Source organism: Vicugna pacos, chromosome 32 (assembly GCF_048564905.1).
Source record: "Vicugna pacos chromosome 32, VicPac4, whole genome shotgun sequence".
NCBI classification, from domain to species: domain Eukaryota; kingdom Metazoa; phylum Chordata; class Mammalia; order Artiodactyla; family Camelidae; genus Vicugna; species Vicugna pacos.
Window position 1 is genome coordinate 9,513,745 of NC_133018.1, and position 112,036 is coordinate 9,625,780.

Genomic DNA, 112,036 nt, shown 5'->3' on the forward strand with positions numbered 1-112,036 from the left:
ACTGCAGCACCAAGAAGGGGTTGGGCGGACCACCCAAGCCTTGCTCCTCTCTCCAGCTTAACCCTGGTCAGCAAGGGCATGAGAAAAACCCTTTAAACCATCGTACAGTTAGGCCGTTAGAAACACCATTACAGATACCAGATAGTCACCGATGACAATAGGGTCCTGCTCAGTTACAGAGCTTTGGAGCAGACGTCCCATACAGTGCGTAACCCAGAGGGGGCCCTTCCTGTACAGATGCTCCTGAGATCCTCAGTTCTGCCTCCCACCCACCCCACGACCTCGGATGCCTTACTCAACCTCTCCAGTCTCAACCATTTCATCTACAAAGACAGGTTGTAAATGGGTGACCTTGTTTGATGTTTCTGGTTCACAAATGATTTGAAATTGACTGCTGTTGATAATGAATTAGGATATGAACAGTTACTTGGTGAGTGCTTACATTGCTTTAAGCAGTTTGTATGCATTATTTCATTTGCTGCTTCCTAGATTTATTATCCCCATGGTAATGTTGAGGAAACTGAATCTCAGAGGTTAAATTCATTACTCAAGACACACAGTAAATATCACAGCGGTGGGTGAGGGAGTGGGGTACGAATTAGGTCAGTTCTACTCTATCCTTCGCTTTCAACTGCTGCTTCAATTTTTTTTTCTTTAATGAGATATTTCAGGCACATCCCAAAATGCAGAGAACAATATAACTTCTATACATCCACCAAACTGCCTTAGAAATAGAACATTAAAAACACAGTTAAAATTCTCTGGAATCCTCCCTGTCCCATTCCCCCTCTCAGCAATGGTAACCTGTCTCCAGAATTTGATGTCCATCATTCCCATATATGTTTCCATGCTTTTACTATACACATATGTATTCATAAAAATAGACTGAATTGTTTTTCAGAGTTTTGAACTCTATTAAATAGTATTATTCTTTGTATGTCCTTTTTCTTTTCACTCAACACTAACTTTTGAGGTTTATCATGATGATACGTAGAGTTCTAGCTCATTAATTTTCACTGCTGTATAGTTTCCCTCTTCAAGAATGTATCAGAATTGATCCATCCATTCTCCTGTTGATGGGCATTTAGTTTCTTTCCAGTGCTCTGCCATTAAAAGGTGCTGCAGTATACATTTTTCTACATTTATGCATCTTCACCTCTTTTGCTGAAATATTAATGGGTGAATTCTCTTGATTATACCAGGTTTTCTTTTAATCCGCATATATCTGTGGTAATACTGGGCAGTTTTATTCGTTTCATTTTTTCCTGAGCACCTATACTATAGACTGAATGTTTTTGTCCCTCCAAAACTCACATTGTTGAAATCTACTCCCTCATGTGATGGCATCAGGAGGTGGGACACTTTAGGAAGTGATTTGGTTATGAGAGTTGAGCCCTCATGAATGGGATTACTGCCCTTAGCAAAGAGACTCCCAAAGAAACCCCTTACCCTGCTCTACCACGGGGGGACACAGCAAGAAGATGACCCTCTATGAACAAGAACACAGGCTCTTACCAGACACTGAATCTACCGGTGCCTTGATCTTGGACTTCTCAGCCTCCAGAACTGTGACCAATAAACTTCTGTTGTTTATCAGCCACCCAGTCTGTGATATTTTTGTTACAGAAGCCCAAATGGACCAAGACAACCTAGAGTGTGCCGAGCACTGTGTTGGCTGTTAGGGACAGAGAAGGGGTTAAAAGACACGGCTCTTGATCTCTGGGAGTTTGCATGACTGACCAAGCACCGACTGCCATCAGATGGGAGATGCTGAGAATGGAGGTGTCAGGGAGCAGAGCGAGACACTCCCCAGAGGAAGCAGAAATGCAGGGTGGTAGAGGCAGTGCCCAGCCCACCCTGGGCATCTTGCCCAAACTCCTTGCAACGAGAGGACCTCCCCCATTGTGAATCTGCACCAGGACAAAGTCACAGTGACCTTTGCAGTGCTCTCGTCTCAACCTTAGGTTCCCTTCCACCCATTATAACTGTGATGTGTGAGTCAGTTGCTTAATGCCTGGAAAAAAAAAACTGACTCTGGGAAACTCACACATGCTTGAATTCCAGGCTTGGAATTCTGTTCAGAGCCCTGAATGAATGGCATCCTCACTTTGCCTTAGATTTGTCCTCTCTGTCTGGAATCATTATAATAATAGGTCACAGCTCACGTACATAATACATGTAGAGGCGGCACTGTGGAAAATGGTCTTGATATGTCCATCACTTAATCCACACAAAATCTTCATAAGCTTGAAACTACCATGCTCTATTTTTAAAAGGGTGAGGCCCAGGGAGGTTAATTAATGTACCCAACACCACACAGCTAGGAGGTGGCAGAGTTGGGGATCCACCCCAGTTGTGACTAACTCCAGCATCCTTCATCTTAACCCTCTGAGTTCTGCCAGGATTTGCCTGACATTTCTGGAGGCAAGTTCCCCATCTTTCCACTTTAGAAAAATGCCATCAAGTGGGGAGTTACTTAGTGCCTGACACAGCCCGCTCACTACTCCCACATTCTCTCCATTTGCATCAGCTACTCAGGAAATTAGAGCAAATCCTATTTTAAGACACCGTGGTTCAAATGACAGTGATGTATGGGTTAGTGACTTGTTTTTATGAAAGTAGCTCAGAGGTGTTACTTGATCTCATGCTTGGAAACTCTCTTACATCACTGTCTTCATCTTTATAGTTTATTTCAAAAATGACTTTGTTTTTTCCCTTTCCTCTTTGAGTCCAGTGGCAAACTTTGGCCAGCAACAATAAAATTCTGAGCTGAAATAGAAGGTGAGGGGAGAAAATGAGGCTCCTTTCAAACACAAATGATGGCAGGGATAAGCAGAGGACAGAGCAAGCTCTCCCCTCAAATTAGAGTTTGTCCAATTTGGTTGAGTCTAGAAGAAGCACTGTCCCTTCCTGCCAAAACTGACTCTGTGTTTTAGACAAAAACTCTACAACTTTACTAGGTCCTTTTTATAGCTAATCACAATCTCTTAGTTTTGAAGGCCAGCAATGGGGCTAAATTATGTGCATGGGGGGGCTCTGGCAACCTGAAGACTTCAGCAAGTAAAGAAAAAAGAACAGAAGAAGATGGATGGAGATGATAGATAGTAAAAGGAACAAATAAAGCATGTTTGATACATGCTGCAAACACCTGTCTGCTTTAATCAGTCTCATTCTCTCGTTAATACTGGAAGGGACCTTAGTTCCCATTTTACAGATTAGGCAACTGAGGTCAGAGTGGTCAAGCAACTTACTATGGGACAGTAGTATTAGATATAATACTGCAGAATAAGATTCATGATCATCACCAGTTGATATTGGTTGAGTGCAGGTCTAATGCTTTGCATCTATTTCACATGAACCCCTGTCATCCTCAAACCACCCAATCAAGTAGGTATAATTATTGCTCCATTTTATGGATGAGGAAGACAAGGATCAGTGAGATGCAACAACTTGATCATGGCCACACAGCCAGAAAGTGGCAGAGCTCAGGTTTGAACTCGTTTCTGTTTTGCCTATGAACTGTCACTTAAAAAAAAACAGCCTTTTCAAAAGATAACACATGTACAGAAAAGTGTTTGATATGTAAACATAAGTTTCAATGACTTATCACAAACACCTGTTTAGGTACTAAGCAGATCATAAAAGAAAAGAAGTCCAGTGCTCCAGAAATCCCATGTACTCCTTCCCAGTTCCAACCCTCATCCTCCTCTGACATGCCATCATTCTGGCTTCTAACTGTACGTTGAGTTTTGCTTGCCTTCCAACATTCTATAGGTGAAATCAAACAGTGAGTACCCCTTGGTGTCTAGTTTCTATCACTTAATACTGTGCTTGGCAGATTCACCCTATGGTGGTGTACATCTGGAATCCAGTCTTTTTCATTGCTGTATAGTACTCCACTAGGTGATTATACACAGTGAACCTATCCTATTGTTGGTGAACATTTAGGTTGTTTGAGGCTATTTTAAAATGTGCTGTTATAAGCAACAAAAATTGCTGCTGTGAACAGTCTTGTATATGTCTTTTGGTGGAAATAAGTATTCATTTCTTTTGGATGTACACCTAATAGTGGAAATGCTGGTTAGAGGGAAGGGTTCATATTTAGCTTTGGTAGATAATGTCGCACAATTTTTCAAAGTGTTTGTACCAATTTACACTCCTAACAGCAGCATATTCAACTTCCAGTTGCTCCACATTCTCACCAGCACTTGGAATTGTTGATCTTTGTCATTCTAGTGTAGTAGCATCTCCTTGCGGTTTTAATGGGCATGCCCCTAATTTCTAATTAGGCTGAGCACCTTTTAATGAGTTTATTGCCTCTCTGAACATCCTCTTTTGTGAAGTATCTGTCCCAGTCTCTTAAGCATTTGATTGGCTTGTCTGTCTGTTACTCACTGATTTTGTGGAAGTTTTAAAAATTTATTTATATGTTCTGAGTAGGACACCATAGTTATGTTGAAAATATCTGTTCCCATTCTATGCCTTGACTTTTCACTTTCTTAATGGTGCCTTTTAGTGAAGAGAAGTTCTTTTGACTGAAATGTATGAAATATGTCAGTGTTTTCTTTCCCTTATGAATAGAGCTTTTCCCCTTGTTGAAGTCTTTTCCTACTCCAAGGTTATAAAGATTGCCTCTGCTACAGGTGTCTATAAGCTTTGCTGTTTTGTGTTTCACATTTAGATCTACAACCCAGTTGGGATTTATTTTGTGTATGGTGTGAGGCAGGGGGATTGGAAAACTCATTTTAAAAATGGCAACTCTCCTTCCAGTGATCTGTAGACTCAATATCATTCCAGTCCAGTCACAACAGGTCTTTTGTCATTGTTGTATGAAGGGCCTGATAAACTGATTCTAAAATGTATATGCAGATTCAAAAGGCCAAGAATATCAAAGATAATCTTGCAGAGAAAACAGTGGAAGAAAGTGTTTTACCGCTATCAAGACTATTATAAAGCTATAGTAATTCAGACCATGTGATATTGACATGTAGATAACCAAAGTGACCAGCGGCACCACAGGGGGACGTATGCTTTGTGACAAAGGTGGACCCACAGAGCAGTGGGGGAAAGACAGTTCTTCCAATACATTGTCAGTGGGTCATCTGGACATTCATATGGGAAAACACAACATTGTTTCCAAAGCTCCCACTTTTCACCACTACACAACGCCATGGTACTCTGTTCTTTGTATAATGGTGACAGTAATGATTATAACGTCTTCATTATATATGTATATATCTTGCCAATTTCAAGCATTCCAATCTATTATAGTCCCCAAAACCCTAAGAAGCAGGCAGGGAAGACATTACTAGTCCTTCCATGGGTGATGAAGCAGAGACTCCAAGGGGTGAGTGACCAACCCAAGGACACTTGCTGTTAAGCGCTTGAGCCTCACCTGTTTGATTCCAAGCCTGGGGCTCTTTCCACTTGGTGAGGGGCCCAATTCCTGTTCTTAAGGGGGATTAGGGAGGGACAAGGAGAAGTGGAGATGGGATGGGGGCAACTGGAGGTCAATATCAGCCTTCTCACCTCCCCCACCATCCTTCGATGGATTCCTTAGCCAGATGTCAGTCCCCAGGCCTCTGCCCAGAGGAGGTTTGTCCTCAAGACAGAGCAAAGGGGTGTATGCATTCTGGTGGGAAGAGGAAGGCAGGCGAAAGACACAGAGGGTCTGCCATTTGGAATAATGCTGGTGACTGCAGAGGAGCAGAGAGGTGCGGAAGAGCTGGAGTTCTAATTCAAGCTTTGACATGTACTTGCTGTGTGTCTTTGAACAAATGGCTTCATCTTTCCGGGCTTCAGTTTCCTCATATTTAAATGCACCAATTCCAATACTTACCGTCTAAGACGTTTGTGAAGAATCAACAGGAATTGTGACTGTCACTTAGTAAGGACTCAACCATGGTTGGCAATCAATATTAGTATTGTTCAGATCTAACTTAAAAATTGTTCTAATAAAAGCAACAGCCGCCACTGATTGAGCACTTGCTTGTCTTTATCTCATGTAAAACTGGGGTCCAACCATAGCAAAAGGTTTATGAGTTGCATGTGTCAAGCCCTCACCATCTCCTAACACAGACTGGCAGGATACAGAATGGGTGTTTCTCTTTGTGCCAACCGCTTCGACATGTAAGTATAGAAAAAAGACTGGAAGGAAATACATTGAGATGCTAGTAATCATTATCTCTGGGCGATAGAAATGGGGTTGATTTGCTCTTCTTCACTTTTTTTTTTTTTTAGTATTTTCTGAACTACCTATGTTAGACAAGAATTAATTTTATAATTGAGAGAAAATCACTCTGATAAAAGAAATGCAGATATGAATTCTCGCTGCTAGTCTCAACAGGAATAGAAATAGTCTGCTAGTGGCCAGTTTAGAGCCTCTCCTTGTGTCTCTCAAGCTTAACTGCTACTTTTCTAAGCTGTGCTAAACCTGGTGAGTCTCTTAACCTCTCTGGGCCCCAGCACGCTCATCTGAAATGCAGAGATGGAAGTAGCAGCCTTCTAGGGTTGTTTCAGTGACTTAATGAGATGTGTTTGAAATGGCGTGGCCAGTTGTCTGGCTCTGAGGAGGCTCTCGCTCAGTGGTGGCTCTTCCATGAGAGTTTCATGCCTTTCCTAGGGTTTTGCTGGAGGTCCTCTGAAGGCGGGCGTTATGTGTCCTCCCCACTTTACAGATGAGGATACAGAGGTTCAGAGGGAGTGCTGCGACTTGCCCAAGGTCACAGAGCTCGGAAGGAATCTTCTGAAACAGGCCTAGAGAGGGTAAATGATCAGCCGCAGGTCACACAGCTTAAACTTACTGCCTGTGCAGTTTGTAAAATGACAAACTTAACCCCACCCCCGAACAGAAAACCCTGTGTGCATTTATTGGCTGTTCACTATTTGCAAGGCACCGTGCTAAGCCTCTTGAACAAAACCAACAGCAGCAGCAACAAATACTCTGCCATTTATTCAATGCCAGGCAGCCTGGCACCCCCCCCCCCATAATCGTCTCAGTTAATTCTCCAAACAACCGTACGACGTGGGTCCCCGAGCCCATTTTACAGTCGAGGAAACTGAGGCTCGGAGGCTGGGCCCCTTGCCGGAGCTCTGCAGCAGGCCTGGCACCGGGTCTGCCCAGCTCCGCGGGAGGCTGCGGGAGGGCCGGGTGGCATGCAAGGAGTTAAGCGGTAGGCAGTGCTGTGGCTCCGCGCGAGGAGCGCGCCGGGGCTGGCGGCGGCGGCGGCGGCGGCGGCGGCGGCGCGGGGAGCTCGGGCTGGAGACGTGAAGTCCGGGAGAGCCGGCGAGGCGGCGGGGCAGGCGGCGAGAGACGGAGAGGAGAGGCGGCCGGAGCCCCGCGCCCAGCCGCAGCCCGCGCCCGGCGCGCAGGGCGGTGGGCCCGGGCATCCCCGGGCGGGTGCCCGCGCGGGGGGCCTCGCCGCGGCACGGGGCGCCCGCAGTGCCGCCCGCCCGCCCGGGCGTTCGGCTTCGCAGGAGCCCGGCTTTCACTTCCTCTCGCCTCCGCCCGCCTCCCCGGCTCACCGGCTGGCGTCGCCACCGCCTCCTCGTCCCCGGCCACCGCTGTCGCCGCTGCTGCAATCCAGGACGCACACTCTTCCACTTTCCCGCTGGAGGCGCGGAGGATGCCTCTTGCACCAGATCCGAAGAAATAGCCCGGGGCCCGGCTGGACGAGCCTGGGGGGAGAGAAAGAAGCCCGACTCCGCTTTCCTTGATGCCACTGCAGCATCTGGCAGCTGGGAAGGCGCCCACGGAGCGGGCGCGCCAAGCGGGACGCGGGAGTCGCAGAGAGAGAGACCCCGGGCGCCTGCTGAGCTCCGCTGGCAGAGTTTGCGAGTGGCTGAGACCCCCAGGTAAGGACTGAGGGGCCTGGACCTGCTAAGAGGGCGCCATAAGGGAGCGGGCTGCAGAGCTACTGCGAAACGATTCCTGCCCCCCATCTGGGCTTCCAGGGCCAGCCGCTCCCCGGAGGCTGGGGGTTCAGTGCCCAGAGCCTGGTGAGTAGGCAACCGAGTGGTGACAGCCCAGCTCCGGGTAATGACAAACTTTCTCTCCTCCGGCAGAGGGTGGGACATTCCGGCTCATCCGGGGGTCCTTCCTCCGGGCATCCCACGGGGTCCCCAAAGGCAGGCATGGCAAGGGATTCTCAGGCTGAGCTGGGCCAGGGGGAGGGCAGTGGGCCCCTTTAATTTGATTCATGAATCTCCCCCTTCTTGGCCAGTTCAAAGCTCAGAGGGAGAAAGAGCTGGATGTATTTTCAAGTTGGCTTTACAAGGTGCTTGTGGGGGTGATACTTGGGTGAATGAGATTCCTTGTCACCTGGAGCCAGCAGTCAGGGCTGCCCGGGTGATGGGCTCGGTGTAGCGTGCTTTGCAGTCTTGCTTATGTCCATTCTGGTGTGCGTGTTGTGTGTGTGTGTGTGTGTGTGTGTATAGGGAAAGAGAGAAAGCATTGGGGCAGGGGACCCGTTCAGGCAGATCGCCTCCATCCTAGTCTTTTCAGCGACCCCAGTGTCATCGCAGGAGCCGACTCACCTCCTTGGCAGAGACACTAGGAGAGACCCGGATCATGTCCCGTTCCTTGCAGCTCCTTAGATGAGCAAAAGATTTGGGGGAAGTTTCCTGGGCTGCCCAATGAGACCATTCAGATTGGAGCCTGGGGAGGTACAGACTTTTGCAGGAAATGGTTGAAATGGGCAGTTGGATAGGGGCTCCTGGCACTCTCCTCCCCAGCTCTGAGGATACGGGTGGTCCCCCACTCTCCTCCCCAGCTCTGAGAATACGGGTGGTCCCCCACACTCCAGGCTCCCTGAGGCTCTGCAGAGGCCAGCACGAAGCTCATGAGTTTGGCCAGATTCTTTTTCCTCCTAATGAAAAACATGCTTCAAAGAGGCTACCTGGTCTCCAGGGATCATTTTGGAGCCACGTCTGTGGTCACAGCCCCCTAGATGGAATCATGCTTCCTTGCTAGGATTCCAGCCTAACGCTGGGGGCATCTCGATGGACTAGCTGGTCAGTAGGCAGGCAGCGGAGTTGCTCCTGGCCATGGTCCATAGGTTGGACTATTCCCCTGGCCCTGTGACCGCTTGCTTGGGCTAGGCATCTGCTTCTAGGGAATAGCATTGCTGTGTGGTTTCTGGACAGTACTTGGGGCATGAGGTGGGAATCTGAGGTCCTCCTGCTCTTCCTTAGGATTCTGACCTGGGGCCAGGCTTGGAGCTGTTTCCTGAGGCTGCTGGGACTTGGGGATCCCCCCAGGGTGTCAGAGGCCGGTGCTCGATGTCCTAGGGAAACCCCATCTTTGGGCCAGGAGGTTGAACTACAAGTCTGCCCTCAATTTGCTGTGTGACTTTGAGCAAATCGCTAGACCTCTCTGGGCCCCAGTTGCTGCTTCTGTAAAATGAAGAGATTTCATGTATCCTCAGAGGTCCCAGTTCAGACACTCATGGCCCTGAATAATTGTCACGGATGAAAATTTCAAAATTCCAGAAGATGACATAATTTAGTGTTTAAGAGATCTAGGACTCAGATCCATCTGAGGTTGGCCAGTCACTTCACCCTCCAAATCTTGGTCCCTCCACTGTAGAGTGAGGGGTTCATAGTTCCTATTTCAGAAGGGGGTGGAGAGGACTGCCTGAGATGGTGCATGGGAAGGGCTTAGTGTGTCTAGTGAAGACTGGAGCCACACGAATGCAGCAGCAAGGCTGTCTGTTTTGGGGTCTTGTGCATGAGCATGTGGGTGCTGTTATCCGCAGGGAGGGTGGCCCTGTCCCATCTGAGCACCAGGTGATCCTTGACTGGGGAGCAGGTCTCTCCAATCACCTGACACCTGCAGTCCCCGCCCCCTTGCTGCTTCCTCATAAAAGCCCGGCTGGACAAGCAGCTCCTAGTGGGGAGCCCCAGGCGGTCTGGGAGGACTGGATGCATCCAGCTGCTGCGTCGCCATGACAACAGGAGGTGGAGGTAAGCCGTCTCCATGGCTTCAACTTCGCAGCTGTGTAGGGCCCTGGGGCAGAGAAGTTCAGCCTGTCTGGGTGTCAGGCACTCTGTCTGCCATCTGATCAGGCGAGGCTGCTGTTCCCTGCAGGAACAGCCATGCTGGGAAAAGTGCCTTGAGTGTGTGTGTGGGGTTGGGTGGGGGAGCAGGAGTTGCTGAGATTGTGGAGGAAGGCCTCAGATTGATCAGTCTTATTTCTTCCTGAGTGGTTCTGAAGCTTGGGGTATCTATGCCCCTCCCAAAATTAGGGTTCCCCTGGGTCCATGCTAAAACCTCTGTGGGAAAGGCAGACCTCATCTCGGCCAACAAAGAGTGAGTTAACGGGCATGCAGTTGGGACTGGGGTAGGATCGATTCCAATATGTGAGCTTGACTTAAAGGATTCAGAAAATCAGCACTTTGCTTTCATGGTGGAGTCAGATGTATGCGTCTGGATGGACACACACGTGTGTGAACATGTACGTATGTGTGCATATTCTCATGAAGGTGTGTGCATATGTGCGCAGGTGAGTATGACTTACATAAAAACCTTAAGTGTGTGTACATGCCTGTGAGACTAGTATCAGTATGAGTGTGTAGGCATGGGATTGCGATGGATTTATGCTTGTGTTTATGTGTGTGTGTGTGTGTGTGCCTGTGTGAGTCAGGATGTACTTGTGAGCGGTAAGCAGTTGTGCGTATGTAAGTTGGATGTATGTCTGCAACGAGGCAGGTGCTCAGCTGCACAAATGCACACGTGTGCTGTGAGGGTCTGTGTGCTGTGCAGCCTCTGTGAGTGTCTCCGTGTATACGTGTGAGTTTCTGAGCGTGTGCCTCTGTGTAAATGTTAGAGGGTACATTTGGTTGTGTCTCTGTGTATGTGTGTGCTTCCTATGTGGGTGTGAGCCGTGTGTCTTGCAGTATGAACTTGTGGATCTCCGCGTGTACACATGTGTGCCTGTGTGCAGTATGGCATGCTGGGTTGTATCTCTGTGTGTCCGTTTCCCAGCACCAGTACCCGGCTGTGTTGGTTGCCATGTCCATTTGAGTGTGTCTCAGTGTGCATGTGAGTGTCTCTGAATGTGTGTTTCTGGATGTTGCGGCATGAATTTTGTGCGTGTCTCCTGTGAATGCATGAGTTTCTGAACATGTGCATCTGGAATGTTGTGTTGCATCTTCTCACATGTCTCTGGGTGTATGATGTGTGTTCCTGTGAATTTGCCTGTCTGGGGCAGCGTAACTTTTGTGCGTGTCTCATGTATGTGTGTGTTTCTGAGCGTGTGCAACTCCACGGGTGTGCCTGAGTGTCCATAGGGCTGTAAAGGTGTGTGTGTGTGGCTGTCAACACAGCTGAGAGGGTCCGAAAAAGAAAACATCTCTGAACCTTTAAAACTCCCCTTCTGTCTGCTCTGCGCATCTGAACTGTGCTCGGGCTGTGTACCTTCTGAGTGTTGATTCAGGCATCGGTGGCGCCAGCTCGAGCAGGGCACTGGGATGGTGTTATGCTCATCTTCCTGAGTGCCTTTGCTCTGAAGTCCGTGTCTTCCTCTACCCTGGCTCCCTCGGCCCCCACAACAGCCCAGATCCCCCTCACCAGAAGCCTGCACTTAGGACAGTTGCTGAACAGACTCACAGATGTTAAGAGCGCAGGTATAATTTTAGGCAGAAGGTCTGAACACAGGCAGCCTAGGATGCACGGAACATTCCGACAGCAGTATTTCTAATTAGGAGCAACTTGTTTTCCTTAAATAAACAAATCAAGTGAGGGAAGAAATTGCCCGAGATTAATGGCTCCCCGGAGCAGGTCCAGATGTTGGGAAGATGGGGATGGGGTCCCCATGGACTGCAAATGTTACTGCTCAGGGGCTTCCAGATTTTGACCAGGAGCCAATGAGGCAGGAGCTGCAGAAACCGGTGAGGAGAGCAGGGCAGTGTGGGACCCCTTTCCGAGGTTTGCCTGGTGTTTGGTTATTGGAGTAAATACATCACTGGCCCCCTTTCTTCCTCCTCCCCGTGTCTGTGCTCTTAGACATGGGACTTTTCTGCTCTTCCCACTCAAGGGACAGGCAGGCTCCTAAGCCTTCACTTTGGGTTTGGCCATGTGTCTACCTTTGGCCATTAGGGTGCAGTCAAGTGACAGCATGTCTATTCCAAGTTTAGGCCCCCCGGGGCCTTGTGTGTTTCTACCGTGGCTGGGAGAAGAGCTCCCCGAAGGTAGCTGCTACCCGCTCAGCCTGGCCCCAGAACACACACATGTCAAGCCACCCTGAGCCCAAACTTCAGTGAAGAGCCTAGCTCAGCCAAGCTCCAGTTGACCATGAACAGGTTAGCTAAGTAAATGCTTCTTATTGCTTGTCACTGCGGTTCTGTGCTTGTTTGTTATGCACCATTATTGTGATTGTAGCTAACTGATGCAGTTACTAGTCATCTTTATTTCCTCCTCCTGTTTGACCCTTGGTACTCATTCAGAGCTGCATAATGGACACCTGTACAACTCACCATGGATAACCCATTCCTCCCTAGATTTCTGCTCATCCTGACATTAGCAGTAATAATAATAATAGTAATAATAATAATAATAATAATAATAACAACAACAACAACAACAACAAATAATGCTTATGGAGTGTTTTTCAGATACCACACACCATGCCAGAGGCTATATATATATATAATCTATTACTCACAACAATCCTCTGAGGTAGTTTCTGCCATGAACTTTTGTTACAGTCTGAGAAGCTCAGAGAGGTGGGTTGACTTCCATAGGTCACACACCCCAGAAGAGGCATCCCTGGGATTTATACCCAAATCATCGGATATCAGAGACTGTGTTTTTAACCATGATGTCATCCTGCCTCCCAAGTGCCAGCAGGCATGTTTGCCATAATGACCTCATAGCATGCAGTCAACGCTTTCCCTTAGCTCACCTGGAGGTTAGGTGGGCAGGAATGAATCATGTTGCAGACATGGGAAGTGTCTCTCTCGATGGAGGGAGATTTGCTCATTCCTTCGTTCTCTCACTCATGCATTCATTCATTGAGTGCCAGGATTTGCTGATGCTCAGGATTTGCTCGGAATCTTCTAAGAGTCATACTCTGCTGGGCACTGAAGATACAGAGACAGCAGACTCCATTTTTGTCCTCAAGGAGCTTACAGTTTGGGGAGGAAACAGGAAAACCTGGGTTCTGGAGGCAGATTAGACTGGGCTCCAGCCCAGCTTTGACCCCCTCCCTGGAAACAGCTCCATCCTCAACCCTTACTGGCGGGGCTGTTGTGAGAATCCAGCAAGATCATGTTAACAGAGCCCTCTGCACAATGTGAATGTACTTAATGCCACTAAACTGTACACTTAAAAATGGTTAATGTAGAAAGCTTTATGTTATGTATATTTTACCAGAATAAAAATAAATTTAAAAGTCTAAAGAGGTGCAGTAAAGTGGCAGAGCTGGATTTGAACCTGGATCTGACCCTGGAGACCATGTTCCCTTCCCCACACTGCACAGTCCCATGCCCAGAGCACCGTGCACACCCAAAGGTGGATAGGCAGGCAGATTTTGAAATGTGCTGGGAGAGTGTGGGCTGGGGCTTTGGGCACAGCCAAAAGAAGATCCCGGGGGTTGAGGAACCCATGGCGTGTCAATACCATGCACTGCCTTCGTCAAGTTTCACCCATTGGCCTGTTCAACAAAATTGTATTGAGTACCTACCATGTGTCAGACTCTGTTGACAATGAAGAGAAAAACAAGACAATGACCTGCATATAATTACAGTTCAAAATAACTGCCAGGAAGAAAGGTCTCTGACACTGTGGGGGCACATATTAGGGCTTTGAAAGGAAGCTTCCTTGAGACAGAGAAAAATGAGCTGGGCTCTGAAGGATGAACAGGACTCACCAGGTGGAAAAGGGAGCCAGCATGTGCAAAGGCCCTGAGGTGAAGAGACTGTCATGAACCAAAGACATGGACACACGCTTCCAGACTGGGGAAGAGCTGGTACATGGTCAAAATGGGCAATTCTTCAGGGCTTGCCAGCCCTGTAAATGGTTTGCTTTTTATCCTTCTGGCAGTGGGAAGCCTTGTAAAGATTATAAGAACAGGGAGTGAAATGATTCTATTAAACCTTAGCTACAGCAGCAAGAAGAAACCACACCCCCACTTGAGGCGGGAGCCCATTGAAATCCCAACAAAGAGGGAGCTGGGCGGACAGCAGCGATTTCAGGATTTTAGCCTTACTATGCAAAACACACAGCTTTCCAGGGGAGAGGTGAGCTTTGGGAAAAAGAGTCAACAAATTAGGTTTTTAATCTGCTGTAAGTTGCTGAAATGCTCCTGTCTTCCTTCCATTGTCACCTGATGGCCTGTGGGCTATTTTAACTCTTTTATTAGAGAATTTTTTTTAATTAAAGTAGTTTTTCCCTTTTGAAAAACAGATCCCAGCTGTGTTTTGATAAGATGGAATTAAGAAATGGCACAGGGGAAATGCTGCAGAAAGCTTTGATTTTTCTCCTTATGGCGTCTGAACTGATTTAAATAATAATTATATATTTCTTTTCGATGCAGCCTTTCCTCAGCCCTCCCTGGCCTCCTCCAACACATCACAGTGTACCAGCAGCTCTGAACATACGCTGTTTCTAAAATCCCCAACTCTTGGTTCCTAGAGGCCGAGGGACAGCCCTGTAAGAGGCCAAGATTTCTGACTTCACAGCTTTACGTTTAGGGCAAACCTTGCTCAAATCCAAGTGTTACCAGTTCACAGCTGTGTGACCTTGGGGACTATATTTCAATCCCCTTAGCTTCCAACTACTCCTATGTCAAATAGAAATACCGATAATATTTCTATTCGTCAGATTCTTCTGGTTGTAAGTGACAGAAAGTCCAACTTCAACATTGTTACATTCTTTTATTCTCAAGCATAGAAGAGACTTGTATTGGCTCATGTAACTAGAAGCTAGCTTCAGGCTTGGCTGGATCCAGGAGTTTAACAATGTCACAGAGCATTCTCCCCTGCCCCCTTCCTCCACCCTCCCAGTCTCTTGACTTTTCTTTTCCCCTGTGGTGGGCTTCCTTCTCAGGCTGGCTCTGGCTAGCTTCACTTGTACACAAATGCCTGTCAATAACTCCATCCTTATGGTGTGTCAGCTGCAACCCTATTTCTTCAAGTCTTGAAATCTACAGCCTCCTGGAATCAGCCAGGAGTCTGTTCGGCCAGACTTGGGTCCTGTGACCAACCCTGGAACCTCTTTCGGGGTAAAGCAGCCTTTGTGGTTTCCTGAGCCACAAAGATCAATAGTGGGAGAGGGATGTGTCCCCAAAGGAAAATCAGTACCCCCAGGGTACTTAGCACTGACCCCGGCATGCAGTGTACTCAGTGTTACTATTACTGCTACCACTATGATGATGATTATTGTCATGGTGATGCTGTAGGCCAGGCAGGGGCTTGGTAACTGTTCAGGGCAATGGGAGACACCCATGACCAGAAGACTCAGCCTAGACATCCCACTGGCCCCTGTGAGCCTTGGAGCCGTCACTTGCCCTCCAGTTTTCATTGCCAAACCTGCCCTCCTTAACAAGCCCCACCTCATGGGTCATTTCACTGGCTAACAGCTGTGATGGCTCAAAGGATGCGCGGACAGGTTGCAAACCTAGATGCTTCCAGGGGCAGGTGGGTACCCTAGGAGGGTCCACTAGGAGGGAGACAGAGCCCAGGGAAAGCAGTGAACCAGGGACAAGTTCTGTATGAGCCTGCTGTTGCCTCTTGAGAACAGAGCCCAGGGTGACCACATCTCTCAACTGTTTTTGTCCAAGAGGACTCCAAGGTGTTATGCAAAATCTACCTGATTGTAAATGTTGCCCACCAATTCAGGCGATTTTACAGCATAGGACAAACCAAACAAGGGTGTCCAGGGCTCAGCTGGACATCTGCTGTAAAGCCGGGTCTCCCTCACATGGGGAACACGGAGACTGCTCTGTCCGAACCATAGAGAACTCGTGTTGGGGATGCCCTCGAAAGACACACCAGCACATTGTTCTAGAAACCGGTCCTGTGCTGCATGCCTTCAGCATCCCCTCAGATGGCCACGGGAGGACCTTTTTATTCTGAGCTGCACCATTTGTAACAGGCCCCATGGATGGGATTCAGTGAGAATGGCAGCTTAGAAACAGTTCATTTTGCTGCCCGAGATTATTAATGTTCTCTCCGATTTCTTCTTCACTCTATTGATTTCCTGGGATAAAACTTCCTCTGCAGAGGCTGTGAAGGTAATTCAGCTGCCATCCCTCTGCATGAGGGAGGGTTGGATCCTGGGTCTCTCATCCCACTTCGTGCTGTGTGACGGAGGGCAAGTCATGCGACCTCTCTGAGCCTCAGTTTTCTCATCAGCAACCTGGGGGTCCTCACAGCTCCTGCCTCCTAAGGAAGTGTCAGGCACAGAGTAGGTACCCACCAAACTTCCCTCTTTCTGTAAAACTCCAGCCCAGCAGCCTAGGGAGAGGGAGATGGATGACCAATGTTCCTGATAGGTGGAAACATAAAGAAAAATAAGGAAGACATGATTGTAGTAGTCAGGATGGTTATGACCTTGGGAGGAGTGGTTAAAAAGAAGTGTAGAAGGGGCTTTGGGATGCTGGTCAGGTTGTTTCCTGCCCTGGAAGGTGGTTCACTGTACACTAATTCATCAAATTAAACGTCTTTGTTTTGTATTTTCTTTGGTCTGAGGGTCATGGGTCCCGTGGAAAGAGTCCCAATCCCCCCCGCCAGATAATTACCTCTGAGGGGACCCCTCCTGGACCATACTGCTTTGGTTTATGCACAGAGAACACGTCTGCCATCCTGTTTAAGCAAGTTTTTCTCTACTTTCTGGGCAAAAAAAAAAAAAAATCACATGTGATGTGGCGCATGCCTCTCTCTGTCCTTGTAAGCACCTCAGGGTTCAAATTTACATGTGCATAAACAACCCAGCCGCTTTTGTCCTGGCACAGAGGCCACCTGGCCAGAGGACACGATTAGCCCCTTTTCCCACCAAACGTGATAAGGCTGGAGGATTGATTGCCCCAGAAGAAGATAAAAAAGAAACTACGAAAGAAAGAGAAAAATAAAACCCCGAGAAGCATTTTCAAGTTTCTGGCTTTGCAGGCTACCAAAAGACAGGGAGATCAGCTGTCCTGGATGAAGGGTCAGATAACAGGGCCGAGGCAGGGACAAGAATGAGGACATGGGGCTCCGAGGTGGGGCAGCCGAGTGCCAGGCCCAGGGTGGGCTGGCCTCTGGTCCAGGAGAATTAGGTTGGCGGACTCGCTGGCCCAGATCTGCTTCCCCTAACCTGACCTCCATATCTGTGCAGACAGGAGGGTGGGCCTGGACCCTGCTCGGGGACCTGGGTCCCTGCTGGAGGGACTCTGAGATGTTTATTGGTCCTTGGAGCTCGAGGAATGATGGACCAGGGCTGGGGTCTTCCCAAAGGCTGGCTAACCATTTTGAATGATTAATTCCTTGCCGATGAACTTCATCCATCCATTTAGGAAGCACTTGTAAATCTCCTATTTACCATTCATTCAGCAAAGAAGAATTGAGCTTACCTTGGACTAGACTCTGCTAAGCACACAATTAGAGTGACCAGCTGATTCCGGTTTGCCCAGGATATTCCCAGCTTAAGCAGTAAACGTCTAGGTACCCTGAGAACCCCTCAGTCCCAGGCAAACCTGGGTGGTTGGTCCATGCTCAGCAAGATGCTTCTGATGCCCAACCTCACACGGTTCACAGCCCCGTGGAGGAGGCAGGAAATTATAAACCAGCAGATCAGTGCTCTGATGGAGACACGTGGATGCTGCGAAAGCCCAGAGGAGGTCCTTTACCCACGGGAGGGTGTCCACGAAGGCTTCCTGGAGGAGGTGGCGTCTGGACTGAGTCCCTCAAGAGAAGTAGGGCCGGGCAAGAGTGAAGGGTGGGTGAGGGAGGGAGACAGTGTTCCTGACAGAGGAGAGAGGAGCGAGAGCCTGGTGTGATGGGGGAGGTGAATCAGGTGCACGGTGGCTGAAGGCTTAGGAGAGGCGGGTTGGTGAGAGCACTGGGGGACCTGGAGGAGTCAGGTCGTGCGTTAGGGTGGGTACCCACCGGGCGTTTGGGAAACCTGGTAGGGGGTTAGAGAAAAGATATGGAAGCACCAAATTTCTGTGCACAGATTGGCCTGGCTGCTCTACGGAGCATGGAGGAGGAATGGCCAGACAGAGAACACTGGGCAGGGCTGCTCGCCAATCCTCCCAGACGCTCAGGCCAAAAGCCGCGGAGTCCTCTTTGACTCCAGTCTTCATCTCCTGCTACACGTAAGACTTTCAGTAAATCCAGCCCCATCTCACCATCTCCGTCCCCATTCCTGGCATCCCACCTCCCCTTCTCTGCTTTTTCTCCATGGCTCTCATCACCTTCTCATCTACCATGTGATTGACAGATTCATTTTGTTTACTGTCGGCTTCTTTCCTCCAGAACAGGGTTTCTCTGCCTCAGAGCTATTGACATTTTGGATCAGATAATTCTGTGTGGTTGGGGGCTGTTCTAGGCATCCTGGGAGGTTTTAGCAGCATCTCTGGCCTCTCTACCCACTAGAGGGCCGTAACATCTCCCCAGGTTGTGATAGCCGGAAGAAATGTCTGCAGACATTGGACGATAGCCCTTCAGGGGAAGCGGGCAACATTGCCCCCAGTTGAGAACTATTGCACTAGAGTGTAAATCCTGTGAGGGCTGGGTTTTTGTGTCCCTGACGATGGTCTCCCCGGTGCCTAGCAGGTGAAGTCTGGCTCATTTACAGTGGTGCTCGCTGAATATCTGTTGAATGAATGAGTGAGTGTGAGATGGTGGGGACCTGAGCAGGTGGTGTGGAAAAGAAGGGTTTGGGAAATAGTGAGGCTAGAATTGATGAGTAAATAGATCTGCCGCTGTGTTTATTACGGTGTGTGGACCCCAGTCCTCTTCATTCCCCCTTCGGGGGCTAGTAGTCCTTTCATAGTATGACAGAGAGGTTAAGTGATGTGAGTGAAAATATCTCACAGGAATGAGTGGTGGAACCAGGCTAGAACCCACGTCTTAGGAAAGCCAAGTTTAGAGTCTTTTCAAGGGTCAGATACCGTCATATACTAACAGCTGCTGTTAATCTAGCACGCATTACATGCCAGACACTGTGCCTTAGATGGATTGCCTCGTTAAACATCACAAGATTACTACTGTCGTCTTATTTTTACAAGTGGGGCTTGTGAGGATCAGAGAGGTAGAGTGAGTTGCTCAGAGTCACGCAGCCAGGAGTGGAGCAGATCTGTCTGAGGCTGACTTCCAAGCAGGAGTTAAGTAAGGACACACAATCCCTCCCCCCAACTTTAGGTAATGGCATCACCCCAAAGTGCTTTCCCTCTTTCCCTCTTGTCTGTGAAGGAGAGACGATCAAAGGATTCCCACTGACATGTTAATTATCAAGGCTGCATTTCAAAGTGTCCTGCAAGGAGACCCTGTAAATTTCACAAAGGCCCCTTGGCCACATGAAACCGCTTCCTTCTTAACCTTGATCTCCCTGGCCCAGCGGCATTTGTCTGATGCGGAGGACTGTGCTCGTAACCACTCTGCTCTCCTTCCCCTCTGATGAGACAGATTTTAAATCAATAATTTCAGAGAAGTGTCATGAGCTTTTCCAAAGGGAAAGGCTGATGTATTATGGGAACCTAAAGGGAGGAGACTGGGTTTAGTCCAGGCGGTCAAGGGGGTCTCTCCAAGGAAGAGATGTGGAGATGGGGATGGAAAGGATGAGTGGGAATCGACCAAGAAGAGGAAAAGGGAGGAGAGTACCCCAGAGTGAGGGGAGAACTCCAGGAAAGGCTGCTACAGATGAGGCGATGGGGCGTCACAGAGCTGCATCCTGCATCTGGTCCGGCTGCTGCTCAGAAGCAAAGAGAGAGGAGGTGATGCAGAGCGAGGCAGGTGGGCCCCGGGTGCAGTAGGTGCATGCTTGGCAGTGGACCCCGGATCCCGGTCCTCACTTTGGCCTTCCCTTTAACAGACTCTCTGCTCACCCTGTCCTGATTCTGGGTTCAGAAGCAACACATGACAGCCCCCTCTCGGAAGTCAGGCCCCAGGCCCCCTGGTGTGGCTGAGTGTGGCCAGACCAAGCAGGCACCCTGGGCAGATCTGCGAGAGAAGCTCTTAAGAAAAGCTCCTTGTTGGAGCCATGAACCAGCCTCCCACTGCAGGGTCTGCAGCCTGGCCCTGGGTCCCTGCCTCCTAAACCCTCCTGAGGTCGGGGCTCCTGGCCCCTCTGTGGCTGCCGTTCCTCCCCCACCCACCCTCAGGGCTCAGCCTCTGCTCCGCTGGGACCCCGTGCTTTCATCCTTCAAGGACCCCCTGACTGTTCTTTGCTGTATCACACGCCAGCTCCCAGGTTCTCACTTGGCTGAGGTCCCACTGATGGGTGTACTGGTCTGCCTACCCGCCTACCACCTGCAGCGGGGTTTCTCCACCTCTGCCCTGTAGGCATTCCGGCCGGGTAACTCTTGGTTGTGGGGGACTGTCCTGTGTGCCCTGTACGACGCTGAGCAGCATCCAGTGCCAAGAACACCTCCCCCTTCCATTGTGATAACTAAAAATATCTTCAGGCTTTGCCACGTGTCCCCTCGGGACAGAACTGCCCCCAGTTACAGACGCTGGCTTAGGTCGATCATAACACATTCCCTGGGAATTATCAGCAAATTGCTTCCCTCTTCCAGAGAAGGGGATTCTGTTAGCTAAGTAGAGGGATGGGGGTATAATAGTGTGGTTGCTACACACATCACTGAAGAGCATTTCTTTCTTTCTTTTGTCTCCTTCCTTCCTTCCTCGCTCCTTTCCTTCCTTCCTTCCTTCCTTCCTTTCCTTCCTTCCTTCCTTCCTTCCTTCCTTCCTTCCTTCTTCCCTTCCTTCCTTCTTTCCTTCCTTCCTTCCTTTCACATTCCAACAAAAGTTTCTTTACATTATTTACAGACACAGGCAGCAGGATCTGGGATTTGGCCTGTGGGTGTAGCTTATAGACCCTTGGAATTAAAAGAGAAAGAAAAATAAAAACCTCTGTTCCCTAAGATAAAATGCTCCCTTTAGGGCAGGAACTGTCATATTTGTCTGCCACCGTCTTTGTAGAGAGCTATCCACATAATAGACAATAAATCCATTCTTTTTTTTAACATTCTTACCTTCCCCTTGCCACCCTACCCCCATTTCTAAAATCTCGGTAAAACATGCATAACATAAAATGTGCCGTCTTCACCATTTGAAGCGTACAGTTCAGTGTATTGAATATATTCATGATGTTGTGCGACCATCACCGCCATCCGTCTCGGGAACTCTTGGAGACACTCCCTGGTTTCTCAGTCAGAGGTGGATGAGCGGGGTCATCTAGACCCACCCCCACCCGCTCAGTCTATATCCGGGAAAATTGAGGGAAATGGACTTGCCGAGGGACAGTGCCAGCTAGAGCCAAAGTCAGATTAGAGTCTAGGCCTCCCTCTGTCCGGTGTCCCCTTCCACGTGGCCCTCCCGGGCATCTCCCAGGATGCCTTGCACACACAGTCACCACATAAATATTTAGTGACCATGCTGGCCGGGGACTAATCCAGCTCCCTCCCTAATCTCGAGGAGTTGGGGAGATGAAAACCTACTCCAGAGGCTAATGGCCACTTTATCGCTCTCTTTGGCCAGATAACACGTCTCATCTTTTTTTTTTCTAGACTTTGCGTTGGCCTCCCCCGAGGTTCCACCAGGTCTTTGCAACAGCTCGCTTTCCTCTCTGGCCGCCACCCCCCTGCCCACACGGGGGCCAGACGTCGTCAGGAGGGCTGCTTTGCGATAAGAGGGCCATAGAGCCCCTTTCGGCCCTCCTGGGCCCGTCTCAGGGCGTCTGGGTTACCCTCACAATGAGGGCATTTAGCCAGACCCCCCTCCCCCAGGGCGCACAGAGGCAGAAACTGGAGGAAGAGCGCGAAGAGAGAGAGGAAACAAAACCCAGCAAAGCTGCCCATTCCAGAGGCCCAACCAGCTCTGATTTCAGACACTGTTTTTTTCCAAAAGTGCTTCTGGGTGGCTTGTTTTTCCACCCTGGCGGGCTGATAGGGGACAGTGCCCAAGGCAGGACAAAGTTAGAGGCCCCATTCAGACAAGCAAGGCAAGGGTCCAACCTGAGCTGGGCCGGGCGGGGGCCGGGAGAACAAGGGCTCTGTGTGTTCACGGACACAGAGATGGGAACTACGGGCTCCCACTGGCTCCAGCCGGGCGCTGACGCCATCAGAAATCCACGAGGCTGGGGAAATGCGGGACCAGGCGGCACCAGCGCTGTGTCATCAGACAGCCAAGAGCAGAGCCCTTTCAAGTGAGCTGCATTTGGGATGATGGTGAATTTCCCCCTCTCGGTGGCCAAGCCTGCTGGGATGAAGATGTGTCTCAGCAATGAGCCAAGCCTACCCCAGGAGGCTGAGAAGAGAGCTTGGGTCTTCTTGCCCTGGAAACACAGAAGAGCCCAGGGAAGCGGTTGCAAATTCAAACATCCCCAGGGGCCAGGCAGGTGGCCTAACGCAGGCCATGTGGGGCTCAGTTTACCATGGCTGATCAATGGACTAGATCCAGATCCCAGCTCTTTAGCTTGTTCAGCTGAGTGACCTCAGACAAGTGATGTTAACCTTCATGCCTCAGTTTCCCCATACAGAAAATTGAGATTGTGCTAGTACTTACCTCGTTGGGGTTATTGCAAAGATTAAATGAATTAACATGCACAGGCACTTAGAACAAACAGTGCTGATCTGTTTTATCTTTCAAGAGAAGCAGGAACTCTGGGTTTGTATGCAGAAGCTCTAAATCATTAACTGTTGGCCAAGAATTCAAATGGGAAAGTGAACAAATGCAACCTGTTCCCTGGCTCTCTGTAGCCCGCAGCCCCTGGGCCACCCTGGCAGTCTCTGGCCAAGGTTTCACACAGACCTGGGCTCCAGTGCCGGGTTCTTAACCCTGGACAAACGACTTAACTTTGTGTCATATCTGTGTCATCTTTGGCATCAGCAGGAGCCTGGCAGGAAGTGATGACTCACTCAAATTGGGCAGCAGATGAGAGTTTACTAAGGTGGGGGAGGGTGTGTGAAATGGGGAAATTGCAAGGGATGGTGCAGCACCCCAGGGGTAGTGCCAGAAGGGAGCTGTTAACACTCTTAGTCCTGAAAAGGCAGAGGGCAAGAGAGGTGACAAACCTGGAGAGAGTTGTGTGGAGAGGGTCACCTAAGGGAGCCGTGGTCTTTGGTAGAGGGGCTCAGTCAACCCTGGTGGCCCCACAGAGAGACAGGTGTTGAGGGAGGAACGCCCTGACCACTCTCTACCCATCTTCTCATCCCCTTCCCTCGTAATGGCCAAACTCAAGGAAGCCGGAGAATCAGAGAGGCCATTGATGTGGTCCATGCCGACCACCCCCAGGCAGAGACCAGGGTGGAGAAGGAGAGGAGTCGGTGTGGAGGGGCAAATGACAGACAGGTGATGCTACCACCTGCCTTGATTCTGGAAGGCTTTCCTTAGCTAGCTAACGTGTGATGCACAACACACAGTGTAGCGATAGGTTGGAGGTATTCTCATTGTTGTTGAAGGAGGGAAGGCAGGGGCACTGGAAGGGAGAGTGGAGGGTCCCTCTGGTGTCCTCAGTAGTATGTAAATGACCCCTTAGAGATGCTGAAGGGTGTATGAGTTTCCTATGGCCTCTGTAACAAGTCACTACAAACTTGACGGCTTAAAATAGCACACATTTATTCTCTTACAGTTCTGAAACTCAGAAGCCCAAGTGGGGTCTCACTAGGCTAAAATCAAGGTAGGGCCAGGGCTGTGTTCCCTCTGGAGGCACCGGAGGAGGATTGTTTCCTTGCCTTTTCCAGCTTCTAGAAACTGCCCGCATTCCTTGGCTTATGACCCTTTTCCATCTTCAAAGCCAGTCATTGTATCATTCTGGTCTCAGCTTCTGATGTCCTGTTTCCTTCTCTGACCCTGACCTTCCCACCTCCCTCTTCTAAGGACTCTTGTAATGATATTGTGCACACTGATAACCTAGGATAATCTCCCCATCGTAAGACCTTTAACTTAATCCTATCTGCAAAGTCCCTTTTGCTTGTAAGGTAACAGAGTCACCGGTTTTGGAGATTAGGATGTGGACATCTTTGGGGGTGGGATCTTAATTCTGTCCACCACAAAAGGGCTGTAGGAACCCTAGAGTGAGGGCCACCCATATTGGGGAGGGCAAGCTGCTTTCCTCAGTCTACCGATTCTAATGTTAATCTCCTCTAGAAACATCCTCTCAGGCACACCCAAAAGTCTGGACACCCAGTGACCCAGCCAAGTTGACACATAAAATTAACCATCACAGTGATGCTGTGTAAAGAACTTTGAGAGGGGAATGAAGACACCTGGGTCTGAGTCATACAGACCTGGGTTCAAATCCCAGAACCACCATATAGGAGCTACATGACCTTGAGCAAGTTACTTCACCTGAGACTCAGTGTTCTCATCTGTACAATGGGGATAATAACAGAACTGCATTCATAAGTTTGTGATGAGGTTGAAATGAGATAATCTATGCAGAGGGCACAGCCCAGTGCCTGGCACATCATTCATGCTCCATAAATATTAACAATGTCATTATTGTTATTATCCTGCCTCCCACATTGTCTGGAAGAGATGTAGATTTCCTGGGCCTTTCGAGGGGGATGCAAGAACTATTGGAGACCCCATACATGAGGAGGCACGTTGGGTTCTTTGAAATATACATTAACCATCCCCCACCACCCCATACAGCACACCCTTTCCCATCATTCTGTATCAACGAGCCATCTGGTGCAGTTCAAATATTGTTCAAATGTAATATTTTTGAAACTGTTTTTTAAGATGCTTCCTACATGCTTGCCAAAACGCTAAACGTCGCACATGAACAAAAAGTATAATTGCTAATTGGCTTTGCATTGTGGGAATAGATTGTCAGATGGCGAGAAGAAGAAGGCAGTAGACTCAGCTCATGACAAAGAGGAGGTGGAGGTGTGCTGGGTGCGCACCTGGCTCTGCCACTCTCGCCCTGGTCACCTCGGAACAGTCCTTTAGTATCTCGGAGATGTTTCGTCCTCTGAACGATGGGTTACTCACAGGTACCTCTCTGGGTGGGCTCCACACCTTTTAAGCCTAGCCAATAGTAGCTGTTAAAACTATTTAAAACTATCCTTACGAAGTGAGCTACACAGATCTTAGTTTCTCTGTAAGCTGTTAGAGGGATCAGTGGGTGAATTTTGGTTGGATTTGAGCAGAGCCTTTCTAAGAATGGGTTGAAATCCAGCCCTGTCTATTTCAGGAGCCAGCACATTTAAGAATCTGGTTTGACAGATGGCCGAATTCCATTGAGGCAGACAGGTGTGGGCGGTGGGTATCAAGGAATCTATTTAAGGCCACAAATACAGGTGGACCGGAAGCATCAACGTTCTTAAATCTCATGAAATGCATTCGAATTAGACTTGGAGTCTCTACTGGGTTGCAAGAAACATCATTTTCATCTTAACTAGGTCCACCTGGTCACCCATTAAAACCCCTCCACCCATTCTATACGTTTCCTCCAAGTCTGAAAACGGCTGTTTCCGGGCTGAGCTTGGAAGGAGGGAAGTCTGTGCCGAGGATGGTATTTCTGGCCTCAAAGGGCCACCCCTTGCCAGGACTTGTTTTTGGCCTGATTCCCTGTCACAGAGAAATTGTTTCCTCTCCCCCATCCTCCTCCCCAAGACCCCTCTCCAGGCTGAGCAATGAGCTTTCAACAGATTTTGCTAATAGTTCTAAGACTGAATGAGACCCCCCAGATGTTTCACTCTGTTTTGCTGGGTTTGTTCGTTTAATTAATAGACGGTATTTGAAGGGGAGAGGGGAATTATTAAACTTACAGAAAAATTGAATAGAAAGTAGAAAGAGTTCCTCGGCACCCTTTCAACACACCCACCCACCCCTCCACTTGTTTCCCATATGATTAACGTCTTGTGTTAGCGTGGTTATTTGTTACAACTGGCAAGCCAATATTGGTATATTATTAGTACCTAAAACCCATAATTTACATTAGAGTTCACTCTGTGTTGTACATTCTGTGGGTTTTGACACATGTATAGTGACACATATCCACCATTACTGAATGACACAGAATAATTGCATTGCCCTAAAAAAATCCCATCCTCCCTGCCTCCCTCCCTCCCTCCCTCCAGCCCCTGGCAACCACTGATCTTTTTACTGTCTCCACAATTTTGATTTTCTGTATTTTTAAAAATTCATTAATTTAGCTTCCAGGATTTAAAAAGTGGAATATTTTATATAAAAATCCAGATGTCCAATATCACTGGAAAAATTGGGATAACCCAGGTAACTCGGGGCTGGAGCTGAGGGGCAGGTGCTGCCCCCTCAGAGGGGCGTGGGCTGTCCCGTTCTCTCTCTTGCATCAACTTACAAGTGGCCCCCACTCCCTTCCTTGGCCCGTTGTAGGCATTGGAGTTTGCGACCCTGCTCTGGCCTCTTACAAACATCGGAACAGCCTTTGACTATTTCCTGCCCTGCGAACGTATCCCTGAGGCCAGGTGTCACAACAAGACTGGATACCTGCTTGAAATGTGGAAGAGAGAAACACATAGGGAAATTGAGCACAAATTAAACCCTCCGAAAATTGTCCTGTCATCTGTGGGAGGCTCATCTGAAGTCACGCAAACATGCAGCCGCAGGGCTGCCTGACGCTGGAACAAGGTCAGCCAACTTCCTGCACTTGGCAGATTTCTTCTGCCTTCTCTGCACAACCTGAACCTACCAGTTGTTGGAGGCTGTGGGCCCCAGTGTGGGTTACGCGCAACGTCCTTCAGTGACAGCCACAGCTCTGGGTCAATAATTTATGCTAATGCTGCAATTCACCCTACTGACCTCCTTCCTGGAGCGTGTCAGGGAACTGGACACCCAGAGATTAAATTGCCCCTAGAGTAGCGGGGAGGGGTGGTGGTGGAGTGGAGGATGGCTGGTGCATAGGGAGACTGGGGGCGGGGGGGTTCAAGGCCAGAGCATCACCTGTCAAGACACAGCGAGAAATGAAGACAGCTCTTTAACTTGGCTGCAAGCTTTTACTTTGGAGAAAAACCTGAGTCTCCAAGCAGTGAAATGCAACCCGAAATGATGGGAGTGTGGGCCCATCCTTCTGCTCACAGCAAGCCCTTCTGCCTGTATGGTCCTTCTGCTCAGGGCTTCTGGGACAGACTGAGGAGTGGTCAAAAGAGCACTGGAGGTAGAGTCCAAAATCTGCTCCTTCTGTGCAGTGTGATCTTGGGCAAGTTGCTTTGTCTCTCTGAGCCTCCATTTCCGTGTCTGGCATGGAGACTCAGACACACTCACACACAATGAAGGTGGTAATAATGCTTGTCTCATAGGCAAATAAATGGTGGGAGGTTCTTCTATCTCTCCTCTCCCAGCCCTGTGTCCCTCCCCAGAGCATCTTGTCACCTGCCCAAGTCATCACACACAAGACCTCCCTCTTTCTTGCCTTCTGTATTTATTCAATCCACAAATATTTACTGATCACCTACTATGTGCCAAGCACTATTCTAGGCACTGGGGACAAAGCCGTGAACAACACAGACCCTGTCCCTGCCCTTATGGAACCAAAGTCCCCTTGGTCACCCTCTTTGTGTCTTTCATGCCTGCCCCCTCCCCTCCAACTATCCCAGTTGGGGCCACCTCTGTCTCTTGCCTGGATTCCTGGAACATCCCCAGCACTGCAGCCAGAGTTCTTCCTGAAACAGGAATGTGATCATTAGGGACCTTCTGGGGCTCCCTGTTGTCCCCTAGGGAAAAACTCTAGGAAACTCCCCATGCACCAGCCCTCTTGGCCTCTTTTCTATTCCCTCAACGGATGGAGCCCTTTCCTACTTCTGAATGTTCGCCCTTGCTGTCCCCTCCATCTGGTTTCCTTTTCTTAATAGAACCCCATATTTTTCTCAGATGTCACTCTTGACGCCTCTTTCCCCAACCAGCCCTCCTTTGCACTCTGTTTCTCCGTCACAGCCCCGATGACAATAGCAACACACAGAGCGTGCTTTCTGTGTGTATAATGCCATGTAACATAGAGCATCATGTAGTGTATGTAGACTCTGCCCCACACCCCTTACTCACAGTAATTCGTTTCATCCTCACAACTGCTCTGAGGTAGGAACCACCTCTGTGCCCATTTTACAGATGAGAAAATCAAGGCACAGAGGAGAGCGGCTATGCCGGGGTTCCCCAATACTGCTGTTGCCTCCATCCACTCGATCATGAGCCCCATGGAGCTGGGACTCTCTCCAGCTTGTCTCCGCATCCACAGCACACAGGGCCTGGTACATAGTAGGTGCTCAACAAACTCTCACCGAATGATGGATGACCGTCTTGTCAAACAAGCGAGCTGATGATGGCGAAAGCCCTGCTCGAAGTGCTCAGCCCCGGCTGCTTGCAAGGAAGGGGTTCTTATCATTCCTTTAGGGCTCTGAGTCGGTTCAGCCAAGGGAGGAATCCAGTCTCCCAGCCCCTGGCGGCCACGGAAGCATCTTTTGCCAAAGAACAAGGATGTGGCAGGAGGGTCCTCGCCATCATTTGTTTTTCTCAATTGTTGACTGTTTTCCAACACAAACTGCCCCTGTCTTCCTCATTTTACAAATGAGGACACTGAGGCTCACAGAGGGAAGAAGTCTCTTGTCCAAGGTCATACAGAGGCCAAGTGGCAGAGATGATGTCAGACGTAGACTGTGCCTGCTAAGGCCCGAGGCAGAAAAGGAGGGCAGAGGGGCTGGTGTCTCAGATCCTCCTCCAGGCCTGCAGATGGTCATATCGCTCTCATTTCCTCCTTTGGGCTCATCCAGCATCTCCCTTGCAGACCTGTGTCACTCCCCAAGCTTGGAATCCTGCCCATTCACTGGGGAGAGGTGAGGCACTGAGGGGAGCATCACAAATCCCCCTTGAGAGTCACAGATGGGATATGATGGGGTACACGCACCTTGGAAAATTGGCTGGGGAGAACCTCAACCTCACAGGGGAAAGCGATGTCCTCAGTCCCCAGGGCTCCCAAACCTTCCTCATTCCAGCTTCATCAACACGCCATGCACATTGAACGAGCCACGTTCTGCTTTGGGGAGAAAAGGGTGGAAAAGAAGCTATTTTGTTTTGCATCTTAGCATCTGTTTTCTCCAAAGTGCCAAGGAAATTCCATCTCTGATAAACAACCGGCAGCCACCAGAAAAGCTAAGATGTGTATTCCCTGCTGGGGGAGGAGTGCGGCTCCGACCCTCCTCCCAGCACCCTAAGAACACATGCCATCCGTTTTCCGGAGGCGCTGGGGGCCAGGCCTTCCCTTTCCCCTCTCCAGGTAAGCTCTGCCCAGACCCAGGGACCATGCAGGAGTATTTCAGAAGGATTCTGGAGTCAGACTGGGTAGCAAAGTGCCCAGCACTTAGTAGGTGGCTTCTTCGATCAGTGTCATTCATTCATTGGATGTCCCTGATTGCACAGCCCTCCTGGGGTGCCGGGCTCCACGCTAACTGCCTTCTACATCACTTCCATTTCTCCTCCCACTGACCCGAAGGAAGTGCGGTGACACCCCATTGTACAGACGGGGAAGTGGAGACTTCAAGGGCTGTAGAGTGATGCCCCCAAGGACATGAGGCTAAGACGTGGTAGCACAGGTCTGTCTGGGGTTCAGCTGAGGGTAGGGTGGAGACATCTCCCAGATTTAACTCATCAGCACAACACCTTCATGATTTTTGCTACATTCGCCTATTTTTCTGCGAATTTAACTGGAAACTGTTTACTAAAGAAGCTAACTTACCTGAGAATCTGAACTCAGTATGACTTCCCCTACATAGAGGCTAATCACTACAAATGCTACAAGAACAAAACAAGGTTGGTCAATTCCAGCCGGACACTGTGACCAGCCTGGGACCCTGAGCCTAAGCATCTCTCTGTCGCGAAGGGGGATTGGTCAGGGTTACAGAAGCATTCTCTAATGTTCTGGTTCTCTCTTAGCACCAAACTGAAACTTTCTTCTTGATGTAATCAGAGTGATTGAAAGAAAATTAAAAGGGAATAACTTTCTCACTTTGGAACTGAATGTTACTTAATCGAATGTTACTTTCTCAGGCCCAGGCTGCTTCTACACTTCGGGAAACACTGGAGTACTGAATTCTCCTGGTCTGGGAGTCAGCTCTTTGTCTGAATCCAGGACTAGCTCTGTGATGTTGGGATCAGTGACTTCACCTCTCTGAGCCTCAACACCCGTGTTTGTATAAGAGGGTCATCACAGCACCTGCCTCGGGGGCTGTGTGGTCCTCATTACATGACTCCGATCTTGGTATGATCATGATGCGGGGGCATCTCATGGATCTTGTGGCAGGGGTGGGAACGAACACCCAGGGCGTTCCGGCACTGTGATTCTGTTAGGGCTTCCACTCCTCGGCAAAGTCATCTGTTCGCTTCAGCAAAGTCCTCTGCCGTTCAGGGGAGTGTTTATTGCCCTTGGGATCCTGCCAAGGTTAAGTGGAGAAAACGGTCCTGGTGAAAGTCACTCACTTTGTCATCTGCTCACAGGCACCGACATTAAATCCCGTCCACAGGAGGGTAAACAGGCTCTCCCCCAGGCACCTGCAGTCAGGGAGGTGGTGATGTGTGAGGGCTGGGGTTTCCGTGACAGGCGCACCTGGGTTCCAAGCCCAGTTCCGCTCTCTGCTTAACCGTGTGCCTTGGGAATGCCACTTGCCCTCCCTGGGTCTCAATGTGCTAATCTGTAAATGGGAATATTCACCCCTCCCTCATCAGGTGGTAAGATGATCAGATGAGATAATGCACAGAGTACAATAGCCAGTTATTTAACAGACAAAGACCATATGGTTCTTTCTTTAGGAAGACATGGGCTACATTTAAATTCTCTGAAGAACTGATTCTGTCTCTTGGAGACTCATAATAATCCCAAAGCTTTGTCTCAGAAAGCACCCCCCCGCCACCTCCCCTGCCACCCAACTTCAATTTCATCCGAGGTTTCTGCTTTCCCCACAGCCCAGACCACAGGTGTTCTCAAACATGAGTAGGAATCCTGCTAACTTGCTCAGACACAGGTTAAACTCTTCTTGTATTGAAAGTGGCAATAACAGAACTCAAGTGGACTTCCTAAAAAGAAAATAATTTATTTTGGCTCACAGCCATCAAAATCCACAAGCACTTGCTTCAGGTGTGGCTTGATCCAGGCTCAAACAAAAACCATCAGATCTTAGTTTCTCTGCCTCTCTACCTCACCCTAGTCTTTGACTGCCCTGATAATAGCAAGACGTCCCCAGAAGCCCCGAGCACTTTTCCCCTACATGCCTAAATCCATAAGAAACCAGAACCTGTATCTCCCAGCCAGTCTCATTGGTTATAATTAGATAATCCTCTTCTTCCTGAACTAATCACTGTGGTGGGAGAAGGAGATGGCTGCACTGATTGGCTTAGTCTACTCAGGAACTGATCTTTGGAGCTGAATGTGGGGTCAACCCTACTCATACCACACCAGCTGGAGGAGATGTGGGTTCTGCAAGGTGTTGAAGCCAGAAGGAGGGGGCAAGGGGCAAAAGGATGCTGCCACTGCATTGACCAATGTCTTGGAAACTTCCACAAAGAAATGACAGATTTTCCGTTAGAAACCTAGTGATGTAACAGGATTGAAGGAGTCTCTCTCTCTCTCTCTTCCCCTCTCTCAACTATTCCCAGCACCGTGTTGCCTGAAAATAACAAGGTTGGAGTCAGAGTGATGAATGGGGCAAGATTGACTCGGCACTAATTTTGCCTGGAAGCCGTAGCTATTTTGGGCTCCTGCTGAGCCCTGGTTTAGCTTAGCTGGTTAGAGAGCAGGGCTCACGAGGTCAAGGGTATAAAAAAAGGAACAGAAACGTGGTCCTGGAGACAAAAGTCCTGGGGCCAGATCATGCTCTACCACTCTTGACCTAGAGTCTTCCAGTAGGTCACCTACCCGTCCCCAGGCCACTATCTCCATGTCTCCCCCAAGCAGCCTTCCCCCTGCCCCCAGCTCTGTCACCAGGCACCCCTCTACACATCTCTCAGGTCACAGCCTCATTTCTCACCCCAAGGCTAGGTTGGGTACCTCTCCATGTGTTTCTATAACCTTAGCATCGTGGGTTCAGGTCCCAGTCCTCCCAGTTCCTTGGTGAATGACTTGGGGCAAGTTTTTCAGTCTCACTGTGCCTCAGTTTTCTCATCTGTCAAATAGGGATAATGTAAGTGGTACTTGTCTCATGGGGTTGTTGCAGTAATTACACTGGGCAGTTTTTGTAAGCATTTAACACAGGGCTGGGCTCAGTAAAAGCTAGCTTAAAAGAATGACAACTCTGAAATTCAGGTAGACTATCAAGCTAGTGGAATTAGGCTTCTCTTCCCTTATCATGTAAAACACATCAACCTGGGGTTTCATTTCATTCTCTCCTCTGCCTCATTACCTAAAAGTGTGCCTGGCATCTAGCAGATGCTCAATAAAATATGTTGACTAAATGTCCCAGTTTAGCATGTTCTGGAGAATTCCTCTAGTTCTCTTGAGAGCCCCGAATTGCACAATTAAATTATCCACCGGTCTCACCAGAAACGTCAAGTTTGCAAGGCCAGCGTGAGCTGGGAGTTGGGAGGCTTCCTGTAAACCAATTTGAGCAGTGCTAAAATTATTCCCCTTCTTTGAAATTCCGTTTTCTACTCACTCTAGTTTCCACCCACCCAGAGCCTTGAAATTCAGGAAGACCCTGCGAACATGCAAATGTGCACCTAAATTCATTATCGCCTCGGTGTTCCTGGCTTTAAAGAATTAATTAGAAGAGCAGCATGGGAAGGGGAGCGAGACACGGGGCTGGTAAACTTTGCGGAGTCGGGGATGGAGGAATGAAGTCATTAAGAGGCTACCTCCCTGGGTGAGAGGAACTGACAGCCAGAGAGGGTGTCTTTGGTTCTGCCCACGGTTTGACCTGCAGCAACTCTGTATAAATTTGGTTGGCAGTCGTGCTACCAATAAACAAATAAAACGCCCCAAACAAGGCCCCCTCTGTTTGAGCAGCCCATTAAAGACCCGAGGGAGGTTATTTCCCTTGGCAGCCTCCCCCATGGGTGACCAAGAAGCCAAAGTGGAGTCTGTGCTCCGTGAGCCTTCTTGTACTGGGAAGGAGAGAATAAATTCCACAGGACCTGTGGTGGGTGACTTATTTTTCTCTCCCCAAAGGCATTCTTAAAGCTGTGTGCTGCAGTGTTCTGTGGCCAAAGAAAATGTCCTGGACATAAGGGTGTGTATGTATGTGTGTGTCTGCGTGTGTGTAAGTGTTGCAAACAAGACTTACCTTTCAGCCTTACCTTTATTTTTATGTGTTATTGCTTGGATTTAACCTAATTTATTGCTTAAGAAACCTTAAGGCGTGGCAGCTCTATGCCCAACCCTGTGCTTTGTGCTCACAACACACATGGGGAGGCGGAATGATGATGAGGATAGAAATGATAACATTGATGATGATGATGATGATGATGATGATGATGATGATGACAAAGATAATGGCGACAAAGATGATGATGTAATTGTTGAGGATGATGTAAATGTTGATGGTGATCACCATGACGATGAGGGTTGGTGATAATGATAATGATGATGCAGAGGATGATGGTGACAGTGATGGAGGTAGTGATGGTGATGATGATGAGGATGACCATGACAGGGATGGAGGTGATGATGAGGAGGAGGAGGAGGAGGTGGATGACCATGACAGTGATGGAGGTGATAAGGATGATGAGGAGGAGGAGGAGGAGGATGACCATGACAGTGATGGAGGTGATGAGGAGGAGGAGGACCATGACAGTGATGAAGGTACTGATGGAGGTAGTGATGATGATGATGATAATGTGGATAATGGCGGGAGCAAAAAATCTACAGAGCATATACTATGTGTCCCATACTCTTCTGAGTGTTCTCATTTAATCTACTAATTCGTTTGATCCTCACCACCACCCTATGAGAAAGGGTCTATTATCATTAAACCATCATTTACTAGTTGTGTGATGCTGGGCAAGTTATTTCATCTCTTAGAGCCTCAGTTTCCCTATCTTTAAAATGGGGAGAAAAATAGCATTTCTCTGTAACATAGTTGATACTTGATGTAAGGAGCATGCTTGCTTCAGGAGGTAGAAATGATCCCTATAGCTCCTCTTTTGACCCTCCTGTCAAGCCTGTGAAGGAGGTATGATGATGACCTCAGTGTTACAGAGCAGTGGGCAAGTTCTCCCAGCTAGGAATAGCGGAGCAGGGGTTCAAAAGCAGACATAGACTCTCAGTCCCGCTGGCTTGCAGCAGCTGTTTTGGCCGTTTCTGCAGGACTGTTTCTGACCCACAAGGTTCCCGGGCTTAGGCTGGGCTCAGCGACCCACAGGAACCCAGACTGGCTTCCAGACAAGCTGGGCTCAGTCTGCCCCTCGCAGGGCGCTCAGCGAGGGTGGCCTGGAGCTGCCCACAGGGTCGGGGAGGGGCGGGCGGAGGTGAGTAGAGGCCAGAGCTCTCGGGCACATGGAATGAGTCACATGGTACCTGGACTGGTGTGGATGCCAGAGAAACAAACTGTTCAGCTCCCTCCCCTCTCACACAAGGAGGCCGTAGGGCGGCAGTGCTGATGCTTTCTGATTTGGAATTGGTGGCTCTAGATATTTTTTCCAGCTCTGCAAATCCACAACAGTCACCCAGATCTCCTGAGCTACAGTCCCCTGCCCCATCCACCATGGTGGCCACCAGCCCCAGGTGGCTAGTCTGAACTGAGATGTGCTGGACGTGTTAAATGCACACCAGATTTTGAAGTCTTTGCATGAAAAAAGAATGTAAAATTACCTCCCCTCCAAAGTAAAAAGAAAAAAATTTAAAGATAAAACTAAGTAGCTTTGATACAAAAGAATCTTAAAAATTTTTTTAATTTAAAAAAAGAAAAAAGAATGTAAAATATCTCATCGATAACATTATTTTCTATTTATTTCATATTGAAATAACAATGTTTTAGATATACTGAGTTAAATTAAATATATTGTTAAAGCTAATTTCACCTGTTTCTTTTTATTTTTTTTAATGTGGCTACTAGGATATTTTAAATTACATGTATGACTCACATTATTTTTCTCTGCTCTTGAGCTTGCAGTCAACTGAGGCAACTTAACAGCCTGGTTAAGAGTTTCAGCCCTGGAGTCAAAAAGACCTGAATTCGAATCCCCACTTAGTCCCTAACCCGCTGTGTGACCCTGGGCAAGTCACTGCCCCTCTCTGGGCCCCAGTTTCCTCCCTGTAAAGTAGTGGTAATAAGAGTACATGCCTCATAGGGTTGTTTTGTGGGTAAATGAGAGGTGATGTGGACAGTGATGAAAACCATGCCTGGTGTCAAGTGATCACCCCATGACCGAGAGCTGTTACTGTTATTTTTAGCTGATAATCAGCTAACACCATGGAGCCCAAACCTCTCCAACCCCAAGAACCTGCCTTGTTATTATTCCTCCCTCCTGTGTTTGGAAACATTTTTGTTCCTCAAACAACTTCATGATTCTAAATAACTGTTTTTCCCACATTAAATTAAAAAACAACTATCAGAGACACTGATAATTATTGAGAAGGAATTCTGCTTGTCTTGTGAAAGAATGGACTCTAGCACTGGTCAGACTAATTCCAGCCTGAAAAAGCACAGAGTTGCACCATTTTTGAGGATTAATGAATAATTTCTTGAGTTCTGGAAATCCTAAGTGGTCCCATGGACCCCTGTAGTGCCTTCATGGACCTTTAAGAACCTGGAACAATGAGAGGGAGAGGAGGATCATGATATCTTTCAATCTCCTCATCTTATGGACAGGGGAACAGGTGACCAGAGAGGTTACATAACTTGTTCAAGGTCACACAGCAAGTAGGTGCACTTGCTATACTGTATCATCACACCCAATCATCACAGCAATTCTGTAATTATCCCCTTTCAAAGATGAGGAAACTGGACTAGAGAGGTTAAGTCACTTGTCTACCATCACACAGCTACAAGTAGTGGAAGTGAAATTTAATTCCCGGTATACTGGATTGAATGGTGTCCCACCTCAAAATGCGTATCCATCTGGAACCTCAGAATTGGACCTTATCTGCAAATAGGTGTAATTAGTTCAGATGAGGTCATACTGGATTCAAGTGGGCCCTAATTCGATGACTGGTGTCCTTATAAGAAGAGAAAACAGAGACACACAGAGAGAATGAAGGCATGTGAAGATGGAGGCAGAGATTGGAGGGTTGCATCTCCAAGCCAGAGATGGCCGGCAGCCGCCAGGAGCCAGGAGAGAGGCATGGAACCGATTCTCCCTCAGAACTTCCAGAAGGAACCAATCCTGCCTCCTGCTGACACCTTGATTTTGAACTTCTGGTCTCCAGAACTGTGAGAGCTTCCATTTCTGTTGTCATGAGCCTCCCAGGTTTGGTAATTTGTTATAACAACCCTAGGAGACAAATCCAGCAAGCAGGACAGGCTTGCCGCCCCTTCGCTGTAAAAGCCCCAGCTTGTTCCAGGGAGCTGCTGAGACGTGCCCTCCTCCGGTCCCCAGACCCTCCCACCAGCCTGTGGCAGCTGCTCATCCTCCGAGTGGCTCCGCGGGCTCTGGGTAGCGAGGAAGGCTGGCGGTGGTTCCACTGTGCCATCCCGTCTGCTCCTTGCATTGTGAGCTCTTGCAAATTACTGTTTGCAGTTGAAAAGAGAGCTCTTCAGCTGCTCAGCGGGAGCCATGGATGCTCTCAAATTAACACGGAGAAGTGGAACCCTCTATGGCTGATGGCCCAGAGCACCCCCTACCCCACCCTTTTGTCCTGTCTGTCCATCAGCCCTGGGAGGGACAGCGGTGCCTCTTGGTGGCTCCCACAAGGGCAGTCTCAGTTGAGGCCAGGTCAGAGTCACCTGTGTGGAACGTGTCTGTTGAGAAGGGGTCAAGGGATGCTGAATTAGGCTTTGCAGTGTCCCAGGGTCAACAGCCTTCTGACTCCTAGGGTAGAGGGGTCTGCATGGGCCTGTTACCCAGTGTGACTGCCTGTCGTTGGTCAGCACACACACAGCAGACCTTTATCTGGTCCAGTCAGAAGGACAGGAGGCCACTGAGGAATAGCTGGCTCTGGCTCACCATGTGTGTGTGTGGCGGGGACTGTCTCGGATTCAAACACCCTTGCTTTGCTGAGTGGGTTTGATGTAAACTCACCTCTCCCTCCAGTTTCCACCTGAGCTGGGGCCATTCTCCCCCAAACCTGTTGTATGTATCCATCCAACCAATGGCACTGTGGAAAGAGCCGGGGACGCAGAGGTGAAGACAGAGTCAGTGCTCTCCTGGAAGGCAGAGGGATGCTGAGCTGAGCTTGCGTATGCGCATCTTCGTGTGTGTGCACAGTGGTTCTCAACCGGGGGGGGGGGGGGGGGCGATTTCGCCCTGCAGGAGACATTTGGCAATGTCTAGAGACATCTTTGATTGTCATGACTGGTGGAGGGGTGCTGGCAGGAAGAAGCCGGGGATGCTTCTGAATATCCTACAAGGCAGCACAGGACAGACCTCCTCGCTGACAAATCATCCAGCCCCAAATGTCAGTAGGGCCGAGGCTGCGAAATGCGAGTGCGTGCACAAGCGAGTTTGGTGAGCACTTTTATCATCTCTGCACAGAGACCTTCGGGGCTCCCTGGGACCAGGAGGAAACCCATGCCTAAAGCATCCTCCTTCATCCTGCCCTCTCCTCTCAGCTGCTTCCAGCCAGATAATCAGGCCTCCCCACGTTTAATAGAATCCAGGCCGCTGAGGCAAATGTAGAAACAAAACCCTGTGCAAATGTGTTTTTATGTAAACACAGCAGGGGGTGGCGGCTGCCTGCAGAGAAAGTACCCTGTGGTTGGTACTTCTCGGAGCAAAAATAACCCTGCATGTTCCTGCTCTCTGAGCAGAGCAGGCAAGGAGATGTGGGTCACGTGGGAACCCAGGTGCTCATGGGAGCTGTCCCTGCCCTGGCTGAGCCATCCTTTCCCTCCAGGTGAGCATCCCAGGGGCTCGGGTTGAGACGTGAGCAGGTGTTGATCCTCTTGGAAGCATCGCTTTCTTCGGGGCTCAGCCAGCATTGCAGGAAAAAGCACAGCAGGTTGGGATTTTTTTTTCCCAACATTTTTTATTGAGTATAATTTGCTTACAGTAAAATTCATAGCCCTGCAAGTTTTAACAGATGCAATTCAGCCATGTCACCACCACCAGAATCAAGATGTACCACAGTTCCATCACCCTTAAAAATTCTTCTTTGTAGTCAGTCCCTGCCCCCATACTGCCCCTGGCAGCCACCAATCTGTTTTCCCTTGGCCTTTTCTGGTATGTCCTATAAATGAACCACACAGCGTTTTTAAAAAGTGAAATATAGTTGATTTACAGTGTCATGTTAATTTCTGGTGTGCAGCATAATGATTCACTTATGCATATATATTCTTCTGCATAATAGGTTATTACAAGCTATTGAATATCATTCCCTCTGCTATACAATAGGACTTGTTTCTTCTGTATTTCATACAGCTTTTGGAGTCTGGCTTCTTGCACTCAGCATAATGCTTGGGAGATTTGTCAATACTGTTGCATAAATCAACAGTTCATCACTTTTCATGGCTGAGTAGTGCTCCCTTGTATAGATGCACCAGACTGGGGCTGGGGGCTGAATCCTGGGCTCCTGTGGATCAGAGCAAAGTTCTTTTGACAGGAGGAAAGAGGCTTTTTTCCCCAGAGATGATGCATTTGTGAAATTTGTCTAGGATAAACTCTCCCCATGGATAGATCTGTTGGTTCAGGCCAGGCCCGTGCAGCAAACCTTGGCTTGGCAGGTGGCTGGAACTCAGTGAATGTTTGTTGAATGAATAAATGAACAAGTGAATTGCCATTTAAATTGTGGGGGTTGGCAGTAAGTAGGAGCCCAAAGAAATTTTAAGGTAGTTTTTGTTTTTGTGTTTTACAAAGGAGAAAGTGAAGGCTCAGAGAGGGTCACTCCCTTGTCCTGGGCCACAGTCATAGAATGAGCTTGAAGGGTGGGGCGGGGAGAGGAAAGAAAATAAGAGACCAGGTTTGTGTCTCCACCAGGTGCCCTACATGGGGCTGGGGATTTCAATCATGAGCCTCCTTCAACCTTCACAACGACCCCACACCAGCTACGTAATTTGCAGGGCTCCGTACAAGATGAAAATGCCCCTTGTTCAGAAGTGATTAAGAATTTCAAGACAGTGACAACAGAGCATTAAAACCAAGTGCAGGTGGGACCACACAGGTCACACGCCCTTGAAAAGAGTCTTGTAACAATTTCAAATGCTTAGCATGGGGGCAGGCAGGCGCCCTTGTGGGTCTCAACACCTTCCAGACAAACTGTGGCTGAGAGAGGCTGCGAATCTCAGCCAGGACACCCAGCCTGTCTGCAGGGGTATCAGATTCGAACCCACAGCCCTTAGGCTGGCCTGGTCCACCCCATCATTGTGCTAGCCTTGCTGGTGAGCCCCATGGGTTGAGCATCCAAGTGCCCTGACTTCCCATTCAGCACGCTGGGCAGGGAAAAGAGGCGTCTCCCACCCCCAGGGCCCCCACTGCTGCAGCCTTTAGCATCAAGCCAGCTTCCCTGCCTCCCTCTTCCTCCTGTCACAAGGAAGGGTGGTAATGAGACAGACCTTCCTCTCTCTCACCCTGGCAGATTTATTCCTGGGGGTACGTGGGTGGATGCGTGTTTGGGGTGGGGGTGTTCTAAATATAAAGACATCATGACAGACACGACCTATTAATGTTGGGGCTGGGGAGGCCTCTCTTGCAGAAGAATCAGAAATAAATTGAGGCGTAAGGTACCGCCTCCAGTCCCAACTTCTGCCCCAGTCCCCGCACCGCCTGGCTGTGTGCCCGCCAGCCCTCTGGAGTGGGCTGAGGATGGTAAGGCACGCCCCCTGGTGCAGTGCCTGTGGGAGACCTTGAGAAGTGGCCTGTTTGTGCCCGTTGTACACATCAGGAAAACGGAGGCTCAGGGAGGGGTCGTGCCCGCCTGAGGTCTTGAGTTATAAATTGACAGGGCTGAATTACCAACACATTCCAGAACCCAAGTGCCTTTAGCCACACCGTAGCTGCCTGGGACAAATCCAAAGTGACGTTAATGACATCTGTGATCGTGTTGAGACCCACAAGGGCACCTGCCTGCCCCCGTGCTAAGCATTTTACATGCGTTACTTGAACCAAGCCTCCAAACGACTCTTGAAGTGGGTACCATCCTCATCCCGTTTTACGAGTGAGGAACGTGCGGCTTGGAACAGATAAGTGGTTTCCTCACCTTCTCGGGGCCAGTAAGTGATGAAGCCAAGATTCCAGCCCACGCCTAATCGGCATCCAATGCACACGCTCTCCGTCTCTTTCTCTCAACCACGGCCAATTATGGAAGAAGAAAATGCAGATAAGCAACATGAAGGGAAAAAAATCACTCACTCCTACACCTACCCTGCAAGAGGTGACAGCTTTACGTACATTGATGAGTTTCCAGCTGTCTTCCTCTGCGGAAGGGGAGGTTCTTGCTCCCAGCACATGACCCTTGGCGTTCTGTAATTGCTGAGCAATTTAGAGATGACCGGAAATATATAATTCATGGGCACATCTTTCATCCTAGTCCCTGGAAGGCAACGAGGCATGGCTGTCTCCCAGGGAGAGTTTCAACCTTGACATGGGAGGAGACGGGATCCCAGGGGCTTGCTTAGAACAGAATTTCAGAATCGGGCAAACGGCCAACATTGAAACTGACCCTGGGATCCCAGCATAGGATGCTAGAAGTCAGGGATCCTCGCGTGGAACCTTCCAATGGAATCCGATGGAAGAGCGCTGGGATAAAGCCTAGAATTGAGCTTTGGGATCTGAGACTACAACTCTGTAAATCTGGAGTCAGATGGGTCCGAGGGTGGTGTTCTGCCCGACTCTTCTGTTTGTTCACAAGGGCAAGGTCTACAACAATGTCTAGGGACGTTTTGCATTGTCATAACTATGGAGGTGGGGTGGGGGGACCATACTGGCTGGCATCTAATGGGTGGAGGCCAAGGATGCTGCTTTAATGTTCTCCAACATGTAGGATGGCCTCCCGCTCCCCTGCCAGCAAGGGAATTATCCAATTTAAAATGTCAGTGGTGCTGAGGCTGAGAAACCCTGGCCTAGACTTTTGAAGACACGTGCTGGTTTATGCTTTTGACAAAGCCAGGGGATTGTCAAAAGAAGCTATGTTTGGTCAAAATGAGAAACTTCAGTTTCTGGTTTTACCTGCAACACTAAACATGTTTCTTGGGCAAGTCACATAGCATCCTCTGTGCCTCATTTGTGAAGCGGGTTGAAGGATTCCTGCCGCGTGCTGTGTGTGGGGATGGACCACCAGGGATGGGTATGTATGCGTCTGGGCTGTGGGGGGAGGTGGCGGGCGTAGGGGATGCACATGTTCACGCAGTCATGTCTCTGTCGGCACGTGCACATGTGTGTACACTGGGTCCTAATGTAAAGTGCATTTCTCACAGGAGGTCCATTAAAATCACTTGAAAGAGAATAGTAGGGGAGAGCCACTTTGGGTAAAGTGATCGCAGAAGGACCTACTAAGAAGGCATTTGAGATGAGACCTGAAAAATTGAGAAGGAGGCAGCTGGGGAGATCTGGGGCGAGATGCTGCCAGGCAGAGAGGATGCCACGCAGAGTGGGAGGTGGGAAAGGGACCGTACCTCCCAGGAACCCAAATTAGGGGTGGGGTCAGCGCGGGAGAGCAGGGGCTGGGGAGTGGGTGGACCCCATCCCTCAGGGGCCGTGGATTCTGCTCAGACTATTTCTGTGCTCTGTTCATTCCCTTCCATCCCATCCCATTCTTTCTCCTCCCTCCTTCCTTCTTCCTTGTTTTCTGCCACCCCCTGCTGTCTGCCCCTGTGGGTAAACATTCTGCCCAGAACCAGCAGAGCCATCCATTATCTCCCCCAGACAATTAGCATCCTATTAAGGAACTCTATGCAAATATGCGCTAATTGACCCAAGACACAGCAGCTCCAGGAGGAGAAGGATGACTCCAGATGGCTTAATGATGGGGATTTAGGGCCTTCCTTTAGAAGTCCCTCTTGGGGAGGAAAGTGAGCTGGGCTCGGAGAAGAGCTGCCAGCTGTCTGACACGGAAGACCAGTAGATTGGGTGACCTGCGCCTGGGGCTCCTTTCATCAAACCACTGGACAAGGGAACTGTCAGTTCACCCCCTTATCCTCCCACCCCACCCCCATCCCTTCCTGCAACTCTCTCCCTTCCCTCCAGCTCAGAGTTTCGATGGTTCACCCACATCTACTCCAATGGGTCCATACCTTTGCAAGTATATGGTTAATTGTCTCCCCTTGTTAAACACTGACCTTACTTTTTCGAGCAGTTTTAGGTTCACAGCAAGACTGAGTAGAAAACACAGAGATTTCCCATACACCCCCTGCCCGCCCCCACCGCCTCCCGCATTGTCAACATCCCCCACCAGAGCGAGGCGTTTGTTATAATCAGTCGATGGACCTGCACTGACATACATAATCACCCAAAGTTGATCATTTACATTAGGCTTCATTCTTGGTGTTGCACAGTATGTAGATTTGGGCAAATGTATAATATGTATCTTCCATTGTAGTATCGCACAGAAGGGTTTTCCCAGTCCTAAAAATCCTGTGTTCCACCTAAAAGCTACGTCTCTTCCCTCCTAATCCCAGGTGACCACTGATCGTTTTGCTCTCTCCATAGTTTTGCCTTTTCCAGAATGTCCTACAGTTGGAAATTGCACAGCATGTAGCCTTTTGAGATTGGCTCCTTCCTCTGCGGGATACGCATTGGAGGTTCCTTCCTGCCTTTTCATGGCTTGATGGCTCATTGCCTTTTAGCACTGAATAATATTCCATTGTCTGCATGTACCAGTTTGTTTATTCATTCCCCTGCTGAAGGACATCTTGGTTGCTTAAAAGTTTTGTCCGTTATGGATAAAGCTGCTATAAATATCTGTGTGGAGGTTTCTGTGTGAGTATCAGTTTTTGATTCCTTTGGGTAAATACCAAGGAACCTGACTGCTGGATCACCTGATTAGACTACATTTGGAGACTTTTGTATGGTGTACCTTTGAAGACTAACTGTAGCTAACTTTTACCGAGTCCCCTTAGTTAAGAGCGCAGGTTCTGAAGCCAAATTTCCTGGCTTTGAGCCCTGCACCACCATTTCTAGCTGTGTGACCTTGCACAGGTGACTTAACCTCTCTAAACCTCAGTTTTCTCATCTGCAAAATGAGGCTAACAAATGAGACCTTTCATGTAGGATTGTTGTAAGGATTAAACAAGCTGATGTCTAGAACAGTGCCTGCCACAGAGTAGGTGCTCATTAAATATTAACACATGCTCTTACTAGGGTGCCATCTATTTTAAACATATTAGCTCATTTAATCCTTACACCTTCCCAACGAAGCAGAATGGATTGGTCCTATTTTACAGGTGAGGAAGCTGAGTCTCAGAGAAGCCACTTGCTGAAGATCGCACAGCCCCCATGTGGCTGAGGCAGATTCAAACCAGAAAGGCCTGACACTAGAGCTGACCCCTTTCCACGCTTCTCACTCTGGCTCAGCTCGATTCCCTGTAACAAGAGATGGTGGCCATAAAATTTGCCCACGGAGCAAGAGGCACTGGAGTCATTACCCAGGGAAACAAAATTTTAATATTTATTTATAATGGGCACCATATGCTTCCTCTGATTTTTTTATTTAATTACATCATGGCAGATGGCTGGGTGTTAAAGGCCATTAAGCTAATGGCACTTTGCCTTCTCATTTATTTTCTCGAGTTTTGGGGAAAGATGAATGGAAATGGACATGGATGGCGAGTTGTGAGTGCCGAGTGGTGGCGGGTGAGTCTCCGTCCTGGAAACTGAGGGAAGGAAGCGTGGGGATTCTGGAGACTCTTCCTGGGGGGTGGGTGAGGGTGCAGGAGGCAACACATCCTGTGATGAGGAGCCAAGAACAAGGCTTGCCCTGTGTGCACACACATACAGATATGTGGAATCTCGGATGAAAGCAGTCCCATTTTTTGGACCTAGGAAGTAAGTCTATATGTATAGAAGTGCCCATCGCAGCTTTATACAGAATGGCCAAGAACTGGAGAAAACAACACAACACGTCCATCCGGGGCACGATGGGCTCATTACACAATTACACACCCTTGAGTGGGAGGGTGATTCCCACAGGGGGTCTGCACACCAAGTAGGGTGCAAATTCTGGGGTTAATGGAGTTTTTAAAAATTCTGGATTCCTAAAGACCATGAGTGAAAGCCACAAGATTGGCATTTATAATGGTATTTCCCAAACTATTTCATTACCTCTCACTGGCCAAGTGACTGGTCCAGGAGCAAGAAGGATGAGAAGGAACTTTGATTAAAGGAGTCGGGGCTCCATCTACCTGGAGAAGAAGCATTTGAGGGATGTATGCAAGTTCAGGAAGGATCTTTGTTTGAGGCTGGGAATCAACTGAGAGATGTCATGGGTAAGAGAGAGGGCCAGCTGTCCTGCTGGTCTGCTCCGTGTGTGCCATTACATCACGGCACTTAGACTTAGTCCTGCACTCAAATTCACGCTCCACTTCTTACTAGCTGTATGTGTGGGCAAGTCACTTGATTTAAGCTCTGTGAGCCTTAGCTTCCTCATCTGTAAAATGGGTATAATTGTGCCTAAGTCTTATTATATTCTTAAGAGGTCCTATATTGCCTTCTGGGAATCCAGATAAAGATCTACATTCAGGAGGTTTATCAGAGCACTGCTTATTTACAAGGAAGACAAACTGGAAATATTTTACATGTCTAATGATAAGGAAAAGATTGAATAAATCATAGTGTATTCATATATTCCAAGTAATGGCTATCATTGACAAGTAGTTTATTTAAGTGAAGAACACGCTAATTCCTTTCCTTCCCTGAGTGGGGAAGGAAGACACAGAATGGGAAAAACCAATACCAGGGTGGTGCTGTCAAGTCAGCTACCATCAAGGATGACTGAGGCTGACTCCTTCTGGGGAAATTCAGGGAGCCTGCATGAACACAGCCTCAGAGTTACTCTATCAGTGGGGTGAGGGAGTTGGGGCATTTATACACCAACTCTCATCAGTCATAGATTGAGGCTGCTTCCAAATGGCATTTGGAAGTCAACTCTATGGGTAGGGCACATAGAGCATCTATTACAGATCTACCAGCCTGGCAAAAATGAAAAGGTCTGACAACATAAAGTGTTGATGGGATTTGGAGCCATAGGAAAGCTCATACAGTTTTGAGGGGAGTTATCACCACCGCCACTTTAGAAAACAAGTCAGTGTTTCTTAGAAGAGTCATGATATGCTCGCACAATAGGACCCAGCCATTTCACTCCTAGGTACATACTCACCCGACACTAATTCTTGTACATGTGTATCAGGAAACAAGGATGAGAGTGTCTGCAGCAACTAGTGAGGGGATTCCCATTCTGCCCAAGCAATATGAGCTGATAATTGATGATGGAAAAGCTCCAAGAAGGAAAATAGAATTCTAGTACCAGGAAAAATGGGCGCTTCTCTGCAAATTATAGCAAGAGGTAATACTTGCTATATTAATTCACTTGCTATATTAATTCACTATATATTAACTTGCACATATTAATTCAATTTCATATTTAGCCCTCACACCAACGCTATAAGTATTATTATTTCCTCCATTTTACAGATGGGCAAACTGAGGTACAGAGAGGTTAATAACCACCTCAAAGGGTTCTAGTGAGGAGTCAGTGGTGCAGTGGGACTAGGGTACTCAGCACAGCGCCTGGCGCATATTAAATGCTTAACAAATACCAGTGACTTCTGATGTTGTTATTAGGCCAAGACTAAGACAGAACCACTGGCCTGGGCTCCCAGTTTCTTGGAGATCCCCAGGCGGATCTCCAGCCCAGAACTGTGAAGAAATTGAACTTTCACAAACCTGGTTTCTCAGCAGCTACTTTCTGTCAAGTCTGTATGGTCAGGGGGTCAGCTGGTATCTGGACTTGTGCACTCAAGTCAAGTTCAAGGGGTTGTGGAGAGACAGGTAGGTCTCTGCCCAGCCCCTCCCGAGTCTGGAAGGGGAAGCACTACAACCCTCCCAGGGGAGGGAGACGAGGGACAGGCTGCCCCTCCTATTCTCCCCTCCCGCAGGGCGGCTCTGCCCTGCCCATCGCTTTCCTGGCAGCTCAGCACCAGAGGCTCATTCTGGTACTAAAAATAGGCTGTGTTTAGACACTCTGGGGCTCCGGCTGGAAACACCAAATCCTGTCATTCCTGCAAGGGGGGCCTCTCAGCCTCACCCTCGTGGTAATTCACGAGGAGGGAGGCAGGTTAGGGGTCATCCGCCACGCTCAACAGATGGGGAGACTGAGGCTAAGAGGGGTCTCACGTAAAACAAAGAGGAGTGAAGCCAGGATAATCAGCTCTTAGCCAGCGCCAACTCCAGTCCTAGGAGTCACCTCCTCAAGTCCTCCCCAGGGCCCCAGGAAGGAGATTCTGCGGGCCACCCACTTTGTAGAGAGAAAACTGCAGCTCAGAGAGGTGAAGACATCTGCCCAACTTGCACACCCGTAAGTGATGGGAGAGGGTGTCAATGCGATGCCGGCTTCTAGCATATAATGAACAAACAAGAGACTGAGAGGTGAAGGGGCTGGAGGTCACGCCATACGCCCTGCCCAGGGTTGGACATGCACAAGCAATGGATTAAGGGGAACCGTCAGACCTGCCTTGCAGGTTGCCAAGAGGGAGGAGTTTGTGAGAGGATGTTTGTAAAACCTTTAAACACGGTGTTCAGCTGATGGTGGGTATTTAACCAATGACAGTTCGCTTCATTTCCCCATTCTCTTTGGGGTAGAAGTTGTTTGGAGAGAGCGAGACAGAGAGACAGAGAGACAGAGAGAGAGAGAGGAAGGAGAAACAATGCTGGATTGGCATGAGAGCAAACGAAGTCTTTGAGGTTCCCTTGGGGAAGTGGAACTGTGGCTTAGCAGGGGCTCCTGAACCCCAGGACCAGAGCTGAGAAATACAAGACGCTGTCTCCAAGGAGCCCTGAATCACAGCTCCCTTAGGCTGTCACGTGGGGGATTTGGCACATAACACAGACCCATGGTTGTATATTTAAGCTTCGGGGTGGGTGAGAGATCAGTCCTCTGACTCTTCACTCACTTTCTGCATCAGTGTTTCCTGGGGACCTACTATGTGCCAGGGGCTGGGGCTGACACTGTCCGGGGGAGCCAAACAGGGTCCCACCCACGTGGGGCTCAGATTCCAGGGTGCTCTCCACCCAGGTGACCTCCCCATCTCCCAGCAACGGCAGGATGGTGTGGGTGACTCAAGCCAGCACCCGCCTTTCCCAGGAAGACCCCCCTCCTTCCCGTCCCTCCCCCCTCACTCCCCACACCACCACCATTGCCTCAGTCTCTTTCTGTTCCCTGCCAGCTTTTAATGAGCTCATTATCCTCTTAAAACCCATTTGGCACCCACTTAGAGAAAAGATGTGTTGAAATATTAAAGAATGAGAAGGGAACAACAAAAAAGAACTAGACCCAGAAATATCCTTAGAGAGACAAAAGCCACAGGGAACACAACAGCTGGAATCCTTGCTGTCTCCACTGCAGTAAGCGTGCTGCTGGGGCCAAGGGGCTTTGAAGGCTGCACACACATGCTCACGAGAGGGCCAGGGGCTGGGGGTGGGGTGGAGCTTTCCTTGAGCACTTACTATATGCCAGACACTCTGCCTACAATTTTTAATGCAATCCACCCAGTAGTATGTCCTAGGGGAGGGTGCCAGCATCTTACGCCCACTTCACAGGTGAGGAGCCTCAGTCAGCGAGAAGAGGTGTCTTGCCCCAGTCACACAGGTGGCGGATGGAAGAGGCAGGATTTGAACCCAGGGCGGTCTGCCTCCAGAGGCCATGCTCTCGCCTGCGTGCCTCTGGAAGGGCTGGTTTCCTCCTTCCCATTCCCACGAGGGCCCCTGGCCTTTTCTCATCCCGTCCTAGAAATATTTGCCACATGTGTGATCTACGTAGGATACTGTGGGGCACCACCCACAGCCTGCAGATTTTCAAGCTAACAAGGGACTAGCCTTTCTAAAGTGTCAGTGTGACCATGAAACTTCTGTGGATCCCCACACACGCTGTTAGAGCACAATCCAGACCTCTGGGCTCGGCATTCAAGGCTCCCCTTGGTCTGGCCCCCTAACCACTACTTAAATACATTCTCCTCATGCTCTAAGCTCCTTTGCTGCCTCCACCCCAGTGACCTGCCCTTCGTGTGTGCTGTTCCTCCTCCCTAGGGTGTCCTTCTGCTGTTCCTTCATCCAGAGAGCTGACTCCTCTTACAAGACCTGACAGCTTCCTTGGGGAAGCCCTCTCTGATTCCCCCCCGCCAGGGCAATTGCAGACCCTCCCTCCTCTGGGCTCCCACATTCCAGGGCTTCTTACCCCAGGGTCCAAGAACCCCTCAACATTGTAAGCCAAAGTCTACGAGCTTAAGTGCAAGGGGTCTTTTCTGGGCATATGTCTGTAGCTTTTTGCCATATTCTCAAAGGGATACAAGACCAGAATAGACATGCAGTTAGGAATACAGGCTGTGAAGTCAGATGGCCTTGGGTTCACAAGCCAGCTGCCCTGGACACGTTACTTAATCATTCTGAGCCTCTTCCCTCTCCTCTGTAAAATAGATACAGATCTCCCTCGTAGCATTGTTATGAGGATGAAGTCAGCGTATGTATGTGTTTAGAGCAGTGTCTGGCACGTAATAAGAGCTCAATAAACATTAGCTATTAATAGTAATTGCTGTTCTATACCTTATATACACATCTACTGCAGGATTTATCACTGTCTATCTAGTATAATGATTTAGTATAGTGATTGTTTAAATTGCTGTCTCCCTCAGTAGACTCTGAATTCTCTGAAAGCAGGAACTCTGAACTATTTATTTCTGCATTCCAAGTACACGCACAATAGGCAAGCAACACATGCTTTTAAATGAATGGAAGAATGGGGTGGACGGATGGATGGGTGGAGAGTTGGATGGATGAATGGGCAGCTACAGTTCAGATGAATGGACGGATGGATGAATCGATTAATGATGGATGGATGGAGGGGTAGATGGATTGATGGATAGATTAAGGAATGGATAATGGGTGGGTGGATAGATTGTGACTTAATGCATAGATGGGTAGATGGAATGATGGATGGATTAAAGGATGATGGATGGGTGGGTGGATGGATGGATGGATGAACGTTTAGTTTTACCCCACAAGAGCATGGATTTGGGGCTGTTTTGTTCATTTAACTTTTCCAAGTGCCTAGAACAATGATTGGTGCATGTAGGTGCTCAGAAGTTAGTCCCTGAATGAACAGGATGGCACATGGAGGACACCGGACTACACCTTGAGCCACAGTTCAACTCCCATGCTGCTGTCTGGATTGCGAGGGGCTGTGAACGTTCAAATTGCCCTCTGGCTGACAATTGACTCCTTCGCATTGGCCAAGATTGTCACGAGGCCCCCCTGCTGATGGTAATAGGAAACAACATCAACCAAGGGGCGTTTTCTGTTTTCTGCTTTACATTCTGTTTCCTCCTGCTGATGACCCTGCATGTTTACTCATAAAGCAGTGGTTCTCAAACCTTTGTGCTCATTACCAGCACCTGAGGAGGCCCTGTTAACACCTGTAGGTTTCGTCCTTCACCAGAGATTCTGGTTGGAGAGGTCAGAAATCTTCACGTTTAACCAGGCTCCCAGATGAATCTGAATCAGATGCTTCTCAGACCACACTCTGAGGGACCCTCAAAGGATGAGTGACTGCTGGTCATTGGGAGACAGCAGAGATGGGCTGCTGCTTCGGGGGCTGTCTCTGAATTCCCAGGTGATGCCCAGACCATATGGGAGAAAGATGAAGTCCAAAAAAGGCAGGGGTTAACAGCTGTGGTTTTGTGTTTGGACCATCGTGGGTTCAAATCCCACCTCCCCCACTCACCAGCTGTGTGTCCTCAGTTTTCTCATCTGTAAAATGGGGAAATAGTCACTTGCCATAGGAACATGGGGAAGAATAAATAATACATGTAGAGGGCTTGGTGCAAAGCAGGGTATACACACCCTAGACACTCAACAAATACCGAGTGGATGCATATGTTGCTAAATAATTCTGCTTTCCTTCCTTCCTTCTCCTTTTCTTCCTTGGATAGAAGAGAGGGTTCTATGGATTTGATCACTCCCATTATGTGAGCCCTGTGAGGGAAGGGACTGTGTCTCTCTGGTTCACAGCTTTACTTCCAGAACCTTGGACAGCACCTGTGCCACAGTAGGTGCTCATTAAATAAATATTTGTTGGGGGGGTGCGGAAATGAATGAATTTGATCTGGCTCAGTATCAGCCAGGTCTAGCAGACAGTTCAGCAAGGACCTAGGATGTACTCCTCGGACTTAAGGTAACCCACGATTTAGTGTATAGTTGACAAATAATAGATGTATGAGGCGTAAGAACTTATGCTTATCCAAATAAAGCTTGCCCAAAACCAAGAGCCAGTAGGATTCACACCCCCAAATTTCCAGTTTGGTTTAAAGGAAAAGGCACGTGTTCTAGAAGACTCAGGACCAGGCCTCTACTGAGCACTGCTAGGTGCTTCAGGCCATAGGTTTCCTCCCCACTCTGGACTCAGTGTCCCCACCTCCCACCACCACCACCAAATGTCCAAGAACCTTCAAGGTCTGGCCTCTGTGAAGAGGTGTCTTATGCCTGTGCCTGTGCTGTCTTGCAGGTGGCAGCCCTGAGCCCTGATGCTTGACTGGATAAAAGCCCGCCAGCTTCTGTTTCCACCTGGTGGACACGCCAAGCTCGGTCCCCAGCTGTGGAAGGGGCCGGAAACAGCCCTCGGTGAAAAAATCCAGCCCCGACAGTCGTGAGGAACCGAGAAAGGACAAGACGTGAACTCCAGCTGTTGGTGAGCCCTAGCAAAATCCTCCTCCGATTGCTGTTTTCAAAGTTCTGTGGGAACTCCAAGGCAAAGAACAAGATGTAGGAAAATGGGACCCGCTCCTGGGGGTCCTGAGCCTCCAAGTCGCTTTCACGGCCCAAAGAAGCTCACCTTGAGCTCAGGAGGGTTGGTGGACTCCGTCCTCCATTCTCGTGGCTTCAGCCAAGCTCTGGACTTGCCCTCCCGATCTGATCTTGGCAATCACCTTCGCAGAGGGAATAAGACTGAAGACTCCCAGGGGCGCCATCCCTAAGGGAAGCAAGAGAAACAAAGCGCGCCTCCATCCCCTCCCTGGACCACATCCCCTGACCCCCAGCTGAGCCCCAGCGACCCAGTCCGGAATGATCCCGCTATGGCCAAGCTCTGGTTCAAATTCCAGCGGTACTTCCGCAGGAAACCCGTGCGTTTCTTCACCTTCCTGGTGCTCTACCTGACGGCCGGGAGCCTCGTCTTCCTTCACTCTGGTTTTGTGGGTCAGCCCGCTGTCTCCCAGAACCAGGCCAACCCCGCCGCGGGGGCCCCAGCAGAGGGCGCTGAGCTGCCCTTCTTGGGCGACTTAAATCTGGGCAGAGGCTTCCGGGACACAGGTGAAGCCTCGAGCATCGCCCGCAGGTACGGACCCTGGTTCAAGGGCAAGGACGGGAATGAGAGAGCCAAGCTGGGGGACTACGGTGGAGCCTGGAGCCGGGCCCTCAAGGGGAGGGTCGTCCGGGAGAAGGAGGAGGAGCGAGGTAAGAGGGGGGAGCATCTGGGCATGGAAGGTGGCCGAGGAGAAGGGAGGGGGGTGATAATAATATAATAACAGCCACCAGTGTTCAGTGTTCAATAGGAACCAGCTACCATACACGTAAGAGGTTTCACAGAGGAGGAAATTGATGCCCAGAGACATAAAGTAGCTTGCCCAAGGTCACACAGCTTGTCAACAGCCAACCTTAGATTTGAACCCCGAATCTGTCAGAGTTCAAAGTCTGGCCGTCTCCTGCAGCCTTTGTAGTCTTTGTTCATCATCCTCAGGGACTTCCTAGTGGCACAACTGATGCATCCAACGGCAATAAACCACCCCCCCAAATGCTGTGAGAATGAAACACCACGGCTGCTCTTACTAGTAATTATTACAGTTTCTTCAGCACCTGCTTCACGCCAGCCACTGTCCTGTTTGCTTTCCATATGTTATTTGAATGGAATGATATATGTAAAGTGTTTATCGCATCTCTTAGTTTATAAAATAAGTCGCTTAATAGTTGCTACTATTATTAGCAGTCACAATAATAGCTAATATCTATGGAACGGTCATTATGGGCTAGGTCATATGGGTCATCATAAGTATTTCATCGCCTCATGTAATTATCACAACAAATCAGAAAGTCAGAGGTTATTGTTATCCTCTTTTTACAAACTGGAAAATTTAGACCTCAGAGAGAAATCACTTACCCCAGGTTACACAGGTAGTGAGTGGCGGAACCGAGGTTTGAAACAAGGTCCATTTAATTCCAAAGCTTGTGAGTCTTCTTCTATACCATGCCCTCCTGCCCCTGGAAACCTCATATATTTTGTAAAATGTAAAGAGAAAAGGAAGAGAAAGTAAGAAAGAAGCCTGGAGCCCAGAGCTCTCGGCAGGCAGCCTTTGGAATCAGGCGGTGTTATTAAGAAAACACAGATCCAGCCTGTCCTTGATTAACTGACTCAGAGTTCAGCGAAGAAAGGCAACATATTAGATTAACGCTAGTAAAAACGAGATGCTTCTCTGACCTGATGCTAAACACATTTGGTTTTTCTCTGACGCTGGCAAGGACTCTGCTTGATGCAGTGATGCAGGACTTAAGCTGTTAAGGGTTGGGAGCCCATCACGGGTGGTGCTGCTCCCAGGCTGAGCTGGGGTTGGGCAAGAAGTCTGGCTTCCTGGGTGGAGCTGGCACCTACAGTGTGCCAGTCACCGTGCTAAGTCCTTTAACCTCCCCCAGGCTTGCGAGAGCCTGTGCTCTGAGCAGCCAGATGAGGCTTCAAACCTCAGTTCTGCAGCTTGCTGGCTGTGCATCTTTGTGCGGGTCACTTCACCTCTCTGAGCCTCAATTTCCTTTGGGGGATAAAAAGTACTTAACATCAGATGGCTGTTGTGATGATTATATAAGATAAATTGATCATGTGCTCTCTAAGTGTCAGGCACTATTCTAAGCACTTTGTATCTATTACGTCACTTAATCTTCATAGCAACCCAATGAAGTAGACACTGTTGTTAACGCCACCTTTCAGGGAGGAAACTGAGGCACAGAGAGGTTGGGTGACCTGTGCAAGGTTATCCTGCTGGAAGAAGGGTAAACCAGGATTTGAACCCAGGTGGTTTGAGTCTTACACCTGACCCTTAACCACTACATCGCCTCACTTCTCAATGCATGAAAAGTACTCAGGACAGAGTCTGGCACACAGAAAGCACTTAATACGTGCCAGCTACTGTGAATAATCTTGTAATTCTGCAGGAGAAAACAGAGGTGCATGGAGGTGATGTGACTTGCCTTAGGTGATCCAGCTATTGGGAGCAGAGCCTGGAACCAAATCCAGTTTGATTTCTGTCTGTGCTGTTTCTGTTTCCCCTAGATTACTGAGGGTGTGGGCTGGGGGTGAAGGACATGGGGCGATGTAGTCAGCATTTTTGGAAGGGACAGCAGGGCACCCCTTGTCTGTCTCCTCCATCTGAAGATGCAGTCTCTGCAAGTTATGGAGGGTCTGTTCTGTCTCAGAGACACATCATACTCAGCCTCACATCGGGTAGGATGCAGTAAACTCTTCATACATGAAGAAACAGAGGCTCAGAGAGGTTAAATAACTTGCCCCATGTCACACAGCTGCTAAGAGGCAGCGCAGACTCTGACCCAATTCTGTTTGAATCCAAAGCTTTTATTCTTAATCATTGAGCCCCAACTTCATTCAATCATTTATTCATTCATTCATTTCATATTTATTGCACGCCTGTGCTGGGAGGTAGAGACATGAGAATGATTCAAGCACAACTTTTTTTCCCCTACTCTGAGGAATATTCACAGCCCCCTGGGGAAATACAGGCAAGTAAGTGAAAAGTTGAATTCTATTTTCAAAAAACTAACTTTTTTTCTTGATTATCAAAGTCACACATGCTCATTGCAGAAAAATTAGAATACATAGGGGGAAAAGAGCTGAAAATAGAAAGAGCTCAGAGTCCCACCACGCAACAGGTGTCCCAGTCAACACTGCTGCTCGCCACCTCACCTTCACCTTCCTGTCTCTTTCCTTTATGGGTGTATTTCTCTGTATATGACATCATATCTGGTTTTTAACTCACTGTAGCACTTTTTCATTTTGTTGAAAATTCTTCCATAATGGTCCTTAACTATTTCTCATTTGAAAAAAAAATGGACAGCACTTGGGAAATTGTTTAGGAAAGTGTTATGGTGAGGGTAAGCCCCCCTCCAAGGGGAGGGGTCCTGTTTGGTCATGAGGGTGTATCACGGCTGCCTTCCTGGTGGAGGAGATAGTTGCGCTGAGTCTGGAGGATCCATGAGCCTTGACCAAAATGAAAGATGCATCCTATCTACCCTAGGGAAGCGTAGATATGCGCGGGAAATTGCGTTCCCTGCACAAGGAAACTGAGACAGCACTGGAGTGATCTTCTTGAAAGACAACTTTCCAAGATGGTGGGGAATCTCCAGCACGAAAATTACGTGTCTTGAGTCTGGTCTCTGCATCAGGCCCTGTGCTAGGCTCAACGCGGAGATTAATCTTATTCACAGTCAATCTTAAAAATGCCCCTGCATTGGCATCTTAGGGCTGCTGCAGCAAAGTACCATGGACTGGGTGCCCTGAAACAACAGGAATGTATTACCCCTCAGCTCTGGAGATCAGAAGTCCAAAATCAAGATGTGCTCTTAAAGGCTCTAAGAGAGAATCTATTCTGTGCCTTTGTCCCAGCTTCTGGCATCGCCAGCAGCCCTTGGCATTTCCCGCAAGTACATAACTCCAGCATTCCCTCTGTTGTCACATAGACTTCTCCTTGTGTCTTCAGAAAGCCACCTTCTAACACGGACACCAGTCAGCCTGGACTTAGTGGATTTAGTCTAGACCTTCACATTGGGGCCTGCCCACTCTAGTATTACCTTGTAACTAATTACATTGGCAATGACCCTATTTCTAAATAAAGTCACCATTCCAGGGTACTGGGCTTAAGGCTGCAACCTATCTCTTTTGGCGAGGAGGCGCAATTCAACCCATAACTTTTTTTTTATTTTTAATTCCCACTTTTCAGGCAGGAGCGTAAGATTGCAAGGCTACTGCCGTTTGGGGATTAGAACCCAGATCTAGTGGATTCCAAAACTGTTCTTCTAGTGCGCCAGGATGCCTCCTGTCTCTGAACCTACTTGTAAACAGCAAATAAGAGAAATACAAATTAGTATATGTTTAGCTATTCTTTTAACCAATTAGCTTTTAGAGAGCAAAATTTCTTGAAAAGATGAATTGAAGCAAAAGGAAAGGGGAGAAAAACGCAGTCAGGAGGGCTCTTTTCCAGTGCTCTCCCGGGCTCAGCCCTCCCTGGTTTCTGTGCTTGAGATAAATAGCCAGGCTGGGACGAGACCGTGCCACTTCAGCAGCATTTGAATGGCTGCAGCGATGAGCTGATGGATTATGTGAACTTGGCCATTAATCCACCCTCAAGTGGCCTGTGATTTTTGTCCCTGTTTTACATGCCTGACCTCCCCCTCATCTCAGAGATTCTGCCACCACAGCAGAACTTGAAGAGGGGGGGCCTTGGAAAACGGCTGAAGTGGGTTGGACAGTGACCACACTGATGGGCTCGGTGCTAGCGGGCTGATGGAGCTCCAGGGACAGGGACGACGGTGTGTTGGCCACAGCCTGCACCGAAAGGTCAATGTGGAAAGAGTCCCCAGCCTTTGCCCAGGACAAGGAGGAAACAGACTCAGTATCCATTTTGTGACCCAAAGACCTCAGCCTGCCCATCGGGTCGCAGCGTGTAACACACTCATGCTTTTCCAGAGCGTTAATGAAGGGACCATGCATCTTTTTTCCCCCCTCCTGTTGACTGATGAGGAAACGGAGGGGCATCAGTTCACCCAGCCAGTCTTTGAGCACCCGTTGTGTGGGACATCCCAGCCTGAAGCCTGGCCGGGTGGCAGGTTAAGGAAGGGGTGGTCAGCATTGAAAAGCCCAGGCTTGGGAGCAGATGGACCCATGGTCAAATCTCAGCTCTTTTCCCAAAAGACATTTCCTTTCCCAAAAGACCTTTCCTCTCCCATCATCCTTCCAGGAAGGTATCTCTGGCGAAGATGGAGAAACCCTTCTCCCAAGTGGAGACTGAGCATGGTACATGGGAAGGGGCAGCCTGGACACGGATTTGGTCTAGACCCTCACAGCTGGGTGGACTCGAGCAACTTATCTTGACAGTCAGCATGTTAGTCCATGCTCCTTTGGTGTCAAGGGACAAAAACCCTTCCTGAATCAGATTAAGCTAAAGAAGAATATGTATTGCGTCTTGTCCGCAAATTACAGAAGGGGCTAGATTTTCAAATGAATGATTTGTGCCCTTCTCTTTCTAACTCTCATCTCTGCTTGCCTCTGCCTCAGTTGGTTCGTCCCCTGCACAGACTGACTCTGGTGCCACGGATCGTGGCTGTTGGCAGCTCTGGGTTTAGACACTGCCAGTGTCGTAACCCAAGGGAAAACAGGTTTCTTTCTCCTGGCTTTAATCTGTAAGAATCCAAAGACTGGGTCATGTGCCCTTCCCTGGAGCAATCAGTGACTGGCTGGCTGGTGGCAGGTACAATACGATTGGCCCTTCCAAGGCCAGTGTCTCTCCATGGTCAAGGCAGGTAAGGTCTGTCAATGGAAAAATAGGAAGAGGGGGTGCTTTGAGGGTACAAACAGTGCCATTACAGTTCACCCCTTCCCCCCATCCGGTGGACATGTGTGTGTACATACACTCTCACTCGTCTTAATTTGATTATAAAAATCTCATCTAACACAATCCACTCTCCCACATATAGGCGAACGCACCTACCCTCACCCTACGGCTAGACCGCCCAAGGTCATAGTACATCCAACCCAAGCCCAGACTTTCAGGGGCATGAAACTTTCTCCCCATCAGGACCCAGTATGGCTCCTTGTGATGCTGAAGTCTGTGGGCCAAGTGGAAGTGAAGCCTCCCCAAATGTAAAACAGTTGGAGGAGAGAGAGACCCAGGCTTAAGTTTTAAGTGAGACACTTCTATGCTACAGGGACGTAGGTGGATGACATGGCTTCAAATGCCACTTAGAAACGAGTAACATGAAGAAACAGAGTGGCTACTGGTCAGAACATAGACCGTGTGCCATAACTAAGATTCACTTCTAAGGCAGACAGATACAATTGTCAATGGGATCAGTCTCCTCATCTATAAAATGGGTTAATAAGAAGGGGGTGAGGACTGAATGTTTTTAGATGAGGCATGGCACATAGTAAAGTAGACAGCTCATAGTAGGTGCTCAATACATACTTTCCTCCTCTCTCTCTCTGTCTCTGTCTCTCTCTCTCTCTCTCACACACACACACAGCTTTTGATCTGGTGACAATGACCTCATGCTGCCAAAATAAAACAAGCTTGCCCTTTTGTCTCTGCCTCCCTCCCTCTCTCTTCTTTTTTTTTCCCCCTCCTGCCGTTCTTGGACACTCTGTCCTCTAGTGTGCTATTGAGCTAAAGCTGGTGTGAATCCTTCGCCAACACGGCCCATGGAAGTCCTCTCTCCCAGCCCAGGTGTCAGCAGCATCCATGCCCCAGGGCCGTGGTTGCATCTGCAACAGGAGGGACATTCATTGTTGAACAAGCACAGTGACAAGATGTAGGCTTTTCCAGAGCTGTCACCGTGTGATGTGCCCGCTCCAGGGAGGCAATGTTTCTTTTAGAGATGGACTGTTCCTAGTCGACCAGATCACCTCTGTCTTAAGAAAGAAATTCAAGGTGATCGGGGTCGGGACACATCTCCAGTGAGGCTGACAAACTGCACTTCCCAGGGCGGCGCTGAGGGACACAACTGCGCAGTAATGAGCCTGCATCTCTGCTAGACCCCGCACTCCACCACGAGCGAGGGGGGCAAGAAGCCCGCAGTTTGAATAGACAGCAGCCTAGCCAGAGCGAGACCGAGTGGCCCGTGGTGTTTTCCCCCATCAGTCCCTATGAAGGCCATTTGCTTCTGAGGACTGGCTGGGTCCTCCCCAGTTACTTCCAAGAGCAAGAATGGAAAGAGCACTGGTATGGGGTCCCATAGACCTAGAATTAAATCTTTGTTCTGCCATCAATTAGTTTCGGGTCTCAGGTAGGTCACTTCAGCTGGACCTCTGTTCCATCATGGAAGATACGAGGGTGAGCATGCCATGGCTTCTCACTTCATGCGGCTCATTGCAAAGATCCCCAGATGCAAAGAAGCGAGCTGTAGTTCAGATGTGGGCCCTGCAGCCACATTGCCTGGCTCCAGTCCTAGCTCAGATATAAGCTGTGTTTACTTGGGCAGGTGACTTAGCCTCTCTGGGCTTCAGTTTCTTCTATATTGAATGGGAATTTGTTTCGTTTTGTTTGGTTTTTGTAGGGAGGGGGTGGTAATTAGGTTTATTTATGTTTAGAGACAGTACTGGGCATTGAACTCAGGACCTTGTGCATGCTAAGCATGCGCTCTACCACTTGAGCTACACCATCCCCCCGCCTGAATGGGAATATTAATACTTAACTCATTCTAATGTAAGGGTCATTCTCAGGATTTACTGAGACAATACATGTAAAGCACTTAGCAAAGTGCATGTCCAAATTAATAATATTAATTGTAAGAACATATGGGAAAAGACTTTATAAGCTGTAAGTTATCATTTCTGTGCACTATTTACCATGACGTTCCAGGAGCACGTTTACTACTTTAAGAAAACTAAGTGAGTGGTTTATAATTGGATGGTTGTTTTACATAATTTAAAATTTTCAGGGGTTGGGAGAGTATAGCTCAGTGGTAGGGCGTGTGCTTAGCATGCACAAGGTCCTGGGTCCTGGGTTCAATTCCCAGTACCTCCATTAAAAAATAAATATATAATAAATGAATAAATAAATTATCTAATTCCCTCCCCCCAAAAAAAAGTTTCCTCTTGGATGAAAGCATTCACCTTGGCCCACAAAGTGGGTAAACTGTAAAGTACTTAGACAGCACTGTAAATGGCTGGTTTCTTATTCCACTCACCTTAACTTTGTGCCAATTGTATGCAAGACACTATGGCAGAGATGTTTATACAAATAAGTCCATTTTAACCTCATTGGGCTGAGACTGTCATCCCCACTAGGAAGAAAATTGGGCCTCAGAGAGGTTAATGGCCTAAATGCACTCAGTCAGCACTAGAATGTAACCAACATGAGATGAAGACCAAGACCTTGAGATGTTCAAGTCCAGTGCTCCTTCCAGGGAAAAAGAACATCTTAAGGCATCTTGTAGAAATGATAACAGGCTGTCAATTATCAAGCTCTTCAGAGCTGTCTTAATACGGGTCTAATCTGCTTGATGCTAAGGGAATGATGTCGGCTTGAGTTCCTGGGCGCCCAGGTGTCACCAGTAGAGCCCAGAGGCGTGACCGTAATCCTGGCCCTGGAAGGATCCCTTCCTCCTCTCTGTTCACCTCCAGGGCCCACGGCCTGACCCGTCAGACTCCACTGCTCTTATAGGTCAAGTTCTGCCAATGCACGAGTTTCAGTCTTTTTTCTTTCTGCTTTATTGCTCCGAGGATTGAAGAGGTACCAAAGGGTCAAACAAAGCCACATAGCCTGAGGCACACTGGTTACTCCTGAAACCCTTTCCGCTTTGTCCCACACCGCCCCCATCTGACTTTTCTCATCTCCCCAAAGCTAAGTACATCGGCTGCTACCTGGACGACACCCAGAGCCGGGCCCTGCGAGGCGTGTCCTTTTTCGACTACAAAAAGATGACTGTCTTTCGTTGCCAAGACAACTGCGTGGAACGGTAGGGCCCCGACGTCCCAGGCTCCGTGCATTCAGACCCCCTCCTTCTCAGGTCCCTTCCTGCGGTGGTCTTTCCTTTTCCATGGGACGGCATGATGGAGGATGAACAAGTGACTGCAAGGGAGGGGTGATGCCAGAGAGAGTGTGTGTGTGCGCGTGCACGTGTACACACGTACATGCGTGCAAGCGAGCAGGGAGTTGGTCTGGGGGTTTGTTGTGCAGTTGTGTGACGCTGTGCCTGGAAGTGCGTTTGCAGTGTATATAGTGCAGGGTCAGCTGGATGTGTCTGGTGGCCTTGATGCCAATACGTAATTATCTTTAAATAATAATGGCTGTGAGTCCCGGAGTCTGTGGACATGTTTGCAAGGGTCCAGAACTGTGGGAAAAGCACAAGGGGATGTTAACGTGATGCAAGTGTGAGGCTTATGGGATGTCTGTGGGAAGGGTGAGGGGGGGACCCTGGGTATCAGGGACACTTAATGACTTCCCAGCCAAGAAATGATTTGTTTCTCTCCCAGAGAAAAACACTCACCTGTCCAGACAGTGTTTTCCAATCGAGGAAGAAAGCGATGTTCTTGATTAGGGGAGGGAGCTGACTTTCCAAGAGTGGGCAAGGCTCCAGAGGACTGGCGAGTGGGGACGGGACCGGCAATCCGGGCCTGGGAACCAGCATTTCTGCCCTAGAGGCACCATGGAGTGAGCTGACCATCTCTTCCCATGTGCCCTGGGTCCCTTGACCTGCGGTGGCTTGTAAGAGGCCCCTGACATGCTCACCTTCAGAACAGCCAGCTGCCTCTGGAGGTCACAAGCTCTGAAGGACCTCGGATGCATGGCTGGAAGGGAACTGGGCAAGTCCCTCTGTCCCTGGTTAGGAAACAGGACGTGTCTCCTTTATCATCAGCTTCTGCAATAGTCCACCATTGACATCCTGAGCCCAAGACTGTCTCCGGCTTGGGAAAGACTCCAAGCTCTTGGTGATATTGATTCATTCATTTATTTATTGAATGATGGAGAGACAGAATTTCAGAGGCCATGCCCTCCTACGGGTCCTTGGGAGTTGGAGAGTTGATATTTGCAAAGCAAACGTTTGGGAGCCGTGCCCGGCACAGAGCAGGTCTAGGTTGTTGCTGTTCTGTGGCCCAAGCAGGTACATGCGTCAGTCTCCCCCGCGAGCTGGGGAGCCCCTTGGGGGCAGGGCTGTGGCCGACTCATCTCAGCATCAATCTGGAAGCCAAAAATATTTGCCAAACTGAATCCCACAAGTTGATCTGACTCATCTTCTGAAGCTCACCTTGGCTGTTTCTTCCTCTCAGAAGGCCCTCCTGACACCCCAGGCCGGCTGGGGGCCTCCTCTGCATTTCCACAATCTGCGACTGATCCCATCTCCACCCTCGTCTCACTATGCCGGCCTTTTCTGGTTACCCTGTTTCTCCATCTAGGCGGTGAGCCCCAGGAGGTGCGCGTCAGTGTCACCTGGAATCTTTCAAAACAGATTGCTGGGTGCCCCCCTCCACTCCCCACTTTTTGATTTGGCAGGTTTGGGGTGGGGCCCGAGAATTTGCATTTTTAACAAGTTCCCAGGTGCTGCGGATGCTGCTGGTCCTGCGACCACGATGTGATTTCCACACCCCGCTGGGAAGCTTCAAACACTCCTGTGCCCAGTGGTCCTCCTACCAGTGGGTCCAACTGTATGAGATGGGCCCCAGGGGTGCCCGAGAACCAGGGCTTGAGAGAGACAGAGACTGAGGCAGGCAGGTGGGAGAGGAGGCTGGCCCAGCTCTAAGATGCCCACTTAGTTTAAGCTGCTCTTGTCGCATCTGCTCAGATGACCACGTGATCACACGCCACCCCAAGTAGCTGGGGTGTTTGGAGACACGAGTCTGGGTCAGTCTGTCTCTCCAGCCAGCCCCCAGAAGTCCCAAGTGAAGGCTAACGGTTCCCAGTGGTTCCGCCTCTCATGACCAGCATTTCAGAGGCTGCTCCCTGGAGGGGCCTTCGCAATTCTGGAAAATTCCTCAGAGGTCGCTGTGGGAAAGAGGGCTGAGCAGGGATTGTCGTCCCCGCCCCTCATCAGACCCACTCCCTGGAACCAGAGCAAGCAGTTCCCTTCTCATCTGTTTACAGAACGGGACCTGACAAAGAGCCCTTTTTAGGAAAGATTCCATAGCTATGAGGGGAAAAAAAAAGTTGAAAACCTTGCAGTGCCTGGATTTTTTTTTGTTGTTGTTGTTTTAAGGAAAGGAATTTTTTTTACTTGGCTGGATATGTGACCTCGATTTTACCATCTTCCAAAGAGGTATGAGAGTCCCTGCCTCCTCCCCTGGGTCCAGCCGCTCCTCTCGGGGTGTAGAGGCATCATTCCTGGGGAACGTTTCCTGGAATATAGGGGCTGGACTCTGCAGATATGATTGGCTCATGGCTCTAGATGGGGAAGAACCAGAGAGTGGGGTGGGATGAAACGACCACAGGATCCAAGGGGCGTGTGTGCTGAGTGTGCCATGTTCTGAAAGTGTATGTAGGTGGGTGTGAATATGGACGTGGTGTGTCTATGTGGGTAGGTGTGTAGTGGGTGTGAGACATCAAGTTGGGGGTGAAAGCAGGTGGTCCTGGGATCTTGTTCCCTCACAGGGCCTCCCTGTATTCCTTCTTGGCTTCCTGCCTTCGTTCCTTCCTCCAAGACTTTTTAACCCCTCAGCCTCCCTGACCCTGAGAGGGTCTCCTTATTCTCAGGCCAGATCCCCCTGTCCCTAGAGCACTCCTGTCCCCCAGGTCACCTTGGGTCTCCCTGATCCCCGTGGTCTTCCCTGCTCCACTCAGGGCCCCCTCGCCCCACCATCCAGGGAAACAGGGAGACCCCCACCCCACTCTGCCCATTTCCCTGGGGTCTCCCTGTCTCCTAGAAGCCCCTGTCTACCAGCTCTCCACTCTGGATTGGTCTCCTGTCCCCTGAGGTCTCCTGTGTCCCCAGGGGGCTCTCTGTTACCTCCACCCCTCATCATCATGTCTCCCCATTTCCCTGGGGACCTCCTATCTGCCAGGCCTCCTGGATGGGTGAGTCTCCCTTTCCTTGGGGTCTGCTTGGTGGCAGCTGCCCTGGCCTGACAGCAGCCTCCCCTAGGGGCTACTTGTATGCCGGGCTGGAGTTCGGCGCCGAGTGCTACTGCGGCCACAAGATCCAGGCGACGAACGTGAGCGAGGCGGAGTGTGACATGGACTGCAAGGGCGAGCGGGGCAGCGTGTGCGGTGGCGCCAACCGCCTCTCCGTCTACCGGCTGCAGCTGGCCCAGGAGTCAGCCCGCAGGTGTACGTGAGTCGGCCCCTGCCCCTCTCTGCCCTCCAGCCACATCCCTCACCCTCACCCGTCTTCCTCCTTAACAAGCAGCTAGAACCTGAGCTGGCCTGTCCTTGCTGGTTTTCTGAAAGCAGATCGTCTCTAGTGACGATGACAATGATGATGACAGCAAACACTTCATCATCTTCTAAGAGCTGTAAATAGAAGAGCACACCTACTCCTCACAGTGACCCTGGAAATTGGCACTGTTACTCACCTACTCCCATTTTACAGATGGAGAAACTGAGGCTCGATGTCACATGAGCAGCAGAGGATTTAAGCCAACTCCAGAACTTACGTCCTTAACGCTCCTATAAAGAGAATTTATCCCTCTCTTGTCAGTGCCTCAGTCTTGTTGGGAAAACTCTCCAGTTTCCAAGCTGTTGGAGGGAAGGGGATGAACAGGAGAGGACAGGAGCCACCCCCTCTTCTGTGGGTGTTGTCCTATTGTCCCATCTCTGGATGTATAAGAACAGTTAATATCTATTTACCAAGAATCCACTGTGTGCCAGGCCCTGTGCTGAGCCCCTACAGTCTTTTCTGGCAATTGCCACTGTTAATTATCCCCAATTTACAGTGAGGAAACTGAGGCTTAATGAATTTAAGTAAGCCTGCCCAAGGTCACAGTCCTGTGACCTTAAAGATGACCTTCAAACTTACAAGAAGAGCTAATGGCTTTGATGAAACATGGAAGGCTGAGGTTTGTCCTGCTTACTCTTCTGATATAGCCCCAAGGTACGAATGGGAATCCACAGCTTCCCCTGCAACCTTTTGACTTCCCAAATTTGAATGTGCTGTGGGATGCTAGGGAGATCTTGATAAAATGCAGATTCCAATTCAGCGGGTCGGGGTGAGATGCTGCGGTTACTAAGGCGTTCCCAGGCGATGCTCCGCTGCCGCTCCACCAGCCACACTTTGAATACTAAGTCCTTAGACCTCAGTGGGGCGGACAAGGTCCGCCCACAACATAGGCCTGCCCACCCAGCGGACTTGGCAGAACCTTCATGCCTGTCTGAGTGCAGAGAAAGGCCTTTTCCATGTGATTGTCATTGTTGATAAAAAATTCACTGCTGGCTTGCTTGACGATGTGTTCTGTTTTCCATATCCCATGTATTTGAAGCCCTGTTCAAGCTGCACTCTGCGGTAGGGTGGTCAAGTGTGCTGCCGGCTTGCAAAGCAGCCGGTTTCCAAGCCATCTACATCCCCTTCATTGCTCTCAGTTCACCCCAGTCTGAAGGTCCGGCTGGCAGAGGGCGGGGAGGGTGTGTGAAATCCAGGCTGGATGACATCCTCATGGCGAGTGTCTGGTTTGGACGATAGAGTGATGAGGTTTTCATTTGATGGCTGATTTATCATCCCCAGGACTGATTTTTTTATGCCAGTATTTACGCTATTTTGATGGTGACTCTGACCACCTGAAGTGATGGGCTTAAAGTCATGTGTGTTTAGAGAGAAAGCTGCTACGGGTGATACTGAGCTAGATAACACGAGTTAGGCTGTGTATGTCAACAGCTGATATTAGCTGGAACTCCTTTTGGGCAACGTTCAGATTGCCTAGGTGATGTGAGCCTTCTCCTGTCTCTCGGTCTCTGTCTCTGACTTTGTCTGTCTCACACACACACACACACACACACACACACACACAGAGTTGAGATCACCTGGTATAATAACACTCTCATGGACCATTGAAGACTTTTCAATCAGCTGAAATTTATGTCTCAACACACAGCGAGACCACTGACTCTGTTACAATCAGGTATGTTTTGTCCTTGTCGCAGTGGGAGGGCTGGCTGGGTGGTCGCCACCGAGAAACCCCTGAGGCTGCAGGAATGCTGTGGTACCCCTCAGCTGGCCCACATCTGTGGGGTGGTATTTTGTTCCATCTGAGAAAGGAATCTTTGTATTTATGTCCAAGATGGGGAACACATTCTTTTCTACTGAGAGGGGGAGTCCTGGAGCCTCTAAGTCCACCCCAGTTGTTCTGAATCATCACTGGAGAAGGTTTGAGGTTTGGGCACCTTCAGCCAGAGACTCCAGAAGGAGATCTCAGCCTTACTAACCTCAAGGCTACTGTGGCTGAGATGAGAATGGAAGTGACCTGGACTAGGAGACACATGGTTGGCGATGTGTCTAACTGGGGCTCCTGGTGGGCTTTCTCTCATGATACATGGAGAGAGCGTGGGGACTGTTCATTGAACCAAAATGTTCGATGAGCTCCCCTGTGGGTTAGGCATGGAGAGGACAATGGGGGATAAAGCACAGTCCCTGCCCTCAAGGAGATCACCATCTAGTGGAGAGACAAACCCAAGATCTGTTTGAGCGTGGCAGTTCTACATAGGAACCAAGAAAGCCACATTTGAGCTGAATCTCATTCTAAGATTTCCAGGTGTAAGGGAGAGGCATGTATTCAGCCATGAGCAAAAATCCAGGGTCAGCAAAGGCTATGTTTTGAATGACCCGTTGGAAGCCCCTTCCTCGCTGATGTTCCATTTCACAGCTTTAGAAACTGAGGCCCAGACAGCAGAAGTGGCTAAACTGCACAGCCCTAGGGGATGCTCCACAGAGAAGGGCTGACTGATTAGGGCCTTGAAAGATGCATAGGGTTTTGCCTGGTTTAGAAGAGGAGAATATCTAGACTCAAGACAAATTATCAAAGGATGGGAAAGTAATCTAGGCAAAGGGAACAGAGTGTGCAAAAGCTGAGAGGTAATTTTAGGAGATGAAGGGAAGGCATGGTTTTTCTAAGGCTGCAGTGCTTGTCAGGGGCTGAGCATGCACTGGAACCCAGGTCTCTGTCTCCTAGTTTGAGTGCTAACTCACTGCAGTGCTATGGACACTCTGACCTCGTGGATTGGATTCTGGGCTCCATTGCCTCTCCTTTGGGAGTTGTCCTTGGATCTAACCTACCTCCTTTCTTCCCTGACCCGTGATCTCTCTCTCTGTCTCTGCCCACTTCCTGACTCACAGCAATGCAGAATATCCAGTAGTCTTTGCTCTGACCCAGTGGCACCCTTGGCTCCCTATTCCTGAGATCTGATTTATACACAAATAAATCAGAAAGGGAGGCTCTCCAAGCCACTGGAACATGACACTAGCATGTGTGACATTAGGCAGGGCAGTGAGAAAACACTCCAGGAAACAGGTATGGTAGAAACCAGAGTCCCTTTGTAGGGTCGTTAGTTCACATTAACACTGTGTCCTAATTTGTGTTTCCCTGAGCAGTGGCACAGATCTCTTAATGACTGTGAAGATCCGAAGGAGGCTTATTTTCCTTCAGGCTCCACTCTGATGGGGTGGTCTGCCTTGCATAGGGAGCCAGCTTACATGTTTCAGAGGTGATGGAATGCTCCTATGGTAGTGAAAGCATTAAAAGGTTGGCAGAGCAAATGTCTGCAGGCACCCTGCCATTCTTCCTTGACACAGACTCTCCGGCACATGGACTCTTTGCCCTCGTTACAAAGGAACCGAGAAATGGACTTCCTTCTTGGTTGGATTACATTTTTCACAGCAGTTTGCTGAATATATCAGCAAGTGTAGCTCTCCTCCCAGGGGCAAAGGCCTGCTGGTGATTTGAGAACATTATGGCTTTATAGGATATTGTAAGAAATTTCATTTGCCTGAAAGAAGATTCTTGCAAGATTTGCATTGCAACGTTCATTAGAACTACACATAAAAAATATATATATACACACATATATACTTTTTTATATGTATATGCACATATACGTACATACAGAGAGAGGAGGGGAGAGGCAGAGAGAGCTTGGTCCTGTGGGTGGCTGTCCGTGGTGCTGACCATCCTCCAGTGCAGCCTCTGCCCGGGCTCAGCGCTCTTTCCTCTTGTTTTTTTCTTTTATATCTTTGTGAAACTATTATGAAGCTTACAATATCACTGGGGAAAAAAAAACATCTTGACATCTGGGTCACAATTTACATAGGGAATTTTGTATACTGTTGTTAGTTCTGGCAACTTTTTTGTCTTTGGACCAAAAGTTAGAAGGGGAATGTGTTCAGTACCTGTGCTTTGTGCTCAGTGATGCTCCATGTTAGCCACTTCTGCTGAGGGGAGCCTCCAATGATGATGGGGAGTCACACTGGGTGGATGGACCATGTCTAGCTCCTTCTCTGCCTGGCCTGGAAGCTTCTTCCTTTCCCTTGATAGACGCCTGGGACCCCTGAATTTTATGATTCATCTGAGTCTTCATGAGTTCTGCTGTGTAGGGCCAACAAGATGAGAGCTGGAAATTTTTTCTCCTTCTGCATCATGATGGGAGATAATTGATTTGCTCTTCTCCCTGAACCAAAACCCAGGAAGGCTGTGGGAGCAATGTAGGTTTTGAAATCAGGCAGATATTATTTCTACCCCCAGCCCTTCCAGTTTCTTGCTGTGTTGATTTTGGTCAAGTCACTTATTCTGAGCCTCAAGTGCCTCATCTGTAAAATGAGGACCATTCCAACCTTTGAAGATTGCTATGACCACCAGGTGAAATAAAAGTGAGCATACACATAGCACAGGGCCTGTTATGGAGTGGTGGCGAAGCACCCTCCTTCCTAAAATGAAAGCTCCTCGATTCACTCTGAGCAGCACCCAACTCGAGCTATTTGAATTTCCAACAGCTCACAGGAGCCTTTGGTGATGGCTAAAAATAGCCGGTTTGAATTCTCCTTGGACAGGTAGGCTCTTTGTGTAATTCAATCTGTCTCTGATTGTAGGTAGCCATTAACAGCTCCCAGCTCACTGCCTTTCCTCCTCACTGGCATCTTTAATGCAGTGGAGCTTGGCCTAATTACCCAGGGGGTGGTGGCCTCTTTCAAACCAAGGAGAACTCTTCCACGCCTGCCTTTAAGCTGATGCCTGGTGGCATTTACCTCATTTTTGTGAAGCCCCAGAACAAAGAGTTGATGGACTTCAGAGATACTTGCAGCTGGTTCCGGGCCATTTTTCATCTGCCCCCAGCAAAGAGAGCTGGCAAACAGCGGCTCTGCTCGCCTCTTGCTAGTAAAAACCCCAAGCTGCTGAGGTCATGCACTATCCCAGCTGGCCTGGCAATGAAGAGCTGACATTCTCAGAATATGGGGCACAGGCTTCTGTGATCCTTGGACCCCTGCTATGGAGACTGAGAGGGTTTCTGGGAAATTCAGGTGGCTGGCACGGTCTCTCTGGAGCCCAACCATGTTAGGATTCAGCAGGCCTCCTGCAGAACAGCAGAGAGGTGGGAAACCAGAATGTGATGTCAAATAAGATTGGGGTCAGATCCCAACTCTGCTCCCTACTAGCTGTATGAGCTGGATAAGTGATCAAATCTTATTACATCTCAGGGTCTCCACCTGCAGAACAGGATAATAGTATTGCCTGCCTCTTAGGTTGTTGTGAGGATTAATTGAGATGCAATATATGTGACACACTTAGCACTACTTACATACAGTAAACAGCTGTCATTATCACCTTTGCTGCTACTCTTCAGCAAGGGTTGGTTATTAAGAAGGTACTACTCAGGGTTGCTGCTATTGGCCATAGGCTGTGTACTGCACAACTCCAGGGGGCACCATTTGCATGGCCTACAGGCTGTCAAGAGCAGTGGCTAGAAACTCCATGCAGGATTTCCCTTGTGAATTAAGAATGCTTAAAGATCCAAGATACTATAATTTGGTTTCCCCCAGATAGAAGGATGAGAGCTTTGGTTTATTTGAGAGGTGACCCCAGGATGCATCTCCAGGGAGTGCAGAAGTGAGACAGAGAAGGAGCCAACACAAGCCTGTACAATGCAGGTCACTACTGAGGACAGATGAAGCTTAATCCCACCAGGGAACCATGGGAGACAATGGAGAAGATGCTTCAGAGGTGTCTCACTGGAGGGGCAGGACGCTGCAGTATTTATCCACCAACGTTCACCCATCATTGGCTCAGAGTGTCATTAACTTACTGGCAAGTGCAGCCTGTCCCTCACAGGTCCTAGGTATTTACAGAAGGCCACTGTCAGCCTATACTGGGATGATGAGTACCAGGAGTGTATTAATGGGCACTGAGAGTGTCTTCCACGTAGGATCTGGCCACTCTTCACATATCATGAGCAAGTGATGGAGAAGGAGCAGGAAGAGAGATTGACTGAATCCTAGTAGGTCTCAGGCGCTGAAAATGCCATTGTATGGACTTCCATCCCAACTGTGCAGGGTAGAGATAATGATCCCCATGAGTAGATGAGGAAACTAAGGCTCAGGAAGTGCAGACACCTGTTCAGGGATACACAGCTAAGTAAGTTGCTGACTCAGGTCTGTCTGAATTTAAAACCAATGCCCTTTCTCCTGGGTATGGGAGCCTTTTGCAAACAGGAAGGCATCTGCCTACTGCTATGGAAGTCCAAAATTCTTTGTATCACAGGAGAGTGTTAGGAAGGTCAAAGGATCGAGGATGACCACTTTCTTTGTTGTTATTTTCAGATGTAAGAGACAAAAGAGCCTCTTATCACTGGTGGGGAGAACCAGTGACCCATTTCACAGATGGAGTAAATGAGGGTAGCAAAAGTGTTCAATGTCTTGGCCACTATGCATATTCTCAGTGTTCCAATCACCAAGTCATCAGTGGAGAGCAACCTGCAGCGAGAGGTGGCCTCCAGAGCTCTCTCCAGATCCCTGGGAGTCCAGCCTTTCCACTGGCCATCACAAATCCCTTTGTGAATCCACGTGGCTTCCCCACTCCAAAAGCAGAATGGGCAAGACTGTAGGAAGACCTCACATCCAGCAGGTTAACTGCCCCTGGAACTAAATCTCCAAACCTGTTCCCCCGCCCATCCCCATCCCCAGTGCACACCTTGACCAAGCAGAGACTTACAGCAGAAGCTTCTGTTCCCTCGCTGGCCCTTTAAGGTCTGAAACCCTCACCTTAATTGGTATTCAGGGCATTCAGCTCAGATCTGCTCTCTAAGCTGGGAGGGTCAGGGACTCATTAGCAGATGCTTAAATGTCAGAGGGAAACCTGCCTCAGCAGAGCTAGGCTTATAGAGTCTGCCTTCCTCTTCCTACCCTTGCAGTCTGGCCCCCTGGCGTCCAGGAAGGCAGGAGAAAATCACTTGGGGAGATGCCAGGGTAGGAATTCAGCCTCCTCCAAGGAGACAGATTCACGGACCTGAAAGGGATTATAGCATCATCCCTTGAATAGGGTCCTGGTGAGGAAGGGGCAGGTTACCAATTTGAATATAGTTCTGGAGACTCAGGGTCAATTTTTAGGTGCTTAAAGGGAATCAGACTCCAGTGTGGAGAGACCCCAGAGTGAGAGCCCTGACTTTGTGAATGATTCGTGGTCAAAGTGGAGTGAATATTAAGGGCAAAGGAGGGAGAATAGATGTCACAGTGTTTTGAAAATGTTCAAACAGGGCTTGGGGATGGTTTCTTAAAGAGGGGTAGCCCAGAGGGTGAGAGGACTCAGAGCTCAGATGTCCTCGGGTTGGAATCCAGGTGCTGCTACTTGTCAGCTGTGTGGCCTTGGGCAAGTCACTTCCCTCTCTGAGCCTCTGTTTTCCCTTCTGTATGATGGGGAGAATGGGACCTACGTTGTTGGGATTAGGAGGATAAAGCATATCAAGTGTTGACCCAGCACCTGGCACACAGAGAACGTTCAGCAAGAACATCAAGAGTGGAAAGATCTCAGGGGGACGGTATAGCTCAGTGGTAGAACATGTGCTTTGCGTGCACGAGGTCCTGGGTTCAATCCCCAGTACCTCCATTAAGAAAAAAAATTGTCCCTTGAAACAAGAGTGGAAAGATCTCAGACTTAGATTCCAGTCTCAGCTCTGCTTCTTATACATTGGGTGACTTGTGTCAAGTGGTTTCAGCCCTCTGAGCCTGGAGTTTCCCCATCTGTAAAAATGGGGATCCTCATACCGCCAGAGAGATGCAGGAGTTCAACAAGGCTGCAGGTGTGAACAGTTCAGCCTAGTTCCTGGCTGATAGCACGTGACCAGTAAACGGCAGCTATAATGATAACAATGGTATGATGATATGACTGTAAGCATCTGATCTTCAGAGTAGCATTATTATTATCGGAAGGAGCGTGGACTTTGGAGATGGAGTGATCTGTTTGACAACTTTGTGACACTGGAAGCCAGAGAGCCTCCCTGAGCCTCGGTTGTCTCATCTGTCCAGTGGGGATAGCCATGGCATGTCCCACACGTGGCTGCAAACTTTCAATGGCTTTAAAGCACCCAGCTTGGAGTCTGGCATCAATAGGGGCTCAGTAAACACTAGTGGAGTCTAAAGAGAGAAGGCGAGTCTCCTTATTTCTGAGAGCAAGGTCAGCCTGTCTTTGTACCCTGAGCTGAGTTGGCATCCAGCTAACTGAGCTTTCTGGTTAAGTGAGGGTTCATCCATGCTGCTTCCAGCCTCCCACCTCGTTGCTCTTAATCTTTAGCTTAACATCTGACTCCCCTCCCCATCCTCACCTCGTACGCTATGTTCTCTGAGCATCATTAAATCTTCCTCAGGGTGACTGCACCCCAGGCCACAGGATGGGAGACTGTCCCCACAGGACACTGTGGCATTTGGGGCATGACAGCTCCTCACTTAGGGGGTGGAGGGCTGTTCTGTACAGAAGGGGATCTGCATAGTTTAACTCCCTCCCTATCATTGATATGTGGGGAAACTGAGGCCTGGAGGACCACAGCACCCAGCAGCATCACCGCCACCGCTCTCACCAACCTGGAGTGAGCGATGGGGGAACGCGGCGGAGATGGCACTGGATAGTGTGAGCCTGCGGCATGCTCTGGAAATGAGCCATTTCACCCAATTCCAGATATGTTCTCAGCTTGCTAGATTTGCTTCCACCGTGAACAACCTCAGGCTACTGGGTGCCAGGTGATAGAGATAATCACTAGGGTGCCTCTGACAGCTGAAATTTAGAATTCTCATTCCTAGACTCCCTCCCCCTCCTCCGCCATCCTTCATATGCTTTTCTCTGCACTTAAATATAGATATACACATATATGCTAAAAAGGGGGGTTTACACAATAGATAGACCAAGATTCAGACATAAATGGAGGTATATGATTCTTGCAATTTGCTTCACTTTTCCCCAAGAGTTAACCTTGTGTTTCTGAGATAATCCTTAGCACCTTTTTGCTAACGCTGGGTCCTTAGTATTGTCACATAACCTGCCTCTTTCTGAGCCCTGTTTCTCTCACCCATAAAATAAGAGTTTACTATGGACCTCGCAGAGTTCCCAAGATGCTAAAATGAGACGATGGTTGTAAAGTTCTCAGAGGGGTGGATCACACATAGTAGGGATTCCATAAATGGCACCTAATTTTGTGCCCCTGGTTTTGAGTCACTGCACCAACAGTGTCCTTGGTTTTATGTGAAATCTGTGCTTCTAGAAAAGTACATACAACTCAGATTGGAGAACGATGGAACCCATTTTTAAGTGGGCATCACGAGCCTTTCAGTAAGTTTGACGGGGCCACTATTCAGAAAACTTTTTAATTGAAGTATAGTTGAATTATGATATTATACTAGTATCAGGGGTACAAAATAGTAATTTAATATTTTTATAAATTATACTCCATACCAAGTTATTATGAAACTGACCATGTGCTGTACATTACATCCTGGTAAATGATTTATTTTATACCTACTAGTTTTTATAGCTCTTAATCCCCTTCACCTATTTAGCCCCTCCCCTCTGGTAACCACAAGTTACCTGTGTATCTGTGTACCTCTGTATCTGTGAGTCTCTTTGTGTTTCTCTGGATTTGTTCGTTTGTTTCATTTTTTTTTTATTTCACATATAAGTGAAAACATAAAGCATTTATTTTTAATCTGTCTTTATTGCATTAAAAATGCAGATACACTGCCAAAAAAGTTAGCAAAGAGTTTTACACAAAGATGGAAATAAAAATTACCTATAATCCTATCAGTCTCAGAATTCTCCAGAGAAGCAGAAGGCTATACAGTAGCTATATTAAGAGACTTATTTCAGGAATTGGCTCACACAATCGTGGAGGCTGGCAAGCCTGACACCCATAGACAGAATTCCTTCTCTGGGAAACCTTGTTTCCTTCCTTTCTTATCCCTTCAACTGATTGGATGCAGCCCACCCACATTTTAGAGGGAAATCCCTTTTAAGCCTCCTTAAGGTCAACTAACTGCTGATGTTAATCCCACCTACCAAAAAACCTCCTCCGCAACACCTAGACCGATATCTGACCAAGCAACTGGGCACCACAGCCTCGCCAGCGTGACACAAAACTGCACCATCACACCTACTATTCAGAAAGAACCATGGTTGTTAACATATTAGTTTATGTCCCTCTAGAGATTTACATTGAGAGGTAATTTGTGTACAAAATTGATATTTTATAATATGTGGCATTTCATATTCTCAGTTTTTATTTAACATTGTACCTTGACCATGTCTTCATCTTCTCTAAAGTAACCTTTCACATCATTATTTTTGGTTTTTGGTGGGGGAGGGAGTAATTAGGTTTATTTATATGTTTTTAATGGAGGTGCTGGGGATCGAACCCAGGACCTTGTGCATGCGAAGCACATGCTCTACCACTGAGCTACACCCTCCCCGCTCATCATTATTTTTGATGGGGCATAGAAACGCATTGTGTTGTCATTCGGTACTTGTATTTGTCCAGTATTTCACAGTTGGGCACTGAGGTTGTTCCCAGTCTTTCACGTGTTAATTTAAATAAATGCTGCAATGAGCATCCTTACTGATAAATCTTTGTGCAATAAATCTGTAGTGGATGAAAACGGTACCCACCCAAATCCTCTTTCTCATCAATGGCTCACATGTGCCCCCTTGTCCAAAAACGACCCCTGGCCCAACAGCCTCTCCCAGGAAATTATGTCCCACAGCCAACAACTGACAGACATTTGGGAGGGAGGCACACAGGACCAACGTGGGGCCCTTTCCTTAAAGTGGGACCAACTCCGTGGTGCAATTTACCCTCCAGGCTGCAGGTGGGGCCCAGCCAAGGTCATGTGCTTACTTGGCTCCTCCCCTGCGCGGTCCTGCTCCCCGCCCCCTTCTCCTGAGAACGTGCTCTCAGCAGAACACCATCTCTCATTCTGCTTCAAGTAAACCCAGCTTAAGACAGTATCTCTGAATATTGTTTTGAGGGTGACTTCTATTGAAGAGATAACAATGGCCTCCAAATTTTCTATTGCGTAGCTGGGCTGTTTCCAGGTTAGGTTTTCTTAAAGGGAATCCCTCCAATGAATTAGTTACTTGTAGCACTGGGTGGGCAGAGATTCCTGAAGCCCAGGGTTTTTTCCCTGAAGCCCAGCAATGATGGGAGGGAGGGGTACCCCGGTGCTTGAGGAAGAGCAGGAGTGCCCTGGACCCTTTCCTTCCCTGCATCTTCAAATGCCCGGGCCCTCTCCTGATGAAATCACGAAAATCCTCCAGGGCATCTATCATTTCCCTAAATGGGGAGTTGCTCAGGAATGAGGAAGTGAGACAAAGGAATTTGGACAAAGCAAAGGGGATTATGTGGTCCAGCAAGAACATCTCAGTGGCCTGGATTCTTGGAATTATGTAGCTCATGAGTCTCCACTGTGTGACCTTGAGCAAGTCTCTTGACTTCTCTGGGCTTCAGTTGATAAGCGCTTCCTTCAGAAAGCGGTTCTCCCAGCCTACATCTGACTATTTGTCTTCCCTCTGGCTCTCCAGATGGAAGTGCGATCTTCCGAGGCTGCTTCCGGCGGCCCAACAACCTCTCCCTGGCCTTGCCGGTGACGGCCGCCATGCCCAACATGTCCGTGGACAAGTGTGTGGATCTCTGCACGGAGAAGGTGAGCCTGGTTCTGCTCACAGAACTCTGGGGAGAGCAGTGTGGAACAGCTGGAAGAACGGGATGCTTGGCTGGAGAAGCCCCCACGCCACCGGGATGAGGGAGTTCATTACTGTGATCTGTGATGTGGGAGAGGAATGTGACCGTTTCATGTGGATCCAAAGGGTAGAGGTCCATTTCTTTCCCTCCGAGGAAGTGTGTTTGTTCTAATAGTGGGGACCACTCAAGAATGAGGGTGACATGTGAACCTAGAAGCGTGAGTAGAAGATTGCCAGGTAAAGGCAAGGACAGCCCCATCTTGGGGTAGAGTGAGTTCTCCATCACTGGAGGCAGGCAAGTGGAGGACGGGCAGGTGTGGCATCCAGAACTGTGGGCATTGGATAGCTGTTTGCCTGGATGATCCAACTGGATAGTCCTGTCTCAGCCTGAGACCCTTGATGGCTGACTGTTCATCCTTCCTCCCTAGCCAGACAGGGAAATACACAAGAGTGGACACTGTGCCTAAAATATTTTGTGACCACCCCAGTACCCAGCACAGAGCTAGGCACATCAGTGGCATTCAGCCATGTCTGAGGAGCTCCATTCTTCACTCAAGATGCAGTAATTACATGAGGGTCCAAAGGAGAACCATCTCTCCCACCACCACAGGAAGGTGGTTGCCCATTTCATTGACTAACTCATCTAATATTTGATGTGAACTGCCTTTGTTCCAGGCTCCTGTCTTCAGTGCTAGGAGTGCAAAGTGAACAGAACATGGTCTTTGTCCTCAGTGATGCTGGCATTTACCTGTTTTGTGGCTCTTCCTGGGTGCTCAGCCTGCACCCCGACTCCTGAGTGCCCCCACCTGCTCTGACTCATCCTGCTTGACTCTTTCTTTCATCAAGGGTCCAAATTCATGAAGCACCTCTCAGGAAGACCGAGAGGCAGCACCACCGAGGCTACTGTTACTAAGCAGTCCTCTGTCCCACAGGTCACACAGTTTACCTCTCACAACAAGGCTAGGCAATGGGAGTTTTCATCCCCATTTCACAGACGACAAAACCAAGGCTCAGACAGGTGAAGTCACTTGCTCAAGCTCACAGCACAAGCAAGAAGCGGGACTGGGGCTGACAGCAAATCCGTGCTCTCGATTTCTGAGCTACCCCAGAGACCACACAGAGAGGGCCCCACAAGCCATTCAGGGGCAGCCAGGCCACTTCGAGTCACCCAGCACTTCCCGGGTGCTTGCTCTGTTCCCAGGAGGCATCCTGGAAGGTCAGGGGCAGAGTTGGCAAGATTAAAGGAGATTTGATCATCTTTTTTGGTCCAGCTTTTTCTCTTGGGCTGGAATCCCCCTCTCCTATGGCGTCCCCTCCAGATGGACATTCCTCTGTCCTGGGGGTCCTGGAGGAACCTACAGATCAGCTGGAGGTGGGGGAACAAACGTGGGAGACAGTGAGGTGACAAGATCAACTAATGTGAAACAGGGTCCAACTGTACACAGGACTGGAGGGAAGCGAAGATGCGTGTGTGGATGGGGATGCTACAGGAAGACCCCACTGCAAAACTCCCTCTTCTCGTTTCCTCTAATCGCTTTGAGGATCACAGGAGGAAAATTGAGAGGATTAAGTAAACAGGCATACAGAGCTCCTTGTGCCAAGTGGTGGAGATTTAGGGTGTCAGAGGGGGCTTCAGTGTGTGTGACCTGCTACAAAACGCCATCAGTCACAGCCCAGGCCGACCCACCAGCATAGCAGCATCTCTCTGCTCCGCTCCGTGCTGCAGTTCACATTTAACATCCGTTAGAAAGAAGCCAGACCCACCATGGTAAATCTCAGATCCAGCCCCAAAGGTGTGACCTTGGTTTGTGACCAGATTATCCCTGGACCAGCTACCAGGGAGAATTCAGGTCCAGGAGCCTGAGTAGAAGCAAATTGGACAAAGGACAGTCCATTGCCCTGCAAATCTCAGGTCTACCTCCTTCCATAGAACGAACAAAGAGCTTAGAAGCAGCTCTCCCAGCAAAGACTGTGGCTACCCGGAAGTACCAACAGCCTCTTTGGCTTAAAAGAATGGATTCAGACAGCTTTTCCCAAGGCAGGGGCTTCACATCACTGTCAGACCCAGAGGATTTATTACGGTATAATGCATGGCTGTGAGAACATCATTTCTTTTTCAGTTTTCTTTCAAGACCTCCAGGATAAAGTTGCTTCTCAGTGCTAAAGTGTCTTTAACACCTCTCTCCCCTCAACTAATCTCTCTTTTGCAGGAAAAAAAGGAGTCGACCTCCAGGCTCAGAGTCTTGGCAGGCAGAGTGCCTAGTTAAGAATGTCACCCCATTGTTTTGTTTCTATAGTATTGGGGTTTATAGCATAGAAATGTGGAAAAACGCTGCTGCTTCTCCAGCACTACTTGCCGGAGTGATGTAAAGCTTCCTTTGAAATCTGAGTTTCAGAAACTTCACTGACACATGAAAGAAACAAGTTAATAAATCATAGTACAGGCAAACGAAAAGGAACCTGGTAATTGCATGAGGTGATGGGTGTGTTAAGCTGCTTGTGGTGATCATTTCACAATGTGGACATAGATCAAAACCTCAAGGTGTACACCTTAAGTACATACAATTTTTACTTGTCAATTATACCTCAAGAAAGCTGGAAAATATAAAAGTACAGGAGGTATACAGATAGGGAAAAAAATCATAAAAGGGGGGTTTACTAGTGATGTCTGGGGGCCCTGGAGCTGGGGAGAGTGATGGAGAATGCAAATATGGTTCTGCGTCCCGAGCTGGGCTGTCCGGGGATTTGGTGGTTTTCTTCCCTTTCTCCTCCCATCTCATCCCCAGGAGTACCCGCTGGCGGCCCTTGCGGGCACCGCCTGCCACTGTGGGTTCCCCACCACGCGATTCCCCCTCCATGAGAGAGAGGACGAACAGCTCTGTGCCCAGAAGTGCAGCGCGGAGGAGTTTGAGAGCTGCGGGACTCCCAGCTACTTCATCGTGTACCAGACGCAGGTCCAAGGTAAGCCAGCAGCCCCCCTACCACCCAATCCAGCAGACCCCCCAGGAGCTCCCTCAATGGGCTCTCTCTCCCAAAGATGCTCCAGCGAGCCCATTCCATCCAGCCTGTCGGCAAGAGAACTGTGCAGACCAGAGGGCAGAGGGCAGAGACAGGGCTGGTGCACTCGGCCAGGCTTAGAGATCCTGGATGCGAAACAGAGGGCAGGTCCCAGGCAAGAAGGGTGGTTCTGAAGACCTTCATCTGTACCTCTCCTACTGAGGACCCCCTTGGTGGCTCTTGCTGTAATGGGAGCAGTGACATTGAGGGGGAAGTCATCTGAGCTGGCAGTGGGGGACTTGGGTCTCCAGCACACACTGCATGATCCTGGGTGAGCCATTTCCCCTTTCTGTGCCTCAGTTTCTCCATCTGTAAAATGAAGCTGTAGAGTGTTGGCCTTCCAATTCTAGGATTCCATAAATGTATCCATCAATTTTTCTTCTCTTTCTCCACCTTTCCGCTTTCAGCCTTTTTCCTTTGCTAGTGGAATCCACAGTTAACGCTTACATCCTCTTCCATCTCTTGGGGCTACCAGATTGTGATGAAGGTGGTGGTGAGGGTGGTATTCAGGGTCTCTCAAGGACTTTCTTTGTGCCAGACCCAGGCTTTGGTCTTTCATGTGCATTTTCTCACTGCCTCCCCTTGGCTTTCCTATGAGGTGGGAACAATCACTATGCCTACATTACAGGTAGAGAAACTGAGTCTCAAAATAGATAAAGGACTTGCCTGAGGTCATGCTGTTTATAAAATTTCTAGATAAAAATCTCTTCTCCCGATGGAGGCATCATGAAGGGTGTGGCACTGGGAGAGGTGACTTGCTGGGGTGCTCAGCCCAAAGGAAAACCCTGACGGATTATCCCAATACTTGAAGACACTGTCCACCTTCTAAGCACCAGTCCTGTGCCAAGCCCCATCTCATTTAATGATGTCAAGCTCACAGTAAGCCTTTGATCGAGGCAGTGTCACCAGCATTTTACAAATGGGAGAACCAAGACTCAGAGAACTGGCCACAGTCACATATCTACGAGAGTCTTTTCCCACAGTGAAGGGAACACTCCCCACACCCTCTGAAGCCTGGAGATCCAACAAAACACCATTGAGCTAGACTGCCTCTTCGTCTTCCAGGAACCAGGCCACCATGTACAGTTGGGCAGGTTGAGCACTGCACAGGCACAAACTATAGGAAAAGTGGCATGCACTCTGGATGACGGCGCCTCTGCCTGGAGGAAGGGGAGGGTAGCTTTCTCTGATTTGTAAGAGCTAAGTGGCAGCCCCATCGATAGCTTGTCCCCTGTTTCACCTGACGGGGTACCAGTGGTGGCCAACTGCGGCTGCTGCCATGACAGCTGAATCCTGCTAAGAGCCCAGCGAGCAGGAATCTGTTTAGCAAGGGCGACCGTTGGCTTTATTTACACTCCAGCGAGGAAGGATGAGTGTTTGTTAGTTTTCGGGAAGTGCTGGTTTGTCTGCGCAGAACTGTGCTGCCCCAGCTTGGGGGCATGGCCATGAACATGGCTTTGATGCGGACAGAACAGACGCCGGAGCCTTTTCAATAGCAGATAACGAGCCCCTGACGGATGGGTCTGCTCATCCCCAGTGCCCAGCCCCAGGCTATTGCTGCTCTTCCATTTCCCAGGTCCCGCTTGCAGGCCGCTCACACTGGGGAGGTTGGAGATTCATGTGGTTCATGAGGCTGCCGAGAGCCTGGGCCACCATGGCTGCTGTTTACTGAGCACCTACTGTGTACCAGCTACTGTCTAAGCTCTTCAGACTGAATTATCTCATCTAACCCTCACAACAGTCCAATGGCATAGGTGGTTATTATTACCATTTTACAAATGGAGCCACTTGGCACAGAGAGGTTGGGTAGCTCAGCCAGAGTCACACAGCTAGACAGTGCAGAGCTGGGATTCAGATCTAGGAAATCTGGGTCCCACGCCTTCACTCTTAATCTCAGCTTCTCAACATACACTGCAAATACCTCACTCGCATTATGCATTTAATCCTGTAAGGTTTATTAGCTCCACTTTACAGGTGAGGAAAATGAGGCTCAGAGAGGTGGAGAGCCTTGTTCAGTGTCACACAGCGAGGCCATGATAATCCAGGATGGAACCCCGGGTCTGTCTGATTCCTAACCTATGTACAATACTGCCTTCAGCCTCTGCTTTGATTTATGGAGGTTAAGGACCAAATAAACTTCCTTTTTAGTGCCAAAAACAATCATCTTTACCTCGGAGTTGGCCTCCCACGCAGTATTTGAATGGAGAATTCAAAAACTGACAGGCCAGTTTCTTTCTCCCTTCCAACATTTTAGTATGAAAAAATATCAAACCTTCAGGAAAAAAAAATGAAAAGAATTACACGGTGAACACGCTATACTTTTCCCATAGATTTTACATTTGTCAACATTTTATTCTGTTTACCGTACATCTTTCCATTTCTCCATCTGTCAATTTTTATCTTTGGGTGCATTTCGAAGTAAGTTTCAAACATCTTTCCACGTCAGTCTGCATATCACTAATTATAATTCAATATTTCTTAATGATTTTTTGAAGTAGTATTTACACAGAGTGAAATGCACACATTTTAAGTGTGCTGTTTGATGCAATTGGGTCCTATCAAATCCACACCCCTGTCACAGTATCAAACATCACGATACTCTAGGAAGTTTTGCATCTAGGTTCCTTTTTGCAATGTGTTCTCATGGAAACTATCCCCAGACACTTGCTTGGCTTCAACAAAGATGCTTTTTGGTTTATTTTTCCCAAGTCTGCTCTCCTCTGGCCAGACAGATTGAAAGTGGCATGGCAGGGGAAGAGAGCTGCATCTCTTGGCTAGTAGCATCAATACTTAGAGCTCACAGCATGTGAGCCCTGTGTTAACACTCAACACGCATCCTCTCTATAACCCTCCTGACAACCCCAGGGCATCATCACTGCCAGCAGTCCCATTTTACAGGTGAGGAAACTGAGATTGATTCAGATCCATCATTTTTCTGAGGTTACCCAGCAAGTAGGTGGCAGATTTGGAGTTTAAATGTAAGACTTCAAACTTTTCCCTTGAAGAGCTGTTTGAGAAAGCAGTGCAGCTCATGGTGAGACTTCAAGAATGGCAGCTAATGCAGAATGGGAAAGACCAGGTACAATCTTGGAAGGAATTATAAGGGCCGAATGAGGGGTGGGATCAGATGCTGCAGAGTAAACAAGGAGGGAGGGAGAGAGGAAGAAAGGAAAGAAGGAAGGGAGGGAGGGAGGAAGGTTCAGTTCAGCTGAGAGCCGGAACAGTTTCCCTGACAAAGCCAGGTAGGAGGCAGTGAAGGTGGAAGGACCAGCACACCTGAAGCTGCCAGATCAGGAAAGGGCAGAGCACGGATGAGGCAGTGAAAGGACCAGGTGGCCGGCAGGTGGGGGATTTGGAGAGGAGAGTGGGTGGGTGGCATGAGCCTGGGAGGATGCAAGAACCAGGTCATGCAGGGCTAGAGGGTCAAGGTAAGAACCTTGGACTGGATCCCATTTGTGGAGAGGAGATGCATCCTCCCAGCTGAGTTTTATTGAATCCCTACCATGTACTCATCCCTTTTCATGTCTTATCACATACAACCCTTTTCCCATTTGCAGGTAAGGAGACTGAGGCCCAGGAAGCACTGGGTCACCCGCCCAGGATGGGACTCACACGCCGGTCCCTTCTGGACAGTCTCCATCTGCCCCTGCCACTGACCCTGTCTGTTCCCTGCCCTTTTCAGACAACCGCTGCATGGACAGAAGGTTCCTCCCAGCCAAGTCCAAGCAGCTCATCGCTCTAGCCAGCTTTCCAGGCGCCGGGAACACATGGGCGCGCCACCTCATCGAGCTGGCCACCGGCTTCTACACTGGCAGCTACTACTTCGATGGTTCTCTCTACAACAAAGGTAAGGAGGAGCTCCGAGAGGACCCCCTGGGAGGGCATGGGAATCCCCCTTCCTGAGCACCTACTATGTGCCACCTAGCTCATGGCTAGGCATGTCTATTGAGACCTACTATGTGCTTAGTACCTTTCCTTGACTTACATCCCACAAACATTTCCTGAGTATCATGTCCTGGGTGCCTCACCAGGACCCGTCCAATAATAAGCATTTATCAAGCACCTACTATGTGCCGGGAGCCTTTAAAGTCTTAATGTGCAGGGTGCACTTGAAACCATTTCCATGAGAATCTTGGGAGTGGGTCAGGGCATGGGTATTTTCTAAAAGCTCCCCAGGTGATTCCAATGCAAAGTCAGCGTGAGACCCCTGGCCCTAGACCAGGAACCCAGCAGTCTCACTTCCAGACCCACAACATTCAAAAAATTGGTCTTTGTTTTTTTGTACTCGAGTGTTGGGGAATCTCAAGAGTTGATACTTAATGGGGTGAGGTGTCTACTAGAAGGAAGGAAGGGAGGAAGGAAGGAAGGAAGGAAGGAAAGAAAGTAAGAAAAAAAGAAGGAAAAGAAAGAAAGAAGGAAAAGAAAGAAAGAAAGAAAGAGAGGAAGGGAGGGAGGGAGGAAGGGAGGAGGAAAGGGAGGAAGAAGGAGGAAAGAGGAAGGAAGGAGGAAAGAAAGAAAAGGAAGAAAGGAAAGAAAAGAAAGCGAGAGAAAGAAAGAAAACAAACAGAGCCCCACCCTGGCAGTTCCTCTGGCTCACGCTGTGTGCATGTTTCCGTAAGTCCCACTGAGAAAAGCGGGGGTCTGTGAGCAGGTCTCAGGCAGCTAAAGCTTTCAGTGCAGCTTCTCTTTCATTAGAGACTTAAAAATAAATCCTGCAGCCTGAGCCCTTGCCGGGAACAATGAGCTCTCCCTGAGAGTTCAGGGCTGGCAGTGGGGCGCAGGCAGAGAGGACCCACGCCCCTCAATATTATCCATCAATCCGGCGAACCCCCAAGGCCCTCCCTCCATCCCCTCTGCAGCCGAGACACTTAATGAACTCGTCAAACCCTGGTGGGTCCTGAGCATGGGGGGAGGGGAGGGGAGCATGGTGCCGGGGGGGAGGGGGAACTGCTGTGCCTCTATCTGCCCCCACTGGGGCGCACGTCTGCTGCCCCTTTCATACCTCAGACTCCAGGTTTAATGAGCTCTTTGCAGTTCAGAAACACCTCAGTCCCTGCTCCGTAACTTGGGCAAGTTACTTGATCTCTCTGGGACTCAGTTTCCTCATCTATAAAATAAAACCCTCATAGGATTATTGAAAGGACCGATCAGCTCAAGACTGCAGGTTGGACCCACATCTGTTCCATGTGTCTCTCGTCACTGGGGACCAGCAGCCTTCCGGAACATGTCCTTCTCACAGGGGTGGCAGAGACGCACAAGAGTGAACAGCAACTTGGGGTGCACCTTGGGACTTTGGCAGAGACCCATTTTTGCCCTCGATCCACCGGCCATAGCAAGTCAGGTGGCCCAACATTAATTGGGTGGGGCTGCAGGATCCCCCAAAAAGGAACCCTCCAGTGCATCACTGTCAGGCCCTCTTCATGGCACCTCAGCCTGAATACTCCCCTTCCATAGCATTAACCACGGCAGTGATTTTTATATTCATTTGCATCACTCTTTGAAAAACCTGACTCTCAAAAACAGACCCATGGATGTTTTTGCAAACCATTTTATACCCAGCTCCAAGCACAGTGCCTGACACATAGGAGGTGCTTAGTAAATATGTGCGTGAATGAGTGAACGAACGAACGTATGAGGATTCGCGAGGTGGCCCGGGAGGGGGGTTGGTGGACCTCTTGTCTTCCCCGGCTCACTGCCACGTTCCCTGCCCACCCTGGTTGTGGGAAGGGTTTAAAGGTGAGCGAGACCACTGGCGCAGCGGGAGGACCATCTGCATCAAGACACACGAGAGTGGCCAGAAGGAGATCGAGGCCTTCGACGCGGCCATCCTGCTCATCCGAAACCCCTACAAGGCCCTCATGGCGGAGTTCAACCGCAAGTACGGCGGACACATCGGCTTTGCTGGTCATGCCCACTGGAAGGGTGAAGGTACAGCCTGGGAGTTGCGGGCAGGGCTCCGGGGTGCAGGGGGCAGTGCGAGGGGCCCGTGCTGTCTCCTGCTGGGAATCCAGGTCCTGCTTATAGCTGAGGAGGTGTGCGTCGCACATGTCGCCACACCCACCAGCATCACCCGGTGTGAGCCAGGCTGTTGTCACGGCACGGTGGTTAAGGGCAAGGGCTCTGGAGCAAGGCTCCCTGGGTTCACATCCCAGCTCCACCACTTACTGGAAAAGCTCCTTCACCTCCCTGAACTTAAACTGTCCTGTCTATAAAGTGGCGGGAATAAAATCTAAGAACTTAAGAATTTAACCCTTTAAAAACTCTCAGTAAACAGGGTTCGTTATGAAAACCCTCCGTCTGTAATTGACATGGGAAATCAGGTTCAAGATCCCTTTCCTGGGAATCAGGAGACCCGAGTCCAGCCCAAGGTCAGTGGCTGAGCCGCCATGAGGTTACCTATGAGCTCCTAAGGGCTCAGGTATAGAGCTTCATTTCAAGCACTAAACTTCATTAAGATGATCCGAGTTTGATGTTCATCTCTGGTGCTTAGTAGATGACATCTGGAAGAAGGTCTCAGTGCAGAGAGCAGCAGCCCATGGTAGCGGGGAGAGATTTGACATCAGACCCAACTTCTGCCATCTTGAGTATCTTTAACCCCCTCAAAGTCCCACATCAGTTAGCACCCATATCTCCGTTACCGTAATGAGAGTCACATCCCTGAGTGTTTTTAAACCCCCACAATTAACCCTCTTTTATGGATGGGGCAAGCTAAGTTCAGGGAGGTGAAGGCACTTTTCCAGGAAGTGGGGGGGCAGGGGTTCGAACCCAGGGAGTCTTGCTCCTGAGCCCACGCCCTTAACCACTGTAGGACAATGAATTAGACAAAATGCCAGTGCCTACAAATCTCCCAGCTCAGAGCCCCTGACACCCAGTAGGTGCTCTGTAAACGTGAGCTCTCTCTACCTCATCCAACCTGCTGCAGTCAGGTGGCTGCAGCCTCAAGCCCCAGGGGTGTTTCCCACTCCTCCAAACCCTCCCCCTGACTCCCAGCTTCTCCAGCCCCTCTCCAGAGAGAACCAGAGCTCAGCAGGATGACATTAATTCAGCCATCCACCAGCCGCACCCTCAACACCAGTGTCATTGATTAAAACCCTTGAGCCTGCCTGACCAGCTGTGCCCTGGGTTCCCAGTTTGCTCAAGGGCCCTGTCAGTCCCTCACGCTGCATTGCCCCTTCTCTCAGTAAGGGAGTGGCAGCTTGGACAGGTGGTGACGTTTGTTCTTTTGTTCTTGGGGATAAAGAGGCCTCTGAATTATTTATTTGTAGAACAATAAAAAATCAAAGCCATTATTGAAAAGATACATGCACCCCAATATTCATAGCAGCACTATTTACAATAGCCAAGACATAGAAACAACCTAAATGTCCATCAACAGATGAATCAGTAAAGAAATTATGGTATATATATACAATGGACTACTACTCAGCCATAAAAAAGAATGAAATAATGCCATTTGCAGCAACATGGATGGACCCAGAGATGATCATATTAAGTGAAGTAAGTCAAACAGAGAAAGACAAATATCATACAATATCACTTATATGTGGAGTCTAAAATAAAATGATTCAAATGGTATTTACAAATCAAAAACAGACTCATGGACATAGAAAACAAACTATGATATAGCTGAATCACTTTGCTGTACCTGAAAATAACATTGTAAATCAACTATACATCGATAAAAAAAAAATTGTTTTTTAGTGAATGCTATTAAGGGCCAGGCGGCAAAATCTGCAGGTGCAAATGGCAGGATCCTGTTCTGGGAGCAGAAGCTCTGCTTGTTGAACCAGAAAGGACCTGGGAGATCATGGAACCCAGTGGTCCTCAGCCCTGGCAGCTCATCAGAGTCCCAGGAGGAATATGGGAAAATCCCAGTGCCTGGGCTGCACCCCGGACCATTACTGGAGTGAAGTCTGGGCATCAAAACGTTTTTAAGCAGTGTGCAGGCAGGACTGAGAACCACTGATTCATTCTCTGTTTATTACTGGGGAAACTGAGGCCCAAAGAGAGGCAGGGATCTGCCGAGGTCACTCGGGCACATAATGGCAGGACTAGAACCCCGGCTCCACCTCTAGGCATCCTACTACCCCAAGTAACAAGGGAAGGAACTCACTTGGGAAGCACATATGGGACCAGGCGCTTAGCATTCATCGTCTCATTTAAATCTTCTAATTACCTAAGGAGGTGAGAAAGGCTGCCGTAATCACTGGTAGCATGTCGTTTCACAGGTGAGGAAACCATCGCAGGAAGGGAGCAAGTCACGTGGCCAAGGCCCCAGGGGTTGGCTGAGCTGAGATTCCAACCCGGGCAAGAGCTACCAGGCTCTTTCTTACCTTGGGATGTTGCTGATCTTCCGGTGCCTTCAGAGGTTCCCCTCTCCTGGCATCACCCCTTGTTTCAGGTTCAGACAAGTTCCTAATTCCCAGGGGTCAACTTGCCTCTTCTTCCTTATTCAAGACAGCTAGGATGATGGGAGGGGTCAGGAGGCGGCAGGGGATGGGAAAGAGATTTCAGGACATCCATCTCAGGACCCCATCAGGGGTCTGGGGTCTCCTCATTAGGCTGGGGTGGGAGGAGGAGCCTTCTCCTGGGGCCCCTTCCCAGGCCTGAGCCAAGTCTTCACGTGCTCTGCCTGAGCACCTCCCCCAAAGAACCCAATCCCCGGAGACGCCCTCCCAACCCCTTCCTCTCATTTGCCTTGACGTCTGGATCCTAAATGCACTTGAGTTTGAGACCCTTGCTTTAGGGGCCCTGCTCCAGCTGCGTGAGTATTACCTGGGAATTAATTAGAAATGCAGGTTCTCAGGCCCCAGGCCAGGCTTCCTGGGTCAGAATCTGCATTGTAACCCAACATTCTCAAGAAGCTGTGTGTGCCCTTTAAGGCTTGAGAATCTCGGCTTTACGATGCTCTCGGTCTAGATTGTGAGGGTCCCCCCCACCTAAGAGCAGAGGTCATCCCCCAGCTAAGCATGTCCACCCCACCCTGCCTGGGTCCCCCTCCCAGTTACAGCTGGCTCAAGGCTCCTCCTGCAACCCCCCCTTACCCCCCCACCCACCCCACCCCTGGCTTTTGGTTCCATAAAGTTAATTTTACGATCTCCCTGGATTGGATCCAAAGCAAAGTTTTATGTGATATGATTACACAAGGTGAATTGTCCTGGATCTGTTTAATGAAACGGAGACTGTGTTTAATGATTCCTTGGGGAATTAAATACAGTTAAGCTATTAATCAGGTCCCCGTTCCTCCCGTTGCCAAGAAGATGAAGCGGAGAATGGCCAGCCCATGTCCTGCCAGATTCATGTGTGTGACAGTTCTGGTGGAACCAGCCCTCATTACAAGTGGTCCATGGCTTAGTGTACCTTTATTACCCAATTTGAAGGCAGCCATCAATTACTGGGAATCCTGGGCTAATTGAGCATTTTTGGTTTTCATTTTTGTTCTTTCCAATGAAGTCATTTCGGAGCTTCAAAGGAGGCATCTTTGCTCTCGGAGGGGGTTGGGGAGGGGGCAGATACCTGCTGCTGCAAAATGATGGGGCACGTGGGGTGTCTCAGATGTTGGGGACCAACACCAAGCAGAATCCTAACAGTAGCCAACATTTATTGAGCACTTCACGTGTCCCAGGCCCGGTGCCAGGGTCTGTAGTTCTTACTCTATTGTATCTGCATAGCCTGAGGTCTTAGCACGGTTGCCATGGTGCAGATGGGTAAACTGAGACTCAGGGAGATCACCTGACATCCCCAAGGTCACACAGCTCCTATGGAGAAGAGCTGGGTTTTGAACCCTGGCAGTGTGACTCCAAAGTCATCTGTGAACAGACCCTACGTCTTAGACAACATCTGAAAGTGAAGTGAGTGATGCTGGACCAGGATCTGGATGGAGACGTGTTGGAGCTGATCAAATCAAGTGCTCTTAAAGGGTTTGCCGGGAGGGCGGGAGCCAGGCTCAGTATGGGATAGACATAGGTGGGAATCCCACCCTGGGAGCCCACTGTGTGGCCCTGGGCAAGTGGCTTCACGTCTCTGAGCCTCCTTTGTTCCTGTGTGTAAAATGGGGCCAGTCATTTCTACTCTCTGAGATAATGCATGCCGAGTGCCCGGCACAGCCCTGACACACAGTAGGTGCTCGGAACATTCCCATCCCGGGGAGGTTTTGCAATCAACAAAGGTGCCATGTCATCTCCATCCCACCTGCATCCAAGGCCAGGGACACCATCCGGGGGACCCAGACCATCATGCAGACAGACCTTTCCTTTTTCTTGAAGACCACCCTCCAGGAACCTCATGAGATGGTCAGAAGTGGCCAAGCCTGTCAATCCGGATCTGTGTGTTCCTGGGTGACCGAGTGCCACCTGAGCCTCTGCTGTGTTGTCCTGAATCACCAGGGATACTGTGAGGTGACTCAGGAGTGGGGAAATTCTAAGGAAACGTTTTTTAAAAAGTGAAACTGGCTACACACATGCTAGATTTTTTCTAATCACTCAGACACATCTGGTCTTAACCCATTATAACAGTACGGGCCCAATTAGCTAGATACATTGTAAATAATCTATTTTAAGGGTAAAAAATATCTTTGTCATCGGCATAAATATCTCCCAAGCAGCTATGGTGTTCCGGGGGGCACTGGAGGAGCAGGAGCCTCGCCATGGATTCTGATGTGCTCTGCGAAGAGAGAGGAGCCCTTTGTCACAACGCAACTTGGCAGTTGGAAATTTCAATTTAGTTCAACAACCATTTATTGAGCCCCTGCTGGGCGTAAGGCAGTGGGAGGGAGTCGGGGTGAGGCTGCTGGTGCCTGGGAAAGATCAGAGCCTGGAATCAGGCGGGCCTGGTCTAGATGATGCTTCCCAGCTGTGTGACCTTGGGCAAGTCACTTCACCTCTCTGAGCCTCAGTTGCCTCACTAGTGACAAATGAACAGTAGTCTTTTCCTTTCAGGGTAGTCCTTAGGATTCAATGAGATAATGGGTATCCATCACCCAGTGATGGATGAAGATTCAGTTATTAAGAACCATCTGGGCTTCTCAACCCAGCCTGGGAGACTCACTGACCCTCGTTCAGTAAATAAACCCCTTCTGAGGATGCGGGGTGGTGCTGCCCCTGTGAGAAGCAGTGGTATGGCTTCAGGGTTTCAGGGTGCCAGCCCTGTGATCCTCCGGCTGGGGCTCAGAATGGAGGCTGCAAATCCCTTTCTCCGTTCCTAACATCCCCCAGGACCCCCCTCTGCTTCTCCTTTATCAGATTTCAACAGCTCCCTGGCCAGGCTGGCTGTCACTTTGAGGTCTTCTCCAGGGCTCCTTGGTGAATTTCCCACATTCTGTGGTAGCCTGTCTTTCAAGTCAAGAGATCCCAAACACACTCTCCCAGTCTCAGTGACAATCCTGTCACTTTCCCATGGCAAGGTACCAAAGAGCAAAAAGGAACAGTATGTGATACTCCAACAAAACGCCAAGAGAGAAAGCTAGACTAGAAAGATGTAACGTTGACAATGTAAATAACCCAGCTTAAACTATGCCCTCAGCCCACACTCTCTTGGGGGGACAGACAACATGTGTTAGGGGTGCAGAGGGGCTATGAAGCCCAGAGAAGGCACCTGTCTGAGCTTGGGAGTCAGGGAAGACAGTATCTTCACCTGAGAACAGAAAAATCACAATAATAAGAACAGCCAACATTTACTGAGCACCTACTGGGTACAGAGCACCACACTAGAAACTGTATCTACTTTTTCCACTTCTCTGTACAAAGGCCCTATTATTGTCCTGTGAGAAGATACTGTTACTACACAAAATAACTATTCCTACACAGGCTGACTGGGTAGTTAAAAGCCCAGACTTTGAAGCCAGACTCTTTGGTTTTAAACCCGGTTTTGCCACTTATTAGCTGTGTGACCTTCAGCAAGTTACTTAACCTCTCTGTGCCTCAGTTCTCCCTTCTGGTAAATGAAGAAGATGATGATGCCTGCCTCACAGGGCTCTTGTGAGGAATAAGTGAATTAATAGCTATATTAATATATCACATTACATATTAAGATCAATATATATTAAAATATAAAAATAAGAGTAACAAAGATTTATATATAAGTCTGTGCCTGGCATGTAATAAGCACCAGACAAATGTTATTGTTGTCCCCAAAGAGAGGGAAGAGCTAACAACATGCCAGGCGGGAGCAGCAGCCCTGAGGAAGGAGGGAGCAGGTGAGTTTGGCTGTCCGAGGAGTTAACGGGGTGGCTATCGCTGTGAACGACAACTACCGCCCCTGCCAGCGCCCTCTGACCTGCTTCCTCCCTCTGATCCGGCCCTGCCTCCTCTCCCCGCAGAGTGGCCTGAGTTTGTGAGGAACTATGCCCCGTGGTGGGCCACTCACACGCTGGACTGGCTCAAGTTCGGCAAGAAGGTGCTGGTGGTGCACTTCGAGGACCTGAAGCAGGACCTCTTCGTCCAGCTGGGCCGGATGGTCAGCCTGCTGGGCGTGGCCGTCAGGGAGGACCGGCTGCTGTGCGTGGAGAGCCAGAAGGACGGCAACTTCAAGCGCTCGGGGCTCCGGAAGCTGGAGTACGACCCCTACACGGCGGACATGCAGAAGACCATCTCTGCCTACATCAAGATGGTGGACGCGGCCCTCAGAGGGAGGAACCTCACGGGCGTTCCGGATGCCTACTACCCTAGATGATGGGCCAGAGGTGGGGGGTGGCTGGGAGCCCAGGCCAAGCAGGCCCTGGGGACCCCGGACCCCTGGGGACCCCCACCCTTCAGTCCTCTCTGGTTTGGGGACAACCCCCTTGGCTGCTGTTGGCCCTCAATGAGTTTCCTGCGTGACAAAGGAGGTTCAAGGGAAGAGATTGTGCGGGCACTTCCCACCTACTCATATACACCTCCCCCTTGGAGATGGAGCGGGCAACTGGTCCCCAGCCACATGGACCCTTCTCTGTCTCCCGTGTCCCTGCCCCTAACCACTCTGGCTCCACTTGTGGGAGGACGGGCTCATGGCTGTCCTGGAGACGTGGGTGTCCCATCGCAGGTATTGAGGACCCTGGCCCAGGAGCTGACGGGAATGATGTAGAAAAAGTGGCCCCAGACTCTCTTCCCTCCTGGACTGAGTGTTTATAGCTTCCCCTCCTCCCGACCCGGGAAGCACTGGCACCAAGGTTCATCCGGGCCACTTCTGCCTGAAGAAGGACTGCCGGATGTTTCTCTGTGGCCTTAGGCTTCTGACATTCTGGGGGAGCGTGGGGAGGCAATGGTGCTCAGTGTAGGATAACTGGCACCACCACGTGGGGTCACTGGCATTCCCAAGTCCACCCCCAGGTCACACCGCTCCTGAGAAGCAATCTGATTGCCTGTCCAGTCCTGTCTGGAGCTGGCACTCTGCCCTTGTCCACCCCCGCCATGTCCGGGAGGTGACCCACTCCCAGGGCTCCTCAAGCATCAGTACAGATCTCACTGGGATGACCACCTGGCACGTGCAGGACCTGAGAGCCCCGGTAACACACCTCTCCATCGTGGGGTCCAACACATTGATCTGACACTGCCCTTCTGATCCCTACCCATGGGTCCTTTGCTATCCAGCAGAGAGAGCAAGAGTGCTCCAAATCAGGTGGAACCGTGGCCAAAAGACACCCCCCTACCTTCCCAGGCCATCGACCTCCCTTTGATGGTAGTCCAATGGGGCCGGCTTCCCTTGGGGGTCCTTTAAGGAATGGGGTGAACACAATTGTTCCTCATGTCCATACAAACGCTGCTTTTTTGAGGCTGAGACATCAAACCAAAGGATTCCCAAGGACCTGAGTCAGAGATCATTTATCTTTGGAAGCATTGATCCAGGATCCCACGTCTCCCCCCACAACCTTGGGTACCAGTGTTTTCACATCAGGCTCACACCTGCACACCTGCTCCATCCCCCACCTTGTAGATGCAAAAGCCATAGGTCACAGCTCTTTGCTATTCTGTCTGGAGCAGCCCTCCCCCAAGCAGCCACCCCCTGAGGCTTTGGGGTGCAGGTAAATGCTCGTTCCCAAATAGCCAAGAGACTATGGAGAAGGAGAGTGTAAAGAGATCTATTTTTTTAAGAGGAATATGACTAATACATTCCACCCCCTCAGAACCTGGTCATGCAAGGAGAAGGGCCTAGGGATTGGACCCAGGTTCCCTCATCTGTAGGATCTGGGCCTCCCCAGGGCCCAGTCAGGGGGCTCTGAATGTATTTTGTACTGTGTTCCTTTCCCCCAGGCAAATTTCTAGTCTTTCACAAAACAGTAGAGGGCTTGGCCTCCCCTCCCTCTTAGGGGTCAGCTCTCTCTGGGAGACTCTTGGTCCAAGACCTCGGCCAGTTCTTTGCTGGTGTTCACCTCAGGTCACCAGCCTTTGTCTGAAGATTCCTCAGGTCAACACCATCATTAAAAGCAAGTTTTGTTGAAAAGCAGGTTTTGTGGCTAATTCTACCCCGTTGTAGAATGTTGTGTAAGGCAGGGTCACAAATGAGCTATTTTTCTGGTGTGCGTGTGTTTGTATGCGACAGAGAATGTTCTGGGTGCATAATTGCTTTGGGTCAGTGTGACTCCAATTGCCTATGAAGAATTGTGTGTCTTGGTGCAAAAAATCGTCTGCCTTTGTGTTCAGCTGCTCCTCTGTCGTGAGACTGCACCCCCCAAGTTGGCGTGATGACTGCCCCATGTCCAACGTGTCTGTGTGGGTTCCTGTGTGTGGAACTGTGCGTGCGGAGGAGGAAGTGGCCAGTGTGTGCGAACCCCCGCATGAGAAGGCGCCTGACTATTACGGAAGGATGGACGTCTTTGACCTTGGTAATTACGTGTGCGTATGTGTGCACGTGTGTGTGTATGAGGGAGACTCTGGATGTGTGGTGCTATGCACGTGATGTGCAGAAGGGGAGCTGGTGAGGATACCAGGGGAGAGAAGGATGGGAGGCAAAGGAGTTGTCAGGGGCAAGATCCTTCAGGGACCCATCTCCTCCAAGAGATCTTCTTCCCTTCTTCCTCCTCTCTTGCATTGGTTTGTTTTTCTCTCCATTCTGCCCAATCCCTTCTCACTGTTTTTTCTTTATACTGCCTCCTGCTCTCAATTTCCCTCTTTGTGGTCTCTTTTATTTCCTCCAGCTGCTCATTAAACCTCTTTGCTTTCTTGTCTTTCTCCTCTCTCTCTCCCTCTCCACCATCCCTGAATCTCTCTCTCTCATTTCATCATTGTCTCTTGATTTCTGCTTCTCTTTGTGCAGGCATCTCTCTATCTCTGTCTCTTAATCTCTTGTCTCTCTGCCTGTCTCTTGCTCCCCCACTCCCTTCCTCTCCACCCCCATTGTCCTCTCCCCCCTCCTCATCTTCCTGGAGAGTGGGGGCGACTCAGTGGGATCCAGACACACAGTGAGACAAATGCTACCCAAGCCAGTAACCAAGGAAGTGGTTTCCTTAGCAACAGAATCCTCAGGCACGCGCTCCACTGCCCCATCCCTTAGCTGTTACAGTAAGTACCGAGAGGGTGGTTGGCAAAGCCTGGAGACAGGGGAGTCGGTAAAGACACTGCTATAGTGATCCTCTTGAGAGGGGACAGTGATCAGGGACCAGCTCCATGCCTGGCACTTTGGTGACACTCAAAAATATGGGACATAGAGAGGCTGCGGGGTCAGAGACAGGCATACAGAGTGGAGACAGCTGGGGAGGAACCCACAGACTTGGTAACAGACTGGATGTGGGGAGGGGGAGGGGGAAGGAAGGCGAAGAGACATCAAGATTGTGTCTGCGCATCTCCAAAAGGGGTCCTTTGACTGAGATGGAGAACATGGGGCAGAGGAGCAGGGGAGGGAGGGAGAAAATGATAAACTGACATAGCTCCCTGTCCCCAAGAGTTCACCACCTACACTGGGGGAGGAGACGTGGAAGCAGACACAGAACTGTCTCACTCAATGCTCCCTATTAACTGGCGACCAGGAACCCGGGAGTAAAATCACATCCTGGAGGGTGGTGGGAGGCTCCGAGACGGTCAGTGATTTGATTGCATGGCTCGGAAGTTGGAGGCGACACTTGGATTCGAACCTGGAAACGATCCAGAGCCTGTCTGGAAGATGGAAGACAAAAGAGCGTAGAGACAGAGAGAGAGGCAGAGAAAGAGACCGAGAGAGAGAGAGGAAAAACAGAGGAAGAGAGATTTAAATCATGGATTTGGCACTTTTTTCCTACTGAGAAAACAAAAATGTGTTCAATTTTAGAGAAATGAGAAAGGGGGAGGGAGGAAACAAAAGCGCCCTCTAGGATGTTATAAATAACTGTCCCCAAAGAAGATGCCCATCATGATGCAATCACTCCCAGGGAGACGAATTGTGTCCCCCGTCTAGGTTGGTATTTAAATGACTCGGAGCGGGTGATGGGGGCGAAGGGCAGGAAGTTGATCAACACGGAAACCTCGCTTGGCTTTCCCCCAAATGCAGTAAAGCGTGCAGGCGAGGAGAGCTGTAAATCTGGGCGATGATAATATCCGACCCCGCGAAAGCAACATGTTTATTTATCATGTTTGCACGTTTACTATTTCCCCTCAAATTTACAGTCTGCAATCTGCCGGCACGCAGGGGGAGAAACATGGAAATGAGAGCAAACTGGCAGAACGTCAAGGAGGGAAGAAATGATGAAATATTTATCCCCTCCGTCCACACCCTCCCACCCCACCCCTCCACACACACACACACACGCACACACGCACACATGCACGCACACACACCGGCTGCCTTAAATCTACTTTCAAACAAAGGTGGTGATTTACTCGAGAGGACCATACGGCTCTATTTCAGGCCTCTGACAGCTAATTGAAATGAACAGTCATTATAGAATGGAATGTGCCACAACAAAATGATTTCTGTGTCTTCTGGAGTCACTTACTAAACAATGACAGGAAAACGAACTGTCCGCCAGAAGCGAGAGAGGGGGTCGATCTTAGTGGGGGCAAGACTTGTGTGTGTCCTGCTGTCGGGGACGAGAGGGACAGGGAGGCAATTTAGGGGCCAGATTCTCTTCCAAGACCTGAGTTAGGTGCCCAGACCATAATCATGGTCACCTTATCCCAGACCTTCTGAATCAGATTTCCCAAAAGATAGAGCCCAGACGTGGGTGAGAAGGACCTGGTGGGCTCGCCGGGTGGCAAAGCTGTATTTATTTTTGCCTTGTTGATAATTACCAGCCCTAATCTAGGTGCTGCAAGGACAGAATGGTTCAAAGGATCATCGTCCTCATACATACGTACAAGTCTCTTCGTGTATTATGACCTGCGTATCTCTGCACAGTGCCTGACACACAGCAGGTGCAACGGAAATCCTTGTTGATTTTCTGAATAAGTGAACCGAGGAATATTAAAGGATATTCAGAGGGAAAAAAAAAACCCATCAGCCAAAGCAGGCCTGAGTTATTCCCTTCGGTGCCCTGAATTTTCTCTCCAGCAATACTGAATTGTTTTTCCATCCTTCCACTCTCTGTCTGAACCCCCAAAGCCCATCATACTGGCTCTCAAGAGCCCATTGTGAACATCTCTCCTCAAATTCACACTCAGGGACATCACATCGGTAGCTTGAAACTGACCATGGTGAGGATATTTACACCACGGTAACTGGCAACGGCTACAAATCAGGCGAGTGGTTGGGTTTGTTTGTTTTGTTTTGTTTTGTTTTATCTCGAGAGAGAGCCAGATGTTAAGCATTTACCAGCACACCACTGCCCAACGCACACGGGCACACACATGCTATTTCTGGTGTTTCCCATGGCCTTATTCGTACTGTCCCCTCCACCTGGAAAGCCTCCTTCAGACTCAGCTCAGACTCTTCCTCTTCCAGGCACCTCCCCTGACCACAAAGAACAAATTCAGCTCCTCCTCTAATCTCGTCAAGCACAGCTCTGGACGTGGCCAACGTTGTGATCTCTTCAGTAGTCTGGTGCGTGTGACTCCCTCTTACCAGGGCTCGAGGTTTGTTAGGGCAGAAACCATTTACCTCTGGATTTCCACACGCTTCCTGGCCCAGACTAGGTGATGAGCAAGTGTTGACCCAACGGAAGAATGACCACAACAATTACACTTAATACCATCCACCAGCCTCACAACAATCACACACTTTGGGGTGAATGGATCCACCCGCTCAGATAATGGCCAAGAAGGCAGAGGAATGAGAAGCTACTCACAGAGCTGATGGTAGCTAATATTTATTGAGCACTAATTAAATGCAGGGCATTGTGCCAGGTGCTTCACATGTGTAACATCGTCAAATCGTCACCAGAACTCTGGAAGACAGGGATCCTTAGTCTCCCCATTTTACAGTGAGGGAAACCAAGGTTCAGAGAGGTTAAGTAATTTGCCTAATGTCACACAGCTGGGAACTGATGGAACTGGGCTTTGAATTCAGGCAGTCTAGCTTCAGGGTCCATGTACTTAACCACGATGCTGCATCCTAGGGCGAAAACAAGGCCAGAGCCGAGAAGGGAGGGGTGGGTCTGGCAAGGCAACCCAGAGAAGATTACTGCAGCAGGAGGTGGAGAGAAGAAAACAAGTTGTGCAAAGGATTGGCCTTTCTGGGGCTGATGACCCATGGGGTGAAGAGGAGGGAACCATAAGGCCACCACTCGTGAAGCAGGCTGGGAGCTGCTGCTCCAGACAACTTTGGGTTCTTAGCGGCAAGGTTGGTTTATAGGTTCCCATGGCAACGCCCAAGTGATACGCTTACTCCACAGCTCAGTGATTCTCTAGAAAATCTTTCCTCCTCTCTCTCACTACCACTCCTCCCAGGCAATCGTGGCAAGGTGACAGCTCCTTCCCCAGGACACACTGTGCTGAAGAAGACAAAATGGCCCAAGACCCTTTCATAATGATGATGGAGAAAGGAAATTTGAGTGGAGGGCAGAAGAAAAGAGAAAGAGGGGCTTAAAACCTCACAGGTCGCAATCATCAAACTGGGAAGGGACTGATGAAGGAGGATTCTCAAGTCAGTTTAAAAATCTCATGAAAACCATGACTCTCTCCCCAGAAAAATGTGAGCATGTAACATATACACCCAGGCACACAGAATTTTGTGTAGAGTTTCAAGGAGCATTTAGGCTCCTTGGGACCCAAAGTAAGAAATTAAAAATCACCTAATCCACTGGTTTCCAAATTAGGGCATAAGAACCCTCTCTCCAATCAAAACCAAATGTGAAATCCTGGTCTCTAATACAGGGGCTCTCAATCAGGGGGCATTTTGCCCTGGGGATAGTTAGCAATATCTGGAGATACTCTGGGTTTCCACACCTTGGGGAGGGGGAGGAGCTACCTCTGTGAAAGTGCAGACACCTGCCCCAGATCCAGGCTTTCCCGCGAGGGTTCAACCACAGAGTGACTTTTCCAGCAATTCCTCCTTCGTCTCACGTCCATTCATTCCACACCCCCTAATCACGTGTCCCGACCCCTCCAGGTCTCAGTCCCCCTCCCGTAAAAACCAGGGTGACGCCCTAGGGATCCAGCCATCGCTGGGGATGGGACCACGAGGGGCATATGCACGATTTAGAATCACACAAGCCAATCCACCAGGGAGCAAGGCCTGGAGGGGAAAAGAGCCTTCCCCCAAACCGTATTTCATGCCTACTTTCCCTGTTGTCGAAACTATGATTTGGAGAACAGTCACCCACCATGTGCCTTTTCTCTGAGTGTTGATGAGCTAAACAAGGCCACGGGAGGCTGGAGGAGCCTGACCTGGGAAAAGCCACACCCCCTTCCTCTTCTGGGTTGGCTGCCCTGGGAAGCCAGCCATCCACCCTTCTCTTGCCTCCCAGGGCTGTGGAAAGTGTTTAATTAATAAACACACCTTCAAAGCAAGCGAATGTTAAAGAGCAGTGTTTAAGTGCTAATTATTATTATCAAAGGACACTTTCCACCTCATTAAATGCATGGATTCGGTAATCGTCAGCTAATCCCCAAGGAGAAACCAGGGGCGCTTTGGGTGTTAGGATTGCATCTTTCCCCAGCAAATGACCCGCTTCCCAAGCCACAGGATGACCAGCCTACTGATCTCAGAGGCTGGATGAGGCACCTTCAACTTCCTGGGTTCAAGTCCCAGCTCTGCCGTTTCCCAGCTGTGTGGCCTTAGAAAGGTTGGTTCGTGTCTTTGAGCACCAGTTTTCTGAAAATGAGACAGATGTATGGGGAGTGCCTGACCTACTAAACAGATTTTATTATTATTGTTGTCAATACTAGCGCTTTCTCCACCATGTTCTCGGGGTTCTGCTTTCTGATCAGCCTACTGAAGTATTTTTTGCATATAACAAAATTTGCCAATTTCAGCTATACAATTGGATGAATTTTAATAGTCACCATATACAATCATGTCACCACCATCACCATCAGGCTAGGGAACATTACCGGCTCCCCCCCAAATTCTTTGATGCCCTGTGCATTCCATTCCTTCCCTCCACTCCCCGTAGCCCCTGGCAACCACTAGTCTGCTTTCTATAATCATAATTTTCCAGAATGTCATGTAAATGGAATCCGTACAGTGAGTCTTTCTTCTCTCAGCTTACATGACGCTTTTGAGATTTATCCTCTTTGTTGCCTGTGTCAATTGCTCGTTCCTTTTCACTGCTGAATAGTACTCCATTGTATGGACATCTGGTTTTTTTTAACCCATTCATTCACCAATTGATAGTATTTAATTCAACTTCTTTCCAGTTTTTGGTTATTATCAATAAGGCTGCTACAAATGTTCACATGTGGGTCTTTGTGTGGATCTAATGTTTTTATTCTCTTGAGTAGATACCTAGGAATTAAATTGCTATGGATCATGTGGTCAATGGATGTGTAACTTTAATAAAGGAAGCTGTGAAACTTTTCCAAGCAGGCTGCATCATTTTGTATTTCCTCCAGGAGGGTACAAAAGTTCAGATGCTCACATCCTCACCAACCCTTTGTATTGCCAGTCTTTTGACTTTTAGATATTCTAGTGGGTGTGAGTGGTAGGTATCTCGTCGTGGTTTGAGTTTGCATCTCTCCAATGATAATTGATGTTGTACATCTTTTCAGGTACTTACTAGCTCTATATTTTCTTTGGTGAATTGTCTATTCAAATATTCTTCCCTTTTTTTTTAAATGGTTGTTTTCTAATTAATAAATTGTAAGCATTCTTTATATGTTCTAGATACAAGCACTTTACTTCAAGTCTGTGGCTTTCCTTTTCACTTTCCTAATATTGTCTTTTGAAGACTAAGAGTTGTTCATTTTAACAAAAGTCTAACTTACCAGTTTCTCAGGTTTATTTTGTGCTGCTTGTGTCCTCTGTAACACATCTTTGTGTAAATTCCACATGCTCTTATCAGCCCACATGTACAGAGATCTCCTAATTCCCAGCACCCTCCAAGGACACCATTATTTCCTGCAGGCTGCCTCACTCCCTCAAGTCTCTCCTCCTCGGCCTGGCTTTATGCTTTGTGTTTTCCGTCTCTCTGTCCTCCTTCATCCCCGCCATCAAAACACATCTGACCTCTTGTCCAATTTCTTCTCCCAGTTGGTGGGCACCTTGCGAATCTGCAGTTAGAAGTGTAACTGTTCTTGAGTCTCTGTTCCTAGTAACTTAGATCCCTTTTCAAAATGAACTAACTACAGGAGCCAGATTCTTACCCCGAGAGAGCAGTGCTCGTGGGAGCCATTTCTTCCCTCCCCAGTCACTGCAGGAGATTAGTGGGAGCCACTTGGCTCTTCTTCTGATGCTAAATGACACCACACACATGTGGACGTCTCTGAGTGAGTTCTGACTCTGTACTTGGGGATTAGCAGCAGATCAGTAGAAGGTGTAGTGTTGACAAATCGGTTTAAAGCTGGTGGCTTGTTGATTTCACAGCTCTCATCCCCACGTGGTGCTTCTGTGTCTTCAGAACGAATTCCACAATCTGAGCGTTGTTTCTAATACGTGGAACGTGTTGGAAGCACTTGATCACATTGTCTTCATTGTTGACCAACCTTTGGTTTCCAAGACTATTTTATTTCCTTTTTTTTAACATTTTTTATTGAATTATAGTCATTTTACAATGTTGCATCAAATTCCAGTGTAGAGCACAATTTTTCAGTTATACGTGAACATACATACATTCATTGTTGCATTTTCTTTTCGCTGTGAGCTACCACAAGACCTTGTATATATTTCCCTGTGCTATACAGTATATCAAGACTATTTTAGATTCATGTTTCCTTTCATGATTTCAGACATGCTCAGAAGAGGTGCTTCTAGTTTCATTTTGTCCATGAGGAAAGGGAGGACCCGTGTGCTTAAATAACGTGCCCAAAGTCAGACAGCCAGGTCTTGGAAATGTACCACTGATCTTTGCACCTCCTCCTGATAATGATGACCCCGAGAGCCAAAATTTGTGGTGCACTTACGTTGTGCAGGCTCTGTTTTAAGTGTTTTATGCACATTGTTGTTTGTATTGGTTAGCTAATGCCTTGGTAATGCTTCGCAGCAAACAGCCCCAAAACTCAGTGATTCAAAACAGCAATCATTTATTCTCATGAGTCTAGATGTGGGCTGGGACAGATAGGTCTGGACAGCACCCCAGCCTCTTGACTGAAGGCCGAGTTCAAATTTGCTCTACATATGTTTATTCCAGTTGATCCCAAGCTGAAGAGGCAGCAACAACCTGGGTAAAAATTTGCTTGTGGAAATGACAGTTGGGGCGGGGGGCTAGTCCAAGCCCCCAGCTTTGCTTTAACAGGAACAATGCTAGTTTTCTGTTCACATATTTAAGTTTGTGCAGGGAGTTACATGACAAAACAGTCCCCTGCCCTGTCAGCTGGGGATGCTTTGGACAATAAGAATGAACATACCTGACTCACTGAGGAGTGCACTCCCACAAGTGCAGGGACTGTGACCCCTCCCCCGGCTCCTGCTGTCAGTGGCCGCCGTGTTGCCAATTTCTGAACCTGTTCAGAAGCAGGCAACTTACCAGCATGTAATTTTCACACTAACCCTGCAGTTTAGAAACCACCATTATCCCCTTTCACAGCTGAGCAAACTGAGGCTTAGCAGATTAAATGAACCACTCAAGGGGAGCGTGGAAGAGGCATGGCCAGGACTTGAGCTTCGGTGGGTCTGAGACCAAAGCTGGAAGGTTGAACCACTTGTCACGTGGTGCATAGCAGCAGGTGGGGAAGGAAGGTTCGGGGTCGGGGGGGGGAGGGGAGAGACGCTGCCATCTCGTACAAGAAGTAAGACATGGACATAAACACACCAGAACGCAGCTTATTAGAAAGAAACCAGCACCTTGTGCAGAGTGCTTTGGAGGGCTACGGTAGCAGAAAATTTGAAACCTCTAAGAGCCCTTTTTCCTCCAGCTCCTCTGCGGTTGGCAGTCCCCAAGCCAAGCCTCCCCTTAATCCAATTAAAACGGACTTGTTTATGCTTATCAGCCCTTTATTTGGTTTGTTAAAAATGTGCAAATTACCCAGAGGCCTCTTGGTCCCCTGCACCAAAAGGCATCGATAAAACTATTAAGTTAAATCCAATTAAACGCAGCTGCTGGAACTTGAGTGTGGTAGCGCAGAACAGGAGGGAGGGAGGGAAGGGAAGGATTTTGCTGGGGAGAGAAGACATCTTCTGGCCTCATCTCTTAGCCTGTGCATCTTAAACATTCCCTGAGTGTCAGTAGGAAAAGGCAAAAACAGTCACTGTTTACTGCATGCCGGACGGTGGACTTGTACATAGTGATCATTTAATTATCTCAGGAACTCTGAAAGGTGGACACAATGGACCCATTCTGCAGAGGAAGGAACTGAGGCTCAGAGAGATGAAGTGATTTGTCCTGAATGTCACACACGACAGGGAAGTGACAGAGGCAGGATTTGAGTCCTGATCTCTCTAAACCCTCTGCCCGAAATCTAGGAACGTCAGAGTTGAAAGGGTCCTTAGAGGTTGTTTGGCCAAGAGCAGGTCTCCAGAAACACACAAACTTGGGTTTCCACGTCCTTAAAATGTGGATAATGATGCCAGCCTCCCAGGGTTTGGGGAGGAGTCAATGAAATGATATGTGTCTTAAGTACCTGGGACACAGTAGGTCCTTGTTATATACTAACTTCTGATAACCACACTCTTGTTAAAACCCATCTCCTTCTCCTTCCCCTTCCCTATTTTTTCAGAAAGGAAGGCTGAGTCCCAGAAAGGGAACACGACTGCCTCAAAGTTACACAGAGATCCCAGTAACAGAGGGAGGACTCAAACACGAATCTCTTGCCTTCTGATTTAGCACCTCACTTTAGAACCTGCACTGCCTCTCCATTTTGCAGATGAAAAAAAAAAAACTGAGGCACAAAATGCAGAAGGCACAAAATGCAGAAGGTTAGGACCATTGAGTTCAGTGCTGAGCACAGCAGCCCGGTAGCCATCATGTCCTGGACTCTGGGCTCAGCTGTGTGGGTTGGGCATATGCCTCGACCTCTCTGAGCACCTGCTCCCTCCTCATTAAAAGTGGGGCTCATCACCCCATTGAACATTTAGGGTGCAGTGAGGTCAGGCAGATGGGAGCCCCTTGTAGGTCAGAATGACTGCCTGCAGACAGCACCGCACACAGTGCATTTGGGGAGTGACTCAAGCATCTGTTCTTGTAGTCTCCAAAGATCCAGGATAAGTTTTGAATTTTCCTAGCAACCCTCCATCCCAGGGGACAAAGAGAGCTCAGGAGGAAAGAGCAGACACCCAGGGTTCCAGGCAACGCTAATCCTATCACAGATGCGTTACAAACCTTAGGGGATCTCACAAAGCACCATCCTCCCCAAGGAGCTTTTCCAGCCCTGTCGCTGGCTGATGCCCAGGTCTCAGAAATCTGGGAAGAAACTCCACCTAAGTGAGCAGAAAAATCACATGCGACCAAGCACAGGAGCCTGATGGCAGCAACGCCAAACCCTCCTGGGCTGCACTGATGCGCTGTGCGTAGCGCAATGATAAACAGCTTGAAGTCAGACAAAGAGGGGGTTCAGCTCCCGTCACCGTATTATCTCCCCAGCCCAGTCGCCTTGGACAGGAGTCGTCACCTCTCTGAGCATCCATTCCTCATATGGGAACTGTAGCAAAATTGCCCATAATTGTTCAAGGCTGTTAATAATGATCCAAATAGTGATCATTGTGACTTTTTCATTCCACTCCTTAAGACCCAAACCCTGTTGGGAGCAGCAGGAAGAGTCAGGACGTAACAGTAACAGGTGGCTCTTCTGGAAACTCGGAGGGAGCTTTTATTGTGAGTGTTTCGAATGCAAGATTTTTTGTCCAATTGGCCCCAACAGCCTGTGTGCCTGGGAGGAGAGCAGGACCTGTCATATACGAGGAAGAGTGATGTGATAGTCTGCGCTGACTCGCAAAATGGGATTTGCAGCAAGGCTACGCACTAAAGGCGGGCAATTGTCTTGAGGCAGGATTTTCCAACTTCCTTTATTTTCTTAACACACAAAGGAAGCCCAGCTCCTGGATTCTGCCAAGGCGAGGGGCAGACCCCTCCTCCTGCTACAACTCTGAGGCTTCCCACCAGGTGATCGGCGAATACAACATAGGGAGAGGGAAAATGAGGCGGGAAGCCCCATAATAAGACCGGCAGGGCCACTACTCTCGTGTGGGCACCATCCGGTTCCCTGGCCCAGAGGCGCTATCTCACTTTTTGCCTCTGAAACGGCTTACTTGCCCCTAAAATTCTATTGGTTCCCTGAGCTCACTTCTGATTGGTTATTTCCTTCACTCCTGATTGGTTATTACTCTCACTTCTGATTGGCCTACTTCCCTAATTTCTGATTGGTCCATGTGTAGTACTTCATTTGCATGGAGCTCACTCCTGATTGGTTATTTCTCTCACTCCTGATTGGCCTATTTCTACAAAGCTTGTTCCTGGTTGGTCAACTTCTGTTATATTTTATTTGCATATGATGTTGCAAAGTGTAAAACTGGCAGCCTATAAAGGCCTGTGTAGACCTACAGACAACGTTCAGAACTTGGAGTGTTAACTCTTCTGGGCCCGCTGGTGTTAACAAACCTGAGTTCTCCAACTCTCTGAGTGCTGCTTGGTCTCTCGCCCGAATCCAGGTTGCTGTCACAACTGAGCCGTAACACGGAGCTGTAACACATTTTTCCGCAACAAAAGAAAAGCTGCTGCTTTTCCAAAACCAGGAGTCGTAGGATGAGAAGGAGAGAGGGATTCAGGAGAGAGGGCTGGCCAGGTGTTTGCTTGGTGTCCCCCCTTGCAGCTGTGCTCTGGGTTCACAGAGGACGAGGGTGTTTCTCTAGATCACAGCCCCACCTGGCTGGCGTTCTCAGCACCCTCAGTTCTCACGTGGTGGGGAGGTGGGGTGAAAGCCAGCAAAGCAGCCGTGGGATAGGACCAGGTGACCTTCACACAAGCTGGGATGCCTCATCTCAGTCCAAGCCGGGAGGAGGGCACGGTAGGGGGCCCTGGGGTTTATATTCGGGGCAGCCAAGGGGAAACGAATCAGCCAAGCCCAGGGCGAGACCCTCTTTCCACAGTTTTCTGCTCAAACACGCAGGACCAGGGAAGAATGGAGCCATTTCTCCGCATCCTCGGGAGCTCCAGTCTCCTCCACGCTCCCGTGAGACCATCAGACCAAGCCCCGCCCTCCACGTGGCCAAAACCACGCCGGGAGAAAAGCAAGGGAGGTTGTATCTATTTATCGGGGAAGATCCCTACCTCTGGAACCTGTATAACTATCATTTGGACCAAAATGTTAAAACAGGGTTAGATTTGTTTGCTAGGGCTGCTGTAACGAAGTACCACCAACTGAGTGGCTTAAACCACAGAAACATCATCTTCCGCATCTTCTGGAGGCTGGACGGCCAAGATCAAGGTGTCTGCAGGGAAGGGTCCTCCCCACTCCTCTCTCCTTGGCTTGCACGTGGCTGTTTACCTGCTGGGTCTCTTTATGGTGTCTTCTCTCTACATGTGTCTATGTTCAAATTCCCCCTTTTTTATAAGGACACTATTGGATTAGGACTCACCCTAATGACCTAATTTTAACTTGCTCACCTCTGGAAAAACTTTGTCCCCAAAGCAGGTCATGTGCTGAGGCACTGGGGGTCAGGAGTTCAACACGTGAGCTTGGAGTACACAACCCATAATGTGGGTGAAGCTTGATTTGGGGCTGTTGTTTTGTTTTGTTTTTTTGGATGTTTAGAAGGAAAACCGGATCGGCTCCAGACAAAGAAATTACATTTTCTTCGCACACCCAAATTGCAGCAAGCATTCACTGTGCAACCCCAATACATAATTTAGGCAGATTTATGCAGCCTCCTGAAACAATGGCCTGGATTAGGCACAGCCCCCAGAGATAACAAAACAAGTGCAGGCTTGTAACTCCAGTAAAAGGGGAAAAAAAAATGGAATCAAACATTATAACAGCAAAAGCCGGCAACTTGTAATATTTTCCAGATGCTGCGATAAGCTCTTGACATGATTGTTTTATTGACTCCTCATGCCACCCTGCAAGGCATCTCTACTACGCTCTCAATCTTATGGAGGGAGAAACCGAGGCTCAGAGAGGAAATCATTTACCCAATCAAGTTGGCCGGGTTTCAGTGCCTGTGCGTGTGATCACCACCCCGCACACCCTCCCCTCTTTCCTGAGCTGGCTGACCTCTTCTTAAAACCTCCAAAGAGCACTTCCTTTTTTGGGAAGGGGGGGGGAGGGTGGTGAAGCAGGCACCCAGAGGCCGAGCTGGTGTGCAGAAAGCTCAGATTTGTCAGATCTGTAGGTTCAGGGGTTTTTTCCTTTTCTTTTTTTTTTTTTTTAATTTAGTGGAGGTGCTGGGGATTGAACCCAGGACCTCGTGCATGCTAAGCACATGCTCTACCACTGAGCCGTACCCTCCCCCCGGATCTGCAGGTTTCCCAGGGCTTGGGGGTCAAACTTTAGAAGCTCAGCTCTACCCAGCTTCTCCCAAGAGAACCCATCAGGGAGTCCCAAGAACAGTAACAGCAACTCTTCTAAAAAGGAAACAGCCTAAATGTCCATCAGATAAACTGTGGTACTTCTACTGGGTCTGCAAGGCAATCAGTTGAGCAATTAATGCTCTACAGAGGAACTCTGGTTGACATGGATCGATGTGTCTGAACCAAAATGTGAGAAAGAGACTGAGCTGTTGAAGGGAATAGACAATCACATGGAAGAGCTGGGCGTGGGGACACCTGGGCTCTTGCCCTGGCTCCCCCGCAACGGATTGTGGGGCTCATTTCCCATCAGGGATCCAGGGATCCTGACTATAAGGGTCTTGTCAGCTGTGACGTGGGAAGACTGAGCAAGCTGTTTCTGTAGAACTGTCTGTATCCTTGAAGATGCTGTGGCCAGGGGACCAGGATGAAGTTTACAAGCAGGTGATGTGCCTAGGAAATCCAGGAACCAGAAAGGGGCAATGTTTCCGATTCCAGCAAGCTGCGAAACCATTGCCCCTCTGGTGAGCCTGATACGGGAGCAGGGAACCCTCACCCAGCCCCAATTTCTTGTTCCCTAAACCTCTCTTGGTTCTTGCAATTCTGCCTTTAGCATGCCGTTCGTTTGGGCTAAGCCATGCCATCCTCCCCTGCTGCTCTTTCAAAGGAAGGAAGGAATATTGGATTGGATCCTGGCTGGCATCCTGGCTCCCAGAATTAATCTCAGTTCAGCAGAGCAGCTCCCAGCCAAGATGTGAGTCTTCTCTAACTCCTGAGAAGTTCAAGGCTTTATAAAAGAAAGCCTTTCTCTCCCTCCTATACTGATGTCTTTGTAACAGCGTGTGCCTGTTTCTTCATTCATTCAACAAAATATTGTGAGCACCTTTTCTGCTCTGGGTTCCAGGGATACAGAGATGGGCAAGGCGGACAGTCTCTGCCCTGATGGAGCTCACCGTCCAGCAGGGGGACTTAAGGCAGCTAAACCCAGGAATGTATAGAATTATTCCAGATGGCAATAAGTACTAGAATGGGTGTCTGTGTGGTTCTGGGAAACTGGACCTCTTTGAGTTGCAACTTCTTCATCTCTGAAGTTAAGGAGCTCTCACCCTTCAAGCTTCTAATGAGGAAAAAAAATGGGATGATGGATGTGAAATTGCCCGAAATGCCATCAAGAGTCAGTCCTTCCCAGTAAAGCACTGGAAACCGGGCATCATAAACTGCCTGCCATGAACCCGGGGCTCACAGCCACCAGCCACCAGCCACCAGCCAAGGCTGAGAGCAGCCCCTCCCACCTCCCTGTGTGTGCCCCTGCTCTGCAGCACCAACACCTGGGAATTGACTCATTCAATTCGATTATCCAGATGTTTGCTCTGTAGGTGTCAAACGCCTGTATAATGGAAGCCAGGGAAAAGATCATCCTGGGTCTGCCCCTCCCAGAGCTGGGCATCTGGAGTCCAGGGACACTTGGGCATCAGGGAATAATTATCCGGCTGCACTCACTGTAGCATCACCCAGTGCGCAGCACAGACCTGGAGTCCAGTGGATTGCTCCATCCACGATTCCTAAGTGGAAGGATAAACACAGGAAGTTTGCGGTCATGGCTGTACCAGCCAAATCCTTAACAGAGTCCTGGTCCGGAAAAGAACTACAGAACAATAGGAGGAGGGGGAGGAGGAGGAGAGGGAGGGAGGCATCTGGTTCCTTTGTTTTTCAGGCTGCAATTAATCAGGCAAAGGCCAAAGAAAAAAAGCCAAGGGAGGGAGAAGTACTGAAAATAAGCCTCCTTCATTCGTGACTGCTCCTGATAGAACAAGGGAAAGAACCGTAGCTTCTCCACTTCCGAGCCAGGTGACCTGGGGTCTCAGTTTCCATGTCTGTGAAATGGGGGATTTCCCAAGTTCCATTAATATGGAAAAAATGTGAAATGTGAAATAAAGCCTTTGGAAATGGTGTATGGTAAGAATGATTGTCGTGCAACTGGATGACAATGACGGTGACAGTGATGATTAAAAATAATGTCAGCATATGGCTCTTTCTTCACCCATTTAACAAAATAGTGGGAGCACCTTTTCTGTGCTAAGCACTGCTCCGGGTGCTAGGGGTACAGAGGTGGGCAAGATAGACACTGTCCCTGATCTGATGGAGCTCACCATCCAGCAGGGGGACAGCCAAGGCACAGAAGGCAGCCAAACACAGAAACAAATAAAACTGGCAGGAAAGGTCCCTATGAAAATGAAACAAGGGATCGAATAGACGGCAAATGGGGACGGGGGCTACTTTAGTTGGTGGGAGGGGTCAGGAAGGGAGTCTCTGAGGAGGTGACGTCAGATCTGAGACCCGGAGGAGGGGGCGTGGTCCCGGAACAGCGGATCAGCAAACGCAGAGGTGGGAACGGTCTTGTATGCATTCGCCTTTTTGCTGTGGTTGATCCCGTTTGCTTTCTTTCGAGGGGAGGTAGAAAGGAGTGCCTGGCTGGGGCGCAGCGTCAGATAAAGATGGAGCAGGAGATGTCAGTCCTCTAGGGTTCTGTAAGCCATGGCAAAAGGTTTGGATTCTTGTGCTTACTCTGTGTTGGAAACTTACTCTGGCTGCTTCACAGAGAGGGGTTGTCAGAGGGCAAGGCTGGAAGTGGGGAGACCAGGGAGGAGGCGGAAACACGTCCAGATGAAAGAGGGCGGTGCAGGTGAGCCCAGCACCTGCTGAATGCTTACACGCCCCATCTCATTTAACCCCCATTGCAACTCCGTGAGCTGCAAATTCTTATTCCGCCTATTTTACAGATGAGAAAACTGAGGCTTCAGAGCTATGAGGCTGCTTGAGATCATAGAGTTTTAAGCCTAGCTCCAACCCTAGCTGACACAAATGGCAGAGCTGGGATTCCAGTCCAGGCAGTCCGACTCCTGAGCCCGTGGGATGTTGTGTCATAATCATCAAAAGGCTTTTGAGTTAAGGGGCAGAGCTGGGGGGGTTCAGTCCTTCCTTAGATGCTGTCTCCGGATGGATCCTGCAGGGACCACCCCTCTCTGAGTTGCTCCCTTGAATCAGAGAGAAGCCCCCAGACCTGGGTCTGTTTAGGGTGCCAATAGAAGTGGGAAGTCATTCCTGCAGACACCATGAATTATTTTATTTTTAAAAATGCTTTTAATTGGGCATAACTTACTACCATGAAGTGCATCCATATATGTACAGATAAGTGGGTTTTTATATATGAAGACAGCCGTGAACCCACCATCCAGGTCAAGATAGAGATCCTCTATCACCCATACCCAGGACAATTTTGAAGGGTAAAGTTTATGCCCCAAACACAGCCTGTCTCTGTGATGTAACAGGTTTTTCCAAGATTTCCTGCCTCCCTCAGAAGGAAGACTCTACTGGAAACTCCCAGTGACTCCCAGATCCTGGGCAGGCCAGCACCAAAGTCCTTGTCAAAAAACTGAGAAGTGAAGAGGGTGGCTTGGTGAATGACCAGGACTTTAGAATGAGGGTGCTTTGAAGGTGACTCATATGAGCATTTCCACATATGTCTCATCTCCCAGCAGTCAGTGAGGTAGGTGGTCCCACTTTTATTTGCAAAGAAGCCTCAGTTTCACCATCTGTTAAATGGGTGGATGGGAAGAGATGAACTTGAAGCAGAGTCTCTTCCAGACTCAATAATCCTAAGATTCTCAAGGTCAGGAGGAAGTGACAAACCCACCCAGATGCCATTCCCTCCCTCCAAATGAAACAGGACTCTCTCAGATTCCTCCATCCCCCACCTCCTCAAAATCGGACACGGAAGAGATCATATCCTTGCCATCCTCTCTCCTGGGAGGAGCCTCTTCAGAGGACACTTCGTGTTTGCAAGTTGCTTTAGGGTCAAACAGACTGGGGCTTGAATCCTAGCTCTGTCACTTACCAGCTGTGTGACGCTGGGCAAGTCACTTCACCTCTCTGGGCCTCAGTTTCCTTGTCTGTGCGTGGAGATAGTAATGGCCCTTAACACAAAGATGTCTGTAAGGATTCAATGAGATAATGACAAGAAAGGGCTTGGAAGGTGCCAAAAGCTTGGAGGTGCGCAATGAATCGTACCTACTGTTACTGATCTGATGACGGGTGTTGAAGTTCTGAGCACCAGGTAGGTATTCTCTAGACCTGCGCGCTCTCTTCCTTCACCATCTCTCTCCTCAGCCCCACTTGCCCACCACAGCAGTAACTGGGTGATGTGCCTGAGGGTGTCTCCATCTCCCAGAGGCAGGGGAGACTTCGGGAAGATCCCACAGGTCAGAATTTGGTGACCTCCAAGGTTAAACCCCAAGTTCAAGTACTTGGAGTCTCGTCTGCATAAATTCCCCGCAGCCACCGCCCGCGATTGCTGCATTAATATGCCTCCGTTCCTCTTAGGTTAATGTATGTATAATTTATAGGGCTTTATTATGTGCGCAGAGGGCTCCCCTGAGAAATATAATTGTGCATTGGGAGGTAAATTTGAATAATATTTACAATTAATTTCCGTCAATAAAGCAACGCGCCGAAGCCTCTGTGCAGCTGAAACGAGCCCTGGGTCGGTTTCCCACTAACTGCTCCCTGGAGAAAGCTTGGGTAGCTTTTCAGTATCTCTGGACGAGTCCACTTCTCTCAAGCTCTGTCTTGGCTCCCAAAGTCCAGACACCATCGCACTCGCCCAGATGCTGCAGCAGCCTCCTACCTCCCCTCATGCCCCCATCTAGTTTGTCCCCCCCCCCCCAGAGCAGCCCTGGGCATCGGGCATCCTTCTAATATGCAAGTCTGAGCATCTCAAAGTAAAGACCCATCCCGCAGTCTGGCCCTGCCTTCTCTCCATCCTATCTGGTCCCTGCTCATTCTACTCACTCTGCTGCAGCCCCCACCCCCTTTCAGTCCCTCAAGGTCACTCTGTTCCCTCCCACATCAATGCCATCACCCATGCTGTTTCCTGCACGAAGCACCATCTCCGGCACCTTCTCCCCATCCTTCGCATCTCATGTGTCTCTTCCCCTGGGGAAGTTCCTTGGTCTTTGGACAGCATCAGATCCCTCTATATGAGAAGCACTTGCTGTGTTTGTTTTCCATTTAAGGTATTTTTTTTAACTGGCTGTCACGAATGAATGAGCTCAGGAGGACAGAGGCTGTGTATGTGCCAGTGCCGACCACAGGGCCTGGTAAAGAGGAGTATTAAATAGATGCTTGTGGAACGGACGAATGGATGGATTTATACAGAGATGGTTACGGAAGTGGCTGGGTGCGCGAAAGGATGGCTGAATGAACGCGTAGACGGCGGTATCTGTCCTTGGGTGGCCAGATCACAGACTTAGGAGTAAGGAGTCCTGGGTTTCAGTCTCCTCTCTGCCACAGCTTACTTTGTTACCTTGGATAAGTCACTACCTGTCTCATATCCTTGGTAACTAGGAAAATTAAATGAGTGGAGGAAATTTTTTTCAAGGAGCAGATTTGTTGGAGTCCAAAATTTGGGGACTAGAAGGTTGGAAATCTCAGGGTTTCTCCTGCTGTCTCACAACATAGCTGTGTGACTTCAGACAGGATGCTTCACCTCTCGGATCCTCAGCTGGGATTCCACGAGGCGGGTGGGGAAGGCAAGGGGAGGGACCCTCCAGCGCTGATCCCCATGCTTGTTTCAGTCTCTTTATTCGAAAGAAACTTTGTCCTCAAAATGAGGAAGCAAGCAAGCCCCCTGCTGAATTATTTCAAGGTTTGACAAGCGGCTTCCTGGATCCCCCAGTGCCGGATACCAGCCCCAGCAGCAATTTCCCAAAGCCAGAGCATCATAG

At 49.1% G+C, this 112,036-nt stretch overlaps 1 protein-coding gene and 2 non-coding genes across 3 annotated transcripts; 2 read left to right on the top strand and 1 right to left on the bottom strand.

The window, feature by feature from the left end:
* Positions 1-7,224: 7,224 nt before the first annotated feature.
* On the top strand, positions 7,225-91,404 carry WSCD2 (WSC domain containing 2). Its single transcript, XM_006204744.4, has 9 exons — positions 7,225-7,854; positions 50,900-51,846; positions 60,006-60,120; positions 63,238-63,422; positions 75,125-75,246; positions 78,070-78,244; positions 82,023-82,187; positions 84,068-84,268; positions 90,657-91,404. Exons 2-9 carry the CDS (start codon positions 51,468-51,470, stop codon positions 91,007-91,009), a joined length of 1,695 nt encoding a protein of 564 aa, XP_006204806.2. The 5' UTR covers positions 7,225-7,854; positions 50,900-51,467; the 3' UTR covers positions 91,010-91,404.
* TRNAA-UGC (transfer RNA alanine (anticodon UGC)) lies at positions 71,098-71,170 on the top strand. Its single transcript has one exon. It is a non-coding gene; the product is annotated as a tRNA-Ala (tRNA).
* Positions 73,942-74,014, bottom strand: TRNAA-CGC (transfer RNA alanine (anticodon CGC)). The gene has a single exon. It is a non-coding gene; the product is annotated as a tRNA-Ala (tRNA).
* Positions 91,405-112,036: the final 20,632 nt, after the last annotated feature.

Coding starts and splice junctions, on each gene's coding strand:
- WSCD2 (XM_006204744.4), top strand. CDS start 51,468: ATGGCCAAGCTCTGGTTCAAATTCCAGCGGTACTTCCGCAGGAAACCC. Junction 51,847..60,005: donor GGAGAAGGAGGAGGAGCGAG/GTAAGAGGGGGG, acceptor ATCTCCCCAAAG/CTAAGTACATCGGCTGCTAC. Junction 84,269..90,656: donor TGCCCACTGGAAGGGTGAAG/GTACAGCCTGGG, acceptor CTCTCCCCGCAG/AGTGGCCTGAGTTTGTGAGG.